Source organism: Hevea brasiliensis, chromosome 4, assembly GCF_030052815.1.
Source record: "Hevea brasiliensis isolate MT/VB/25A 57/8 chromosome 4, ASM3005281v1, whole genome shotgun sequence".
In the NCBI taxonomy this organism is placed as follows: domain Eukaryota; kingdom Viridiplantae; phylum Streptophyta; class Magnoliopsida; order Malpighiales; family Euphorbiaceae; genus Hevea; species Hevea brasiliensis.
Window position 1 is genome coordinate 1,495,159 of NC_079496.1, and position 138,599 is coordinate 1,633,757.

The 138,599-nt window shown below is 35.0% G+C and overlaps 22 protein-coding genes, 1 non-coding gene and 3 pseudogenes across 28 annotated transcripts; 18 read left to right on the forward strand and 8 right to left on the reverse strand.

Annotated features, from left to right (window-relative positions):
- Positions 1-22,690: 22,690 nt before the first annotated feature.
- On the forward strand, positions 22,691-27,228 carry LOC110633016 (putative beta-D-xylosidase). Its single transcript, XM_021781445.2, has 6 exons — positions 22,691-23,152; positions 24,156-24,434; positions 24,542-24,711; positions 24,867-25,315; positions 25,631-26,044; positions 26,310-27,228. The coding sequence occupies exons 1-6, from the start codon at positions 22,736-22,738 to the stop codon at positions 26,906-26,908; spliced, it is 2,328 nt and encodes a 775-aa protein (XP_021637137.2). The 5' UTR covers positions 22,691-22,735; the 3' UTR covers positions 26,909-27,228.
- Positions 27,229-28,067: 839 nt separating this feature from the next.
- LOC110633029 (uncharacterized) lies at positions 28,068-30,728 on the forward strand. Of its 2 annotated transcripts, none has more exons than XM_058146381.1 (7): positions 28,068-28,214; positions 28,421-28,482; positions 29,154-29,216; positions 29,367-29,414; positions 30,272-30,334; positions 30,445-30,501; positions 30,586-30,728. In XM_058146381.1, exons 1-7 carry the CDS (start codon positions 28,082-28,084, stop codon positions 30,592-30,594), a joined length of 435 nt encoding a protein of 144 aa, XP_058002364.1. In that variant the 5' UTR covers positions 28,068-28,081; the 3' UTR covers positions 30,595-30,728. The 2 variants fall into 2 exon arrangements, with proteins under 2 accessions (XP_058002364.1, XP_058002365.1); XM_058146382.1 differs by having other exon boundaries at positions 28,186-28,319.
- Positions 30,729-31,293: 565 nt separating this feature from the next.
- LOC110633083 (putative pentatricopeptide repeat-containing protein At3g16890, mitochondrial) lies at positions 31,294-34,328 on the forward strand. The gene has a single exon (XM_021781551.2). It carries the CDS (start codon positions 31,405-31,407, stop codon positions 33,556-33,558), a length of 2,154 nt encoding a protein of 717 aa, XP_021637243.2. The 5' UTR covers positions 31,294-31,404; the 3' UTR covers positions 33,559-34,328.
- Positions 34,329-35,686: 1,358 nt separating this feature from the next.
- Positions 35,687-37,293, forward strand: LOC110633084 (uncharacterized). The gene is made up of 4 exons (XM_021781552.2): positions 35,687-35,951; positions 36,034-36,236; positions 36,685-36,910; positions 37,068-37,293. The coding sequence occupies exons 1-4, from the start codon at positions 35,867-35,869 to the stop codon at positions 37,190-37,192; spliced, it is 639 nt and encodes a 212-aa protein (XP_021637244.1). The 5' UTR covers positions 35,687-35,866; the 3' UTR covers positions 37,193-37,293.
- A 118-nt stretch (positions 37,294-37,411) lies between these two features.
- Positions 37,412-39,887, forward strand: LOC110633085 (protein trichome birefringence-like 4). The gene is made up of 5 exons (XM_021781553.2): positions 37,412-38,274; positions 38,357-38,549; positions 38,780-38,973; positions 39,083-39,241; positions 39,342-39,887. The coding sequence occupies exons 1-5, from the start codon at positions 37,766-37,768 to the stop codon at positions 39,673-39,675; spliced, it is 1,389 nt and encodes a 462-aa protein (XP_021637245.2). The 5' UTR covers positions 37,412-37,765; the 3' UTR covers positions 39,676-39,887.
- A 1,274-nt stretch (positions 39,888-41,161) lies between these two features.
- Positions 41,162-46,375, forward strand: LOC110633089 (AMSH-like ubiquitin thioesterase 3). The gene is made up of 14 exons (XM_021781558.2): positions 41,162-41,451; positions 41,659-41,723; positions 41,806-41,881; positions 41,969-42,169; positions 42,353-42,453; positions 42,803-42,908; positions 43,048-43,094; positions 43,306-43,633; positions 43,790-43,879; positions 43,981-44,043; positions 44,579-44,653; positions 44,862-44,924; positions 45,435-45,487; positions 45,961-46,375. Exons 1-14 carry the CDS (start codon positions 41,353-41,355, stop codon positions 46,133-46,135), a joined length of 1,542 nt encoding a protein of 513 aa, XP_021637250.2. The 5' UTR covers positions 41,162-41,352; the 3' UTR covers positions 46,136-46,375.
- Positions 46,376-46,484: 109 nt separating this feature from the next.
- On the forward strand, positions 46,485-50,466 carry LOC110666106 (transcription factor MYB111). Its single transcript, XM_021826485.2, has 3 exons — positions 46,485-48,335; positions 48,439-48,568; positions 49,317-50,466. The coding sequence occupies exons 1-3, from the start codon at positions 48,203-48,205 to the stop codon at positions 50,218-50,220; spliced, it is 1,167 nt and encodes a 388-aa protein (XP_021682177.2). The 5' UTR covers positions 46,485-48,202; the 3' UTR covers positions 50,221-50,466.
- Positions 50,467-51,038: 572 nt separating this feature from the next.
- On the reverse strand, positions 51,039-56,635 carry LOC110666105 (uncharacterized). 4 transcript variants are annotated; one of them, XM_021826484.2, is made up of 7 exons: positions 56,370-56,635; positions 54,967-55,114; positions 54,819-54,877; positions 52,871-54,733; positions 52,210-52,363; positions 51,995-52,114; positions 51,039-51,878 (listed from the first exon to the last, which is right to left on the reverse strand). In XM_021826484.2, exons 2-7 carry the CDS (start codon positions 55,085-55,087, stop codon positions 51,853-51,855), a joined length of 2,343 nt encoding a protein of 780 aa, XP_021682176.2. In that variant the 5' UTR covers positions 55,088-55,114; positions 56,370-56,635; the 3' UTR covers positions 51,039-51,852. The 4 variants fall into 4 exon arrangements, with proteins under 4 accessions (XP_021682176.2, XP_021682174.2, XP_021682172.2 ...); XM_021826482.2 differs by having other exon boundaries at positions 51,039-52,114; positions 54,967-55,090; positions 56,370-56,633; XM_021826480.2 differs by having other exon boundaries at positions 51,039-52,114; positions 56,370-56,633.
- Positions 56,636-57,278: 643 nt separating this feature from the next.
- On the reverse strand, positions 57,279-57,653 carry LOC131179092 (uncharacterized). Its single transcript, XM_058144805.1, has one exon. It carries the CDS (start codon positions 57,651-57,653, stop codon positions 57,279-57,281), a length of 375 nt encoding a protein of 124 aa, XP_058000788.1.
- A 2,139-nt stretch (positions 57,654-59,792) lies between these two features.
- Positions 59,793-65,207, forward strand: LOC110633058 (protein FAR1-RELATED SEQUENCE 11). Of its 2 annotated transcripts, none has more exons than XM_021781506.2 (4): positions 59,793-59,988; positions 60,956-61,972; positions 62,375-62,818; positions 62,897-65,207. In XM_021781506.2, exons 2-4 carry the CDS (start codon positions 61,004-61,006, stop codon positions 63,728-63,730), a joined length of 2,247 nt encoding a protein of 748 aa, XP_021637198.2. In that variant the 5' UTR covers positions 59,793-59,988; positions 60,956-61,003; the 3' UTR covers positions 63,731-65,207. The 2 variants fall into 2 exon arrangements, with proteins under 2 accessions (XP_021637198.2, XP_058000915.1); XM_058144932.1 differs by having other exon boundaries at positions 59,796-59,988; positions 61,192-61,972.
- A 1,771-nt stretch (positions 65,208-66,978) lies between these two features.
- LOC110633041 (uncharacterized) lies at positions 66,979-67,759 on the forward strand. The gene is made up of 2 exons (XM_021781487.2): positions 66,979-67,214; positions 67,414-67,759. The coding sequence occupies exons 1-2, from the start codon at positions 66,979-66,981 to the stop codon at positions 67,757-67,759; spliced, it is 582 nt and encodes a 193-aa protein (XP_021637179.2).
- A 763-nt stretch (positions 67,760-68,522) lies between these two features.
- Positions 68,523-72,981, forward strand: LOC110633087 (importin subunit alpha-2). Its single transcript, XM_021781555.2, has 11 exons — positions 68,523-68,887; positions 69,008-69,104; positions 69,180-69,271; positions 69,383-69,514; positions 69,629-69,814; positions 69,907-70,070; positions 70,162-70,240; positions 71,366-71,494; positions 71,707-71,834; positions 71,950-72,324; positions 72,522-72,981. Exons 1-10 carry the CDS (start codon positions 68,678-68,680, stop codon positions 72,320-72,322), a joined length of 1,590 nt encoding a protein of 529 aa, XP_021637247.2. The 5' UTR covers positions 68,523-68,677; the 3' UTR covers positions 72,323-72,324; positions 72,522-72,981.
- Positions 72,982-73,160: 179 nt separating this feature from the next.
- Positions 73,161-74,860, forward strand: LOC110633026 (GATA transcription factor 15). Its single transcript, XM_021781457.2, has 3 exons — positions 73,161-74,069; positions 74,160-74,285; positions 74,369-74,860. Exons 1-3 carry the CDS (start codon positions 74,049-74,051, stop codon positions 74,651-74,653), a joined length of 432 nt encoding a protein of 143 aa, XP_021637149.1. The 5' UTR covers positions 73,161-74,048; the 3' UTR covers positions 74,654-74,860.
- A 1,700-nt stretch (positions 74,861-76,560) lies between these two features.
- Positions 76,561-77,659, reverse strand: LOC110633120 (extensin-like). Its single transcript, XM_021781601.2, has one exon. It carries the CDS (start codon positions 77,441-77,443, stop codon positions 76,883-76,885), a length of 561 nt encoding a protein of 186 aa, XP_021637293.2. The 5' UTR covers positions 77,444-77,659; the 3' UTR covers positions 76,561-76,882.
- A 4,006-nt stretch (positions 77,660-81,665) lies between these two features.
- LOC110633064 (COBRA-like protein 7) lies at positions 81,666-84,894 on the forward strand. Its single transcript, XM_021781515.2, has 2 exons — positions 81,666-82,326; positions 83,153-84,894. The coding sequence occupies exons 1-2, from the start codon at positions 81,801-81,803 to the stop codon at positions 84,565-84,567; spliced, it is 1,941 nt and encodes a 646-aa protein (XP_021637207.2). The 5' UTR covers positions 81,666-81,800; the 3' UTR covers positions 84,568-84,894.
- Positions 84,895-85,555: 661 nt separating this feature from the next.
- On the reverse strand, positions 85,556-89,443 carry LOC110633031 (two-component response regulator ARR2). The gene is made up of 6 exons (XM_058144934.1): positions 89,029-89,443; positions 88,438-88,590; positions 87,949-88,329; positions 87,720-87,796; positions 86,404-87,594; positions 85,556-86,304 (listed from the first exon to the last, which is right to left on the reverse strand). Exons 1-6 carry the CDS (start codon positions 89,201-89,203, stop codon positions 86,227-86,229), a joined length of 2,055 nt encoding a protein of 684 aa, XP_058000917.1. The 5' UTR covers positions 89,204-89,443; the 3' UTR covers positions 85,556-86,226.
- An 11,406-nt stretch (positions 89,444-100,849) lies between these two features.
- Positions 100,850-100,923, reverse strand: TRNAT-AGU (transfer RNA threonine (anticodon AGU)). The gene has a single exon. It is a non-coding gene; the product is annotated as a tRNA-Thr (tRNA).
- Positions 100,924-101,195: 272 nt separating this feature from the next.
- Positions 101,196-103,705, forward strand: LOC110633098 (protein DEHYDRATION-INDUCED 19 homolog 4). The gene is made up of 5 exons (XM_021781572.2): positions 101,196-101,519; positions 101,680-101,813; positions 102,298-102,375; positions 102,789-103,051; positions 103,380-103,705. The coding sequence occupies exons 1-5, from the start codon at positions 101,456-101,458 to the stop codon at positions 103,486-103,488; spliced, it is 648 nt and encodes a 215-aa protein (XP_021637264.2). The 5' UTR covers positions 101,196-101,455; the 3' UTR covers positions 103,489-103,705.
- Positions 103,706-104,756: 1,051 nt separating this feature from the next.
- LOC110633101 (uncharacterized) lies at positions 104,757-108,520 on the reverse strand. The gene is made up of 5 exons (XM_058144936.1): positions 107,889-108,520; positions 107,275-107,486; positions 105,878-106,163; positions 105,611-105,788; positions 104,757-105,499 (listed from the first exon to the last, which is right to left on the reverse strand). Exons 1-5 carry the CDS (start codon positions 108,180-108,182, stop codon positions 105,240-105,242), a joined length of 1,230 nt encoding a protein of 409 aa, XP_058000919.1. The 5' UTR covers positions 108,183-108,520; the 3' UTR covers positions 104,757-105,239.
- A 5,276-nt stretch (positions 108,521-113,796) lies between these two features.
- Positions 113,797-114,451, forward strand: LOC110633118 (major allergen Pru ar 1-like). Its single transcript, XM_021781598.2, has 2 exons — positions 113,797-113,980; positions 114,156-114,451. The coding sequence occupies exons 1-2, from the start codon at positions 113,797-113,799 to the stop codon at positions 114,449-114,451; spliced, it is 480 nt and encodes a 159-aa protein (XP_021637290.2).
- A 1,696-nt stretch (positions 114,452-116,147) lies between these two features.
- Positions 116,148-116,768, forward strand: LOC110633012 (major allergen Pru ar 1-like). Its single transcript, XM_021781440.2, has 2 exons — positions 116,148-116,331; positions 116,469-116,768. Exons 1-2 carry the CDS (start codon positions 116,148-116,150, stop codon positions 116,762-116,764), a joined length of 480 nt encoding a protein of 159 aa, XP_021637132.2. The 3' UTR covers positions 116,765-116,768.
- Positions 116,769-117,755: 987 nt separating this feature from the next.
- On the forward strand, positions 117,756-118,418 carry LOC110633043 (major allergen Pru ar 1-like; annotated as a pseudogene).
- A 358-nt stretch (positions 118,419-118,776) lies between these two features.
- Positions 118,777-119,357, reverse strand: LOC110633020 (major allergen Pru ar 1-like). The gene is made up of 2 exons (XM_021781452.2): positions 119,174-119,357; positions 118,777-119,075 (listed from the first exon to the last, which is right to left on the reverse strand). Exons 1-2 carry the CDS (start codon positions 119,355-119,357, stop codon positions 118,777-118,779), a joined length of 483 nt encoding a protein of 160 aa, XP_021637144.2.
- A 1,627-nt stretch (positions 119,358-120,984) lies between these two features.
- On the reverse strand, positions 120,985-121,731 carry LOC110633044 (major allergen Pru ar 1-like; annotated as a pseudogene).
- A 3,347-nt stretch (positions 121,732-125,078) lies between these two features.
- LOC110633103 (major allergen Pru ar 1) lies at positions 125,079-125,936 on the forward strand. Its single transcript, XM_021781578.2, has 2 exons — positions 125,079-125,386; positions 125,483-125,936. Exons 1-2 carry the CDS (start codon positions 125,203-125,205, stop codon positions 125,779-125,781), a joined length of 483 nt encoding a protein of 160 aa, XP_021637270.2. The 5' UTR covers positions 125,079-125,202; the 3' UTR covers positions 125,782-125,936.
- A 5,698-nt stretch (positions 125,937-131,634) lies between these two features.
- On the forward strand, positions 131,635-132,243 carry LOC110633117 (major allergen Pru ar 1-like; annotated as a pseudogene).
- Positions 132,244-138,599: the final 6,356 nt, after the last annotated feature.

Here is a 138,599-nt window from a genome sequence, read left to right on the forward strand (position 1 = left end):
ATCATCTTCGATTCTGTTTTCAAGGTAAAAATTCTCATTTTTTATTCAATAATTGGTGAATCTAATTTTATTTTCTTTCCTTAATATGTTATAATTACTCTACAAAATTCATTTTTTTTATTATTGGTATTGAATTGGGTTGATCATAATTACTATTGGACGATAATTGATTGTTATTAAAAAATATATATATATATATTAAAGTTATTTTATTTTATCATTATTTGATTTTTTTTTATATAATGTAACACCCCAAAATTTTAAATTTTATGAGCATTTTTTGTATTTTAATTTTATTTAAATTTTAGGAATTTTTTTGAGATTTTTCAGATTTTAAAAATCGGGTTCGATTTTCCGAAAATATAAACTTTAATGATTTTTAAAAATTAATTTAAAGACCACGTGGCAAAACTAAAAATATAGTATCAAAATTATAAAATCTGTTTTTTAAAAATTGTGGAAACCTAATATTTATCTATTTAATTATTTATTTATTTTAATTATCTAACAATAATTTAAAATATTTATCAAAAAAAATAATAATAATAAAATAAAATAAATAATATTTTATTAGATTACCTATTTATTTATTTATATATATATATTATTTTTGAAATTAAATATTCATATGTAGTCTGAACAATCCAAATCAATAATAACTCTTATCTCATTCTACACCTAATAGAACTCTTGAAATATATATACCCTAATCATCTTTTCTGCTAAACTTTGCTCTCAAAACTTGTTCGTCACTTTCTTTTCCTACCAAATACTCTCAATAAGTATTTTCATCATCTTTTATTTATTGTTATATATGTATATATATACACATATATATAAATGTATAAAAATCTACGATTTATAATCTGATGTGTGCAGAGAATTCCTAAAATTTCATTTCTCAATTAATCATCTTCGATTCTGTTTTCAAGGTAAAAATTCTCATTTTTTATTCAATAATTGGTGAATCTAATTTTATTTTCTTTCCTTGATCTGTTACAATTACTCTACAAAATTCATTTTTTTTTTATTATTGATATTGAATTGGGTTGATCATAATTACTATTGGACGATAATTGATTGTTATTAAAATATAAATATAAATATAAATATATATATATATATTAAAATTATTTTATTTTATCATTATTTGATTTTTTTTTTATATAATGTAACACCCCAAAATTTTAAATTTTATGAGCATTTTTGGTATTTTAATTTTATTTAAATTTTAGGAATTTTTTTGAGATTTTTCTGATTTTAAAAATCGGGTTCGATTTTCCGAAAATATAAACTTTAATGATTTTTAAAAATTAATTTAAAGACCACGTGGCAAAACTAAAAATATATTTGGAGTCTATGTATTTTTCTGAGTTTTCTGGAATTTTTTCGGAATTTTTGGACCTCGTTTTCGGTCCCAAGGCAGAGTAAAAATTCAAAATTTTGTATTCTGAATCGAACCGGCCGAATCGAATCGGATCGGATCGGACCGGTCGAATCGGACCGGCATTTTCCTTCTTCTCTTTTTCTTCCCGCCGCTGCTCTCTCCCTTTTCTCTCTTTCTCTCTCCTCCTCCCCACCGGCCACCGCCTCCCTGCCCCTCTCACGGCGCTCCCACCGTCCCAGCCTGGGCCGCGCCGTAACGGCCGAAAACGCTGGCGATCTCTCCTCACGCGCTGGCTTCCCGCCAACCGCCGATCCGGCCACCAATTGGACCGGGTCTTGTGTCTAAAATCATCTACTCGGCGAGAGCTTTCCATAAACACCAAGAACGCCGAAATCCATAGAGCGGTTTGTCCAATTTTTGCTCGGGAAGTTTTTAGCCCATTTCAACTTTTGGGCTAGATTTCTCGAAAACTGTGAGTCCCACGAGAAAACCGAGGCTACCAACACGCTCCACTCGTCGAGAGCTTCGCAACGACATAAATTTCGAATTTTTCCGACACCGTTTTTCGATGGGTCCCACGGAACTTCGCAGTGTTTTTCCGAGTATTAAATGAGCTTAGAAAATTCTGAAAAATTTATGTACTAACCCCCGTGTTATGGGCTTCGTGTAGGTATCCTCGATTCGCGAAAATTCGACAGTTGACCGGATCTGCGAAATTCCGGCCAGACAGACCCGTTACCGGAAAAGTCTCCGAATTGGACCGAGGTTTTGGCTAGCCCCCCATTGTCAGACGTCCCGAGCGCTGCTCAAGTCGGAATCGCAAAGGTAAACCCAACCTTGTTTTTACGTAATTTTCTAGTGCTTAAATAGGATTAAAAATCCGTAAAATATTCGTGGTAGCTTAGAAAATTATGATTCTTTTGCAATAGCTTAGTAATATTGCTAAGGATCATGGGCAAAGTTTTAGAATTTTTCGAGCTGATTTGGGCAGTTTTTGCAAAAATGGTCAATTATAGGGACTAAATTGAAATTTTACATATTGTGATGGATGATTGATTTGATGGGCCCAGGAGGGGCTGTGTGATGTGATTGAGTTGTGGATATATGGATTGTGAGTATAGAAGTGTATTTTAAGCCCTTTTGCAGGTTGGGTAGGTTCTAGGTATAGGGAAACTCACGGATTTTCGGCACGACTTAGGACGTAATTGGTCTTTTTCTTTGTTTATACTGAGTCAAATTTATTAAATGATTGTAATAAAATTGTCAGGTGAGCTGGGACAGCCTTCTTCCTCTGCTCAGCCGCCACAATGATTGTCGTCAAGTCTGTGAGTAAAATATTAATTTTAATTGTAATTTCGATATTATTAGATGTTCAACATGCCCATGCATCACTTATATGCATATATTTATGTAGTTAAACACTAGGCACGATTTATGTTGCATTCATAACTGTTGATGTGCCATGGATGTTGTTGAGGTAATTTGGAGCAAGCAGCGCGTGCTGGCGCATGGTGATGTGGTGTGGACTATGGATAGGACGGTAGTCACGGCTTGAGTAATTCTGGGACTCGATCTTTCGAGGGGTAGTCACGCTTGAGTAATTCACTGGGACCTCGATTTGGTTATTAAGTGGAAGTCCGAGCTTGAGTAATTACCGCACCAGTTGGATTTAAGAGAGTCAGATAGGGGATCAGCTCCCATATGTTATGATTGATACTACAGGGTGTGTGAGTGCTCCAAATTACCTTTTTGATGTTATGATGTGAAAATGTTGTTGATGTTGCATTTCACTCTACAGGGTGCATTAGTTTTAGATAGTTATAGGGATTATGGTTAAAATTGATATTTTACTCTCTGAGTCGAACGCTCACTCCTGTTCAAAAATTTTTACAGGCCACAGGAGGATATTTTTTGAGGTTAACCTGCTTTCTCCCTCGCAGGTCAAATATTACTGTTTGTATAAACTTGTTAAATCTTAGAATTTTCGCATGTGTTAGAAATGTTTATTTGATTTGGGTCTGTAAACTAAATTATTATTTTGGGACCTGTAAACTTAATATGCTATGCATGTTTGATGGATTGGATGAGGGAGCTGAGCTCCCATTTATTATTATGTTGATGAGTATGTGGAGGGTGAGCTGAGCTCCCCAATTGACTATATATTGTGTTTACAGGTCGGGTGAGTCGAAAACTCCCGCTGGTAAGTCCATTTTATGGCCGACTGTCCGTTTGTTTTCTTGAAATTGGGCCCAAATGGGCCTTAGAGTTGGGTTAATGAACAATTAGGCTTACTACGGGCCTCGGGAGCTTTAAGCTGGCCCAGGTCCTAGTGCCGGTCCGGCCCATAGGTTGGGTCGTGACAAATGTGGTATCAGAGCTTAGGCTCCAGATTCTTAGGGAATGTTGTCTAAAGTGTTGGGAAAAGTCTAATAGGAGTCACATGCGGGAAAATAGGGTCCATATTCGTCTTGCATTGTCGTCTTTGCTTCTAGTTTCTGCTTCATATATTGTGTGTAAATATGAGTCTATAGAGTCGCAATGTGCGCTTTGAATTTTGTGGGCTAATGTCGCTGAATTTCGTAAAAATGCGTAGAAGGTGAGAGCCGCCATCGCACTGTAACTGCATGTGCTCGACGAGGTGTCGGACAGATGAGGCGCCGCCCCGAGGAGGCGGGTAGGAGGCCTAGAGCCGCCAAGTAGAAGAGCAACGCCACGCTCAGAATGCGTCTTTCATGGCACAGGGTCCCATGGACCCCATGGCAGCTACTCTAGCTGGTCTGCAGAGAACCATTGATATGATGGCGCAGTATATGGTCCACCCTCCACAGCAGCAGCAGTCCACCGCACCAAGAGGGGAACCTTACAAACAAATCATCAATTTCAAGAAATTGGTGCCTGGTACTTATGATGTATCAGACGATGCATATCGGTTTTTGGATTCCTGCAAATAGGCAGGAACAGAATTACAGTTGACTGATAGGAGACTGATAGAGTGTATGCAGCATGTCATGGGGCCTATGCCTAGACAATGGATGAATGACTACGTGTTACCCCGGATGGAGGGTTTGACATGGGCTCAGTTTGTAGAACTTTTCATCAATCGGTTTGTGCCAAAAAGCTTCAGAGATCAGAAACAGTGGGCCTTTGAGGCCCTAAGACAGAATGGCAGGTCTGTAGATGAATATGCTGCACTTCGAATTGAGCAGATATGCCCCTACAGCAGTAGCTACAGAAACTATGAAGGTGAAGAGGTTCCTAAAGGGGCTTGACAGGAGGTATGCGAACCTGGCCATGATGTTGGATCAGTCTTTTGATGTGGTGGTTGATCGAGCCAGACAGATTGAGATTAGCTATGTTGTGGATGACAGCGGAAGAGCAAAGAAAAACAGAGCAGAGGGTTCTTCAGGTGTTCCCTAAATGGGTACTCCGGATAGTGGTGGCCAGAGTAATTACAGAGGAAAGGGTAGGAGCAAGAGAAGTGGTTTTAGACACGCACCACGAGGATTCGCACTGGTATGGATCCAAAGAAGGGTCACGCTGGGTACAGCAGCCTGGTCCAGTTCAGATCCTCCTTGGCACCTTGTGCAAGTGTGGAAGAGGACATTCAGGACCTTGTTTGATGGGATCAGGAGTATGCTTCAGGTGTGGCCAATCAGGTCACTTTGCTAGGGAATGCCCCATGTTCAGCGAGCCACAGATGGGGTCACAGGGTTCTGTTGCGAATGTTCCTCGACAATTGTATCCGGGTGCTTCCAACATGGCAGTGATCGGCACAATGTGGCCGAGGACAAGGGGGACGTGGATTTGGAGGCAGATCAGAGGTAGAAGTCGATCGTGGTTCCGCCACTCGCAGGTAGGGTCAAGCTCGAGTTTTCACCCCGACCCACCGTGATGCTCAAGCTTCAAATGCGCTTGTGGTGTATTCTTCTGGTCTGTTCTTATGAGGCTCGTGTTTTGATAGATCAGGGTGCTACGCACTCATTTGTCTCCCCTGTGTTTGCCATGAGGTTGGGTAGAAACCCTACAACTTTAGAGTGCCCTTTGTCAGTAGCTACCCCACTTAGTGATAACATAGATGTAGATATGGCTTTTTCGGGTAGCCCAGTGGTAGTGGATGGAAAGATCCTCCCAGCAGACTTGGTTCCTCTACCAGTAATGGACTTTGATGTAATTTTAGGGATGGATTTGTTGGCAACTCACTATGCCACTTTAGACTGCAGGAACAAAAAGATGTATTTCCACATACCTGGTGTGGAAGAGTTTAGCTTTGATGGTGACAGGAGCGTGGCTCCATATAATTTGGTATCAACAATTAGTGCTAGAAAAATGTTGAGGCGTGGATGCCAAGGGTATTTGGCATTGGTGAGAGATACATCTGTAGAAGGTGTCAGCATGGAAAATGTTCCTGTTGTCAGAGAATTTATGGATGTCTTCCCAGAGGAGCTTCCAGGGTTGCCACCAGGAAGGGAAATAGAGTTTTGCATTGATGTTGTGCCGGGTACAAACCCCATATCGATGCCACCTTACAGGATGGCACCAGCAGAATTGAAAGAGCTGAAGGAGCAACTACAGGAGCTTTTGGATAAGGGTTTTATACGTCCGAGCACTTCACCTTGGGGCGCTCCTGTTCTATTTGTGAGAAAGAAGGATGGGTCATTGAGGTTGTGTATCGACTACTGCATACCGAACAAGGTGATCGTGAAGAACAAGTATCCACTTCCTCGGATCGATGATTTGTTTGATCACCCAAGGAGCTAGATTCTTTTCCAAGATAGACTCGCTATCGTGCTACCATCGCTTGAGAATCAAGAATGAGGACGTGTCCAAAACGGCTTTCGTGACAAGATATGGTCATTATGAGTTCTTGGTGATGTCTTTTGGACTCACTAATGCACCAAAGAAACCTTCATGGACTTGATGAACAGGGTGTTCAAGCCATTTTTGGACCGTTTTGTCATCGTATTCATAGATGACATTCTGGTATACTCTCGGACCGAGGAAGAACACGTGTGGCACTTGAGGATGGTGTTGCAGACGTTGAGGGAGCACCAGCTATATGCCAAATTTTCAAAATGTGAATTTTGGCTAGAAAGCATCTCATTCTTGGGACACGTGGTTTCTAGTGACGGCATTCAAGTGGATCCCAAGAAAATTGAAGTCAGAATCGATTGGCTTAGGCCTACAAATACCACCGAGGTGCGAAGTTTTCTGGGTTTAGCTGGCTACTATAGGCGTTTTGTATAAGATTTCTCCAGGATAGCGGCTCCCCTAACTAAGTTGACCAAGAAGAATGCTCCATTCATTTGGACAGATGACTGTGAGGTGAGTTTCCAAAAGCTTAAGGAGTGTCTAACCACTGCCCCTGTGTTGACACTACCTGTGAGTGGTGAAGGATACACCGTGTATTGTGACGCCTCCAGAGTTGGCCTAGGGTGTGTTTTGATGCAAAATGGAAAGGTAGTGGCTTATGCTTCAAGGCAGCTGAAGAGGCATGAGCAGAACTACCCCACCCATGATTTGGAAATGGCAGCTGTAGTCTTTGCACTAAAAATCTGGAGACACTACCTGTATGGTGAAGTGTGCGAGATATACACCGACCATAAGAGTTTGAAGTACATCTTCCAGCAGAGGGATTTAAACTTGAGACAGAGGAGATGGATGGAGCTTCTGAAAGACTATGATTGCACCATCTAGTACCACCCTGGGAAGGCCAATGTCGTAGCAGATGCCTTGAGCAGAAAATCTTCTGGCAGTTTGGCGCACATTTCAGTAGAGAAGAGACCATTGATTCAGGAGGTACATGAGTTGATGGATCAAGATTTAATCCTAGATCTTTCAGATGAGGGGGTATTGTTGGCTCACTTTTCAAAGGAGGCCAGACTTGAGGGACAGAGTTAGAGTTTCCCAGCACAAAGACCAACAATTGATGAAGATTATAGAGAGAGTACAGTAAGGTGAAGGTGGTGAGTTTGGATTTGCCAATGATGGCGCCCTAGTACAAGGTTCTAGGATATGTGTGCCCGATGTAGACAACCTCAGGAATGAAATCATGCGAGAGGCACACTACACCTGCATGTTGTCCACCTGTGTTCCACCAAGATGTACCATGATGTGAAAGATAGCTACTGGTGGAATGGCATGAAGAGAGACATAGTAGACTTTGTGTCCAAGTGCTTGACTTGTCAGAAGGTGAAGTTTGAACACCTGAGACCGTCAGGGAAGCTGCAAGAGCTCCCTATCCTGCAATGGAAGTGGGAAATGATCACTATGGATTTTGTGGATCAAGTTACCTCGCACTCACGTGAGGATATGATTCGATATGGGTAATTATAGACCGCCTAACCAAATCACTCACTTCTTGCCCGTGAAGACTACATATTCTGTGGGCACAAGATGCCCGGCTCTACATTCGAGAAATAGTCGATTGCATGGAGTTCGGTTTCCATAATATCCGATGAGGGCCCCATTCACTTCTCGCTTTGGAGAAAGTTGTAGGAGGCACTTGGCACACAGCTTGAACTTCAAGATGCCTTTCCACCCTCGCATGCACGGACAGTCCGAAAGGACAATCCAAACACTGGAAGACATGCTTCGCATGAGTGTCTTGGATTTTGGAGGTCAATGGGATGAGCAACTAGCTTTGGTGGAGTTTGCCTACAATAACAGTTATCACTCCAGCATAGGGATGGCACCCTATGAGGCATTATATGGGAGAAAGTGTAGGTCTCCTCTGTGTTGGACAGAAATGGGGGAAGCGAAGGTGCATGATGTAGACCTAGTGCAGTACACTTCAGAGGTAGTTCCTTTAATCAGGGAACGATCAAAACAAATTTTTCAAGAGGCGTAAGAGTTATGCACCCTGGACGGAGGGATGTGGAGTTTGCGAGGCGACTATGTATTCTCAAGGTTTCTCCAATGAAGGGAGTCATGAGATTTGGAAAGAAGGGCAAGTTGGCACCTCGGTATATTGGACCTTTGAGGTTACTGATAGAGTTGGAGCAGTTGCTCACGGCTGGAGCTACCACCCAACCTTTCTCACGTTCATCCCGTGTTTCACATCTCCATGCTCAGGAAATACATTCCCGATCCTTCTCATGTACTACAGCCGGATGTGATAGAGCTAAAAGAGAACTTGACATTTGAGGAGCAGCCTGTAGCCATAGTAGACTACCAAGTGAGGCAGCTGAGATCCAAACAGATCCCTATGGTTAAGGTTTTGTGGAGGAGTCAGTCAGTGGAAGAGTGCACCTGGGAGTCAGAACGGGACATGCGTAGCAAGTACCCTTATTTGTTCAGTGTATAATCATGTGTTTTATTCTGCCTTGTGTAAAATTCGAGGACGAATTTTCTGTAAGGGGGGAAGAATGTAACACCCCAAAATTTTAAATTTTATGAGCATTTTTGGTATTTTAATTTTATTTAAATTTTAGGAATTTTTTTGAGATTTTTCAGATTTTAAAAATAGGGGTCGATTTTCCGAAAATATAAACTTTAATGATTTTTAAAAATTAATTTAAAGACCACGTGGCAAAACTAAAAATATATTTGGAGTCTATGTATTTTTCTGAGTTTTCTGGAATTTTTTCGAAATTTTTGGACCTCGTTTTCAATCCCGAGGCAGAGTAAAAATTTAAAATTTTGTATTCTGAATCGAACCGGCCGAATCGAACCGGATCGGATCGGACCGGTCGAATCGGACAGGCCTTTTCCTTCTTCCCTTTTTCTTCCCCGCGCGCGTCGTTTGCTCTCCCTTTTCTCTCTCTTTTCTCTCTCCTCCTCCTCGCCGCCGCCCGCCTCCCTCGTCCCCGCTCGCCTGTCTCTGCCGGCCGCCACGCCTGAACGGAAACGCGCTGGCGTTCGCTTCCCGCCAAATCCGGCCAATCCGGCCACCAATTGGACCGGGTCTTGTGTCTAAAATCATCTACTCGGTGAAAGCTTTCCATAGACACCAAGAACGCCGAAATCCATCGAGCGATTTGTCCAATTTTTGCTCGGGAAGTTTTTAGCCCATTTCGACTTTTGGGCTAGATTTCTCGAAAATCGTGAGTCCCACGAGAAAACCGAGGCTACCAGCACGCTCCACTCGTCGAGAGCTTCGCAACGACATAAATTTCGAATTTTTTCGACACCGTTTTTCGGTGGGTCCCACGGAACTTCGCAGTGTTTTTCCGAGCATTAAATGAGCTTAGAAAATTCTGAAAAATTTATGTACTAACCCCCGTGTTATGGGCTTCGTGTAGGTATCCTCGATTCTCGAAAATTCGACAGTTGACCGGGTCTGCGAAATTCCGGCCAGACATACCCATTACAGGAAAAGTCTCCGAATTGGACCGAGGTTTTGGCTAGCCCCCCATTGTCAGACGTCCCGAGCGCGTTCCCGAAGTCGGAATCGGCAAAGGTAAACCCGAACCTTGTTTTTACGTAATTTTCTAGTGCTTAAATAGGATTAAAAATCCGAAAAATATTCGTGGTAGCTTAGAAAATTATGATTCTTTTTGCAATAGCTTAGTGATATTGCTAAGGACCGCGGGGCAAAGTTTTAGAATTTTTAGAGCTGATTTGGACAGTTTTTGCAAAAATAGTCAATTATAGGGACTAAATTGAAATTTTACATATTGTGATGGATGATTGATTTGATGGGCCTAGGAGGGGCTGTGTGATGTGATTGAGTTGTGGATATATGGATTGTGAGTATAGAAGCGTATTTTGAGCCCTTTTGCAGGTTGGGTAGGTCCTAGGTATAGGGGAGACTCTGCCGAATTTTCGGCACGACTTAGGACGTATTGGTCTTTTTCTTTGCTTGTATTGAGTCAAATTTATTAAATGATTGTAATAAAATTGTCGTGTGAGCGATGCCTTCTTCCTCCGCCCAGCCGCCACAGTGATTGTCGTCAAGTCTGTGAGTAGAATATTAATTTTAATTGTAATTTCGATATTATTATATGTTCAAGCATGCCCATGCATCACTTATATGCATATATTTATGTAGTTAAACTCTAGGCACGATTTATGTTGCAATCATAAGTGTTGATTTGCGATGGATGTTGTTGAGGTAATATGTATCAGGGAGCGTGCGTAGGCGTGCGTGTGATGTCGAGAGGACTATGGATAGGACGGGGTAGACACCGATTGAGTAATTCTGGGACCCGATCCTTCGAGGGATAGTCACGCTTGAGTAATTCTGGGACCCTCGATTTGGTTATTAAGTGGAAGTCCGAGCTTGAGTAATTACGGCACTGTGTTGGATTTAAGAGAGTCAGATAGGGGATCACCCCATATGTTATGATTGATACTACAGGTGTGTGAGTGCTCCAAATTACCTTTTGATGTTATGATGTGAAAATGTTGTTGATGTTGCATTTCAATCTACATGGTGCATTAGTTTTAGTTAGTTATAGTGATTATGGTTAAAATTGATATTTTACTCTCTGAGTCGAACGCTCACTCCAGTTCAAAAATTTTTAAAGGCCACAGGAGGATATTTTTGAGGTTAACTCGCTTTCTCCTCGCAGTCAATTATTACGGCTTGTATAAACTTGTTAAATCTTAGAATTTCCGCATGTGTTAGAAATGTTTATTTGATTTGGGTCTGTAAACTAAATTATTATTTTGGGACCTGTAAACTTAATATGCTATGCATGTTTGATGGATTGGATGAGGGAGCTGAGCTCCCATTTATTATTATGTTCATGAGTATGTGGAGGGTGAGCTGAGCTCCCCAATTGACTATATATTGTGTTTACAGGTCGGGTGAGTCGAAAACTCCCCGTTGGTAAGTCCATTTTATGGCCGGACTCTGTCCGTTTGTTTTCTTGAAATTGGGCCCAAATGGGCCTTAGAGTTGGGTTAATGAACAGTTAGGCTTACTACGGGCCTCGGGGGCTTTAAGCTGGCCCAGGTCCTAGTGCCGGTCCGGCCCATAGGTTGGGTCGTGACATTTTGGATGTGTAGAAGATTCGAATATTCAATCTGTCAGTTGAAATTATCTCTTCCATTGAAAATAACTATTATCTTGGATAAACGTGATGAATGGGACGCAGAGCATGAACAGGATGCAGAGCCAATTCTTTTGTGTGTATATATATATATTAAAGTTATTTTATTTTATTATTATTTGATATTTTTTTATATTTTTGGTATGTAGAAGATTCGAATATTCAATCTGTCAGTTGAAATTATCTCTTCCATTAAAAATAACTATTGTCTTGAAAGTTTTAGGTGAGTGGTAATTATAGTACATTGCACCGTTTTAGTCCTTTTTAAAATTTCTTAGCATTAAATTTATTATTAAATGAAATTTTAAATCAGTATTTTAACAATTATTTTACATATGATTTTCTAGAGTTTTATTTTATTATTTAATTTTATTTTGATTTTGATTAAATAATTTATTTTATCAATTATCTCTGCATTAGAGCCATTAGGATTCTAGGAACAGGCATTTTAATGTCTTTTATATTGATTGATATATAATTGTGAAATTTATAGATGTGTTATGCGGAATTAATTTGAGATTGATTTGATCTTATTGACTCTCTAAAAGTATTGAAATAAACTATGGGAATTACATTGTCAGTTATTATTCATTATCTGAAATCGTTGAGTTGATTTTGAGTGATTTTTGGAAATTGATTTTCTGTTTTGAATTGGTACCTGTACCCAGTATCTGTATCTACTATCTGGTCCTACAGTGTGGACTATCACAGTATTAGGTTGCATTGTTGAGTCATACATCATTGCAATTCATGGTTTGCATTAGTATCATATGCATTGATTTTTGTGAAAGATGAGGAAGGTATCTAATATCTGGTAGCGCGCTTACCATATGATATTTGGTGATGTGGGGTATCATCACCCTGGTGTACTGTACCATAAAATTTTATTGAATGAATTTCTTATATATATATGTTTTATGAAATTAATTTTTGTTAATGATTTGATAGCATGAGCATGATTTTATTGAATAGAAAATTTATTGTGAAATTAATCAAGCGTCTGCCTGTTTCTATTCCGTTGTGTGCTATAATTATCATTCACTGAGCATTAGCTCAAATCACATTTTCTCTGTCTGTTATCTGTTTCAGATCAGTAGAATTCTATAACTGATTCAAATATTTAGTCAATTTTCTGGAGAAGGACAATCTTTGATTTGTTTTCATGGTATGCCCGAATTCATGTTTCCTCGAGCTAATAATTAGTTTAGTTTATTGAACAGTTTAAGTTTTTATTTGAAATCTGTAGAGACTCCGCAGTTTAATTATGGGATATTTATGATGTTTATTCAGTATTTTATTTATTTGGATTTTGTCTATTTTTTAGAATTAGTAAGTGACAATATATTTATTTAAGATACTCTGATAAGACTTGTATAATTTAAGAATACTTAAACTATGCACCGGTTATGGCTCAGAATTTTGGGTCCTGACAAAGTTGGTATCAGAGCCCGGTTGAGGTCTAGTAAACTTGTGGAGCATAGGATCCTTAACGTCTTTTCAGTTTATCATTGCTTTAGATATTTGTGTCCTTCATACTTTTTCACCTGTCTTAATTTGGCTCACATTTTCAGATTTAATACTTATTTATTAAAATGAATAGGTGCCTGAGTTTGTTAAACGTAAGAGGAGAGCTAGGGCCAAGGGTTTTAATGATACAAATCTTGATCCAACAAGGGAGGTACCACCTCAAGCTATTAATCAGACATCTGAACAGACGCCTATGGCTAAGACTGGGGCACAACCATTCCTTTGTTTCTCCATACTTTTTCATCAGTTTAGTACACTACCTACTTTGTTTGAGTATCATTTATCTGTATCAACACCTATGGGTAATGCAATAGACACTGATATGGTGTATAGGGGATGTATAGTTTCCATTGAAGATAGGGAATTGAAGGAGCGAAAGCATAAAAAATATCAGTTTAGATTATTGAATTCAAAATTTTTCTTCTAGGGTCTCATGCATCATGCAAGATTCATTATCTATCTATTTGATTTCAATGTTAAACAACATATTAAAATACTTTTAATATATTTTTGGATCTATATTTACCATTTAAGATTTTAGAATTAACAGATTAATTCATTAAAACTCTATATTAGATCAAGAATAAGTGCACTAACCTTTTGATGCACTGCAGTTGTGTTTGGCACCTTTGGGATGCGCCTAGGACACCAGATGTTGTTCATCTAGCTTGTCCACACCAAGATCACCAATGTTAGCCCCTTGAACAGCTTCTCAAGCCTTTTCAATCAATTAGAAATTCAGGTTTTACCTTTAGAGAGATTACAGATGTATACAGGACACTGTAAATGATTTCTAGCAATTTTAATTCAAGAGAATGTTGGCAATTCTCTTTGAATTGATGAGAGATGAAGAAGAAAATAGGAAGAGCACTCCAAGGGTGGCGGCACCTATGAAGAACAGCAGCTTATTTTTTTACTCTTTCATAACAACACATTATATAGCTAAGTCACCACTTAAAACCCTTGCCACATGTCACCTTCTGATTGGCAAGAATACATAAGAATAATGTGTATCACCACTTATGATATTTTGATTGGCTCTTGTCAGAGAATTCATGGATGTCTTCCCTGAAGAGCTTTCAGGGTTGCCACCTGGAAGGGAAATAGAGTTCTACATTGATATTGTGCCGAGTACAAACCCCATATCAATGCCGCCATACAGGATGGCACCAGTAAAATTGAAAGAGTTAAAAGAGCAACTACAGAAGCTTTTGGAAAAGGGTTTCAGATGTCCGAGCACTTCACCCTGGGGCGCTCCTGTTCTATTTGTGAGAAAGAAATATGGGTCCTTAAGGTTGTGTATTGATTATAGACAGCTGAACAAGGTGACTGTGAAGAATAAGTATCTACTTCCTCGGATCGATGATCTATTTGATCAGCTCCAAGAGGCTAGATTCTTTTCCAAGATAGACCTATGATCAGGCTACCATTAGTTGAGGATCAGAAATGAGGATGTGTCCAATACAGTATTCAGGACAAGATATGGTCATTATGAGTTCTTGGTGATATCTTTTGGACTCACTAATACACCAGCACCTTCACGGACTTGATGAACAGGGTTTTCAGGCCATTTCTGGATCGTTTTGTCATCGTATTCATAGATGACATTTTGGTATACTCTCGGACCGAGGAAGAACACGTGTGGCACTTGAGGATGGTGTTGCAGACTTTGAGGGAGCACCAGCTATATGCCAAATTTTCAAAATGTGAATTTTGGCTAAAAAACATCTCATTTTTGGGACACGTGGTTTCTAGTGAAGGCATTTAAGTGGATCCCAAGAAAATTGAGGCTGTAACTGATTGGCTTAGACCTACAACAGTCACTGAGATGCGAAGTTTTCTGGGCCTAGCTGACTACTATAGGCATTTTGAGCAGGATTTTTCCAGGATAGCAGCTCCCCTAACTAAGTTAACTCGGAAGAATGTTCCATTCATTTGGACAGATGATTGTCAAGAGAGTTTCCAGAAGCTTAAGGAGTGTCTAACTACTGCCCCTGTGTTGACATTATCGATGAGTGGTGAAGGATATACCGTGTACTGTGATGCCTCCAGAGTTGGCGTAGGGTGTGTTTTGATGCAGAATGGAAAAGTAGTGGCTTATGCTTCAAGGCAACTAAAGAGGCAAGAGTAGAGCTACCCCACCAATGATTTGAAAATGGCGGCTGTAGTCTTTGCACTAAAGATTTGGAGACACTACCTGTATGGTGATGTGTACGAGATATACACCAACCATAAGAGTATGAAGTACATCTTCCAACAGAGGGATTTAAATTTGAGACAGAGGAGATGGATGGAGCTTCTAAAGGACTATGATTGTACCATCCAGTACTACCCTGGGAAGGCCAATGTAGTAGCAGATGCTTTGAGCAGAAAATCTTATGGCAGCTTGGCTCACATATCAGCAGAGAAGAGACCGTTGATTTAGGATGTACATGATTTGATAGATCAAGGTCTGATCTTAGATCTTTCAAATGAGGGGGTATTATTGGCCCATTTTTAAGTGAGACCAGACCTACGAGATAGAGTCAGAGTTTCCTAGCATAGAGACTAACAATTGATGAAGATCATAGAAAGAGTACAGCAGGGTGAAGGTGGTGAGTTTGGATTTGCCAATGATGGCACCCTTATGCAAAGTTCCAGGATATGTGTGCTCGACGTGGACAATCTCAAAAATGAAATCATGCGAGAAGCACACTATACACTGTATAATGTCCACTCAGGCTCCACCAAAATGTACCATGATATGAAAGATAGTTACTGGTGGTAGGGGTGTGCAAACGGTCGGTTCGGTTCCGAACCGAACCGAACCGAAAAAACCGAAAACCGAAAATCAAAAATTTTAAAAACCGAACCGAACCGATTGATAAGAGAAAATCGAACCGAATCGAACCGATAAATTTCGGTTCGGTTCGGTTTTAAACCGATCAAACCGAAATTTATAAAATTTCATATTTTTAACATTAAATCTAAATAATAAAAACATAAAAACAAAAAAAATTGGAAATCAAAACTCAAAAATCTTTAGATTCGGTTCGGTTTTCTTTGATTTCGGTTCGGTTCGATTCGGTTCGATTCGATTTTTTTTGATTTCCTATATATTAATAATTTCGGTTCGGTTCGGATTTTTTGATTTTTTTATGAAAATAACCGAACCGAACCGATTAAACCGAAATTATCAAAATTATAAACCGAACCGAACCGATTAAATTTTAAAACCGAACCGATTGAACCGAATTAATCGGTTCGGTTCGGTTTTTCGGTTAAAACCGAAAACTGCACACCCCTAACTGGTGGAATGGCATGAAGAGAGACATAGCAGACTTTGTGTCCCAATGCTTGACTTGTTAGAAGGTGAAGTTTGAACACCAGAGGCCGTCAGGAAAGTTGCAAGAGCTCCTTGTCCCAGAATGGAAGTGGGAAATGATTACTATAGACTTTGTAACTGGGTTGCCTCGTACCACACGGGGATATGATTCGATATGGGTAATTATAGACCGTCTAACTAAATCAGCTCATTTCTTACCTGTGAAGATCACATATTCTGTTGCACAATATGCTCGGCTCTATATTCGAGAAATAGTCAGATTGCATGGAGTTTCTACTTCCATAATATCTGACAGAGGGCCCCAGTTTACTTCTCAGTTTTGGAGGAAGTTGCAGGAGGCACTTGGCATACAGTTGAACTTTAATACTGCTTTCCACCCTCAGACAGACGGGCAATCCGAAAGGACAACCAAACACTGGAAGACATGCTTCGCATATGTGTTTTGGATTTTAGAGGTCAATGGGATGATCAGCTACCCTTAGTAGAGTTTTCCTACAACAACAGTTATCATTTCAGCGTAGAGTTTTAGCCCATTTCTATTTTTGGGCTAGATTTCTCACAAACTGTGAACCTCACGAGAAAACCGACAGTACTAGAGCGCTCCACTCGTCGAGAGCTTTACGGCAATATAAATTTCAAAATTTTTCGACACCGTTTTTCGGTGGGTCCCATGAAACTTCGTAGTATTTTTCCGAGCACAAAATGAGCTTAGAAAATTTCGTAAAAATTATGTACTAAACCCCGCGTTGTGGGCATCGTGTAGGTACCTTCAATTCGCTGAAATTCAACGGTTGCTCGGGTCTGTAAATATCGGGCTAGACAGACAGGCTATCGAAAAAGTCTTAGAATTGGATCGAGATTTTGGCTACCCCACCGTTGTCAAATGTCCCGAGCGTGTTCCCGGGGTCGGAATCGGCATAGGTAAATCCGAACTTTACTTTTTCATAAAAATTCATAAAATATTCGTGGTAGCTTAAAAAATTATAATTCCTTTTGCATTAACTTAGTAATATTGCTAAGGACCAAGGGCAAAGTTTTAGAATTTTTAGAGGTCATTTAGGTAGTTTTTGCAAGGGGTTAATTATAAAGACTAAACTGTAATTTTACATATTATGATTGATGACTGTTTGGATGGGCCTAGGAGGGGCTGTGTGATGTGATTGAGTTGTAGGTGTATGGTTTGTGGATATAGTAATGCATTTTAAGCCATTTTGCAGGTTGGGTAGGTCCTAGGTATAGGGGAGACTCTGTCAGATTTTCGGCACGACTTAGGACATCTTTGGTTTTTTCTTAGTTTGTATTGAGTCAAATATATTAAATAATTATAATAAAACTATCAGGTGAGCCGGGACAGCCTTCCTCCTCCACCCAGCCGCCATAGTGACTTCGGTTAAGTCTGTGAGTAAAATATTAATTTTAATTATAATTTCGATATTATTATATGTTTAAGCATGCCCATGCATCACTTATAAATATATATCTATGTAGTTAAATTCTAGGCATGATTTATATTGCATTTTTAAATTGATGAAGTGTTATGGATGTTGTTTATAGTAATTTAGAGTAGTGTGCATGCGTTGGCGTGCGTATAATATGGTATTGGATATGGACAAGACGGGTAGACACGGCTTGAGGGATACTCACTGGGACCCGGTCTTTCGGGGTAGACACGGCTTGAGAGATTCGCTAGGACCTCGTATTTAGTTTATTAAGCAAAAGTCCGGCTTGAGATCTTCGTTGGCAGAGGTTGGATTAAGAGGGCTGTATAGGGGATCAGCTCCCGTATATGTATTGTTTAACGTTATCGGGCGTGTGAGTGCTCCAAATTGCCTTTTTGCTATTATGATGTGAAAATATTGACGATGTTGCATTTCACTCCACATGGTGCATTAGCTTTAGATAGCTATAGAGATTATGGTTAAAATTGATATTTTACTCTCTGAGTCGAACGCTCACTCCTGTTCACCTTATTTTTCTAGGATACAGGAGATTTCTTGTTGAGTTCTAACCTGCCTCTCTCTCCCTCGCAGGTCATTTATTAATGTTTGTAATGTTTGTATAATTCTGTTAACTCCTAGAATTTCGCATGTGTTAGAAATATTTATTTAATTTGGGTTTGTAATATAATTGCCTTGTCGGACCTGTAAACTTATTAAATGCATGTATGTTGGACTGGATGAGGGAGCCGAGCTCCCATTTATTTTTATGGCATCATGATTATATGGAGGGTGAGCTGAGCTCCCCAGATGATTATATATTGTGTTTACAGGTCGGGTGAGTCAAAAACTCCCCGTTGTATATTTTATGGTTGGACTCTGTCCAGTTGAATTCTTGAAATTGGGCCCAAATGGGCCTTAGAGTTGGGTTGATGAATAGTTAGGCTTACTACGTGCTTCGGGGGCCAGGTCCTAATGCCGGTCCGACCCATAGGTTGGGTCGTGACATGAATAGTTTAAGTTTTCATTTAAAATCTGTAAAGACTCTGCAGTTTACTTATGGGATATTTATGATGCTTAATCAGTATTTTATTTATTTGAATTTTGTCTAGTTTTTGGGATTAGTAAGTGACAATATATTCATTTAATATACTCTGATAAGGCTTGCATGATTTATATATATTTAAATTATGCGCTGGTCACGACTCAGAATTTTGGATCGTGACAAAAATAGTATGAATTTTTAATATTTATTATATTAATAGAATATGATGATATTTTAAAATTTTAATTTTTATGAAATGTATTTATTTTATACTATAAATTTATATAAAATATAACATTTTTTGTTAAATAATTATTTTATAAAATATATATCAGATTGATAAAAAAAGAATTTATGCGTAGATATAGTATTTTTAAAAAATAATACAATAGAATGTTATTTTTAATTAATAATAATATTATATATTTTAATTATTATTAAAATTAAATAATTCAATTCATTATTAGTAATTTAATATTTTATTAATTAATAAAAAAATATTGTATTTATATATTTTTAAAATAATAATATTTTTTCATTAATTTAATATATTTTATATAATTTATAGAAAATAAATATTGATTTACATAAATTATGAGATAAATCATAAAAATTTCATAAAATTTAAATTTTTTTTGAATAAAATATTTTTATTATATTTTAAAAAAAATAATCATGAAAATTATTATTAATATATATATATATATATAAAGAATTAAATAGATATTTTAATTAATTATATCATAAATTAATTAAAATTTTATTATTATAACAAATAAAAATTTATTCAAATTAAATTAAATAAAAAATAAATTTTAATTTAAAATTAATTTAATAATAATAATTCATTATATTTAAAATAAAATTTAAAATTAAATTATAAATTATAAATTATTCCTACATAACATGAACATCATGCTAGTCAACTAATGTATTCACTTGCTCGACTGAATTGTTCCTTAGTAGAATCTCAAATCAAATGCCATCTATGTTACCTCATGAACAGTCCACTTTCAGTGGCCGTGTTAGCACTGACGTTGAAGGATCACAATTAGTTTTTAAAAAACATATAATTTTAAAAGTTGTTGAAAAAAATAGTTAAAAAAAATATTTTATTATTTTAATATTTTTATAATAAATTTATTAAATTAAAATTTTAATTATTTTTTAATATTTTTTTATTAATATATTTAAAAAAATATATTTTTTCTTAATGGCTCTAACGACAATAACAAACAGGCCCTTAAAACCGTAACAGCATTGTTAAGGCATAGACAGGCAGCATTTTGGCTGTTAAGTAAAAAGCAACCTTCAGAAACAACAGGAGCAACATACAACAAGAGCAAGGAAGGTACGGGCAGTTTAAGAGAGAGAGAGAGAGAGAGAGAGAGCATCCAGTTGCTTGGCTGGGAGGGCTATCTCTCTTATCAATATCTGCCCATATCACGCAGCTGTCCTATCAACATGCTGACGTGCATTCCATCACATATAGTTCAGTTCCAACGTTCAGGGCCACGAAAAGAAATTAAAGAAACAGTTATATATATTGGGGTCTCAAAAATATTATATATATATATATATATATATAATAAATCTTGCTAATTTTGTTTAATTTTTTAATATAATTATTTCATAAATTTTTTAATTACAATTTTCATTTTTTATGAAAATTTAAAATATAAAATAATTAATATATAAAATAAATTTAATTTTTTATAAATTGTGCACATATAAATAATTAATTAATAGCTATCTTGTTTTGCAAACCAAATGGAAGCGTATATGTTGAAAATAGATGATGTAGCATGATGAACATTTCTTCCCTAGAAATTAATTTACTGACTAAAAAAAGAACTTCATGCTCGTGCTATACACTATTCTATAATTTATAAATATTTAGTGCATGTTCTTAATTTTAATTTTTTTATAGGAAATTGAGAAAGTAACGACTCAACTCAATTAAGTGAGTAATATGTCTTTAATTATTAAATCAAACTAAGTTAGAAGGTCCGGTATCTTTAATATTTTGCTTTCTATACAACTTGTGCAAAGGATGCTATATATAGGTAGGGGTGTGCAAACGGTCGGTTCGGTTCCGAACCGAACCGAACCGATAAAATCGAAAATCGAAAATTAAAAATTTTAAAAATCGAACCGAACGGATTGATAAGAGAAAACCGAACCGAATCGAAAAATATCGGTTCGGTTCGATTTTAAACCGATCAAATCGAAATTTATAAAATTTCATATTTTTAACATTAAATCTAAATAATAAAAACATAAAAACAAAAAAAAATTAGAAATCAAAACTAAAAAATCTTAAGGTTTGGTTCGGTTTTCTTTGATTTCGGTTCGGTTCGGTTCGATTCAATTTGGTTCGATTTTTTTTATTTCCTATATATATTAATAATTTCGGTTCGGTTCGGTTTTTTTGATTTTTTTATGAAAATAACCGAACCAAACCGATTAATCCGAAATTATCAAAATTATAAACCGAACTAAATCGATTAAATTTTAAAACCGAACCGATTGAACAGAATTAATCGGTTCGGTTCGGTTTTTCGGTTAAAACCGAAAACTGCACACCCCTATATATAGGTTTCATACATACCATGTTCTATGACCACTCCAAATATCCCTACTAAAAAAAATCATTTTATCAAAAGTCATTGGTAGTAATGTTATTTTCACCAAGAACTAGCTTGTTGTGCCCTATGAGGGACAAATTTAAGTCCTAAACTAAAAATTGAACGTAAATAAGAAATGGGATTTATTTTAATTTTAAAATTTTAAAGATAATTTTAATTGATGTTAATGATAAACCTAACTCTAAGTTAATTGCATAACTGACAATAATAGAAGAAAATAATGTGGACATTGGTGGGTGATATTTTGAGTGGAGGAGGCAAGCAATAAATAATTCATGCTGTTATTGTGTAACATCATAAATTGTGGTTGATCAAAAGGGTCATCAAAAGCCAGTGGGACTCATAGTTTTTTATTATTATTACTTCTCTGTTACTTAATTGGTAGGTAAACAATGCTAAATATAAAGTAATAATTAAAAGATAGAACTTCATTTAGTTATATATATATATATAACTTAAATATATATTCGCCATATTTATGGGTACAACTAATCAAATCAATTAGTGATCATATTCCTGTAAAAAAATAAAGTGGGAAAATTTTCCAATTATTGATAGGGCATGTTATCCATATTCATTCAGATGTGTACTAATGGATATAATAACATAATAATAGAATCACAGACTAGCCAAATCCTTTAAGACAAAGCAAACTTTAATTTATTAAAATATAAGTATTTTTTTTAGTCTAAAATAAAAATAATATGGAGTATAAATCATCGAATTGTTACGAGTGATAAAAGATTTTATATCTCTTAAATAAGATAAGATCAAGTATTCGAACTTTATGAATGAAAAAAATTTTTATTGAAATCATTTTACCCCGTAATGGACCTTCCAGCAAGTAGGATTAGGCTTAAAATATTAAAAAAAATATACAATAATTACCACAATTTTTTTTTAAATTATCCTTTTATACATGTAATTTTCTTACTCTATCTGTAAATACTTTCTACCTTTACCTCTTTAGACTTACAAAGCCTTACCATTTTAGTGCAACTAACGTGACATTAGCAAATACAGATAAAGATTAACGAACAAAGGAAAAGATTCGCTGGTCCGTGACCACAACTGCAGCTTAATTAATCTAGTTTTTCAATTTTATTTTTTCTTTGGTCTTGCTATGCTAGGGTATGGCTAATATATTTATTTGTCTATAGTGCCACCAAGTGCCAACTGTGTGCTCTACTCACCAACCCTTCTTTCCCTTTTCATGGCTTCTCTAGTTATAGCTTCATAAGAGGTTATGTATGTTTGATGTCGACATTGAATCGAGAAACCAATTATTTTACTTTCAAACGCAACCTTTTCCTCTATATAAACACCTTATCATTCGCCTAAATAATAACACAACACACTAAATAAGCCCAATATGGCTTACACATACCATACACTGTCATTCTTCGGCTGCTGCTTCTTCTTTTTCTTCATTGTTTGCATACCCTTTTACACTGTGGAATCTCGGGCACCTTTCGCCTGTGACCCCAGTAATGAGCTAACCAGAAGCCTCAAATTCTGTCGGGTTAATGTGCCAATACATGTGAGAGTGAGAGACTTGATAGGGAGACTGACATTGCAGGAGAAGATCAGGTTGCTAGTCAACAATGCAATTGCTATACCTAGGCTTGGCATTCAAGGATATGAATGGTGGTCTGAGGCTCTTCATGGTGTCTCTAATGTGGGCCCAGGTGTCAAGTTTGGTGGGGCCTTCCCTGGGGCCACTAGCTTCCCTCAAGTCATCACCACGGCTGCTTCCTTCAACGAGTCTCTTTGGGAGCAAATCGGACGGGTGAGTTTAATTTTTAGCATGCATCCATCAACTTTTAGGGCATTCAATATAAGTCACTGCAAAATATACTCTTTAATTTCACTGCATGCTAATCCAAGAAATCTCCAAGACAACCACCTAGCTATCTAGCCGCACCTGTTCAACATGATCGTGAAATTTTTTGTCTCAATTAATAGCCATTACTATATGTTGCTAATAACAACTTGATCAGCCACCAAAAATAAATTTTAGCTTTGTACGTTTCTCATCAGAAATTATCAATATGTAATTAATCTCCATTCTCTTATGGTAAGATTTCTTTTCTTACGAGTATATATATGTGTACTCCTTTCACTAATCCTTAACTCAATCATTACAAATCAAAGCATTGATTATAATAAGGTATAATAGTAATATAATTAATTAATTATTAATAGCACCATTCCATTCATCAAGTGGCAACGTACTAACAGAAGGATGGAATGCGATGTTCCCATTGCCAACTTGCAAGGTATTTGCGTGCAAAACTATATTATAGCTATTTTTGGGTGATTGGGTCCCATGCATTTTGAAAGGTGCTTTTTTTTTTTAAATAAAAAATTTATAAGTTTCAATTACTTCTAAATGATGCAAGCCATTGTCTCATAAGATATGGGAAAAATTTTCTTTTTTTTTTTTTCCTTGGAATTTTGTAAATTGATCATTTTCATGGGAAGTGTACATATTTAGAAAAACCCGACTAATAGATTCTTATAGATAAGAATTTGATTCCATTTGAGAGTATTTTCAAATTTTTTATCTTGAATTCACCAAATTAATGTAAAGTTCTCTTAAGAAAAACACACGTTGTAATCTGCCAGTTAGATTTGAAAATAATCCATCATTGTAAAAATAAAAACAAAATAGCAGAACCCATAAACAATTGGCATTGTTGATTTAAGCTTAATTGATTTTTTAAACATTTGAGAAGATTAGTATTGCATTTGGCTTGCACATAATTAACAGGTGAGATTTTGATAAGCAGGTAGTGTCTGATGAAGCAAGGGCAATGTACAATGGAGGACTAGCCGGATTGACATATTGGAGCCCTAATGTGAACATATTCCGGGACCCTCGATGGGGAAGAGGACAGGAAACCGCCGGTGAAGATCCTGTTTTAGCTGGAAAATATGCCGCCAGCTATGTTAGAGGACTTCAGAGCATGACAGGAAACAGGTTAAAGGTTGCTGCATGTTGCAAGCATTATACAGCCTATGATCTTGATAACTGGAATGGCGTGGATCGATACCACTTTAATGCTATGGTAAGAATATATTTATTCAGTTATCAGTAATAAGGCATTTTCTTGGGCAATTAAATTTGTATTAGTATCTGGATACCCATAAAAATTAGTTGAATTTTGTATCTTAGGTAAGCAAGCAGGACTTGGAGGACACATATGACGTGCCATTCAAGGCATGTGTGATGGAAGGAAAAGTTGCTAGTGTGATGTGTTCTTACAATCAAGTAAATGGAAAACCCACTTGCGCAGACCCTATTCTCCTTAAGAACACCATCAGGGGTGAATGGCGACTCAGTGGGTGAGTAATTACTAAGTTCTGTTATACCAGAAAAATTTCTGTTTAGCAGAGGTTTAAGCAAGAAAAATTCATTCCACCAACACCCATGTGGGTCTTTTTGTTTTTAAGACATAAATGAGCCATTGTGATTTGAAACTGTGGATGGGCCCATGTAGGTACATTGTTTCAGACTGTGACTCAGTTGGAGTTTTATACGATAACCAACACTACACTTCAACACCTGAAGAAGCAGCTGCAGCCACCATTAAAGCAGGTCTTGATTTGGATTGTGGCCCATTCTTGGCGATCCATGCGCAGAATGCAATAAACAAAGGGTTGCTAGGCGAGGAAGATGTAAATCTAGCCTTAGCCAACACCATAACCGTGCAGATGAGACTGGGAATGTTCGATGGAGACCCATCGGCTCATCCTTATGATAACTTGGGCCCAAGGGATGTTTGCACTCCAGACCATCAACAATTGGCACTAGAAGCAGCCCGACAAGGCATAGTCCTACTTAAGAATCGTGGGCGGGCCCTCCCTCTGTCCCCAACACGACATCGTTCTGTAGCCGTCATTGGGCCCAATTCTGATGTTACTGTTACCATGATAGGGAATTATGCTGGTATGTATTCAGTAAAATTTTCTTATCTTAAACACTTAAAATACAATCGTACTAAATTCTAATGTAAATTAATTAAATGAGTTTCATCTTACTTTATATATTTTAGATTTATAATAAATTGAGTTTAAATAATTTTTTTTATATGGATGAATTTTTTATTTACATTTTGTTGATCATATTCTTAAAATATTTGAGATATAAATATATAAAATTCACGTATATATGGTTTGGGACAAATGAAAATGTCCTGAAAATTGAAAAAAGCCCATTTTTAAAGAGAAAAATATAAAAATTAGTTTCTAATTTTGGATACAGGTATTGCATGTGGTTACACAACTCCCCTGCAAGGGATCAGTAGATATGCTAAGACCATTCACCAATCTGGGTGTGCGGATGTGGCCTGCATTGGGAACCAACAATTTGGGGCAGCTGAGGCTGCAGCTCGCCAGGCTGATGCTACTGTGCTAGTAATGGGTCTTGACCAATCCATAGAAGCAGAATTCAGGGATAGGGTAGGGCTCCTCTTGCCTGGAAACCAACAAGAACTTGTATCCAGAGTGGCTAGAGCCTCCAGAGGTCCAACTATATTAGTGTTGATGAGTGGTGGTCCTATTGATGTTTCATTTGCCAAGAATGATCCTCGAATTGGTGCTATATTATGGGTTGGATATCCTGGACAAGCCGGAGGAGCTGCCATTGCTGATGTTTTGTTTGGAACAACTAATCCAGGTATCTGTTCGATTTATTACCAAAATGGTGCACATTGATCATTTCTGAACTGCAAAAAGAAAGGGTATTTTAAAAAATTGAAGAATAATTTGCAAACAGAAAATGCTTCAAATGTGCAAACAAGGCAGCCTTATTTACATGTGAAGATAGTACCCTTAACAGTGTTTGGTCTACTTGATTGATTGATTGAACTTGGAATTCTAAATACCGTATGCTAGATAGTACAAAGGCTAATGCTTTTCATTTTTCATGTTTGTTTCTGCAGAAGGGAAGCTGCCAATGACATGGTATCCACAGACATATCTTGACAAGGTGCCAATGACAAATATGGGAATGAGACCAGACCCATCAAGGGGTTATCCTGGAAGAACCTATAGATTCTACAACGGACCTGTTGTTTTCCCCTTTGGCCATGGATTGAGCTACACCTCTTTTTCTCACTCCCTATCCCAAGCTCCAAAACAGCTCTCACTACCGATTACTAGTCTCCAAGCCATAAAAAACACTACCACTTCAAGCAAAGCAATAAGGGTTACACACACCAATTGTGATGCCCTCTCACTAGGACTTCAAATTGATGTGAAGAACACTGGAATTATGGATGGAACTCATACCCTTCTGGTTTTCTCTAGCCCACCTGCAGGAAAATGGTCCTTTAATAAGCAATTAATTGGTTTTGAGAAGATTCATTTAGTAGCTGGTTCTCAGAAAGAAGTTAAGATTAACATTCATGTGTGCAAGCACCTGAGTGTGGTCGACCAATTTGGTATTCGAAGAATTCCCATTGGTGAACATGATCTTCACATTGGAGATCTCAAGCATTCTATTTCTCTCCAAGGAAATTTGGAGGAGATCAAATATTAGTAGATGGTAGGACATGAAATTGCTCAACTGTAAGATAAACATACAAGCAAAAGATCAACTAGTGTTTCAGCATCCTGTGACTCAATAGGTTGTGCTGAGTCCCAGTTGATCCATTTACTGAATGCAAGAAACAGAATCAAGTGAAAGAAATTGGTCAATGTAAGGCAATAAGAACCAGCTCAAGCTTTTGCTGGTTTCTCCATTCTTGTTCCAACTTATGCAACTGTATTTTTATTTGGTGCTCGTAAATTGTTACCTCAAAAATCTGAGGTGCTATTGAGAGGAAATATAGTTTGAATTATTTCTGTTACTATGAATTATATTCCTTGTTCTTATACATGAGATCACTGTGAAACTTCATGTAGTCTTGCATATGATCAGAATCTCCATTGGCTTGGCAAGTTACTTCAGATTCTTTCTCTGTGGAGAGATTCTTGATTTTTTTTTTGTTTTATTTTGTAAAACAAACCAAATTATTTAGATAATTAAATTAAATTAAACTATAAAAATGATTATCAATTTGATTTGGATTGACTTTTAAATCCAATTATCCACACCCTAGTGTAGACTTGCAGAAATTAATAAAAATAATAATTTTTTAGATGAAAATTGTTAAAAATTATAGAGAAATGGTGGAAGAGAAATTGCCACAACAACAATGACTTGCACGTATCACAAGTTAATATAAAACCTAATGTTTCGAAATATTAGTATTTAATAACATTGATTAAATATGTTGACATTTAAGATCCTAAAGTCTATAAGAAAACCTCAATTCCTTAGCTATTGAAATAGAATCATGGATTTCAGCTCAAACCGTGGCCACCTCTAACACACACGTAGGGTAAAAGTGTCGGTACATATATCGATTTTATTATATAATTTTTCTAATAATAAAACCACAGAGAATGAATAACACGTGAGAGAATGAATAGGAATATTAATCCAAACTATAAAATACAAGATATTCTTTTCTTGATACATAATAATAGTTGATCAGAAATTTAACTAATTTTCTTTGATAAAAAAATAAAGCTAAAAATAGAATCACAGTCACAGTAAAATAAATAAATATTATATGATTGGCCCACCAGCATTGTGCCTTATTCTCACCCACCCTTTTTCTCAATATTAGCTAGCTTTTAGTTTCCAAATTGGCTTCTATAATATCCTATGTATAAATATCTCTTTCATATTTATCATATTACCTTACTTTGCATATTCTTATCTCAACTCTTCACTCCAAACCATTCTCTATTCTCTCTTTCTCTTCTCTCTCTGTGTTTCTGCTTTTCTATACTGCAAGGTAATGTAAAGATCCTCTCTTTTCCTTTCTTCATGCGTGTGTATATATATAGAGTTCATCCCATAGCCATTCCATTACTGGGGTTTCTTTGCTAAAAGAGTTTTGGTAGAATTCTTTCTTTCTTTTCCTTTTTTAAGTCAGTGTTTTGTCATTCTGTTAATCATAATCTCCATCATGATTATTAATGATTAGGGGTGATTTAACAGGGGAAGCTGATATGGCAGATTGCAACAGAAACCAAGACTTTTACTCTTCTCAGGAGCTTGAGGTACTATAAACTTAAACCCCACCCCATTGGTTAATAATGCTGCCTAATCTAATGCTGCTGCTTCTTCTTCTTCTTCTTCTTCTTCTTCTTAGTTTAAATGTGTTAGTTGCATAGAGCATCATTAGATACGCTTACAGCCATAGAATTTTGTGGTGATGGCCATATAGGGCCCAGCTAAAACCAATCATTTCAGGCTGTTAAATGCGGGTGCGGGATTTTTAACGGTCATGATCGCAATGAGTGAGCAGGTTTGATATGGGGGATGACATCTGATATTAATTAGATGAATAATGGGCCCCATGGTAACGGTACCTTATCATTTGAAAAAAATGAAGAGAGGAAATTTTATATAATTATTCATGAAGATAAAGGAAATCTTAAAACTATGGGTGATCACAGTGTGATGATCAGATCAATTGTTTTGAGTGGGGTCCCTACATCTAACGGCTAATAACTAAGGAAATAGCTTTTGTTTTGCGTCACAAACTTTTGGTATTAAATGGTGAGATCTGCGGAGAGAGCTTAGATGAAGATGTCGGCAGCGTACAATTCTGTATGCCATACCATACAGTATCACGACATGTTAGGACCCCACCCAAGTACTTGTAGCCTTGTCAAGGGCGAGGAAAAGCAATTCTGAAAATGAAAGATGATTTGAATGTCAATAACAGGGAGCATCAATGGCTAACAAATATGGAGGTCTTGTGCCCAAGAAGAAGCCCTTGATTTCCAAGGTAAGCTTAACAATTCCAATAAGAAATATTTATTTAATCTTTCTTCGTATTTAACTTTAAAATTTTATAATTTTAGAGACAAATCTCATTATTTGCATTAATTTTTTTTTTCCATAAATATGCTGAAGGATGTCTTTATAACTGGTGTAGGACCATGAACGTGCCTTCTTCGATTCCGCAGACTGGGCATTATGTAAGGTAATTATTTATTTATCCCAATAAAAATAAGAGTGAACAGAGGAAAAAAAAAAAAATTTGAGCAACGCCCACTTAAAACTTAACAATCTAAGAAAAATTCTTACTTAGTCCCTGTTTGGCATTAAATTTCAGAGTCTGAAACTGCTTTTCTGAATAAAAGCACCATTTTAGATGCTGTTGATAAATACAATATGGAGAAAGCTATTTTGTTATTTTAGTGTTTTTATAACTAAAACTGATCAAATTTAATTTTTAATTATTTTTTAACACTCCCTGACTAGTATATTTAAAAAAATGATTTTCTCAACAGCAATTTCAACAGCAATGCCAAACAGGCTCTTAGTCATGTTTGATAATAATTTTAAAAGTAACATTTAGTATTTGGCTATTATCAAAATACTATCTCTTTTATTGTTCAGTTGCATAATATTTATACTAAAAGATTTGAGTCAATAAGATGATATCACTATTTTAAAATTAACTTGCTTTAAATCACTATAAACAGCTAACCATTTAGCGCTAATATCTAACAGCTAATAGTCAATAAAATAGCTAATAAATACTACAGCAATTGATAGTTACTACATCCTATAATAACTAATATTGTCAAACAAGACCTTAGATTGAGTTCATTATGGATTCAAGACGTAAATATATGAAATTTATATATTTAATAGATGAGTATTATTATATATCATATATCTTAAATTCTTGATAAACTGAATAGATTTAGACAAGAAAAATTCAATAATCAATACTCAATTAATTCCAACTTGCTGGCTTGTCTATGGCAAATTATAGGGTCATAGACTTATTAAAATTCTGCTTACCCTGTTTTGTATTGAATTATGGAACAGCAAGGAGCAGGAGCGAATCAGAAATCTACTGTGGCAATAGAAACATTGCAACCAAAATTACAGGTAGTAACATTAGTTGATTTTACTTTAAAATTTTACAGTTCTAAAGATGACTCTAGATATTTGAATTTTATGTTGTAAGATCCAATTGACATGATTTTGAGCACTTGCAGAGAACACCTCACCAGCAACTCCCTCCCAGAAGACCAGCTTGTACATCTGGTACTCATGTGAGTAGTCTCACTAGTGAAATTACCAAGTAAATGAACTTCTAATCAATAGTTAACTAATCCCTGTTATTTTCTTGGCTGCAGGAGAGTTAGTTTGCTTGGAGTATCCAAACAAAGAGACTTGGTGGCGTGGATTATGGTTTTTTTTTTTTTTTTAGAAACTGTGCACATTGAAATTGGAACTTTGGATGTTCATACATAAATAAAGGAGCCTTCAGCCTTCATTACTAGAGAGAAGAAGAGTGTGCTTGTGATTAGATATAAATCACAATTGCTTTGTTAAAAATTAGTTTGTTAGTGTATTTATTATTTAAATAATTAAAAAATATTAAATAAAATTTATTTTTTAAAAATTTATAAGCTTAATTTATAAATAAAAAATTATTATAAATAAACATATTAATCTAATTTTAAAATTTATAAGCTGATTTGATTAATTTATAAAATAAGACAAATACACTCTAAATTAGAAATTGAAAACCATAATAACATCCATCATTTCAAAAGAAATTCAATTTAATTCATTATAAGTTTAGAGAATTAAGCAATAAAGTAATTAATAAATATTTATTGTATTATGAAATATAACAATAAAGATATAACTATAAAAAATTATGTATACGTATTATTAAAAATAATATATATTCTTAGCATGTATAAAAAAAACATTAAAAATAATTTTTTTTGGATCTCACGGGCCAGCCCTCATAGGAAGAGAAATTAAAAAAAATTCCCTTCTTTAAGCAATAAATTAACCAAATTGACAATAAAACTCTTTAAACATAGGGTACATTATTTTTAATCTTATAAAACGTCAAAACCTAATGTCGTTTAAGATCCCGCTTCCTGTTTATCAACTAAGCCCGGCGGGCTGTATTGTCGTTACTTCCAGTGCGGAAGGACATGAGAGGCCTTGCTTTGGCTTCCTGTAGGGCGTCATCGTCTTCACTCAACAATCTCTCGCAAGTTCAGGAATCGTTCAATCAGCTTAAATCAAGCGGCGAAAGCGCTTCAAAGCCCAAAGCTGATCGAAATCACGTCAGCAACGTTGAAGCTTCTTTGAGAGGTAATACTCCCTATTCGCTGAACCCTCAGCTTAGAAGGGCGAACTCAGCATCAATCACAAGCGGTCCAATTTCAGCTAATACATGTAGTAAGTCAATTGATCACCGTTACTTTTCTCGAATTCTATCGAGAAATGACTGTTTTTTATTACTGAACCACGACCGTAGTGCAAAGAGGATTATATTGAATCCTCAGTTTGTTATTAGCATCTTGCAAAATCAGGAAAACCCATTGCATTCTTTGAAATTTTATATCTGGGTCTCCAAAATCGACCCGTCATTTGCAAAGAATCAATCCGTTAAGGCTGTTTTAGCTAATTGCCTTTATAGGAAAGGGCCTGTTTTGTTGTCGGTTGAATTGCTTAAAGATATTAGAAACTCGGGTTATCGAGTCAATGAAGATATGCTTTGCGTTTTGATTGGTAGCTGGGGCAGATTGGGATTGGTAAAGTATTGTGATGAAATATTTGGGCAGATATCTTTCCTGGGTATTTGTCCTAGTACTAGGTTATATAATGCGGTTATTGATGCATTGATCAAATCCAATTCTCTTGACTTGGCTTATCTGAAGTTCCAACAGATGTCAGCGGATAATTGCAAACCAGATAGGTTTACTTATAATATACTTATTCATGGAGTCTGTAGGATCGGTGTAATGGATGAAGCACTCAGGTTGGTTAAGCAGATGGAGGGTTTGGGATTTCCACCTAATGTGTTCACGTATACAATCTTAATTGATGGGTTCTTAAATGCAAAGAGAGTTGATGAAGCCTTTAGGGTTTTAGAGACGATGAAGGCTCGAAAGTTGAGTCCCAATGAAGCGACAATTCGAGCATTCATTCATGGGGTGTTCTGTTGTGTGGCCCCAATTAAGGCATTTGAGCTGGCCATCAGATTTATTGAAGGAGAGCGTGTCTTCAGGAGATTGGCTTGTGACACATTACTTTGTTGTTTGTCAAATAATAATATGGCAACAGAGGCAGGTGCATTATTGGGGAAACTTGGCAAGAGAGGCTACTTACCCGACAGTTCAACATTTAACATCACTATGAATTGTTTGATAAAGGGTTTTGATCTCAACGAGACATGCAACATACTGGATAGATTTGTTGAGAAAGGCATCAAGTTGGGTTTTAGCAATTATCTTGTATTAATTGAAGCTTTGTACAAGGCTGGAAGAGTTTCGGAGGGGGACCAGTATTTCAATCAGATGGTGAAGAATGGACTTGTGTCGAATGTCTTTTCATATAACATGGTGATAGATTGCTTCTGCAAAACCAGTATGATGGACAAGGCAGCAAATGCTTTTAAACAGATGCATTATAAAGGTATCACTCCTAATATTGTTACTTTCAATACCCTTATTAGCGGGCATTGCAAGGTTGGAGAGATAAGCAAAGCACGAGAACTGTTGTTGATGCTCTTAGAACATGGATTCAAACCAGATATCTTCACTTTTAATTCAATAATTTATGGCCTTTGTCAATCACAGCAGATTGATGATGCTTTAGGTTGTTTCAATGAAATAGTTGAGTGGGGTGTCTCTCCCAATGCTGTCACATACAATATATTGATCCGTTCATTGTGTGTCATAGGGGATGTTCCTCAATCAATGAAACTCCTAAGAAATATGCAAATGGATGGAATAAACCCAGATGTCTTTTCTTTCAATGCGCTTATTCAAAGTTTTTGTAGGATGGGAAAGGTAGAGAATGCAGAGAAGCTTTTTGTTTCAATGTTGTCAATGGGCTTGATTCCAGACAATTATACTTATGGTGCTTTTATCAAGTTATTTTGTGAATCAGGGAGATCTAGTGAAGCTAAGGAGATACTTCTCTCAATGGAAGCGAATGGTTGTGTGCCTGATTCTTTTACATGCAATATAATTTTGGACACTCTAGTCAAGCAAGGTCAGTTTGAAGAGGCCCAGAAAATTGCAAAAACATGTAGTGAGAGCGGCATTTTGGTAAAATGTGAGCTTCTTGGTTCCTAAATTTGTGCTGCTTTGTTTGGTTTTTCACTTTGAGGCAGACAGAGCCACAAAACATCAGACTGCATTTTGCTAAATCTCATTTGTGGAATCATGTGCATCAGAGAATCATGATAAGAAACTGTCTTGTTCTTATCAATTTGTCTTGTGTTTTTGGGAAGAAGAAGTTGCTTCTGTTCCTGGTGGGGTACACATTCTGAGTTGGTAGACTTGGATCGAAGGAATCAGAAGATAACCTTTGGGCTTGGCACTGCATACTTCTGAATTTGTCAAGTTAGTCTGCTTTGCTACTGTTATAGAAAAGAAAACAGATGTTCACTAAAATTGTGAACAATGACATGCCTCCTTCCCACACAAGTTTTGCCACGTGGGAAGCAAAATGGGGTAGCTGGTTTATGAGGTTTACCCCAGGCAATGGAGATATCTCTTTGCAAGATGAAGTAGAGTTGCATCCAAAGGTGTTTAGACATCCAATGGACTGCACCCTACCTCCATTTTGTTTACCTGGTTTTTGAAAGGAATGAGTTCCTGTTTCTTATGGCATTTGAAATATGTTTGCTCTCCATGATAAATTACTCATCTCTATAATTTAGAAGGAGCATTTTACTTTTTTTACAAGGTTTTTGTGGTGACTGTAGTAATATTACTCGTCAGCTGCTGTCCCATGTAGCCATACGCTTGTATATTTCTGAGGCTGTGATGCCATAGGAGCGATATCAAGTTACTTGTAATATTTGTCTCCTTTATATTGCAGACAAGCATTCTTGACTTCATGCACTTTTATGCTGAATATATATATATATTTTTTTCTTCTTGATATTATCCTTCGTATTATGATCACTTGTTTTGTATTCGGAAAACAAAACCCGCATCTATTGCACTTTTGTAAAGAAAGAGATTATGAGATTATTGAGTTAATTTAAAGGCACATTACCTGCTTTCTAGATTGCTCCAATAGTATGGTAGATGTACTGTGATCGTTTAGCAGGTTTGTTATATAAAAATTCCTGAAGAAAATAGCTTTGCCACTTGCTCTGAACCGCTTCTGTCATATGAAAAATAGCTTTGCCACTTTTTCATGAAATTTGAGTTTACTTTCATGAGCAATTTTCATGAAAAGTGGCAAAGCTCTAAGTTTTGTAGTATTATTCAAAGTGTACTACAACCTCTTCAATTGAGTTTATATTTATAGCCTTTTAACTTTCAGAAGTACTTAAATCGTGACACATTTCTCTGTTCCTAATCCCTCTCTCTTCATGTCTGATCATTCCCTCTCTAAGTCTCTATATCTGCTGACGCCAATGATTCGTGCACCTAAAAATAATTCTGAGTTTTGATTTTATCGTTCCTGTTTTGTAATAGGGGTAGGATATGAGTACATAACCTCAAAATGGAATCAGATTGCTAATGATGGTGACGCATGAATTTACTGTTTGGCAATGTTATAATTACTTGAATTTCAGTGGCAATATTAGCAACTTCAGGTATCTAGCATCTGCGGCTGATTGATTCAGATTCTAATGACATAAATACTCAAGTATGTTAATGGAAAATAATCAGGGGTGAAATAACTAAATGTCAGGAGAAGTTGCATCTCACTGAACATCACGAAGGAAATTGGAGATTCGTAAGGTAGCCAATAAGCAACCGAATTCAATTAGCAGATCATTGTTTTAGCTGAATGCTTAGTGACGTAGCATTACAGATTTTGAGTTGCTTATGCTTGTATGCATGGATAAGTTAGGCAGCCAACTAATTATCAATTTCCTACCTGAGGAAATTGAAAAAGCAACCGAGACTTGTGATGAAGGCATTAAACCAGAGAACATTTATTTTAAGGTTTGATTTGTAATACTCACTGAGAAATCTTTTTTATATGGTAAAAAGTTGGTGACTTGAATTCCAACTGCTCTCTCTTTCTTAGTCCTCTGCATCCTCCAAATCTATGCCTAAGAAATAAGGCAAACTCCTTTGTTGATTTCTTTTTCCCAGGAAATTCACCAACCTTACTTCATTACTTTATTAACATGAAATCTTCCCTTAGAACATTCCATTTGTGGGCCATGTCCAATAATAAATTAAAAAGGTATAGTAGCAATCACAAACTTTAAACTTGTTTAAGTTGTTGATTTGGAATAGTATGGTAATTTCGTCAAGCCAAACTAGGAATTCAATTTTGATAGTGTTAAGCAACTAAACCAAAATATATATTTTCAAGGTTGGTTTACCGTGATCCTGGTTTGGCATATAAAAGTAGCCTCATGCTTTTCCCTTTCTCTTCTATAAGTTGTATTATCTAAAATTTTCAAGAATGGCATTTTCAGTCTCCATTAGATATAGGCAACTGGTTTTAGCAGCAGTTCTTGTCTGTGTCTCTATAATTTGCTGCAACATAGGTATGTGAAAGAGCAACATACATTTTCTTGGAAAATCTATGATCATTTAAGCATTTATAAAATTTGCAATAATCCCTTACAGGGAAGGCATATGATGAGGAAGTGCCTCAGACAGGCACTGGCCTTGCTGGATATGATCCTTTCACAGGTGCAGGTGTTGTAGGAGATGAGCCTCAAACAGGCACAGGTGTTGTAGGAGATGTGCCTGAAACAGGTGCAGGCGTTGTAGAGGATGATCCGGCTGGAATTGTTGCCAAAGCCTTGCTATGTTTTAATGAGAAACATGTAAGTCGAATCTCATTGGGGGTATAAAAGAATCAAGTTACTTCTGAGCTATTCAAACAAGACACGTAAAATATTCAAAATCAAGTCAAGCTAGAGTCAAGGAAAATAACACTCGGTCGAGTTGAGTTGAGTTTTGAGCCTTGAGTTTTTTAGTCGTGTTCGAACCTGACACTATATTGACTCAACTGCGCTCAATTACACTCTTGAATCCTGTTAACATGACCATCATTTATAGAGGAAAGAGGTTCAAAAATTGTCATTTGGTCAGTGTTCGTTTACTCACTAATATTTTATGTGCTTTTTTTTCTGTTAGATAAGCAAGTGCATATCTGCCCAAAGGTTTTAGCTTTTCTCTATAATGATATGCAACCTATTATGTCTAGTCTTAGATTTCTCACATATACTCGTTCCAAATTACTTAATGGATCCACATTTTGCAAATTCTCAGATTTATAGCAGCTGTGAAGAAGCCTATAGATTAACCGAGAATGGATATATCAATGTGCCTCATGAATATGTTGAACAATATTGCCATGGACCATGCCTGTCAGAGACCCATTTGGTGCTCAATTGCATAGAAGAGGTTATGAAACACTTTATATTCTACAATAAGGCCACCATACACGATATTAGAGACACAATCAAGGCAGGATGCAGCTATGGCCCTGAAAGAGGTAAGTTTCTAGTTAGGTACATGTTTTCTTGGTTTGGTTATTACTTGAAAGTGAAATGTCATAATTCAATGTCTTTTTCTTTTTGCTCCGACTCAACTTGAATGCGAGAGTTCTATAGACAAAGCTGATTGGTTAATCCAATGTCTTTGTGACACAGGTGATTTCAATGTGGCTGGGCACATTCAAGCTGAAGAAAACAGAGCAGACAAGACTCAAATCCAGATTCTCTTTGGAGTTGGCTTGGCGATCGTAGGGCATGCATTACTGTTTCATTATTTATGAAAATTTATCAACTATTTGTTTAATGCATGGAAGAATAACATTTTCTTCCGCCTGTTTTATGTAGCTTTAATGGAGGAAAACAATAATGATTACTAAGACTACATATATATTCAAACTGGATTGGTTGGGTTGCTTTTCGTCCCTGTTGTTGGCTAGAGCCAGGTCTCGTTCAAGTAAAACCTATACAATCACCACTCCAAAGTCCAAACCAAATCACCCCACTAAAATGATGTTCAAATCTTTACACAAACTGCAAATCTCTCTCATTTCATCTATAATTGATTCAACCTGTAAGGTAATTGCTTAATTGGTTATAATTAATGAATTAATGATTTAGACATTGAAATATGACAAGGTTGATTTGGTCTGATAAATTAACTCTGCACCAAGGGCAAAGCAATCTGACTTCTTTCATTATAAATTTAATCAAATAACGGGTATGAATCTCATAAGCTCATTATAAAAAATTACTTTCCCTCCAAAAATCCCCTTTTTCCTCCATTGAACTAGAAAGGACATAAAACAGTGCGGTAAACCAGAGACCCCTTTCAATTCGTTTTCTTTAATCTTTTCATGGCACCTTTCAAGAACCTTGTCACTGCTTTCTTGAACATCTCAACAACTCTCCCATGCTCTTTCTCAACACCAAGAACCTATCTTTTAGCCACTTTCTTTTTCCTTCTCTTCCTCTCGACTTCACTTACCAACTACTCTTCCTCCTTCACCGCCTCTGCTCTCGCTTCTCGCTTTCTCTTTGCAGCAATGTACATCTCTCCATTCTCTTCAATCAAATCATCGAACACATGTCTCGTCTCGGACTTGCATGACAACTGCACGCTCTCTTCTGTAACTGCAATGGAAAGAACTCGCAGGAATTCAAGAAAAGAAGAAACTGATGTGATTTCAGGCCTTAGTTCTTGTGATATCTTTAATGGCAAGTGGGTTCCTGATGATTCTGATCCCATCTACCAACCTGGGTCTTGCCCATTTGTCGATGATGCCTTTAACTGCTTCAAGAATGGAAGGCCTGACATGGGTTATCTTGGATACCGATGGAGGCCACATGGGTGCCGAATTCCAAGGTCTAAAATCGATTCCACTTCATTCAATTTTCCTTTCCATTTGATTTTTGGCGTTCTATTATGTGTCGCTTGAATTGTGTAGGTTTGATGGGAGAAAGATGTTGGAGATGTTGAGAGGTAAGAGGTTGGTGTTTGTAGGAGACTCATTGAATAGGAACATGTGGGAATCGTTGGTCTGTGCATTGAGAGAATCATTGAAGAACAAAAGTAGAATCTTTGAAGTTTCTGATAGGCGAGAGTTGAGGACTCAGGGGTTCTACTCTTTCAGATTCATAGTGAGTTCCATAAGTACTTTCAGGCCTTTGATATCTTTGTCCCTGTTACTTGCCTTTACATACCTTGCTACACTGGTTTAAACCTTTAATTGGATAAAAATTCTGCATTTAGCCTCTTGCCAGTTCTGAAGAATGAAGGGACTAGAAATGTTTTTGCAGATGGGATTTTACCATTTCGATAGAAACGATAGAATTTGCCAAAATTTGACCATGTTTTGCAATTGATGTAGGATTATAACTGCTCAATAGATTTTGTTAAATCACCATTCCTCGTTCAAGAATGGAAAGCCTCAGACAAGACTCTAAGCCGAAAAGAAACATTGAGGCTAGACATGATCCAGGGAACTTCCACCAAGTACCATGAAGCTGATATAATTATCTTCAACACAGGTCACTGGTGGACTCACCAAAAGACTTACAGGGGGTAATTCAGCTTTTTTCAAATTATTGCAGAGATAAATAAACAGATTATAAACCCTTTAATCATAGTTACCATAATCAAACCAATTATCCTTTATCATTTTTTATTGCAGGAAAGAGTACTTCCAAGAAGGGAGTCATGTCTATAACAGGCTGCAAGTGACTGAAGCATATACCAAAGCTTTGAGGACTTGGGCACAATGGGTTGATGCTAATATCGACAGTAGTCGTACTAGGGTATTCTTCAGAGGATACTCAGCTTCTCACTTCAGGTGTAAAAAAAAAATCTAATTGCTTCTGTTACCCATTTGGTTATTTCGGATATTCTGTTTCAGGCGTATTGAATCTTTTTTTTTTCTGTGGACATTGCAGGAAAGGGCAATGGAATTCAGGGGGGCACTGCGAAAGCGAAAGGCAGCCAATGACAAATGACACTGAGCTTGCTCCATATCCATGGATGATGAGCATTCTTGAATCTGTTATATCAGAAATGAAGACACCAGTGTTTTATCTCAACATTACCAAAATGACCGACTACAGAAAAGACGGGCATCCTTCCATTTACAGGCAACCTGAGATCAGAAGAACCCATGGGATGATTCAGGACTGCAGCCATTGGTGCCTCCCTGGTGTTCCTGACTTCTGGAATGAGCTTCTTTATGCCACTCTCCTATTATCACACCATGATTTGTCAATTAACCACTAGAGTCTGCAAATGCTTGTATACCAAATTCTTTTTTTCTCCATAGTTCAACCTTGGTTGAAAGTTCATTTTCTACAAATCCCATTTCTTTTAGTCCCACTTAGACAAAATTTTTCTAACACTTAAATAAGGCCAAGTTTGAATTTTATTGTCAATATTTTTGAATATAAGTGTTCTTGTGTGAATAAATACATTAACCATTTTCTTTTTTTTTAGTAGAATTTCTTCTATTTTTTTTTTATAGAAATCTTATTATATTCCTGATCCTGTCCTTTGATATTTTAAGTGTATATAATAAAGTTTTAATTTTATTAATATTTATAGACTTTTTAATTTTTTTAGTCAATATTCTCATATCACTGAGATTAAAGTCATCTTTAATGATTTTAATAGGGTATTTTTCTATATCAACAAAGTATTTTTTTTCCCAAAATTTTAAATAATTTAATAATATTTTTACATAATTTAAAAGTAATTTTCATCTTAATTAATCGAACTGGTCTTATTGATTTAAATTTAATGATTGTCACTCTAATTTAATAATATATATATATATATATATATATATATATATTTTGATAAATGCTAACAAGTTATCAATGCGGCATTCTCTATTATATGTAAGTTATAAATTATTTAATAGTTACACTGTTAATGCTATAATAAATAACTATTATTATAAAATTTATAATATATTAATATATATTATTTATATCTATATTATATATTTTTATTATAAAATTCTTATAAAAAAGTTTAAGAGAAAAAAATAATAAAAATAAATTTTAAAATAATTAATAAAATTATTTAATATGTTATATTCTCTTTTATAACATGATTAATACATAATATTTTTCTTCATAGTATCCCTGTGCAGTATTCTCTATTATACACGAAAGTTATAAATTATTTAATAATTAATCTATCAATATTATTATAAATAGGCAATAGTTAAATTATTATTATTATAATAAGTAGTCATTACTATAAGGTAATTTATAATGTAGTAATATATATTAATTACATATATTTATGTATTATACATATATTTTAATTATTTTTATTATAAAATTTTTATTAAAAAATTTAAAAGATAAAAATAATAAAAATAAATTTTAAAATAATTAATAAAAAATTTAAAATATTATATTATTTTTATATATTAAAATTATTAATAATTACATACGAATAATTTCCTGTGCATTGAATCAACGTAGTTTGTATTGAATTACCAGAGAGTTTATTGAATAAAAACGAATGCAATTAATACATGTTATATTTTAGATGAAAATGAATTTAATAATTTTTTATTAAAATTTAAAATGACTAATTAAAATATATACATAATTAAAATGATAAATAAATAAATGTTTTTGGTAAATGATTTTAAGTCTTATTAAGATTGTGTTATAATAATTATATCCAATAAGGATATGCCACGTCATTCATTGATCGCTAACGTATCGAACTAAAGTTCCCCAAACCCGCAACTATGTCGACATAACAGAGGTTTTCTTTTCTCACTCTTCAAAACGACGGACATTCCTTTCCTTAGATCGCACGTCGAGACATTGGTGCCTCCTTCTTCCTTCTTAGGAGCCTTCGTTCATCGGACACGTGTTAGCTCCGCCGAAACGCATCGGAATCGTGGGAATCGGCTATATATCGCCGGTGAAGAAGATGAAGATCGACGTCAACAAAATCGCTCGGAAAGTCGAGGTCGATGATCGAATTCCTCTCCGGTACTATTTCAGAATCGCCGATAATCTCCTCAGACAGGTTAGCTCTCCTTCTTATTCGCTCCCTAATTGCATTTTGATCTTGTGTTGTTTCTAATATCGTAGTTTTTATGATCGGTTAAGGTCCTTTTTTTTTTCAGTTAGGTAATGGATCCGAATTTGTTGGTAATGGAGGTTGAATTGGGGGTTTTAAATGTTGTGATTTTATGTACTGCACTTGATAATTTTTTTTTTTAATCTTCTACAGGGGAATATACACCGGGAGGAGAAGAACATCGTAGATTTGTATACAATTCTACTTAGATTTTCAAGGTAATTGAAAGATATTTTGTGTCCCAATTATTTCTATGTTGCAAATTTATGTGCAGTTTTCTGACCCTTTTTTTTTCCTCAGTTTGGTGTCTGAAACAATTCCATTTCACCGAGATTATCAGGTTTTGCTTCCAAAGGAAAGAGCAGCTTATAGGAAGGTGAGCTAGTAGCTATTTGAGTTACTGGATGCTTTCATTTGGAAATGTGGTGAAAGGTTTTATTTGTTTCTTACTTTGTTTTTGTAGAGATTGTTTACTGTATTAGATGAGCTTGAAGCTTTGAAGCCAGAATTCCAACGTCAAGTGGACGAGCTGAACAAAGCTTATGCTAGAACTCAACTACTTGAACTTGATGACCCAGAAAGGACTTTATATGGTTCTGAGCCTTCTTCTTCAAAATGGCCCTCTGTTAAGAAAGCTTCTTACTCAAGCATCAACATTAAGCGGGTACTCCCCTTTGATATGAGCATGGCGTCCAATCATCAGCCGTTTTTGTGTTCATATCCTTTTTCTAGTTCATTTTTGTGAAGTTTTATAAATGTTTTTCGATCATGTTTTCTTATTTCTCATATTTATTTATTTATTACTAACTCTTCTTTCTTATTTCAATTTTGTTCTCTTTGGTTTTAGCCCTCTGTTGTGGCACCTCAATCTTCATGGAAGTACGGCAACAATCATACTCAAGCTTCATCTCCAAACTCCGCGCAGATTGACAAGCCTTTGCAGAAACTGTGAGTATGTTATTCCAAGAATAAGTTTGCATTTAGAGATATGAGATTTATAGTTTCTACTAGCAACATCAATTCCTGTCAACTTGTGCCTTCAATTGATTCCTTTTTATGTGAGTTGAAAATTTGCCTTTCGAAAACCTTCCTGCATTGTCAGTCAATTTGATCAGTTCAGGCACTCAATTGCACTAAAAAGAGAAGTGTTCAGACACTCACAATGTTATTATTTCTTTGAAAATTAGGTTAGACACTAAATGATTGACAGGGGCTGTCTATATAACATTCTGCAGTGTATTTGCTTTAGCTGGCTACATTTTGTAAGAATAATACATTAATTTTTTAATATGTGCAGATCTGTTAGTTTACCTCTTCCCAAGCAAGAGACATTGTCTAGACACTCATTCTTAGGGCCTAATGGTCTTAGGGGCCAATGGCGAGGACCTAGTGCAGAGATGAAGGTAAAATTATTCGGTTCTCCCTCCCTCCCTCCCTCCCTCCCTCCCTCCCTCCAACCCCTTTTGTTTTTCCCCATCCTTTCTTCTTGTGCAATAAGACGTTCAAACTGCACTGACTGATCCACCAAATTATTTAATACAGGTTCAGTATCCAAGTTATACCGACTTAGCCTCTTCTGAAAATTCAAGGTGAGTACTTCTATGAAACTTTTCTTTTTGTGCTAATCCTTTAAAATATCCTTCCTTTCCTTTGCCTTTCTTTATGTTTTGCATTATCTTCATTGTGTTATAATGAAATTCCAACCATTGACTGCATTCCTTTATCCTTTCTTAGTTTATTTTTGCTAAATTGTGCTTGCTTGGAATGTTTTTCTATTTCTTGTCATATATGGTATGATAGCCTGGATCAGGCTGGACAATATGGTACTGAGGTGGTAAAAGATAGTGATTCTGAGAGCGTACGCGCTACAATGGAATCAGTGCTCTCTTTAGATGATGGGAGATGGTCATGCACTGTTGAAGAGTCATCCCCTGCATTAATTAATGAAGCAAGGGAAGATCCTTTCCAGTTTGTTGGTATTAGACAACCTTCACCGCCTCCTGTTCTTGCTCAAGTACATGATTTTTCTCCAATTCCTCCATCAAAAGTAGCAGATCCAAGACCTGGACCAGCAAAATCTTCCCAGGATGGGATTCCTAGCTCAAACTCATATCAACATTTACATGTTGTAGGTGTCATATTCTGTTTTCCATGCTTTTCTAAGAATATATATGTATATATTTTGTTTGCTTGGTGGCATGCGTCATCATGACAATTTATATGTGCTCTAAATTCTTGATGACCTGGATGCTAGTTTCTGAGATCATTCTAACAAACATTGCAGCCTGTAAATTTGATGGAAGACTTCTTGAGATTAGCTCGTGAAAATACACAGAAAAATTTAGAAACATGTGGTGTTCTTGCCGGTTATCTGGTAAGTGAAACAAAATTTTCAAAACACGCACATGCTTATTTCGTGAATGAGGATGAGCCATTGCACATGGTTCCTAATACTTGTACCTTCATGTGGTGTAGAAAAACAGGGTTTTCCACCTCACTACGCTTATAATCCCAAAGCAAGAGTCAACTTCAGATTCGGTATGAGAATAACTTTTTCTTAATTAATATATTTTATGTGGTTTCAGTTTTTCTTAATTTTAAGTTCCATGTTGTTTTGATCATACTTTCCATAGGCTTCATGTTCATTACTCTAAACCAATGATTTCAGAGAAAAATTTCAGATTAATTTGATTTTTGAGCCATGAGATGCATTGATGCTAAATAGGATTAAGAGGCATTGGATTTTAGATACTAACCAGAGGTGCTTTTCCATCACCTTTTAGAGAGCACACCTGCATTTTGATGTCTTTTACTTGTGACTCTACATATTTATGCTTGCATGCACTTATTGTCTTCTGGGGCATAGACCCATTGTTCATTATTTTCCATTAGCATCAATTGCCAAAGCAGACAGTACCATAGCTCTACAGAAGCTAAAACATGCAAGCCAAGGATTTTATTAAATCCACTTTAACTCTGAGGCATCATACATTATATGTTGGCATTTTAGTTTGTATTTTTGTTTCTATCTATGTACTGTTAATTGTATCTTGAAACAATTATTAATGACCAGTGTCAGACATTAAATGAAGAAGAAATATTTGAAGTTCAAGACAGACTGGCACTTTTTCCTCTTGGGTGGATTCATGTAAGTGTGTCAATAGCATTGATGGTCCATTATTATGAATTTTCATCTAAATTTGGTTGTATTGCTTGATATATTTTCTATCCTTTTAATAAGCAAATGCATTTCATTGTTCCCTGCACTATGGATATAATGTCTTCTTTTACCAGCACATGCATTTATTTTATGATTATATGTTAACTAATTATTTGTTTCTTGCATTTATTTTCAGACGCATCCATCACAGACATGTTTTATGTCATCTGTTGATCTGCACACTCATTACTCGTATCAGGTAACAGTAACTAGTAGTTATCTATTTTCTTTCTTATTGCATGTAATAAATTGTGCACGTTTTTTGGAGTTCTTAATAATAAATTCCTGGTTCACTTTTGAGAGTGTGCATACATTTACTGTGTTGGCACATGCTTATGTGATCTTGTAATATTTGCAGTCAATCCCATGTAATTAGTGCTTTGAAGGCTTATAGTTCATATTCATTCCTGTCTATGTAATTCGTAACATAGACAGCTACATAATCCTGTCCATTCCTGTCTATCTAATCCTGCTGATTTGAAAATGCCCAGACAGCTGTGCTTTTTTCCTTCCTTTTTTTTCTTTTTCATCAAAGCACTAGTTCTCTAATTGGTTACGAATATGATTGAGTATTGCAAATAGCATCAACTTTGCTATTGTTTCGGGATCTTGTCACTCATTTATTTGTTCTTCTGTTTCCTCTAGTGTCTCATCATATTACTTGCAATATTACATATGGCTGAAAGATCTTTCTCTGTCCTGCTTTCAGATTATGTTACCTGAAGCAATTGCAATTGTAATGGCCCCAACTGACACATCAAGGTAGATTTCTTTTTCATCCAATGGTCATTTCATTTGCTTCAATTAACCAGAAATGATATTGAGGAACAAAGTCAAGCTTATAAAATGCCCCACTATAATATAATGTTCACCTATCCTTAGGGTAAGTGTGGACAATTTTCAAACCCGCTTGAGACACATGGGTGCACCTTGGGAAAATCATCTCCTTTAATTATCTAGCTGGTTATGTCAAAAGATAAGATCTAAGATTATGAATTTAGGGTGGCTGAAGCAATAAATTTAAAAGTCTGATGTCATCAATACTTAGCTAGTTTTTTTTTTTTTCTTATTCATAATTAGCTAGTGATTAAAGAAAACCTCTATGAAAAGTACAGTACTTGCGTTGGGGGAATGTTATTGGCAAAATAATAATTTGCGTTGGCAAGAAAATCATCCTTTAGAAATATGTTCATTATACTTGTTCGCATACTAACATTTGAATTCAATCAATACAGTCCACACGGTATATTTCATTTGTCTGATCCGGGTGGTGTATCTGTGATTCGGAATTGCCAGCAGAGGGGTTTTCATCCCCATGAGGAGCCTGCAGATGGGAGCTCAATTTATGAGCACTGCTCTCACGTCTATATGAATGCTAACTTAAAGTTTGAAGTTGTTGATCTTCGATGAGCTGCAATTCTTTAGCAAGAGCTTTAAAGAAAACAATTTTTATAAAGGAAGTACATATCTCAATATGTTGTACATCCAACTGCTGTTCTGAATAGAAATTTGACAAGAATATAGCATGTTCATTTACTTGTTTTTCTTTTTCTTAGTTGTACTCTTGTGTTAATGACTTATTAACTGTAAAAGGGAATCTGTTCATAATTAAGAGATTATTGTCAATATTACGAACCTGCATTATCCAAATGAGTTTAGTCAGTAGACGAAAGATGATGATAAGACATTTCTAGTAACTGATCAAAGCTGATTTTTCTTCGGGATGCAAGGCATTGATGGTATTACTATTACTGAAGAAGATGGTATTAATATGAACAAGAAAACCGAATCTTTCTACTTGTAGACTCGATTGACGTGTACATTACTATTACTGACACAATATTTCATGATAGTGGTCTGAATTTGAGTGGGTTGGTCCTCTTGTGACGTCAAAGGATGTTTATTACAGACCTATACTACAGGCTATTGCTGTTGCCAATCTGCCAGTTGCTTGCAAATTCTAGAGATAGCCTTAAAAGAGCTGGTAGTGGTGATCTCTCCATCTATCGTTTCATGCCTTCTCATGAAGTAATTTTATTTTTATCCTTTTTTTTTTTTTTTTTTCTTTTGTAACCTTGAAAACCCTTATCTTCCTTGATCTTCCGTATTGTGAAGCGAGCACCCATTTAGGCAAAGACAATCCCCCCCTGTCCCGCCTGCTCGTCTATATTCCTTCAATTAAATATGTATGTGAAACGTAAAATCAGCGTTTCAAATTGACATTTTAGTTAAAAGGGTTCCTTCCTACGTAATCATGCAACAGTAGAGAAAAATTTAATTAGACTTGGACTCTTTTGGACTCAAAATAATATTTGAGTTTCATTTATTTTATATGCCAATTTCATTATACATGTTATGTTTCGAGTCATACATTGTACATGAATTAATTAAGCATTGCTTTTAATTTTGTGCTTCCATGTTTATTGCATGAAAATTAGACAATAAATAGACCCGTAAATGCACAGGTTTCCTCTACTCATGGATCCCTCATATGTGAGTGCGTGAAGGGCAAGGAGTTAGCATTAGAAGGCTTGAGAGATACATAGTTAATAGAGATAAACTCTCCTCTTAAATTAATTAAGAAGTGTTGATATCCTACTGGGGAATTGATATATATAGGCCAACTTCAATTAATTTACTCGGAAAAGGATTTGTCTGTGAGCAACAAGGGACAAAAAGAAGGTAAAGATTTTGCATTTAACATGAGATGAGAGATAGATGGGAGCTCATAGTCATAGACCATGCATGTGAATGTGATGAGCCCTCAACCTCAGATAGTAGTAGTGCATATGTAGTATCCAACTGTTTCATAATTCCCATTAATTTCTCAACAAATTTAACTGCTAAAAGACAACGAACAAGTGGGATATTGCGAAGTTTACCCTTTTCTTTTACTCCTTTATAGAGAGGTGGGTGGCAAGTCTGGTCGGTTATTGAAACTTTGTTTGCATTGTTAAATTAAGCAACCTTGAAAATCAGTATTTAACCAACTAAACCTTAAGGACTGTAACTATATGCATATGTACACATAATAGGAGAATCAGAAAATCCCTCTGATGAATGCCAATGAGATCCCATGGTATGTTAAGAATAATTTATCAAAGAAAAAAATAAAAAAGAAAAGCAGCAGCAGCATTGCCGAAGAAGATGTTGTTTCTTGCAAAAGATGTCCCACTGCTATGAGACCTTAAATGAACAACGTGGCATGTTCTGTCACCGTTCGCAAAGTGTCTAAATCATCACCGTCATTTCTCTCTCCACCAACCTTTTTATAGCCAAAGGTACAGCAGAAACCAAACACAACACCCCAAGTTGCGACTTCCCATAACTTCTCTCCTTTCTGAAAAAAAAAAAAGGAAAAAGAAAAACAACTCCTCTTCCTCCTCTCAATCTCTGTCTCTCAAAAGTCAAAACTAATGTGCTCTTATTAAAGAGTGAGCCGAGCCCTGATACTGTTACAGAAAGCAAATACTAGAAATGGGAAGAGCACCTTGTTGTGAGAAAGTGGGAATAAAGAAAGGGAGATGGACAGCTGAAGAAGATGAAATCTTGACTAAATACATTCTAGCCAATGGAGAAGGGTTATGGAGATCACTACCCAAGAATGCAGGTAAATATAATTATAGTAACACGTTTCAGAATGGGATTTTTATTATATTTTCAATGGTAATAAGTGAGAGTAATAAACGAGAGAATGCTATTTGTTTTTGAAGGATTGCTAAGGTGTGGTAAGAGCTGCAGACTAAGATGGATTAATTACTTAAGAGCTGACTTGAAGAGAGGGAACATCACCAAAGAAGAGAAAGAAACCATTGTCAAGTTGCACTCAGCTTTGGGTAATAGGTACCAAAAAATACCAAAAAATTTTCTATCTTTTTCGATGCTACTTTCTTTTTATACTTTTTTTTTTTTCATATCACCCACTGTTTAATCTTTGTATAAATCACCTAAGTATGTATGCACTTAAATTTATTTATTATTCGGTCATACCAACTAATGCAAATAAAAGCAAACTGGCCCTCATAAATTAATTCACAATTTAGTTAACAATTTCCAAAATAGAAACCAATAGTTACATGTTACATAATTCTTGCCAAATCTTATAATTTTGAAGTCATAGTAATGTATGAAAAATTTTATAATGAGTTCAAAATTATAAAATGATGAAATGAAAAAATATAAGAAATGTAATGTATTGCAAGATTAATTAATTAATTAATTTCATTTTATTTGAGATTTTTTAAAAATATTTAAATTTCAAATTGGGATAAAGAAGAATGAACATTTAATCTTCATTAATTTTTATTAACATCTTATAATAATTCAACATTCTTTTAAATTCTACCATTTAACTCTCTCTAACCAACTCGCACGTGATATGTAAGTCAAAATTTATTAGTTACATAAAAGATATTTTCATACTAAATCTCTGCAAGAACAAGAAACCAACTTCCTTCATCATCCCTGAAATTAAAAGAAAAAAAAAAAATCAGTAGTTTGTGGCTTTGTGCTGGGCATTATTTATGAATCATAAGTAACATCATGCAGATCCATTCAGCAGTGTTTATAATAATGGTTTTGTTTGTTACAGATGGTCTTTGATCGCTGCCCATTTGCCAGGAAGAACTGATAACGAGATAAAGAATTACTGGAACTCTCATTTGAGCAGAAAAATTTACAGCTTCTCCAAGAATGATTATTTATCCACCACTGGCACCAACATCACCTCCCTAAATATTGCCAATACGGCTAGGCCACGCGAATCGAGAGACAGTAGAATGGATCGATCAACCTTTAAAAAACACATGGGAAATACATCAATGTCTGCTGCCAAGCCTAAGAGTGAAACCCTAACTGAAGTAGTAGTGCCTGAAGGTCCTGAACGGTCTCCTAATAATAACTCTACAGGACAATTTGACCAGGGTAACCAATTAATGGGTTTGGTCCCAGAGAGCTCCACAAGCGAACTAGACACTGCTAGAAGAGACGTTGTGGAGGGTTCTTCTTCATGCATAGGTAGCGGTGAAAGATTAAATGCAGCAGGACCAGTATGCCTTAGGAAGGAAGGAGAAACTGAGGGCTGGGGACCATATGAATGGCTAGACAGTGAAATAAATCGCCTTAAATATGTTCTGCAAAGTGAAGCGGTGGATCCAAGTGGGAATAATTGTGATACTATTGATGATACACTTAATAAAGAGATGGAAAACAACAGGGTTCGTGTTGGCATCAGTGAAGGGACAGGAAATGAAGTAATGGGTCCAGACCAAGTGGCTGCTGCAAATGATCAGGAGATTGAAAGCAGCAGTACTACAGCTTGGAGCTCAAATGCAGAAAGTGGGGAATTGCATAATTGTGGATCACCACCCCCATTTGATGAGGACTGGCACAATTTAAGCTTTGACTGGGACAGAACAGGAGCCATAGATGATAGTGCAATAATAAGGGAACTATGGGATGAAGGAGAAAAAATTATGTCATGGTTATGGAGCTAATGACAATGGAGGTTTTTCAATCATCTGCTGCTCTGAAGTGAAGTTATTATCTGAATTTATTATGGACAATTTATTGTATCTGTATCTGCATCTGCATCTGTTTCGCAATTTAATGATTTGGGAATTTTGCATTGATGAAGATTGTTTGGCACCATATGATGGATTTAAAAATTAGACTCGTCATATTTGCTCTACGTCGATTGTTTTAATTTTTATTATGCAGTCTCATGAGCAAGCTTTTATTTTCTTTTCTTCTTTTCTGGTACTTTAGATTGGTTCTGATGGGCCCTTTCAATTCTGACCATTCAATGTTTTTCTCCTGTCTCGTTCTGAGAAAGTGAATTGTCGTTTGTAAATGCAGTCATTTTCCATGGAAAGGGCAAAATTGGGCCGTTGGGTGGTTGTGGCACCTGCAACACCACTGCTTAAAAGCATGGACACAATCTGCAAGCGGCTATAATTTGATTAGTAAATAATTATGCCTTAATTTAGTATAATACACTCAGTGTAGAGTATTTTCCATCAAAATATAAACTTGATGGCTCAATACAATCACAGGCCCATTTTATTACATGCACCTCTTTCAATGTGGAAACTGCAAAGTAGTCTAAGCCCCACTTAAGCAACAGAACAGAAGGCTCTGTCTGGGCAAGAGAAGAAAATATGGGGGAAGGGAAAATGAAACGTGGGATCCATTTTCCTCTCGTTTTCACTTTCTCCTCATTTTCCTCCATCTCCTAGACATAGCCTTAGTCTTGCCTTTGTTTACTTTTTCAGTTTCAGATCAATGTACAATGTGATACTGATACATCCCACGCTATAGAAAGCTGATAGTAACATTATACACCAGCAAAAATTTGCAAAGAAATTTCCTGAGTACAATCATTCGAAACTGGCCTCCCCAGCCTTTCATTATAGTGATTTTGCAGACAAGATTCTATGAACAATTTACTGATTCTCAAGGCAAAAAATGAAGCAATAATTTGAGCAATGAGATGAACAATCTTACAGACACAAGAACCCCCAGTAAATTGATGAGGGACTTAAATATGAACCGGAGTTGGAGAGAAAAAGTCATGTTCGGAATATTAAATTGCAATATATTTGACCCTCGACCTCCAACGTCTCCACCCATTTGAAGTCCAGCCATTTTATCCACCCCGCATCTACAATTTGATCCAACTTCAATCATAAAGCCGCTGTGCATACTTCTTCAGCTGTAGGCATCAAGACCGAAAGAAATCTACAACCACTTCATCAAGCAGACAACTATATATTTGGCCCTCAATGTCCGTTCCAAGTAAAAATGCATCAACTTCAAAGTCCAGCCATCTTCCGTATTGAGTGCTCATGTCCTTGTCCACAAGCTCATCCACCATGCAATCCCCCATGCCTTTCCATGCTGAGATCTCCTTTAGCACTTCTTCAGCTAGCCACTCTTTTCTTCTCACCATTGTCACCCCTTTGGTCCATGTTTTATATCCACCACCAACATACTGCCTACATCTTATGTCCAAACATTCATTCACACAGTCAAATAGTACCTTTCGCTCTAGCCTAGCCTCAACACCACCATTAACCAGTCCACCCTTTTGACTTTCCAGCCGGTTGAAGAGAAGTGGGCTAACGATCTCACGAGCCCAACCCAGTGCAAATTCCTGAAACATAAATTCCAGATTAAAGAGTATCTTCTGCACATATTCTATTTCCCACTTGGCTGAATTCACTAGTTCCGATGCAGGTAATGTATTTGCATGCTTTCCAGCTGCAGTACCAGTAGATTTTGAAGAAGCAGAATCTGATAAATCTTTATCAGCATCAACAGAATGAAACTTCTTTGAAGAACTTAAACCAAGAATTTCCTGAGCTTGAATGGACGAACATTGCTTGCTTCCTGCAAGTACGTTGGAAGCATTTATAAATTCTGGACTTGACAGCATATAATATGTAGAAAAAAATACTTTAAGAATTATTATAGGCAGCTCTCACCTTCAGCACTGCTACAATCCGTGCTGTCTAAAGAGCTGCTACTTTCAGTTGAAAAGGAAGGCTCAAGAACAGAGACTGGACTAGGATGTCTACAATCAAGCAGCTTTCTGGAATCGTTAGATTTGCTGCTGCGCTCTTCCATCTCATCAACACTCTAACATGTTAAAATTACATCAATTGCTTTAAGATGAAAGTATGCAAAAGTTAAATTTGATTACTGCATGAAAAAGGGCTTCAAATGACTTGAAGAACCAGGTAAAATTCAAAAGCAAGAAGCACATATATTATCAAATTAAAGAACCAGGTAAAATTCATTAAATTAAATAGCTTCATTATTCAAAAAATGAAAGAAAGCAAAAGTAAAGAGAGAGGCCAGCTACTGGGACCCAATCACTCAAAACACAAGATCTTGAATAGCTTTGCCTAAATGACTTCTCTCCAAGGAGTTTTCTCAGGTCTAGAATCACAGCATTGACATTCAAAATATGCAAGCACAAAAATATGTCTATGACTTGAAATAAACATAAACAAGTTCAAAAAAAAAAAAAAAAGAAAATAAAAAACTAGAAATACACAAGATCAATGTATCTAGAAGCAAAAGGTCAATAGCGAAACAACATATTTTTTTTTCACTAATAGTTAAAAATTCACAGTTGTGTACCTGAAACCTGTGTTTCAATCTGAGTGCCGTGGGATCAGTTGAGAATACATTAGAGCCACGGCTGCTACCCGATTTACTTCCTAGCAGCATATTTTGATCCTTGTTATCGACTGACCCTGGAGTAGTGTTGCCTGCATTAAGAGTGGGTGCCAGATCTTTCAAAAATGATGGAGAATTCAAAGTGGATCCTATTTTGACAGAATTGTGGTCGGAAGACTCCACGCTGTTAGTTAATTCTCTTAACTTCTCTTCCAAAAGAGTGCTCAAAGCATCTCCTCCTATCACATTATATCCCACTGAAGATAATTTAGTACCATCTGTGTCAAGCAACAACCTCTTGCCCTGATCATCCATGCAAACACTGCCACTTTTCTGTACTTGACCAGATGTTTCATAACCAGGCATATATCTCATCAAAGGAGCTGTAAATGTAAATGAAACAACATCCATTCCTTTCTTCTTGCTTTCTTCTGCCCAATTAAAATGCCTATCAATGGCTCTATTTGATTCAATTTCCTTCTGATTCTTGTCAATTAACATATTATCAACAATGTGATTTTTCTCAAGATGCAAGTTCCCATCAATTGATCGCTTCTTCCTAGGAATATTCTTTGTACTATAATTTGAAAGCCCCTTTTCACTATCTATTACATCTGAGCCCAACTTCCTGGTTCCAGTTTTGGAGCCAACATTTTTAATGGAAGTTTTGTTCCGCAGAGAAGAAGAAGAATTCCCAGTCACAGCCTTTCTTCCCTGCAAGTGAGAACCTGCTGACTTTGAAGGCTTGTCTTTTTCCATATGGCAATTTTGTTTCTGATTGTTCGGCCTGAGCACTCCAGAAGCATTATGCATGTAAGATTTTTTCAGCAAACTCTTCTGCATATTCAGTTGACCTTTGAAGGTCTGGCTAGACATAACCTCACTGTGGTCTTTGTCGCTTACCAAGCCTCGACTGCCACTTGAATTCAAACTTTCTCTTTTCTGAACATTGACCTTTGCTTGGATTGCAAGTGAGATGGACTTTCCCTTATTTTTTAAACCAGAAGAACCTTCTTCTATCTCGGGAAAAGCCCTGAAAGATGTTGTATCCACTGAACCATTCCAGCTTTTGTTCAAAGACTGTCCCTTAAGATACTTGGCAGCATTTGACTCAACTGGTCTTCTAGTAGAAGGTTCAGCAAATCTGGGTGTTTTATTAGGAGCTTCCACTTTTTCTTTTAAATTTCGAGCTTTCAGAGATGCTGCTGAGGGCCCAACCAGTGGCATTTTTTGTGCAACCACCAGTTTTTCTTTAAGATCGCGAACTTTCAAGGGAACTGAAGGAGATCCAACCATAGGAATTTTGGCCTTAGCAGTAGCTTGTGGACAAGGTTCAATAATTCTTCCAGCTGCTTCCATTATGTGAGCAGCAGTTTTACTTGGAATGAAGCCAGGACTCTTAATAGGCGATAAAAGTTTATGATGTGTAATTGGAATTGATTTAGCAGATTTTGGAGGCAAAATTTCAGTTTGAAACTTTTCAATAGGTCTACTTAACACCTTCTGAGGCTTTGAGTTTAGAAGGTTCTGCAGAGGGCCATCCTCCTTATTGAGCAGATTCCTAGAGTACATGATTTGATGGTCATGATAATATTCAAAATGTTTCCTCTGCTGAGAAGCCTCCCTAAGAGATTGAGTATCCAAAAATAGGATAGAGTTTGGCTCAGAAGAACTGGATGTTGGCAGAGAATCCAATCCCATAAGCCTGGCTACTACTCCAGGGGCTCTAGCTCCACATCCATCATCATCTGTTACTGATGAAGCACAACTATAATCACTACTCCCTCTAATACTTGATCCTGCTCCAGTTTCATCCTCATCCATCTGTAAATGTTACAGCAACTTAGATACATCATCTAACAAAATATTCAATAACAAGATAAAAATAAAAGATAACAAAATGTCTGACCAGCTGAAGCCGAGTCATTGGCAAGTTCCCATCACTCCTCTTTCCTTGTTTTGAATGCACTATAAAGAAAGAGAAAACAAACCCATAATCAACCATGAAGAGGCTAACATATCCTTTTTATATTAGAAACACATAACAGTACTTATACCTGGTAAATCTGATTTGCTTGAGAACAACTTCTTCCGAGATTTTGCTGTCCAGTCAAACAGCTGGAAAAAACCACCTACATAACCTCCTCCACTTTTTGAGCCTTCTTTCTCAACCCCCATTTTCTAAAGAAAAAGATAATGCTCGGTCTATGAGCCAAAAAAATGAGACGAATGAGGAACTCTGTCCATCTGCAACTCGATTAACCAAAAAACATGTTCATTTTCCAAATCAATGCATAAAATTGCATTACTTTATGCATTGATTTAGAGACTTCAAATCATTGTACAAACTCATTAATTAGCATTTTTTTTAAGACCATATGTTTGCATTCCTACATTGGCATCATATACTAGGACGACCTTGAACTTTTCATCCCTCATTAGATTTTCTTCAGGGGAAATCATTGATATGGCACTGAATAAGTGGAGTAGTTCTATAAAAGCATGTTTCAAATTTGATTTAAATTAACTCTCCAATTAATTCTTGTGATTGGACTTTTAAAACCCACTCTCCATTAAAATAAAATTCTATTACCTGAGAACACTCCAACAGCCTCTGAAAAACTTCAGAAACTGAACATGGTCAAATCAATCAGGCTATAAATACAAAATTATGACCTATTACATTACACTAAGTTAATGCTATTGTCATCACCACTGCCGTTAGTGATGACCGCATCACCACAGCCACCTCAACCTGCACCAGATCATCACTGCCACTTGTAATCCCTAAACCTCTAACACTGACATAAAGCCAACTACAGCACTGCAATCACCAAGACTTAGCTCTCGATTACCACCATGCTGTGACAACCACTGTGTCCTACCCCATAAGAGTGCTGCCCGCCACTTTTGATGTGATAATCTCCGTTCAACTCATTATTTTTGCAATTTCTCTTTTATCTCAACACCCTAATCTGCCATAAATCTTTGATCTTTGATTTGCCTCATCTTGATTAACCTCATATTTGTTGAATTTTCAACATCATTTGATTAAATTAATTGCATTGCTCCCAATTTACAAAACGAAATAAACAAATTCTAGCCAGAATTTGAGAATAGCCTAAACAGAAAACAAATTGAATAAAATTACTTCTTTCACAGCATCTAACAAAGTTGTTGAAGCAAGTAGCACCAATGCACTAACGTAAGTCTAGTGCAGATTTCAATTTTCTCCATCAGATGCAGCATTTTCTCAACAATCAAACAGGTGCCCCATATAGTAACAGATTAGAATAACCAACCAGAACCCAGAAAAGCATTTAAAGTCAAAAAAACAAAATAAATGACACCCTCATTTCAGCGTTCGTGTTCTACAAAACGAACAGAAATCACGTCCAATCTAATCTTATATCCAAAATAATTAGAAAACCCAAAAATTGAAAGAAAATTCAAAACTTACATGTAAACAATGAGAGGGAAACCAGATAAAGCCTGAGGATCCTCCTGTCCTCCTCTCTTCCCTTCACTGTGCCTCTCCAATAAATGCAACCAATATTTGGGAGTTAGGGTTTACGCTGATAGATAAATAGAGAAAACCCCAATGATCAAAACCAAGTAATTAATAATTTTGCAGAGATTTACGAGAGAAAGTGAAGATTTTTAGGTAAGAGAGATGAAAGAAAGCGAAGAGTGAGTGTATGCAGTTCAAATGCATTAAATAAAACTCTTTTTTTTTTTTTGGTTTATTATTTAAAGTTAAAAGTTATAACGTCTCTTTGGAAGAAAGGAGGGATTTCAAATATCCAAACAAGGAACTTCTCCACTTGGCTGGGTAGTTAGTGATAAAGCTACGATGCGCTGCACACAGCACAGGCGTTAATCAATAGAGACGTGGCAGTGGGGTGAATATTAGCGTCTCAACACAAGACGTGTCAATTGCTGAATTGGGGAGTGTACAATTTATATGCACTTGAAAAATATTTTGAAAATTTCTTAAATAATTTGAATCATATAGATAAATTGTGGAGTGTGCTTATTATTCATTAAAAAAATTTAATTATTTTTTAAATTTAAAAATATAAGACCCATAATTTTGTGTTTATATATATATTATGATTATATAATAATTTATTATTATGTGAAATTAATTTTTTATATTATAAAAATAACTTATTTTTTATAAAAAAAAAATATTATTTTTATGCGCATAAAAAAATATTCTTTATATCTTCTCCCAAAAGACTTTTTGCTTGGATTAGATGATTAACAGTTAAACAATAAAAACCTCAATTTATATTAAATTCTGTCAGAAAGGAAAAGCACATTAATTTGGAAAAAATGAAAATCATATTGTTTCTTTCCAGAATTGCTAGTATCCATGCACAAGAGAACACCACTTGTTCTTGAACCAGCGAAAGCTCTCCCTTAAAGATGCCTTCATTTTGCCTTCAACGGCATAGGACTTGTACTTGGCAACTCGCCGTTGCCTCTTCACTTCAGGGTCGTTAAAACTCCATGACGAGGAATACGTGTTTGCTTTCTTATTCTGATTCCAGGTAGATCCTGTTGATTTTGAATATCTATGGGAGCGACGAGGAGGAGGAGGAGGAGGAGGAGGAAGAGGAGGTTCCACTTTTGTCACCGAGGTTTTAACCTGATCTCCTAGAGAACCGCTGCGGGGTCTGTCTTCAAACTTCTTGTCTTCGTTGTAATGCCTCCAGCGAGCTTCCCTGAACTCTTCCATGTCTTTCAGACTTTTCTGCCAGGTTGATGTTGCCACAAAGAGACAGAGAAAGAGAAAGAATGGGTATACGTTGTGGAGGTTTTTTCAGAGACTCATTTGCCGAAGAGAGACGAAGAAATGATGAAATGGGTGCAAGCTTTTATGGTTATCTTGTCATTTTATTGTTCTTCAGGGTAGTGATACTAATTTGTGAGGGGGAAATTAAAAGGGTATTTTGTGATAATTAATTAAAGAAACAGCGAAATAATGCAGGGTGGAGTTTAGATAATTATGAGATGAGATGTTCTATTTTTGTTCTACAATCTGTTTTTGTTTGATGAGATATATTAATTGTTGCCTATAATTACGTTTAAGCTCTCACTATGCTAACTTAAATTATGAGAGAAAATGGTAGGGAAATTAGCTTTCAAACCCCTTTCGATTCTTGGCATAATTTCGGGCCAATTACTACGATAGATTTTGCTATTCAACAGCTGACGTTTGTCTTATATCTAATATAAGCTCGATATTGTATAAGAATAAAATTAATATTTTTAAAATTAAGAATTTAAGTTGAATATGAAATGTGAATGAATGGGTTATACAAGGGTAAATGTTATGTTAAAATTGTTATAACTTTTTTATTATTAACTCGTGTGTACGTGTATTTTATATATTAAAAAAAATTAAATTGTACATGCACGGATGAAATTTTTTTTTTAAAAGAAATGCTTCATACCTTTAATCATTTTTTAGAATAAATGGTTTTTAAGGAAAATAATTCAATTAAATTTTTACACAATCATACTTAGATCCTTTTTAGTTCAAATTTATCGTAAAATTTATTTTATCTATAAATAAATTCTATGATAAAATTTATTTATAAATAAATTTTTTTATTTGATAAATTTTATATTGAATATTTAATTTATTTTAAATAAAATAAATTTTATGCTTAGAATAAATAAAATAAAATAAAATGATATATAATAAGATGATATTTTTATCGCTTGATTTAAATTTAAAATTTATTCATAAATTTTATTAATTTTGATAAAATTTGATTTAGTTATAATAAATTCAATTGAATTTATTGTTAAGAATACTAAATAAATTTTAATTTAAACTAAATACTAAAATTATAGATTTATAAATAAATTTTATGAAATTTATTTGTACCAAACATAATTTTAAATTTAATTTTTTTAAATTAAAAAAAAAATATTTTTAATTTTAAACATAAAAATTAATAAAAAAATCAATTAAATACATTCTTATAAAATAAGATCTCGAAAAGACAAGCAAGTCAAATCCAATATTATACTTTAGTTGAAACAAAATCAGGCTCATAGTTTAAGCCCATACTAGATAGGCTAAAAAAGCCCTAACAAAGAGAACTAAAGGTCAAAGGCCCAAAACTAGCCAACCCTAATTTATTGGTTGTCTCACACGAGCGTGACCTAAAAGCTATGGCAACACCATCATCGAGCAAGATGGGATCCATGCAAGGCCATTCCGAGGGAGATGAAGACAACACAAAGAAAGTATAGCTACATCTACAGCTATAAACAATAGAGAAATCCAAGATACAAATTGTTAGCTACAACTAGATATATACTTAATTCATATGCTCCCTCATTCATATGAAAAGCGAATTCACTACTCTTTTTATTCTATTTATATGGGAGATCCATTATTATATAAGTAATTGAACACTAAGTTTACATGCTTTACCTTGAGTTGAGGGAGCACACAAATTTAATAATAGGCTCAATTTAAAAAGTGATTAGGCCCAATTTCTCTCCGGTTTCCATTGTATTGTGCAGTCACAGAGAAACAATCAACGTGCGCTACAGGTGCAAATAATAATATTTTTTCTTACCTAAAAATAATATTTTTTCTTACCTAAAAATAATATATTAATTATATTTTTACTATTAAATATATAATATTATTTTTATAAAAATATTATTATTTATATATATATTTTTTTCATAATTATTATATTTTTTCTTAATTTAACATTATTTTATAAAAAATTTTACAAATAAATCAAAACAATCTTATTTTATTTTAAATATAAAATCCACCCCAACTATCGGGCCCACTGAAATTAAAACAGGTCCCACCTTACTGATCCAACGGAGGAGGACCGGAGCACAGTGCGCTCAATAATTTCATGTATCCATGTGGCGCACGATAGCCCTTTATCGCTTGGAACAGTTATCGTTCTCCTTAGGATGCGCGTTGCTCCCCTCTGCACACTCTCTCTCTCTAGCATCCCCGCCAGTTTCATGTGTTCTTCGCCTTTCTTTAAATTGGGGGTTGGTTATTGACCGTTAAACCGGCTTTTCAGGTATGAATTCTTTGCTAGTATGATATGATGTTTATTAGGGATCCTACGCAATTATTGCATACAGATTTGTAGAAAAGTTTGCTTCTTTCTTTTGGTTTTATCTTTTTGGGTTGATTGCGATTTGAGTGTTTTGATGGGATTAGAGAGCTTAATGAGATAAGTGGATTTGAGGATAATTTTTTTGGGTGTCATTTTTAACCTCTTTTGATCCATTTTTGTCCTGACCAAATAGCACCTCTCTTTTTGTTCTATGTGTAATGGGTACTGGAAAAGAACCAGTGATTGATGTGGAAAAGGACAGTGGTTGTCTCTCTTGAGAGAGGAGTGCTCTATTCTATGAAACTTGGATGATGAATGAAATCACCACTTGTTTTAGCTTACGGTTTTACTAAGGAGGTTGTTTCTATGATTTTGCAAGGAGGTAAGGGGATCTCGTTGGCCTAAATTATGCAAAGAAGGGTAACATGTAAGCAAGTGTTTGGACTTTGATAAGGAAGAAGAAGACGACTGTACTAGCTGCATCTAATGCTAATTACACACTCAAGTGAAAACATTATGTTGGAACTAGCAAGAATTTGTGAAAATATGCTATCTAAATCTCTAAAATTGATGACTGACATAACTGAGAATAGAGTAATCACAAATTCTGATAATGTGAATCACAAGTCTGTAATTGATCTTGATCAGCTAATATTAAACAAATGATATGTAAATGATTAATAGAAGTGATGGGTCATGGAAGTCTGATTTGTAGGGTAATAGATGGATCTTTGATAGAACTAAGAATCACAAATTATCATGTGTAGGCAGACTTTCCTGTAGTGACTTTTGCTTAAGATTCACTTGCATACACTCTTATGTTTTAGTTTAATATTTCCTGCATGCTTTAAAGTGTAACTAAAGTTTGAAAAATGCTTCCTTTAAAATTTAAAAATAAAAAATCAATATTATCAACTGTTGTCTGCAGGTCTAATATCTGTATTTTTAAAAAAAAAAAAAAAAAACTGGTGAAAGAATGTCAGACGGAACAAGTATGGTGATGGAGTCTTCTGAAAATGGGACAGATATTTCCCAAGACGATACTGGCAACATGGAAGAAATACCTGAAGATACAATATTGTTGCGACAAACTTCTGTGAACCTTGTTCCATTTATTGGCCAAAGATTTGTATCTCAAGATGCTGCTTATGAATTTTATTGCAGTTTTGCGAAGCAATGTGGCTTTTCAATTAGACGTCATCGTACTCGTGGAAAGGACGGTGTTGGTAGAGGAGTTACAAGAAGAGATTTCACTTGCCATCGTGGTGGTTATCCACAGATGAAACCATCTGAAGATGGTAAGATGCAAAGGAATCGCAAGTCATCGCGTTGTGGCTGTCAGGCATATATGCGCATTGTGAAGCGGGCAGATTTTGATGTCCCTGAATGGCGTGTTACAGGCTTTAGCAACATCCACAACCATGAATTGTTAAAATCAATTGAAGTGCATCTCCTTCCTGCCCATTGCACCATATCTCCAGATGACAAGAGTCGGATTTGCATGTTTGCAAAAGCTGGAATGTCAGTGAGACAGATGTTACGATTGATGGAGCTAGAGAAAGGTGTGAAGCTAGGTTGTTTACCATTTACTGAAATAGATGTGAGAAACTTACTACAATCTATCAGAAATGTCAATCGAGATAATGATGCCATTGATCTTATTGCAATGTGCAAGAAAATGAAGGATGAAGATCATAACTTCAAATATGACTTCAAAATAGATGGCAATAATAGGTTGGAGCATATTTCATGGTCTTATGCTTCATCTGTCCAATTATATGAAGCCTTTGGTGATGCAGTTGTTTTTGACACAACCAACCGTTTGGATGCCTATGATATGATATTAGGCATGTGGCTTGGGGTGGACAATCATGCAATGACTTGCTTCTTCGGTTGTGTACTGCTACGTGATGAAAATATGGAGTCTTTTTCCTGGGCACTGAAGGTAATAATCTTGTGAGAATGTATCTGGCAAGTTGATCCCAAAACACTAGCATGTTTTCTATGAGGTGTGAGTAGTTATGTGATTCGACCCAAAACCTGCTTGGGCTTTCCCTTCCAATGTGGTGGTTAATTTTGAATGGTGTGCACAATAAAGCTTCTGTCATAAGAAAGAATTCATATATGATTGTGTTCTGGACTTTGTAGTCCCACAGTAGTTCTTACTTCTTATGCATGTTGCACTTATCAGATGTTTGATGAAGTCATATATGGTCTAAATTCAATGATAAAAGACTCTGCCATTTATTATTTTTATGAAATTTTAATTGTAATCACCTTTTCTCTGGTCAAGTCTTGGTACTACCCAGTTTTCCAACTCTATCTAATACTTTTTATATTTATGCAGGCATTTGTGGACTTCATGAATGGAAAGGCTCCTCAAACTATTATGACTGATCAAAATATATGGCTGAAGGAGGCTATTGCAATTGAAATGCCAGAAACTAAACAGGCCTTTTGTATTTGGCACATCATTGCTAAATTCTCAGATTGGTTTTCCATGCTGCTTGGGTCATGTTATGATGACTGGAAAGCTGAGTTTGTCCGACTCTATAATCTTGAGTTTGTGGAAGATTTTGAGGAAGGATGGAAAGAAATGGTCATCAAATATGGGCTTCATGCTAATAAGCACATTGCTAGTTTGTATGCACTGCGGACATACTGGGCTTTGTCGTATTTGAGGCATTACTTTTTTGCAGGAATGATGAACACTTGTCAGTCTGAATCTATTAATGCTTTCATTCAACGGTTTTTGAGTGCACAATCACAATTAGATTGTTTTGTTAAGCGAGTGCGTAACCTTCCTTCTATTTCCTTTCATTATTTTATTGATTTTGACAAACTAAAATTGCAATTATCCATTTTGCAGGTGGCTGAAATTATTGATTTAAGTAATTGTACTGGAGTCAGGGCAGAGACTCAACGAAAAACACAAAAAGTTTACCTCAAAACAGGTTCACCGATCGAATCACAAGCAGCCTCTGTTCTTACTCCATATGCCTTTAATAAGCTCCAAGAGGAGCTTGTGCTAGCACCACAGTATGCGTCTTTTCCGATAGATGAATATTGTTACCAAGTCAGACACCATACTCAGGTATCTGGGGGGTGCAAAGTCGTTTGGGATCCTTGTCAAGAGCATATCAGTTGTAGCTGCAATCAGTTTGAATTTCTAGGCATCCTTTGTAGGCATGTTCTCCGTGTCCTATCAACCAATAACTGTTTTCACATTCCAGACCAATTTTTGCCTACCCGATGGTGTGATGTTAGTTTGTCATCCAATACAAGAGTGCATTCTGAAAGGATTCAGTTACTAGAATCCATGGTGTCAACATTTGTGACAGAATCAATTGAAACAGAGGAACGCCTTGATGTTGCATGTGAGCAAATTGCTATGGTATTATCTCATATTAAGGATCTTCCTAGGCAAACACATTGTGAGAATGCCTACAATTGCCCATCTGAGTCATTGATTCTACCAAATGAAGGTGCTGATGGAATAGTTCAGACTGTAGCAATTGGAAATCCTCATGATACTATTAGTCTAGGAAAACTAAAAGAGAGAAGGCCCAGAGATGGAAATGATATATCCAGAAAGCGAAGGCATTATTCTGGTCCTTGCTGTGGGCAGTTTGGACATGATGCATCAGATTGTCCAATTATGGGAAGTGATCATTTGAATGGTGATGAACTAGGATACATATAGACCAGGATAATGATGGTGTAGTTGGTATAAGAAGTGATTGCATTACATTAGATAGTCTTTGTTCATTCCAGTTTTACATTTTTTGTCCTTCCAATTTTCATTATACAAAAATTTAAAGCACTCTTCACTGAGAAAAAACATCTAGATATTTATGGCATGCATTTTTTAATTTTTTTTCAGTTTCTTTTAACATTTGAGACATAGCATGTCCACATGCAAAATTCGTGATTAGTTGACCTTGCAAATGAATCCCCCTTGTCCTCCCCCTTCTAAAAGAAAAAAACGATCATGGCATTGATAGGCAGGTTGAATTTGTGCATACAGTGAACTTATGCAAAAATGGAAAAAGTTAATTGCAGTTAGATTCTCCTTTATCAAGAACTCACCATGTTATATGAGATTCCTTTGTTAGCCTCATCTCTGGCTTTTGTTTTCTAATATTACTCTTGGCTCAGTGGTTTTATTATGCTTTACTAGACCCATAAATCTTGACTTGCTGTGAATTAGGAAATCGTGATGTCTGTGGGTTACTTGATTACAGGTGTGTATTTGCCACCTGGATTATCCTGGAGAATATTTGATGTTTCATGTTTTTTCTGATAGTAAACTCAATGTGGTCTCCCCGCAACTACAATTAGAATCAAAATTCTACTTTTCTAACATGCATCATGTAGTTGCTATTTTAATGCAAATTGCATGTTAAATGGTTTTAGTAATAATACTGCACATGCTATTTACAGATTTGGAATCTTGTTAGATTCTATACTTTCACTTTAACAAATCCAGATTGGATCTTATGTTCTGCATTTCTTTCTGTCAATACAAGCAACAACAGATATTTTTACATGCTAAATAATACAAGACCTATACCTCTGCCTACCTATTCATCAGCCAAAGAAACCTTGCTTAGCCTGCTTGGCGACAATCTTGCACCATTGTTGACAGTTTTTCTGCCCTTCACCCGATGATTGTGTGACCCAAAAAGTGCTCTCTGTGCCAGTGCTTTCTCAAAATTAGAGTTGCCTGCACCTTTCATGTTGGGCTTTTTATCTGCTACAGTAGCTTGTTTGTTGCTGGTGCAAGCATCCAGATCCACAACAATGGCCTTGTCAGAAGCCATATGTTCCAGAATGCGCTGCAATTCAGATTGTGGAATTGATAAGGCTATCAAGATAGGTGAGAATGGTATTGGTAAGTGTTTATGGTTTTATAGAATTATGCTATGAGATTGTTAATTATGCATGAGGCATTGGGAAACTATTAAAGAATATGTAGGAAGAAAGTGGCGGTTATGGGTGAAGACATGTTTGTGGGGTGCAGAGCGAATCGACTTGTAAAATTCTTACTCATGGAATAAGTTTTCTAATCTTCTTGGTTAAGTAAGAAAAGATGCACCATGGCTATTTTCTATCCGTTGTTTGTTGGTTCTAAGTGTTCTTAAGAGAATATTGATATTAATCATGGGATGCCTTTTTTACATGCTTTTGTAGTTAATTGGTAGAAAAGATAATTGTGAGAATATTTATAAAAGGCCATGTTTTACCTTTTGCCGATTGTACAACAAATGAAAAAAAAAAACATAAAGAGAAACATAATGGAGTGCATGAATTGACTAGTTGAATTTTAGGTCAACCCTATGCTCTAGCTCAACTTCGTTCATTTCATGTATGCATACATATACATGAGGAGATTAAACAGAGAAGTTCAGATAGTGTATTGTGCGCATGGAGTTCAATGGATAGCATGTTTCTGGAGGATCTGCAATTGATTTTATATATATATATATATGTATATATAAGGTCATTTAGCTTTGATGGAATTCAAATTTAAGACCTTACAAATCTGGAGCATGGCCTTGCAGATGACTCTAGAGCTTGTTGCTTGAAGGAGTTTCTGGTGAAGTCACCACCGCCAGAGCCTTTCCCATTATACAGGTGTAGGAAATTGACTTATACAGTGCAGGTAGTTTCACAATTTATCAGGGCAGCATACGCATAATGCAAAACGGCATCCAAGATTCTTCATGTGTCAACTTTTCTGTCATTTGTTCTTTTCTAACCCTGGATTTTCCATCATAGCGAAAAGACTCAACTTTGGTGCTATAGCGCCTTTCAATGTCAATTGTTGAGGGATTAATAATATAATGATGGTGTTGCCGACAATAATGCCAACCGTCCATTTCTTTTTTTATTCTCTTTCACTTTTTTTTGTCATTTTAGGCCGGTCCATTCTTAAAATTTCGCAACGTACCCACAAAAATTTGGTCAACCTACTAATTCTTTATTGGACCCAGATGCCATCTTATCTCTCTCTCTCTCTCTCTCTCTCTCTCTCTCTCCCCGCCTGGAATCACACTTTGCCTTTGTTGTGGTTGTACCAAGCTGTGGAGTGTGGATAGTTTTGTTCAAGGATCTATTCCATTTTGCTTCTATGGGGAACTTTAATTGAGAATTAGTTTCGTGTATCAAGCTTCTGATAAATTACCATCGTACGAGCGAATTGCATCTGGTTCTTGATAATATCTCATTTTTTTTTAAGTTGATGAGTTGGATGAGATCAGTCTTATAATGAGATTCAAATTATAGAATTAAAATATAAATTAGTCATTGGATAAGTGTATGCCTTATTCTATCAGGAACTTTTGAGAGCAGATAATTTAACAGAATATTAAAATACACTTTGGGCCCAAGAAGAAGAAAAAATTGATGGAGGAGAGATAGTTCGCGGGTCTGCCATTTGCAATTTCTTGCTTCATTATGCCTACTTTAAAGCGAAATCTCGAGAGCCAGCCAACAGTCCGCGGGAATGCTTGACCCTAAAGTCCAGAGCCTGAGAATCTTTGGCCTTTAAGAAACCTTTGTTCCAAGCAATTCCGCAATTTTACATCCTTCTATCAATGGATTTTAGGCACAAAGCCCCCATGGGTTTCCTCCCTGTTAAACTCTTTCAGGACTTCAGGACTCAACCATGCAACAAAGAAAAGCAATCGCACATGCTGATCTTGCACCAGGTCCTGGATGCACAGATTTGGGTAGCAAAACAGCTGCCTTCCTATTGGTCCTTACCATTCTCTGTGGTCTTTTTTCCTTCATTCTTTGTCTCTTTGCAGAAGCCATGCGTTCCCGGTTAAAAAACACTTTGGATCCCTTTGCAAATTGTGAAGGATTACGCTTGACATATTAACTTGGATACCAATTTAGAACACAAATTCTATTAATTTTCTGGTCAGGTGACATGGATTCCTGGAGATGTTAAAAGGGAATGCCGAGAACTACGAATGTATATACAGTGGCAGTGGCACAACACCATTATTAGGTGATGTTGTTGCATTCGTGGGACTTGCAGTGGCCATGGTAGTGGAACACATGTACGTGTTGATTGCAATAAGTAGAGCACCTCCTTCAGTTTTGGTTACCTGGGACCCCAATTCTGCTCCTGCCAAGTCCATAACTTGGCAAGCAGGTTTTTTCTATGTTGCAAATTGGTATATATATGACGAACCCTTTCTTTAAAAATTTCTTTTTCAGATTTTTAAATTATTATCCATCCTAATTAGAGTGGATACATTCATTTTAATAAATTCACTTACTATGATAAAATTTTATCACAAATTACTAACGTTTAATTACAATTCACTGTTAATCAGGATAAAATACACTTGAAAATAATATGATTTGTTGCAGGCTGCGCTTTGCTGTTGGGGAAATCTTACTGTTAATCGGATTGAGTGTGGAATCAGGGCACCTGAGGAATTGCTCTAGGCCAAGACCGAGTTGCCTCACCATCAAACAAGGCCTGTTCTCTGCCGCTGGAGTCTTTTCATTACTAAAAGTGTTTCTTGCTTCTGGGTTATACTTGACAGCATTGCGTGCACAGAGACTATCCCAAGAGCATGAAAACCTGCAGCGACAAATACCTGAAGCCTCCGCCTTATATGCTTCTCGCCACCTTCTCCTTCGCATCAAATTTCTGCAAGGGAGAATCCTATTGCTAGAGAGAGTCATCAGATTTTACAGACGCCATTCGTAGACCCACCAGCTTTTACCAGGAACGTGAGTTTAGTGTAAAGCAAGGAAATTGAAGACAGGTGCACTTCACTTTCGTTTTTGTTTCCATTGTTACCGTAATCAAACAAATCAGCATATTCTGTTTTCAAGTAGTCGCAAAGGGTTTGGTTTTAGTCTGATTTTTAAGGGTTTGGTTCAAATTTTAAAATTTTTATAATTAAAATTATTCTAATTTTTTTAATATTGAATTAATATATTTAAAATAATTATTTTTGAAACAATGGTTGAAATAATCATATCAAACCTTTGGTTAGTGATATTGCATTGAATCACTAACATCACTAAATTTTATAACAATTGCTGAAGAGAGTCCTAAACTGTTTGGTATTGTTGTCGAAATTCTATTGAGAAAATAATTTTTTAAAATATATTAATTAAAAAATATTAAAAAATAATTTAAAAATTAAATTTAATTAAATTTAATTATAAAAATATTAAAATAATAAAATATTTTTTTTAAATTATTTTTTTTTAATAACGTTTAAAATAATATTTTTATTAAAAAAATTAATTTTAAATTTTGAAATCCAATGTCCAGGAGAATCACAATCTTAATCTTATGCCAATAGACTGCAAATGCAAAATAATACCCTTTAATGAAATTAATTTCATATTTAAATGGGAGCGTTTTTTTTTTCAGAAAAAAAAAAGAAATCTTCAAAATTAAAAAAAAAAAATGGTAGTTAGTGATAAAACAAAGCAAAGTAAACCCAAAACTATTATAAATTTAAATATTTCGAAGCCTCATTTTACACTCTCTGCTCTGTACCCACTGTTTAGCGTTGCCTCCCAATCGAATATCTATCAGTCAATCAGTAGGGTTCGCTTCGCTTTATCTGAAATCAAACGCACAAGCTTCTTGTAAGCTTTCCAATTAATCATGTCGTTGAGACCCAGCGCGAGAACTGAGGTTCGCCGGAACCGCTACAAGTTCGCTGTTGACGCCGATGAAGGTCGGCGGAGGAGAGAGGACAACATGGTGGAGATCCGAAAGAGCAAGCGCGAAGAGAGCTTGCAGAAGAAGCGCCGCGAAGGTCTACAGGCTCAGCAGTTACATCCCACTGTCTTTTCTTCTACTATGGAAAAGAAGGTATCCATGCATCAAATGATACTTACTGTGGATTTTGTGGGTTTTGAAATTCGAAGCCCGGGTTCATGTTTTTTGGATTTCAATTGGTTTTGACGGTAGTCATTTTTCTTTAAATTTCAGTTAGAAAGTTTGCCTTCAATGGTCGCTGGCGTTTGGTCCGATGATGGCAGCTTGCAGCTGGATGCCACCGCACAGTTTCGGAAACTGCTTTCAATTGGTATTTATGCGTATGTATTGTGCTTCTTAATGCCTTGATTTGCTGTGACTAAATTTCTAAAATTACTAATCTCAGAACGAAGTCCTCCAATTGAGGAAGTTATACAATCTGGGGTTGTTCCTCGATTTGTTGAGTTTCTTGTGAGGGAGGATTTTCCTCAACTTCAGGTCCGTATTTGTACTTAAAGGCAATTTCTTCCATTTGTCTCAATAATATGTTTAAACTAGAGTGGATTGCTGATATGGACCTATGTGTGCCAACATGTGGAATTTGTATAGTTTGAGGCTGCTTGGGCCCTCACAAACATTGCCTCTGGGACCTCAGAGAACACTAGGGTGGTAATTGATCATGGTGCAGTTCCAATATTTGTAAAGCTTCTTGCTTCTCCCAGTGATGATGTGCGAGAGCAGGTATGTAATATTTTAGCTGCTCCAGTTATTGCAATTGATGTGTACTGTTGGGTATGATTGGGTCAGGGAAAGCATTTGGGGATTTCTAATATTATCCCCTTAGTGAAACTGTAGGCTGTGTGGGCATTGGGAAATATAGCTGGTGACTCCCCAAAATGTCGCGATCTTGTTCTCAGCCGTGGAGCACTGCTTCCACTGTTGGCTCAGCTGAATGAGCATGCAAAGCTCTCAATGCTGAGGAATGCCACGTGGACACTATCAAACTTCTGCAGGGGCAAGCCACAGCCTCCATTTGAACAGGTTATTGTTGCTGATGTGCATTATTAGGCATGAATTGAAGCTTTCTTATAGCTGTTCTTCAAAGTTCTCAACTCAGGAAATTTGATGGGCAGGTGAGGCCTGCGCTTCCAGCACTTGAACGTCTTGTACATTCAACTGATGAAGAAGTTTTAACTGATGCCTGTTGGGCACTTTCTTATCTTTCTGATGGTACAAATGACAAAATCCAAGCTGTGATTGAGACAGGGGTCTGTCCTCGACTTGTTGAGCTCCTTCTGTGAGTAATATTTTATTGATTGCTTTTTTTAGTCTTTTCCTTTGTTCCTATTGTATAGACTCGATGGTTTAATATATTTGTACTGTTTCAGCCATCCATCTCCTTCAGTTCTTGTTCCTGCCCTTCGCACAGCTGGAAATATTGTGACTGGGGACGACATTCAGACTCAGGTATGATTTTTTTTCAATAGAAAAGCATTTTACAATTGCATTTCTCTATTTTTTTTAGTAAAAAAATGTTAATTATTCTTGAACCAAATATTTATAGGGATTAGGAACTTTGTGGGGCATCATTTAGTTAAAACTTGTGAATCATTAGAAACGGTAGGTCTTTATATGCTACAAGGCTACTATGTTAGAGAGGACTAAGGAATTTGGAAGCGTTTGACTGATGGTTGTAGGATTTTGATGAGGCTCTGGGTTATGGATCGTGTCACGGGTCGGTTGTAGGTGAAAGGGTACTTGGCCTTGTTCTTTGCTCAACCTATGGTGATACTCAATACAAGTTCATAAGGGAGCTCACAACCTGTGTAGAGAATTAGAAATAAAAGAAAAGACTGAAATCTTCCTCCCTGTTTATTCTCATTCCATCCTATGTATAAATACACAAATAGTGGGTTCTTATTTTTAGGAATTACAATTGATTGCTTAATTGGCTCATATAATTCAGAAATTTAAATTTAAAACATAGGAACTATTTACTGCATAATTCCTGCAAAGGACATCCCGAAATAATTGACTGGTCCTCGTTGATTCCTGCTTGTCATGCTTGGAGGATGGGACACCTGCTTCTGGAGTAAGATCAGGTGACCAAATGACATACTACTGACCTTGCAGTTGCTGGCCTTCAACCCGGTTGCCCTGGATGAGTGCTACCCATCCTTCGATTGACCAGTCCTCCCTTTCTACCCTGCCTGCTATATGCTTGACCCCAGCACCTATCTGTTGCTAGGCATGTATTAGATTTCATGGGTATTGCTGATATAGAGTGTTGGAGCTATTATGCAGAGTATTTGCTCCTACTATTGTGCCCTTTGGGTATGGTGTTAAGGGAGTTTATTCAGGATCAATATAATGTTTAAAATTTAAATCAGCTGATATGTATGCTTTTGTTAATATGAGTAGCATAATCAATCTATGTCAAGCTATCCATCTGACCAAATCTACCTCTCTGGACAAATTTTGTTTTAAGATCTCTGTGTGTGTGGGGTTGTGTAGTGATTCCTTTGTAACTCTACTTACATGATTGTTCTTCACATGTTTGATTGCTAACTTTGATGGGTTTCTTGTTCTCAGTGTATAATAAACAATGCTGCACTGCCATGTCTTCTAAGCCTATTGACTCATAATCATAAAAAGAGCATTAAGAAAGAAGCTTGCTGGACCATCTCAAATATTACAGCTGGAAACAGCGAACAAATTCAGGCAAGTCTATACAGCTTAGGAAATTCATGCTTTAAGCTATAATGTGTGACTTCGTTTAAAGTTCTAGCACATCTGCTAATCATAATTTAGAATTTACTGTCTGACTTGTTTATGTGGAGATCTACACAAAACACTTGAGTTCTTCTCTTTTGCTCGTTGAATATGAATTTCACTTGTACATGACCTTAGTCTTGATCTTTTGAATGATGTAGGCTGTAATTGAGGCTGGTTTAATCGGCCCTCTGGTTAATTTGCTTCAAAATGCTGAGTTTGATATAAAGAAAGAAGCTGCATGGGCAATTTCAAATGCTACTTCTGGTGGTACTCATGACCAAATCAAGTATGTGTTGTTTGTTGGATTGTGTTATGCCATTATTGCTTGCTTTCTCAACCTTTTTTGTATTACTTCCCTCATATCCCTCATTAGTCAAACTATTTATTGTTCTGTATAATAGGTACTTGGTGGGTCAAGGGTGCATAAAACCACTGTGTGATCTCCTTGTCTGTCCTGATCCAAGGATTGTCACCGTATGTCTTGAAGGGTTAGAGAACATTCTGAAGGTTGGGGAAGCTGAAAAGAATTTGGGGAGCAGTGGAGATTATAATTTGTATTCCCAGATGATAGATGATGCTGAGGGATTAGAAAAGATTGAAAATCTTCAGAGTCATGACAATAATGAGATTTATGAGAAGGCAGTGAAGGTTCTCGAGACATATTGGTTAGAGGAGGATGATGAGACCTTACCTTCAGGTGATGGTACCCAGCAAGGATTTCAGTTTGGTGGAAATGATCCCTCTGTTCCATCTGGTGGTTTCAACTTTGGCTGAAGGTATATATTACCACTTATAAGCATGAATATTTGCAATAAACTCACGTTAAGGTGATCAATGTAGATGAATTAAATTATTACCTATAAATTATGAAACTCTGCAAACATTTTTTTTCTCATTGGCCTATAACTTGTAATGATGGCGGAAGTAATGTCTGTTGATTAGGTTTTATTCTTTTGGTTTACAAATTTTGCAGGGATCTATAAATTGGCACGGGCAAATCACAGTGTAGGTGGAAAATATGTTGGGTAAAGTTCAGTCTGAGTCTCCATCACAGCACCTTGTATTTGTTTACAGTTTGGTCCTATATTCATTGTCGTTAAAGTGGTGCTAGACAGCTCAATTATACTATGTCCATGGTCTCACACCCTAGACAGAAAATACCATATGATGATGTGCTATGAAAGCTGTTCAGAAAGATCTATTGCTTGCATGAGCATGGCGTCCTCTCATGAGTCACTGAATGGGTGTGCTGCGGTTCTGGTGTAGGTATAGTTGTATGCAGAATTAGTCCTTATTTTCGTATTATTGGTTGTGCTAGTAGTTTATACACTAGCGGTATTCATTTTATCTTTGATTGCGTGAATATATTACTTGTAAACCTCATTTTCTCGATTTATTCAAGTGAAAGAAATTGAATTAATAGTAATTTTTTCGTGTGGGATCATTTTGTCATGATTATTGCTGCTCATATTTCGTACTATCAAGTAGATACGGCCAGTGGCTTTGGCTAATATTGTTGGTTTTGGTTTAATTTAGGTAGATTGAGATTATTTTTTTTAATAATATTAAAAATGTAAAATTTCACATTAATTTAATACATTTATAATTTACAAATAATTATCAATATTTTTTAATGAAATAAAATTTTAAATAATAAAAAGGTCTTATATATAGATTATAGGGTTAAATTTGAATATGTGAATTTGATGGATTGAAGTGAGACAAAGTGTAATGTGATATTGATTGGTCTGGAAAGAAATAGGAAACTAGTTTTGACGGATTCCAAGTTATGATGCACACATGGTTACTGATCAACGGTTCAAATGTGACATTTCTGAATGTAATTAGTAGCACTGGATCATGTCCTCATCATCCTCAGAATCCAAATTGCGAGCCAAAATTCTATTGAATGGCGCCATTTTTTTAATTTTTATAATTTCGTTGAGACAAAATAAATAAATAAAATTGCCAGAAAGTGGCGCCTTTTTGTTCATTTCAGCAAACCTCTTTGGCGGGTGTTTGTCTGTTGGGTCTGAAAATTTCCAAACCAGAGGCATTTTCGTCATTTCATATTCTCAGAGGGTTAGGGTTTCACCTCCCATTTATAAAGTGTTTTTCACATCCACCGGTGGTGCGTGTGGTGTGTGTCTGGGTCGGTTGCATTCCTTATTTGCCTCTGTACACTCCTCTTTCTCTTTTCAGTCTTCTGCTTAGTGCTCACTTCATTTTTGATTCTTCGTCCCCTCTCCCTGAGTCTTTGATCGTTTACTTCTCTGTTTCTTTACTTGATCTCTAGCTTATAGCTGCAAATTTGTTAGATCTCTGTCTGTTTCTAGCTCTTTGTTGCAATCATTTGAACTTTTAGCGTGCACCATTTCAAGTTCAGCTTATTCTTCGTATTAGTATTTCCCAATCACCGTATTTTTTGGTCGCTACCCACTTCAGCTTACCAGCTTTTCTCATCTGGGTTTGTTTTAGATCTCAAGTGTTGTTGCTTGAAATGCTGGATCCAAGCGAAAAAGTAAGCGAATTCGATCTGGTTTCTTGATTTGATCTGTGATCTCATCTAAATATTGGCTAATCCAGCTCCATTTATGTGACCTGTATGCAGGGATCAGAGCCTGAGGATATGAGTAGCAAATCCTCCGAAGGAGGAGAACATCAGCAGAAGAAGACCTGCGCCGATTGCGGAACATCAAAGACTCCACTCTGGAGAGGTGGCCCAGCTGGCCCTAAGGTAGAAATAGCTCGCAGCTCAGCTTCGTTTCCATTGTTTATAGCTTTGATCTGATTTGTGATTTTTAACTGTTTGATTTGCAGTCACTGTGCAACGCATGTGGAATTAGAAGCAGGAAGAAGAAAAGGGACAATTTGGGTTTGAACAGAGCAGCAAATGAGAAGAAAGCAAGGAAAGGGAACAATCATCGTAGTTCAAGCAATAACAGTAATAGATTAGGAGATGGGTTAAAGCAGAGGTTGTTGGCTCTAGGTAGAGAGGTATTGATGCAGAGATCAACTGTGGAGAAGCAGAGAAGGAAGCTAGGAGAAGAAGAACAAGCTGCTGTGCTATTAATGGCTCTATCTTATGGTTCAGTGTATGCTTAGAAGAATTTTAGGGAGGGATAGTAATGGAATCAAGAATTGTTGTATTCGATTAGCTGACCCAATTAAGTTAAAATTGTATGTTGTGATTTTGGGTTTGGGTTTCTTCATTACTTATTATTATTATTAATTTTTTCAAGCTTTTAGGGCTAACTGTATTTGGGATTTTGTAAGGAATTCAAGAAATCCAACAATTGGATATTGTCATTCTATTCTCTTTTTCCAAACATAGCAATTCAATGTGCTGTATTTTGCATTCCTTTGTGCAACCTGACTTGGTTGTAGCTAAAGCTATATATGTAACTCATTTTGACAGTTTCAAATTCGAGGGAAGAATTGAATTTGATTTAAGTTAATTATAATTTTTGGATGTAATTTGATATTTTGGTAGTGAAAAAAATTATAAAAATGGAAGAAGCGGGAATGAAAAGCTTAAATTCAAAGTGTCGTTGGTACGGTTTGTTGAGTCAGCAGAGCGCCATTTTATTTTCTTAGGAGCCAAACAGACCAAATGTAACGAACTTTGAGGGTTTCAAAATGTGACCCTTTTCCTTTTCTTTTTTCCCTATAAAATAAAAGTTCTTGCTTTATTCTCACTTTCCATGTGGCGGGCTCTATTTAATTTTATTTTACACCCAATTGAAATTGTTATTGATAAAAATAAATTTTTAAATATAGTAGATGATATTAAAACTTAATTTAAAGTTAAATTTAATATATATTACAATAAAAAAATGAAAATAATTAGATAATTTTTATAAAAAGATATATATAAAATTTCTTAAATACAAATTTAAAATTTTGAAAAATTTTCAAATTATTTTATAAAACTTCTTCCCAGTAAATGTCATGCTGAGTTCTTATTACTGCTGGTCTGGGCCTACTCAATAGAGATGGAAGACTACAGCTTTCATGGATCAATGGTTAGTCCTTGGGCCAATCACTTTGTTGGCCTAATCCATATACGTCCTCCCCTCTGTTTGCAAGCAATAATACCAATCTGCCACCTCACAGTGAGTCCATAGGATGCCTTTGACCCCACCACCCATCACCATACGTGGCCTCCAGCCAATTGTTCCTTCCTACATGTCGTCTCCTTCATAAACTTGGAGACGACAAAGAGAGTTCTCATCCTCACTCTTCTTTCTTTATGTTATGTTTGGATAAATTATAGGAGGGGAAGGAAAATAGAGGGAGAAATTTTTTTTTTATTTTTTATTTTTTATTTTTTCTTTTTATGTTTGAAAAAGAGAGAAAATAAATTTATTTTTTTTTGTAAAAGAGTAAAAGTAAAATAATTAAAATTATTATTTTATCTTTATCTTATAAATTATTTTTTATGTTTTAATAATTTTACCCTATACTGTTTATTTTCTCTCCGAATTCAAAAAAAAATATTGAATATTTTCCTTTCAATCCTATTTTTTCTCTATTTTTCAAATAAAAAAAATATAACATCATAAATATTTTCTATAATTTATTTTTCTTCCTCCCTCATTTCCTTCAACCCAAACAAGCTCTTAGAAACCTGCCCACAAGTACAAGTGGAGTCAGGCATTTATATATTTTATTATAATGTTAAAATTTTATTTTATTTTTTTTAAATATAAACCAAGTAAAACGTTAAAATTAGTTACTCCCGTGAGCTTCTCAGAGTGAGAAATCCCATCCTGTGTCAGAAAACTCTCCACATCATTCTATTTCTATTCTAGCGCACCCAACGGAGCTGATTTCATCCAACCATATATTACCAAAGCTACTTCAACTATATAGAGGAAACAAAAGGAAAATAAAGAATCCACCTACCTGCAGAATTAATCCTATCATCCATGAACACAACTTAACAGTGAGTTTGGTCTGTTGCTGAGAAATCATTAAGCTGAAGATAAAGCAATTGCTTTAATAATGGGTGACCAAAATGACTAATTACTTTTTTTTTAATTAATGTGAAGGGAAAGAAGATCAAAGATAGTTACAAATTGTTAACAAATTACAGATCGAACTCTACAGCAAGAGAGGGAAAAAGAGAGAATTAGAATTACTACTTCCACATTCTGTAGTGTGCTTCTCTTCCTCAGGATGAGGGCATTTTTAATTTACTCTGTTTCTTCTTCTTCTTCTTCAAAAGATCAAGTTTCAACAAGTATTCTCTCTTTCTCCTTAGCTGCAAATTTCCCAGATCTGCCAATCTGCCACATTATTTCAATTTCTTTACCTTCTCTGCAGTATATATCAAAACAAAGAAAGTAAAGTGATGGCAACAGCAGCAGCAACACTGTAACTAATAGAACCCATCAGCTTCACAGACCCAGACATGGAAGGAGGAGGTGGGCTATAATAGTAGAAAGGAAAGTAAGGCACAATTGGGTTAGGCGGAGGAGGTGCAGGGTAGTTCTTATAGTTTGGCGGAGGATAGTAATAGTAACTGCCGCCGCCTCCGCCGCCACCACCCTGTGGTGGTGGTGGAGAGGAGTAGGTGTAAGTGGAGGGTGGTGGTGGTGGAGAGGAGTAGGTGTAAGTGGAAGGTGGTGGTGGTGGAGAGGAGTAGTACGAGCCAGATGACCTCGGCGGAGAAGGTGGTGGTGGGCAGTTAGAGGTGGATGCTGGCGGTGGTGGAGATAGTGGAGGCGGAGACGAGGGTTTGCAACATGAAGAGCACATTGTGCATGCGATCTCGTACAATGTTCTTGATTGTGGAATGGGCGAGGGATTGGTGGAGGGTAGAATCATGAGAAGCACTGCCAGAAAGAAAATGATCATCTTGATTCTTTCCATTCTGCGCACAATCAACATGAGACTACAGATTTCAAGAAATGCAGTTTAATCAAGAAGAAGAAAAAAAGAAATTTTTGGCGGAATTCTTGAGAGACCTATAAATTAATGAGCAGCTGAGAGAAAGAAGAAGAAGAAGAAGGAGAGAGGGAGAGAGAGAGAGCAAGTGAGCGTTGAGTGGAGGTTGAAGTAAGTGTCTATTATCTTTGAAGCTACACCATTCATCAATCGTCATCATCATCATCATCTTTATGATGCTTTTAAAAATTACTATTAAAAACAAAAAAACGTTAAAAAGGAGCCTAAAGTTCTAAAAGATGACACCGACACGTTTTACTTTAAGAGATAAGGAATAGTGAAACCCTTAAAACGGTGAGGTTTGAATAGTGAGGAGGAGTCGTGAATGATGGGCTTGACCAGTTTGACCATGGTTCAGAAACGTGTTCATGCGTATGGTGGGCGTTCAATTTTGTGATACAGAGCGATTTTCGCAGGCTGGTTCGGTGGCAATTGTCTGCCAAATAACAAAGGCCACAACTTATTTAGGAATTAGGACTGGCCCTTATCTTTCCAACCCAGTATTGCATTTCTTGGAAAGACTAATTGATTATCGATAAACGGTCTAATTTAGTTAAGCAATGCTTTTATAAAGGACTGAAATAAAGAAAATGTAAAAGGTGCAATTTATATCAATAAATAACTTGAAAAGCTGTCTTTGGAAAAATAACTTGGAAAGCTGGCAATTTTGTTTTCATGTGAAGGATCTTGCACTTATATCTTTTGCTTTCTTAATCTTCTTTATTGGAGAGAGCTTTTCCCCTTTATAATATCACCCTTTCTAAGTTTCTCTCTAGTCATGATTGCTTAGCTTGAGAAACTCAAAACGTTATCTAATATGTCATGCTTTTTGCTTGCCTATTGGATAATGTTATCTGTTTTGATTCATTAAATCTTACGATTTTATTTTTTAAATTTCTTTTTTGAGCTTTAAAAGTGCACCATACATGTTATAAGACTTGTCAATTGTATCACTCATCACTTTTTTTTTTTTATGTGAGACTCTGTTCATTCCTATCCCCTCATCAACGAGTCATGTCCTCCTAATGAATTACTCTCAGTCACATATAGGATGTTACATAATCAATCGCTTAAAATTCTCATATTGTTATAAAAATAATAATTATTTTTAAATCTAATTAATTTTATCCGATTATGATATTATGTCATTCTTACATTGTTAAACTTATCTTTATATAATGTCAATTATATTAAATATATAATAAATATTTAAATATAAATATTTAATATTAAAATGATTTTTACATAAAGATGAGTTCGTAGCAATTGCAAACTTATAAATATATTACTACTACACAATACTCGGGAGCCTAATCTATGAATCAAGACAAAGTCAGTTAACAGTCGGCGGCTGCCTTATCCTGGGGGCCCCTGATGATTCAGTGATGGGAATTTCTCAATCCACTTTATTCTCATCCCACATGACCTGTATAGCGACGCAACTCATAATCTCATTTCAAGACAAACAAAATCACAACCCAATAACCAATATTTTTGACATTGTTGGTTTCTCTTGCTTAGAAAATGATTGATTATTGCATATTATGTGGTGGCTCTAATGGGCTTTCTATTAATTATTACTACTCAAAGAAATGAATTGGGGCAAGTAGATTAAATAAGTATATAAAATGATATCGTTTGATTTGTATCATTAAATTAATTATTCGAAAAATAGAGTTTTCTTTTTCACTTATATAAAGAAAATAACTTATTTAGGTTGAACTTGGTATGTTGGACTTTCTTAATTAAATGTAATGATATTTTATATTTCAATTTGTTACTGTTATAACAAGCACGCAAATCTAAGGCATACACATAAATCGCATAATCATACAATATTGAAAAGAAAAGAAGAATAACACAGGATTTGATTTAACGTGGTTCAACTGTAAGGCCTACGTCCACGGACAAAGATAAGAGAAAAAATTTCACTATGATGAAAAAAACAAGATACAATCAATCAGAACTCTCAAACCCTAACCCAGTGTATTTCCCGAATATCTCACAACTCTCTCGCAAAGAGTAGAATATTACAATATTTATAATGGTCCATATCGCGAGGGTGTTGCCTAGTGATGAATTTTGAGTCCGGGCCTATCGACCCATGCCCTCCGCTATCTCACTTTTTATCCCATTCAAATTGCAGCGCGAAACTTTCGAGTCTGATCACAATTTAAACCCATGAAAATATTTTCAAAATTTAAGTCACAAAAAATAACAGTTATACTTAAAATCATTTTAAGAGAATTATTGTTTTTTTATAATTTAAAAACAAAACATTTCTTAGAAAGTTAATTTGGATACTTAAATATATCTTGTATTATACCTTTCATAAAATAGATTTTCTGAAAGTGTATTTTTCAGAAAGTAGAAGTCGACTCCTTTACAAGGCAAATTGGCACCCAACCCATGACCCAACAAAAGAAGTAAATCATTAAACAACAGAGAGTAATCACATTGTAGAAATTTGGATTACTTGGGATAGAGACCAGGTATTGGTAATGATTAGCATCTAAATCCATCTATCCATTATAGTCCAGGAGTTTTCAGCTGCGCAAGAATAGACCCTTTTCTTTTGTGTTGAATATCATTGTCCTTGTCCAAGAGAATGTCTATTTTATATAGTTATTTATTTGCAGCTGCTCACCAACCTGAGTTAGGCCTCGCTTACAGGACACCGTTTGATGTAATTCGTGTGATGTTGAAATTATTTTCTTATTTATAAAAGTATAAAACTATAGTATAAAAGCTCATCCAATTCTGTTAAGTGAAACATAAGCCCACGACTATAAGTAAAATGGGCTGTTCTGATCGGCCAACCAGACGGTAAGGTATTGAAGTTGGTGGGTTGAGAGAACTAGGCCTCATTGAAAGAGCAAAAGAAGGGGGTAAAGTCTCCGGAGCAAATAAGTGCCTTTCGTTTAGCTTCTTTACTCCGTTAGTGAGATCATTTTCATTGCCTTTACGATTCTGCAGAGACAGTTTGACTCCATTCTTCCAAAGACTTAAATGGCTGAAGATTGTGGTGGTGAACTGGTGATGCCGTCTTCACCTACAATTGCTGAACTTTGGTTCAATTTGACCCTGGAATTTTGGACTCTCTTCCATCACCACTTGTTTCAGATCATCACTCTTTCTTGATTTGGGCACGTAGCTTTTAGTCATATATTTACACAAGTTTTCTTATTTACATGTATATATTTATAAAATTTAGATTAAAATTTTTTAACGTTTTACATAAATTACTGTTAGAAATTTATTACAGGTGAAATTATACATGCAATTAAATTAATAATCACTTATATAATTATGTTCTTATTCACAAGAACATAATAAAATTTTTAAGATCGAATAAAAATTAGTTTAATAGAAATCGAATCAAATTAATTTATTTTAAAATTAAAAATTAAATTAAATTAAAAGCCTTTTATTTGAATCGATTATGATTTAATTTTCTATAATTAATGAATTTTGTTTCTGATTAATATGGTTTGATTCAATTCAAAATGGAATCATGGACCTAGCATTATCATGTCCTGCAAGCTTAATCTATCCATCAAAGGATAGTTGTCTCTTAATTTTTCTTTAAAAAAAAGGAAAAATATTTAAAAAAAAAAAAGGGAAATGAAAGAAGCCTTTCTAGAGTAACGGCTAGTTGAAAATTTAAAATGCTTCAAACTTAGTAAGCCCATGGGCCTCGGATTCTACTCGTTATAGTAATTGTTTTAGGATTTTTTTTAAAATTTATTTAAAAGTCTAATTTGTAAGCACGCGTTTTGGGCCCACCGCAGACAAGGACGTGCCCGCAACATTAGCCGGAGTTTCTGCTATGTATCTCAACTACAAGGAAACGTGTTCACATCTGAATTTACCTAAATAGAAACAGGGCCCAATCAAATGTAACCATCCATAAAATCTGCTAACTCATCTCAACCGTTGGTTCATCCTATTATGTGATTACTGTCATCTCCGCCAAATGCAATTATATCCCAAACACAAGCAAACAAGGGATAAGAAAGGGGATTATTAGATGTGCTCGCTGGTCAAAAGGTTGACTATTTTTTATTTAGGTATCGTTGAGACTTGAGAGAGGTAAATTCATTTTACAAAATTAATAAAAATTAAAGTAATTATTCAGCTTCTTAGAATAACGTGACTGCTCGCAGCAAAGACAGCTTAGTGGAAGCTGTACAAGGAATCCCTTACGCGTTTCCCATTTTGTCATCGTTTTTCTCACTTCAAAAGGTGACAAAAACCATTTCAAATCCAGTTCTCTTTAGCAACCTCCACCCCACGAGTCATGGCTTTCAACTTCGATCTGTTCTTTTTGATTCTTGTTACAATACTACCCTTTGCGATCTCCCAGACTAACAACGTTGCACCGGCGCCTGCGGCCAGTGACTGCAATGGGATTTTCTTGTCCTACCAATATGAAGGAGGAACCCAGCTTAAGCCTACCGATCCCGCCCACCAGCCCTACAGATTCGAGTCTACGCTTAGTATACAAAATAGTGGACTTGATGAGCTCAAATCTTGGAAGGTCTTTGTGGGTTTTAAAAATGATGAGTTTTTGGTCTCTGCATCTAATGCTATTCTTGCTGATGGAACTAGCTTGCCTGCAAATGTTGGTAATGGTACTGTTTTTGCTGGGTACCCTATGACTGATCTCAAAACGCCAATTGAGACTGCTGGGGATCCCACTCAGACGTCGGTTCAGGTTAAGCTGCTCGGGACCCAGTTCGGTGTCCCTTTGAAGGATGTGCCCTGGCCTTCTAATGTCACGCTTGCTAATGATGGGTTTGTTTGCCCTAAGACTACCACGGAAGGTGAGTTTTTTTCCCCCTTCTTGTTTTGACTTCTGATTTTGGGGAAGTTTCTTTCTGAGTTTTTGCGATGTGGGCATTTATGTTTTAATTTAGATTGTCATTGTGCTTTTTTTTTTTTTTTTTAAAATTTTGTGGTAAGCCTTGCTTCTATTTTTAGAAAGATGAATGAAAGCTGATACCATTTCTACACGGATATTTGGTTTTCATTCTTGGATTATTTCTTTTGTCGTGCATCTCTTTCACAGGTTTTATGATTTATATATATTTTTAAGGTAAAAGACATGATCTGATTGGACATGGGAGGGGATTATTAGAGTATAAGATTGGATCTCTGTTTGTCAGAGAAAATAGGGATTGATCACAAAAAGTTTTAGATCTTCAGTGTAGTATACCCTGTATGTATGGCTGATATGATTGAGCATATTGTCACCTGTTTGTGTTGTAAGCTGTTACTGTAAGAGTTATCTCACTGTATATCAGTTTGATCTTACGAGGGCTCAGCTCCAGTATATGTAGCTATGTTTGATTATATTTCTCATTAACCTTGTTGCTGTTCTCCAATTCTTGAGGACAATTTCTTGCATCTTGGTCCTGTTAAGTCATAATGTTTGGGGAAAGGAAATTGAGCAACAGAAAAGATTGTTTTGTTCCTTTAGCTTCTTGAAATTATAAATTTGTGTATCAGTTTAGATTTGTCAACTCTCAGAGCATTTTCTTTTTACGACTGCAAAACAGTTACCCTCTCTGCTTGAACCAAATCTCTTCAGTTGTTGAAGTTTTATGTGTTCCTACACGTTTTAATTGGAATTTGTTTTGGTTTTCCTAGGTAGTATGATGTATGTTTGTTGCACCAAAGATCAGAACTTTAAATCAAACATCACTGTGGAGGAGGAGTTCCTGCCTCGCCAGAATGGGGATCTTACCATCATGTATGATGTGATCAGAACGTATGATTCCAATTATTGGGCACAGGTTACCATTGAAAATCACAATCCCCTTGGTCGTCTTGATAACTGGAAATTGAGCTGGGACTGGATGACAGATGAATTTATCTACACCATGAAAGGGGCTTATCCCTATGTTGTTGATTCATCTGACTGCATATTTGGCCCACAAGGTACATTCTATAAGGAACTAGACTTTGCCAATGTATTAAACTGTGAAAGAAGGCCAACAATAATTGACCTGCCTCCGACAAAGTACAACGACACAAACCTTGGGTTGAAACCCTTCTGTTGTCGAAATGGTACAATCTTGCCACCATCCATGGACCCAAGCAAGTCAATTTCAGTTTTCCAGATGCAGGTTTTTAAAATGCCTCCAGTTCTTAATCGGTCTGACCTCACACCACCGCAGAATTGGAAGATCAATGGCACACTTAACCCTGATTATCAATGTGGTCCCCCAGTAAGAGTGAGCCCTAGCCAATTCCCAGACCCTAGTGGCTTACCATCAAATTCAACTGCAGTTGCTAGCTGGCAGGTAGTATGCAATATTACTCATCCCAAGGGAGTAAGCCCCAGATGCTGTGTATCATTTTCTGCTTACTACAATGATTCTGTTGTTCCATGCAATACCTGTGCATGTGGATGCCCTGCTAGCACGGCAAGAACTTGTAATACGACTGCTCCTGCTGTTCTTCTTCCACCAGAGGCACTGCTTATACCTTTTGATAATCGGACTGCAATGGCTAGAGCTTGGGCTGAACTTAAACATAGAACAGTGCCAAACCCAATGCCCTGTGGAGATAACTGTGGGGTCAGCATGAACTGGCATGTTTATACAGATTATACTCGTGGGTGGAGTGCAAGGATCACAATCTTCAATTGGGATGAAATTGCATTTCCTGATTGGTTTGCTGCAGTACAATTGGACAAAGCGGCTACTGGTTTTGAAGCAATGTATTCATTCAATGGAAGCATTGTGAATGGCGTCAACAATACCATAATCATGCAAGGGCTTCCAGGGTTGAACTATCTTGTTGCTGAAACTGATGGAGCTGACCCACAAAAGAATCCTAGGGTACCTGGAAAACAGCAGTCTGTAATCTCATTTACTAAGAAATCTACGCCCGGACTTAATGTGGCTGCTGGAGATGGTTTTCCAACTAAAGTGTTCTTCAATGGGGAGGAATGTTCACTTCCTAAAGTATACCCCACAAGCAACAGCAATAGAAAGGGGCCGGCTGTAAATTTATGGATCCTCCTAGCGACTCTGGTGTTCATGCTGATGCAGCAGTAGCTGTCAGATGAGTAACTGCTTGGTTCTACTGTGGCTTCTAATTCTTTTCATTCTTTCAGGATTTCAATGTACACATGCTTATCCAGGAGGTTTCACATTACAAGAATTTCCAGAAGATACGCACACCGATATTAGTATATATGGAGTTTTGTAAATTTGATTATTGTCAGCAGGTGTGCTGTTGTCTACACATTCTGAATGATATATACAATACTTTAACAGCATTTTTAAAAGCGAATGTACAATTTGACATCCTGTGTAGGAATTATTGAACCGTGTTAGTGATTGGTCAGTTCAGGCCTGTGACCCTGTGTGCTTCATTTTTCACACGTTGTGCGATTGTCTGATGATGGTTTAGATTTTAGTTCATTGTTGAGTAAGCTTGCCTTTTTCGAAAGCAGGTCGATAGCTCTAAATGTGAGCTAATTATTAAATACATCGGGAGCATTAAAAAATAGTGCTCCCTCTCTCACAGAAAAGTGAGTCCTTCCTATAATATAGAGAGTAGGTTCTACATGATTGTGAGAGATGGTATATGTATACTAAGTGCACCTAATAATTTCTCCTAAATGTGATATGATGAGTTTTCCAAACTGTCTTAGTTTCTTTTTTAGAATACACTATCCGTGTTTGAAATTTAGAATTTTACAAGAATTTAATTTAATTGATTTCTTTTTAATCAATTCTTTCTATTAAAAGAATTCAATTCTTTTTAACTTTTAAAAAAATACTTTTTAAAAGAAGTCAAAATCAAAATTGTATAATGATTCAATTATTTTTTTTTTCTACAAATGATTTATTCAAATGAAGCCTATACTTTGTCTATGGCACAGAGTCCACTGCAATCATCAATAATATATGATACTTTTACCATCACAGTTTCTTCAACGCTGGCTTCATTATAACAAACATCACAGTTTCTTCAACGCTGGCTTCATTATAACAAACATCACAGTTTCTTCAACACTGGCTTCATTATAACAAACATAATATAACCTCTTAGAAACATAGCAACTCTATCAAATGATGAAACAGAGGCTTCATTATAAAAATGCATAGAAGGGCAAAAGGAAGAAATTAAGTACGAGAAATCATCCAGAAAAAAAAAGAAAGAAATAAAAATTACTCAAGACTTACATCTAGAGCAATCAAATGGACTATTTACTTCAAGGTGAATTCCTTAAATAAAAAATATAAATTAAAATCAATTAAAAAATAAAAATTTGATCTGTTACTAGAGTTAGCAAGGCTCCTAAAAATTCTGCAGATGTCTAAGAAGTTATCTCCATGACTCTGTACCAATGTTCCACAAGCACTCTAAAATTAGTTGCTTCTCTCTAGATTTTCCAACCCAATTGCAGCCAAAATTTTGCATGTATGCCTTGGCATTTCATGCATCGTATCTCGCAAAATTTGCAAGTACGTTCTGACGAAATATTTCATCTCAACTTCTTCCCATTTGCTGATTTTCTGTCCAAATTAAACCAGCTGAACATCATGACATGCACAAAGGAAATGCAGCTAACTGAAATCAAGCAATCCTGTCTGTCAAGCACAATGCTAATTTGAACTGCTTCCCTCTGGTTGCAGAAGAGATAAATAAATTCATCTGCAAAAGCAGGTACGTACAATAAGAAACCCAAATAGCTAAGAGAACTGCTACACAGGCATGTTATCCAGGGGATACCCGTCAAAGTCAAACTCATTTTCAGCTGATGCTATATGTCCCTGCTGCTGCTGCTGCAAAATTGAAGAAATTTTGACAAAAATGATTCAAAACTTTGGCAAATCAAAAGTATGAAAGCAAATAGAAAATGTTTTGGGGGAAGAACCCACCTGTTTTAGAAGTGTGCTCATGAGATCTTCTTGGCCAAATTGTTCAGGGAAGATGTTAATCTGACAGTTTGCATCAGAAACAATTTCAGACTTAACCCTCACTGAATTATCTGCAAAAAAAGTGTTGAAATGTCCAACATCTTGTGCATTTACACGTTCACTTGCATCCCCAGCTGTAAACATGGGTTTGCCTACAGCAGATATATTACTGTTCTGTCCAGTCCTTCGGCTTGAAGAAAACCCTTGATGAGATAAAACTGATGGCCCAATATCAAGATTGCTTTGCAGAGAGTTGTTTTGCTGGGAGGCATTGAAGGTCATGCCTACATTATGTAATTCCCAATCATGGGATTTGTGCTGATTCAAATCACTAAAAATATCGTAACTTGGCATGAATCCTACAGATCCTTTTATTTCTGAACTAACCTCTTCTTGAGGTACCCCCTTAGATGTGAGACTGGATATCCCCGGAGAAGTTCCCAGAGGAAAACTATTATTTGATAATTCTGCTGCGCTGTTCAAGGGGAAATTCAACATTGAAGATGATTGCGAGACTAGATTATATTCAGTACCTCTACCATTCTCAGTTAAACCATTTCTTGCTAACACTCCACCAACAACTGGATTAGATAGAATTGGCTGTGCCATGGATGATGGGAGGAGAGTAGGAACATGGTTGCCAGTGGCTTCATTTAGTGTCTGCCCCCTGGACTGTGATTGAGAGATCTGCATCAGTGATGAATTATTCTGACCACCCTGACTACCATGGGCATTAACTTGCATATTCATGCTCCCAAGAGATTGTGCTGAATGGTGCAAATTCGCAAGCTGCTTTGGTTCCAAGGTTGTTGGGATTCCATGAAGTAAATTCATAGGCTTGCCAGTGCTTAATTGTTGTTGTTGCCCGTCTCCAATTCTTAATTTTGGAAATTCAAAGCTGAAAAGGTTCCTTTGATCAACTATGGGCATAGGAATTCTGGACTTAACTACTGATCGACCAATCCCAGCTGCTTGGAGCGTGGCAAGGCTCTGTGCTGGAAGCTGACCAGTAGCAGCAAGAGTTTGAAGGTCAAGTCCATTAAGCGAGGACAGTGGACCATAAGTCGCTTCTTGGGGGGTAATAAAACCACTGTTCAAATTGTTCTGGTGCTGTGAAACCCCACTCGATCTTCTGAGATACAAACGATATTTCTGTACCATACAAACAGATGATGAGATTATATCAAATGGTAAGGTTTACTCGCCTAGGAGTTTCAACTAGTATACATATTATTCGAATTCTATATAATTCTTTGTTAAGCATATCTAGTCCATACCTGGAGGTGGCTAGCAACATTTTCTCTAGTGAGCCCAGGAACATTCATCAACTCTAGAATTTTCTTTGGGACAGCCTCTGTATCCACAGATCAATATAAAGAACACAAGAGGGCTATATGAGGAATCGTTTCCTCCAATGACAAAGCATACAAGGCATATCCAAAATAGGCAGCAAATAAGCATCAACAAATTGAAATAAAAAAAAAATGTAATGCTAATTATACATACTGTCAATGCCTAGTTGATTAACAGCTGCAACAAACTGCTGGTGTAGTTCAACTGACCAAACCACTCTTGGCTTCTTCAATGTAGAAGTATCATCCCTTTCCTCTGCATCTTCTTCCTCGTCCTTCCTCTTTTTTGAGTTTCTCCTATTTCCTGCATTGGCTGAAGATGAGTGATCTACATCCTCAGATTGTTTCTGCTGTCTATCTCCTTCTTCTACACTACCTGATTGCTCCAAGTGCTTCCATACATTCCTTTTCTTCCGAACCACATGCTGCCATATGTTCTTCAGTGCCTCCATGCCAACTGGTTTAATCAGGTAATCACAAGCACCACGGATGACCCCCTTCATAACAACATTTTTCTCACCATCAGCGGACATCACTGTCAAGTTCACAAATTATAAACATATATGAGACATCACATCAATCTAAGCTATTGAGCTACATGATGGTTAAATCTATCTACAAGTGATTGCAACCAAATGCTTACTGATAACAGGCACATCCATCTCTAGCCCAATGTGTTCAAGGAGTTCAAATCCATCCATTTCTGGCATATGAACATCACTTATAACAATATCATATCCATTTTTGTTTTCCCGAAGCAAGGACAATGCAGTCTCAGCGCGATTGCATTTTGTAACTGAAAAATTCCCATGAAAATTTTAAATCAATCAATCAATCAATCTAATTACACAAACATGAACCTTCTAATCTCTCATTAACATACATCCAGAGAGGGAAAAAAGGCATCAAATTCAAAATAATCTCAAGTATAAAAGGAGTAGTTTCAATTTGGCAGAAATGAATCATACAAAAACATATCAGGTCTAACAAATTCAAAACGTTAAACACTGCCTTTACTTTGGAGCAGTGCATAATTGCAGCTCAAATTACAACAGATGCGAAACCACACCCAAATCTAAAATATATTGAAATTATTCATTCCTACAAAATGTCTCCCTAAACAAAATCATCAAAGTAACATACCAAATGAAATCAAAATCATTTCTTATAACACAAAAATGACATTGCAGAGAACGAATTCACAGAAACTGTGCTACAAATATCTTGAGAAAACCTTCATAAAGGCAATTCCTGAGCATCTTCTCCAGAACCATGAGCCATGTTGGTTCATCATCAACAACTAAGACCCTTAAACCTGCCGGAAACTGATCGGGAACAACGTCCCCAGCTTTCCAACCTACACTAGAGCTGGCAGTTGACATGGATTTCTTTTCTTTGGTAAGATTCATAGTTGAAAAAACGTTTGATCCGAAAGAAAGAAAATAAAAAGAAACATGCAGAAACTAAAAGAAAACAAGTGAATTTTCACTACCCATTTCAAAACAGAAAGAATCCACTTAGATACCCAAGAATTGATAAAAGAGAAAATGGATAGATTTTGTACTATTAGAATAGAAGATTTATATATTTATGTCTATGTATATATAAATTTTGGGATTGAACGTGGAAGAAGACATAGCTTTGGCTCGCATCAGTTTAAAGCTCAATTTATCTGTTTCTGTTTCTGTTTTTTTCAATTATATTATTCAAAGGTGGGTCAGTCTCCTAGAAGAGTGGATCCAACTCAGTCTCACAGATAAGTTAACAAACTCCACCATATCTGCTCTGCTACAACAGCATCCCAACTTTAAATTTTTTTCTTTCTTTTTTTACTGTTTACTACTATTCTACATTTTTGGGTCTTCGTTTTTTACCACACTCGTTTACTATAATTTGATTGGTTAATTTCCATGGCATGCAACGACACGGTGCTGCAGGACCTCCTTGAAGATTTTAACTTTTAATCTAAATAGGATATGAACATGTATTTAATAACTCTTATATTGAGCTTCAAAAAATTTTAATATTTTTTTATTTAATTAAAAAATAAATAATTTTTATTTTAATAATTTAAAAAATTAATTTTTATTAACTCAATTAAATTAAAAAAAATTAGTGACTATATTCTAAAATATCTTTTTAAATTACATTTGAATTTTAGGATTTAAAATTTAAAATTTAAAATTTTTAATTTAAAATTTAAATTTTAAAATTTAAAATTTTGTTTCAATATGCAATCTCTTAGAATGCCTTTGAGAGGAACTTCCAGTCAGTTGATCGCTCACATTAATCAATTGGTTGGTCAGCTGCAATCAATTTACTTCACTCATATTAAGCGTTCATATACTTTAGCTTCTAAAAGCCATGCATGACTTAAATTTTCTTTATAATCCAATGGCTCAAGTAGATTTTACAATGAATTTTAATTTTAGTATTTATTGGGTTATATTGATATAGTAGCTTACCTTGTAGGTAGCTTTTTTAGTAGAAGAAAAGCTGTGAAATAAGTCAGCAAAAATTTATTTCATTACAAATCTTACAAAATATATTAATATTTATTTGAGTCAAAATTATTGAAGCCCAGCTTAGAAGTAGAAATGTGAACCATTAAATTTTTGCTTTTTGGGTCAATAAAAAATATCAATTAATGACAATTATAATATTTAAATATGTGAAATTAAATGACAAATATAATAATTAGACATAATTATTTTATATATTTCCTTCATAATTTAATTCTTTTCAAATCTTTATATAACTTAAAAGTAATGATAATCAGTTTTTTAATTAAATTGGGCCTATAAATAAAATAAGTTTCAAATTATTGAAATATTATCTCATTAAATTTTTTATTTATTAATAAAAAAATAACTTTTTAAAATTTTATTATAATTTTTTGAGACTAAACATAAGAGATAATTAAAAGTATTTTTATATTTAAAATACTCTAAAATAAAAATTAAAATATTAAAGAGACTATGGCTTTATTTGAATAGTTCGGTGTTAAGTTAAGGAAAAAAGGACTTGTTCACAATGTCGGGGAAAGAAATTTCTCTCTTGATCACTCAACCAATGATGTGTATAGTTAAAGGAGGAAGGTGCTTTAATTTTATTGAGCCCAAATGCCCCATTTTGCATTATAATTCCAATTTTATTTCTTGGCATTCCGCATCATGTTTTATTTTTATATGAATTTTTTTATTTAAATTTAAGTTATTATAAATTTAAAATATAAAAATTATGATGATATTTACCTATAAATTTTATATATTTATATTTTAAATTAGATTTAGATATATAAGTTCAAAGCTTGAATTTCTGCTCCTACAATACTCAATTCTCTTAATGGACTGGACTTGAAAATCAAGAGATCTCACACGCACACGCAGAGTCAGATTCAGGAAATTTTCTTTGGAAGCCAATAATACATTAATAAAATATTCATACATGCACATATATAATAAATAAAAATAATACAAAATATTAAATTATAAATTATTTTTACTAATTAAAAAAAATTAAAGCAAAATCTCTATAATACATGAAAGTATTAAAAAATTATCTTTTTATCATTATATAATTTCATAATATAAATAATATTATTTGAAAAAAATATCGATATTAAAATATTATATCAAATCTTTATATAAGGTTTAAAGTCAAATAAGTAAATGTAAATCTAAATAACTAGATTATATAGCATAATAACATAAAATTAAAAAAAAAATATTAAAACTAGTTTGATATAAAAAAATAAATATTAATAAAATAATAAATTTAATTATAAATAGTGTAAAAAAATATATTAATTTTATTTATATTTAATTTTTAAATAATAAATATCAATAAATTTAATTTATAAATATAAAAATTTAAAATTCTAACGAAGGAACTTGATCTTGAAAAGAAAAAATGACTAGTGATGCATCTCCTTCTATGAGTATATCCTTGCATCCTTTGCTGATGGCCTACAACAAAGCATCCCTGCAAGCTAAAGCGTCCACAACATGAGAGTTTCTCTGCAAGTATAGCGGCCATAGTTAGGCCAATTGGGTGAAATTGCATTCAGCTAATATTATTGGCATGTTTTTAAATCACAGGTAACAAATAAAAATAATCACAACAAATGAGATTTCATTATTTCAACGGATACGAAAATCCTTGTAGCTGCATCATCGCTTTCCTTCATTGTTTCTTATTCTTCTACCAACCTAATCCTTTTCAACTCCTTCTAGTTCCCTGCACTTGAAGAAGACCAGGAATCCGCGGATTCAGTGTTTCGATCCTTCGGTTTCTGAGCAACAAATGCTTCCCATTCAACTTGAAAATCCACTTTCTATAAACTCGTCAAAATTATGACTAATAAAATGATCTGGCACAGGCATTCCTTATAACACAACAACAAATTACCAAGGCATCATCTTTGAGATAATTTGATGTCTCTAATAGATTTCTTCTAAAAAATCGTTTTACATCCAATAGTAGTACCATATATAACTTATTGTGATCGACAACAACAAAAATACTTCAAGAATCACAAATCTCACCTTATATTATTTATAAATTATAATGACATAATTTTATTATTAAATTACTTTTAGTATTATTATAAATTTAAAATTCTTAACCTATTTATATTTAACTTTTACTTGATTTAGAATAAAGTTTTATAAGAAAGAGTTAATTAAAAAAAAATTCATTTTTTAAAATTAATTTTCATGAATTATTAAAAATTATTAATTAAAAAAATAAAATCATAAGTTATATATATATATATATATATATATATATATATATATATATATATATATATATATATATCCAAATTAAATTGAAACTGAAATTGTTACAAAGACTGAATTTTAATTAATTATTAAAATTTATTATTTTATTATAATATATAAATAAATAAATTTTAATTTTAATTTAGAAATTTATTATAAAAAGAATTTCATATGTGTGAGAAATCCTATTAGTATTAGCTGTGGGTGCTTATTCATAAGTCTTAATTATAGTATATTATAATCATTCTACTTAATTTAAAATAAAATTTTATAAAAAATAGTTAATTATATTAAAATAAAAATTCATTTTTTTAAGAAACTTCATATTAAATTTTTTAAACAAAATTATTAATTTTATAAAAATAATTCATTAAGAAATTATAAATTTATTTTTTTTTTAAATTATAACTTTATATTTAAAAAAAATAAATATCCAATTTGAATTGAAACTTATAAAGGCCTTTTAAATTACAAATTTTAATGCACATAGCTAAATATAGCTACGTCATCTATTAGTTAGATAATGTATTTATTCACATTAATATTAAACTTGAAAGAAATTTTATAAATGTTTAATTATATTATTTATAATTATATTTTTTATTATTTAAATTAAATTTATAATTTATATAAATTTAAATTTCTTAATTCTATTTATATTTATCTTTTAAGTTTTTTACAATTCAACTAATAGATACTCTAAAAGTTGTATAATAATTAAAGAAAGTATTTGACAATAATAATTATAAAAGACAAGCTGCAGTGATTATTCATTAAATGCGTTTCGTTATAACTATAAATAATGTGACATGTGTTTTAATTTTAGAGATTTATCTGAAAACTAAATTCTATTCTATTAATAATTTTTATTTGAATTATAAGCGAATTTTCTTAAAATTTAATTTAAGATTAAAAAGTTATAAATTTAATTATGAAATAGTTTAGTTAATGATGAAAAATTATATTTATATAAATAAAATTTTATTTTATATATTAATTTTTTTATTAATTACATCATTATGTTATCATTTAGTTAATTTAAAATTAATTAAATTAAAGTCTTAAAATTTTTTTATAATTTTATACTTAAATAATATATATAATTCAATTTTTTCTTTGATTAGTAAATTCATTTAATTTTTTTATTATTTTTTGTAATTAAATCATATTTGTATGTTTTTAGTTTTATTTTATCTTATTTGTTAATTTTAGATACTTTATATTTGATTTTCGTAATTTTTGTAGTTTTGATAGGATTTTGTGGCAAAATCGAAGATCAATGAGTGCAATAGGAAATAATTTGAAGAGATTTGAAGTTCTTTAAGCATTTAGGAAAGTTGAAGAAATCAAGCATTGAAAGAGCAAATTAGCCGAAATTTGCTTGAGACTTTGCTTAAGGTCATGCTTAAGGAGCAACACAAGTCAAGCATCAGTAGAAGAGTCCATTCTACTCTAAGTCTGCCGAGATTTGCTGAAGGTCTGCTTAACCTTAAGCAGACAGTGCGACCAGAGGTTAAAATTTGCTAAGAAGCTGCTTAGGGTTAAGCTGAACCCTAAGCAGAATGCCCAGAACGTGAATAGTACTGCTGACTTGGATAATTTTACACCTCATTTTCTATCCACTCCTTGTATTTTATTTACTTTTAGGGCAACTTTTAGGGACCATATAAATTCATCATTTCTTTATTTTTGCCAGAAGAGGAAGGGAAGAGAAAAAAAAAAGGAAAGAAAAATAGAATAGAGAAAAGGGAGGAGACGCCATTTTTCTGCTCCTGTTTTGGAGCTCCAGAAACCAGAGACTTTGGTTCTTCCACCTAGGTTTTTCTATTTCAGTCCTCTTATCATGTTTTCCTTTACTTTTCCATCAATATTTCTTGTAAATACCATCATGAGTGAGTAATTTCTTTAGATTTCAGAGTTGGAAAATATGTCTTAGATTAATTTGTGGATTTGGACTGGGTATTTTCTTATTTTATATGAATATGAGTTTTGATTCCTTCATTGTGTGCTTGATTTACTTGCCTAATGTTGGTACCCATTGGGTATTGTGTTAATCTTTGATTGAAGGACCGAAAGGTGAAAGTCATTGATGGGTAATAATGGATTGGAACTTAAAATCACCTAGATTTAGAAATAAACTAGGACTTTAAGAGGAATTAATTATTGATTACAAAACTTAATGTGTTTTAAAGTAATCAAATACATACGAAAGTAGGTTTGGTTATTTTAGAATACACTTTGATTTGCTTGAAAAAGATATCAAAAGGATTTAGAATCAATTTTCTTCAAATTCTATTTTTCCCTAAAAGTTGGAATGCCCAAGACAAATCCCAATTAATTTATGCATAAACCCCCAACTCTGGAATCACTTTTACCATAATTAGACTTTCGTTTAAATTACCCATTGTTAATTTTAGTTTAATTGCGAACTAGAATTAGAATTTATTTATTTGCTCTTTACCCATTTCAATTAGATTAATCAATTTACCTTGCTCATTTACATTTACCATTTATTCATTAATCATTAGCCCAAATAATCGCTTCATTCATAGTTTGGTAATCAAACAGCAAATCCTCGTGGGAACGATACTTGATTCATCACTTTATTACTTGAGACGACCCGTATACTTGCGGATTTTCGTACATCAATGTATAAGAATTTTTATAGTTAATAATATACATTTTTCAAATTTTTCTATAATTTACAAATACATGTAATTTTTTCCATACTAACAAAAAATACACAATAAATTTGGCGTAAAAAATAATATATTTTAGTAATAAGAATTTATAAAATTAAATAAAAAATTAAAAAATATATAATATTATGAACTTAATAGAATTTTTATATATTATTTTATATATAAAAAATTCCTGATAAAAAAACTAATTGTTACAAACATTTTAATTAATTAATTTTTTTATTATATAGTATAGAATTATATAATAATAATAATAATAATAATAATAATAATAATAATAATAAGAGTTATAAAATTCACTCAATTATTAACTAAATTTTATACTTATAATCTTATATTTTTTCTAACAATTAATCAATTAGCACAAAAGTATGAATAAGAGAATTTATGAACTAATGAAATTATTTTTATAATTTTTTTTATTTTTAAATTAATAATAATTAATATATTAAAATCTTAACATTATTCTAAATCTTAGTTTAAAAAATATTCATAGATATTTTAATTTATAAACAATTTTGTTAGTAATAAATAATACTATATAATTTAAAAGCTTAATGTAACACCCCAAAATTTTAAATTTTATGAGCATTTTTGGTATTTTAATTTTATTTAAATTTTAGGAATTTTTTTGAGATTTTTCGGATTTTAAAAATCGGGTTCGATTTTTCGAAAATATAAACTTTGATGATTTTTAAAAATTAATTTAAAGACCACGTGGCAAAACTAAAAATATATTTGGAGTCTACGTATTTTTCTGAGTTTTCTGAAATTTTTTCGAAATTTTTGGACCTCGTTTTCGGTCCCGAGGCAGAGTAAAAAATTTAAAATTTTGTATCTTGAATCGGACCGATCGAATCGAACCGGACCGGATCGGACCGATCGAATCGGACCGGCCTTTTCATTTTTCTTCTTTCCTTCCCCGCGGGCGTCGACCTCTCTTCCTTCTCTCTCTCTTTTCTCTCTCTCGCCTCGCCACTGCCGCCCACCTCCCTGCCACCCCACCGACCGGCCGCCACCACCCACCTCCTCCCACCACCGGCCACGCCCAAACGGCCGCAAAACGCGCGCGAACTCCCTCCCTCGCGCGCGCGGCGTTTCGACTTCTCCGGCCAAATTCCAGCCGATCCGGCCACCAATCGGACCGGTTCTTGTGTCTAAAATCATCTACTCGACGAGAGCTTTCCATAGACACCAAGAACACCGAAATCCATTGAGCGGTTTGTCCGATTTTTGCTCGGGAAGATTTTAGCCCATTTCGACTTTTGGGCTAGATTCTCGAAAACCGTGAATCCCACGAGAAAACCGAGGGTACCAGCACGCTCCACTCGTCGAGAGCTTCGCGGCGACATAAATTTCGAATTTTTCCGACACCGTTTTTCGGTGGTCCCACGGAACTTCGTAGTGTTTTTCCGAGCATTTAATGAGCTTAGAAAATTCTGAAAAATTTATGTACTAACCCCCGTGTTATGAGCTTCGTGTAGGTATCCTGAATTCGCGGAAATTCGGCGATTGACCGTGCGTGAATTTCCGCCGCATGCACTTCGTTCTGGAAAAGTCTCCGAATTGGACCGAGGTTTTGGCTAGCCCCCCATTGTCAGACGTCCCGAGCGCGTCCTCGAAGTCAGAATCGGCAAAGGTAAACCCGAACCTTACTTTTTCCTAATTTTCTAGTGCTTAAATAGGATTAAAAATCCATAAAATATTCGTGGTAGCTTAGAAAATTATGATTCTTTTTGCAATAGCTTAGTAATGTTGCTAAGGACCGCGGGGCAAAGTTTTAGAATTTTTAGAACTTATTTGGGCAGTTTTTGCAAAAATGGTCAATTATAAGGACTAAATTGAAATTTTACATATTGTGATGGATGATTGATTTGATGGGCCCAGGAGGGGCTGTGTGATGTGATTGAGTTGTGGATATATGGATTGTGAGTATAGAAGTGTGTTTTGAGCCCTTTTGCAGGTTGGGTAGGTCCTAGGTATAGGGGAGACTCTGCCGGATTTTCGGCACGACTTAGGACGTATTGGTCTTTTTCTTTGTTTGTATTGAGTCAGATTTATTAAATGATTGTAATAAAATTGTCAGGTGAGCCGGGACAGCCTTCTTCCTCCGCCCAGCCGCCTCAGTGACCACCGTCAAGTCTGTGAGTAAAATATTAATTTTAATTGTAATTTCACTATTATTATATGTTCAAGCATGCCCATGCATCACTTATATGCATATATTTATGTAGTTAAACTCTAGGCACGATTTATGTTGCATTGATAACTGTTAAAGTGCCATGGATGTTGTTGTGGTAATTTGGAGCAGTGTGCGTGCGTTGGTGTGCGTGTGATGTGGTGTGGACTATGGACAGGACGGGTAGTCACGGCTTGAGTTCTTCGATGGGACTCGATCCTTCGGGGGGTAGTCACGGCTTGAGTTCTTCGCTGGGACCCCCGATTTGGTTTATTAAGCGAAAGTCCGGCTTGAGTTCTTCGCTGGCACCAGGTTGGATTTAAGAGAGCTGTATAGGGGATCAGCTCCCATATATTACGATTGATGCTATAGGGTGCGTGAGTGCTCCAAATTACCTTTTTGATGTTATGATATGAAAATGTTGTTGATGTTGCATTTCACTCTACAGGGTGCATTAGTTTTAGATAGTTATAGAGATTATGGTTAAAATTGATATTTTACTCTCTGAGTCGAACGCTCACTCCTGTTCAAAATTTTTCCAGGCCACATGAGGATATTTTTGAGGTTAACCTGCTTTCTCCCTCACAGGTCGATTACTAATGTTTGTATAAACTTGTTAAATCTTAGAATTTCCGCATGTGTTAGAAATGTTTATTTGATTTGGGTCTGTAACCTAAATTATTATTTTGGACCTGTAAACTTAATATTATATGCATGTTTGATGGATTGGATGAGGGAGCTGAGCTCCCATTTATTTTTATGCTGATGAGTATGTGGAGGGTGAGCTGAGCTCCCCAATTGAGTATTTATTGTGTTTACAGGTCGGATGAGTCGAAAACTCCCCGTTGGAAAGTCCATTTTATGGTCGGACTCTATCCGTTTGATTTCTTGAATTTGCGCCCAAATGGGCCTTAGAGTTGGGTTAATGAACAGTTAGGCTTACTACGGGCCTCGGGGGCTTTAGGCTGGCCCAGGTCCTAGTGCCGGTCCGGCCCATAGGTTGGGTCGTGACACTTAATGTTAAAAAAATAGTTTAAAAAATTTTTTACAATTATAATTAATTCTTTTTTATATAAAATTTTAGTTTTATTTTAAAGTATTATTTTAATTAAAATTGATTTAAATAAGATAATATTACATAATTTTAATTGTTAGTCTCTTTTACATTCAAGTAACATATCATAATTTTGATTATCAATTTATTTTAATTTTTATCACTAATAAAAGTGTTTTTTCAAATGTTTATATAATTTGATTTAGATTTTTACTTTAGTTTTCTTAATTTTGATGTATTATTACATTTGTTTTGAAAAAAATTACAATTAATTTTAAGATTTATTAATTAATTGATATGAAATTATTTTAAAATTACATATAAAAAAAATTAAATTATGACTAAGTATAATAAATATAGACAACATACAAAACTACAATGCATGTTAATACTCTCTCTCTCTCTCTCTTTCTCTCTCTCTCTCTCTCTCTCTCTCTCTCTCTCTCTCTATATATATATATATATATATATATATATATATATATATATATATATATATATATACTTAGTTAAAATTTACATAACTTAGTAAAAGGTAATATAATATTTTTATTAAGAAATATATTTTTAATATTAATATTAATATTTTAATGTTAGTATTATTATTAATTAAAATTTAAAATTATATTTTTTATTTTAAAATAAACATAAAAATGTTATAATTTTAAGTGTAAAAATTAAAATTTAAAAGAAAATTAAAATTTAATTTAAAATTAAAATAAAAACCGGAATCTACCGAAAAGGCTTAAAATCATACTGGAGTTGAAACTAAAGTTTAATTCAAAAGGCTGATTCCTAAAACCGAAGATTTGATGATTATTTGCTAAAACCTGTACCAGGACGTCCACCACCCACCGCTAATAACAACATTATAAAAACTATTGGTATCGAGAACAACTAGAATACTTCAAGAATCACAAACCTCACTGCACACTGTCTCGATATTTCAGCCTGCAAGGTCCGCTTTCAAGAGTTCTTCGAAAATGGGCATGAACCTTATGGTGTTCTTTCCCATTCTGATCCATCAGCGATAGCTCAAACAATGTCTTCACGTCGACGCCCTCGCTTTTGCTGATTATGAATAAGGACACATATACCGCATTATCTTCTGCTGTCCGTCCGTCAGGTAGGAGTGGACTGCCCTCTGGTGACCACCAGCGATAAACTTATCTGATGATAAGAACTTCCCGATTTCGAGGCCCATTGCGAGAGAGTAGCCACTGAATTTAACTTCTTGGGATCCATTTATCGTCACGGTGCGGGAGGTTTATGGAAGGGAAATTGAAATAGGAGGAGGAGCTTGATATGAGTTTGGAGATGTATGCGGTGATCATTTCCATCAAATAGAGGGAAATGGGACATTGATAAAATATAGGACTTTTTGATGGCAGAATCAAACTGTTTTTTATTGAATTGTGGAGCTAGGGTGAGATTATTATGTTTATCAGAGAATTAAGAGGTCAGGTGTTGCATTGAGGATTTGGAGGTCAATGAATCGAAATTGGAGAGAAAGTACAAGGGGATAGATCATAGACTGATCCTTACAGAGTAAGACAGTAGGTGCCTGGTCCACAAGGTCGCCGGGGAAAACAAGAGATCGCGCGCGACCCCACCTTTTATACAGCTCTTGCCCTTCTGCCATTTTCATCTTAAAACTGTCAACAGCTAAGTGCCAAGCTTCCTGCTTTGTATCATGCTTTGTATCAAAACATGACTCATATTCTGTGGCAATTGATAGAATAACTGTCGGAATACAATTGATAGCTATTAGCCGATAGTTATTACTGTTAGCTGATAGCCGATAGTAGCTGTTTTGTGTTAAATGTTTAGTAAAAATATATTTAGCTGTTGCTGATAATATGTGAAATGATTAATAAGGGTATATATCATATAATTTATTTAATTTTTAAATAAATATAAAATTAAAATTTATTTTATTATATTAATAAATATATAATTATTAATTTAATATATTATATCATTTATTTTATTATTGAAATAAAAAAATAATTATTTTTTTAAGATAATTAAATAATTTTAAAAATATAGATAAAATAATAAAATAATTATTATTATTAATAAAAAAATTTATAATTAATTTTAAGTTTTTTGATATAAATAAATATTTTATATTTTATGTTATTAATAAAAAATATTTTAACAAAGTTAAAATACGTTAATTAAAATATTAAAATTATAAATAAAAAATAAAAACATTAATAATATTAATTTTTAAATAAAAAACGGCCTGAATCTAGTTTTTGAGTTATCAATTGGCAAGGCCTTCTTAAGCAGAACAGGATAAAGCCACTAAGAAGTTAGCACTACCATTTGTATGCTCTCGTTGAGAGTCGAACTCAAGACCTCCCGCTTACTAAACGGGTGCTCTAACCAACTGAGCTACGAGAGCAGATGCGATCGTTGTTATTTTATCGATTAATCAGGGATTCAATGGCTCGCCGCCCAAGTCAAACGATTGACGCGTTGACGTAAAAATCAAATCGAAAAGGCGCTTTAATGACGTGTTCCAATCATATTCACCGGGTGACGTTGTAAAAATTCTTCACATTGTGACAAAAATTCCTGGAGTAGAAGAGGACGGGTGGCAAGATATTTCTGCAATTTAATAAAAATCTAAACCCATTCTTGCAAATAAAGAAATGAGAGAAAGAGAAAGGGGGGGCTGAACACGTACCACGGGTTTGGTGGAGAAGAGTTTCTCTGCTCTCTCTCTCTCTCTCTCTCTCACACACAATTTCCTCGTCGCTTCCTCGCTCTCATTTCATCTATCTTCCATCTTTCTAGGGTTTTTCACCCCTTCTATTTATCATCTTCAGGCCGGCAAGTTAAATAAAATTACATAATAGCCCCTCTGCACCGTTCTACTTGGTCATCAGTACTGCATAACACATATTGTAAAAAGCTTTTGATCGAAGATTTTAATGGCTTCTGATTCGTGGAGCTCTCGCCTATTGACTTCTTCAAGACGCTACTTTTCTCGATCTGGTTCAGTGTCCTTAACTCCTTTTGATTTCCTATAATGCCCCTGTTTTTTTTTTTTTTTTTTTTTTTTTTTTTTTTTTTTTGTAGAAATGGTTGTCTGTTGAATTTTGAGGTTTTTGATTGTCCTTTTTCGGGAATTTATTTGTTGTTTTGTTGTGTTTAGATCTGTACGAGGAAACTGATGTAGACGAGGATTTGAAAGCTGAGTTTTTGTGTCCATTTTGCGCTGAGGATTTCGACGTTGTGGGACTCTATTGTCACATCGACGAGGAGCATCCTGTTGAAGCCAAGAATGGGGTATTAACTCTCTCTCCTTCATTTTAAGTTGTAAAATCTATTCTGGTATCTGATCTTGGTTTGATTTTGTTTTAATTATAGTTCTATTATCAAGTAATTAGAGAATGATCGTATAGAGTATTTGCTTTTAGTTGGTTTTGGTTCTTATGGGTCTTGGATTGTGATTTTTTCACTCTCACTGTGGTACTACTGGCTTCTTGCCACTGCTAGTTAGCAAGAGAGGATTTCTTTGATCAACAGACAACAGGGTTTCTGCCTAATGGGCATAAAGTGTGTAGCGGGTGAGCCTTAAATTTGTGGCTCTCTCTCTCTTCTGGGGAGTTTAACTGCCTTCTAGAGTACAATGCAGTCATTTTGGTCTTAAACTCTTGTCTGGCCATGCGTTTTCAGTGCTTCTTAAACTTAATCATGGTGGTGTTACTACTGGTGATAATATTTAACAACCACTTTGCTAAGCTGTGCTTGTTCAAATTATTTGTTTCAGGTGTGCCCAGTCTGTGCTAAACGGGTGGGAATGGATATTGTTGGCCACATTACTATGCAACATGGCAACTTCTTTAAGATATCCTTTATATCAATTTGGTTTTATTTTTACTTATGGTTTTCAGTTTTGTTGTTGAGTAAGCTACAGGCATGTGTTTTTGTGTTTCAGCTGTTCATTTATTGAGTGACCAATATCGGTTTTGTGAGCAACCGGAAGCCTTGCTTTCTTAGGATTTTTATAATTTGTAAGGTGGAGAATTTTTCTGCACCCACTTTAATATTAATGCCTTCTCTCCTTTTCGTTTGCTTTCTCAGTTATTGCTTTGATTTACAACTTTATTTTTGAAGCAGCCTTTGTTTAGATTCTTTTATTTTGAATCTGGCATATTGATTTATTCTCTGAAGTTGGACATTCTTAAAGCTTCTGTCTTGTGTTTAACTTACTGTCATTTCATTTAAATTGGAGTCTGGTGTTCCTTGACTGAAGATTACGTGCAGCGGAAAAGGAGATTGCGTAAGGGAGGATCTAACTCTGCTTTTTCACTATTGAGGAAAGAGCTGCGAGAAGGAAGTTTACAATCCCTTCTTGGTGGATCTTCCTGCTATGTTTCTTCCTCCAACACAGAACCAGATCCATTGCTTTCATCATTTATATTTAATGCACCTTCTCTGGATGAACCTCTGAATATACAGCCTCTTTCTTCAGTTGAAGCAGGCTCAGTGAAAGGGAGCACGACTGAGGAGTTTCGGGAAAGGTACACCACTGGTGCAATTTTTAATTTCTCAGTTCGTTATTTAGAAGTGTACTAAAGAGCCTGCAACCTCTGTGAATCAATTAAATAGACTTTGTTTAAAATGATAGAATGATGAGTGAATTGCATTGGTTGTGATTAACTATTCCTTCTTATATATTTTGAGAGTTTTTTTTTTTCAGTATTATAGAGAAAGTGAATTATTAGTTATTTATCGGGTCATATTTAATTATTAGTTATTTATCTGGTCATATTTGTTGATATAGTGATCTTAATGGCATTGCTAGGGGAACAATTTATTTGGTTTCTAACATGAATTTAATACTGACAGAAAAGTCGAACATTCACCGCTGTCAGACAAGGACCAAGAGGAGAAATCTCAGAGGTGCGAGTTTGTGCAGGGTCTGTTGCTGTCTGCCATTCTTGATGATGAGGTATGAGTGTTTTTTTGTTTTGGTGGTGGGGGGTGGGGTGGGGGGGTTATATGTAGTGGGACTTGTTAATATAAATGATAAGGACTGGGAGCATAGTGAAGGGGAAGGATGTAAGATGTTGCATTTATAAAATGATAATTAGCTAGGTCAGATGAACTTTGTATTATCGCTGTATTTAGAGCTTATGCGCATAATGGAAAATATGGAAGAACTTATCTGATCATCTCTACTCTCCTATGCTATATCTGCTCATTTGCACCTTAATTTTTGGAGTAGTTAATGTTTAGATGTCGCGTATCGCTTTTGTTTGTGTCCAAGTGAAGTGAAAATTGTTTGGTCAGAATGAGTGTCCGTTGAAAATCAAATTTTTTGGGTAGAATGAGACAAGAATTTAAACTCAAATTGATCCTAAACAATTCTAGGTCTACCGTCCGATTGAGGAAATGGGATTTGGAATTGAGGAGTGAAGGTTTAAAAAAACATTTTTTGAAAGTTTTATTTAAATATTTTAGAAAATAATTATTTTGAAAATTTAAAGATTAAAAATATTAATTTCAGTTTCGAATTAAATTTTAATATTTTTAATTAATAATAATTTTTAACAGCAATTTCAATTCCAATATAAAATTTTCAAAACTCCGAGTGCTGTTAATAGCTGTTTAAAACCATAATCAAATAATGCTATTTTATGCGGCGAAGTTACGCGAAATATAACATGAAAATAGGTCTTATTATCTGATGACACTCCCTTATCTCATTAATCACTAATCAAGCAGCCTTTAATAAATTACAAAAAGTAATAAATCCTTCGAAATCTTTGAAGTCCATTGTTTGGAGAAAAGCAAAACATGGGTCGTGTTTCAATTGCATGGACATATATGCAAGGTATTTCACGTTGAAAATGAAGGGTTTTTATTTTTTTTTAGCAGAGTTGATTAATGCCCAATCGAAAAATATTTAATTACTTTAAAATTATTATTCAAATATATTAAAAATAATCTTTCAATAATATATTTGAAGTAATATTTTTCATTCCAAAAGCAATGCAAAACATATTTATAAAATGATTGATTTCAATTGATAATAAGATCATTTTTTTTTTTTCAAAAAAAAGGATCAATTATTTCACCCTATAATTCGAAACTCAAGCCATTAGTTTGAGAATGGAATCTCAATCCCTTGCGAAACCTATACTAGAAAGCATTTTCTACATGAAAATTGCAGCAACCCGCGAGATGTGAAAGTATACTCAACAAAAAGATTTTACAAGGGAGTTATAGAAGCACGAGAAGTAAATACCATTTTATTATAAAAATTAGAAACTGTTAGTACAAGTATGCAGCATATGCTACGACAACACATATATTTACAAGAGTCACTAATTTTTTTCATCATCATCTGACAACCTTATTCGAAAGTTGTAGCAACTATAGTTCTTAATCTCAGGCCACTACGTAAAACTGTCCACAAGATCAAAAAACCATAATGATTATCAATCACAAAGCCTTTTCAAATATCTCTGAATATGTAAAGCCTCGCATTAAAGCCAACACTAATTTCATTCCTGGGCTGTTCAGTAAAGGGACAAGGTTTTGTAGCCAACTTTAACTTTAGGCTGGGAATCCTGATCATACACCTCTCCATATAGTTATAAAACATAGGGGAACATTAAGAAATAAGGTTTCTCTTTCAGGATTGAAGGTCCCAATATGCATCCCTTCATTTCAGGTTTATAGCTCACTCATATAACTCCCCAGTCATCTCCAGTTTGAGTTGTGCGAGAAAAAGAACGCAAAATCAGGATGATTTACTTGCTTTTGCTTAAGCCAGTTGTCAGCAGCCCGTAACAGGGAATTGACCTTTTGACATTCATAAGCTCCATTCGGGTTCCAAAAAGAAACTTTAAACTTGTAGGAAGCCAGACCAAATGTATGCAAAGGTAGCTTGAATGACATATCAGCACAGGGAACCCCCCTAACACTAGAACCATGAAGGTGCAACTCATCGGCATTCTGATCTGTACCAAACAAACACATCAAATCCATGAGACTGCAGGCAGAAATAAGCAGTTCACAACCATCACATGCACAGAGAGAGAGAGAAAGAGAGAATGAAGGGAGAGCTGTACTCTGAAAGAGTGTTGATAAAGAATGGAAGGTTAAAAAGCAGGCATCCAGATTCTGTAGCGTAGGACCCATGGGGATCCTATATATGGGATACCAAGCAACAGAAATCCAACTTGAAGGTGACAGATCACAGCTCCTATATGTCTCCAGTTCTGGAAACTGAGATGCGAGAACTGAGATCTGCATGATGAAAAGTTACAAATGTTAGTCATGATGAAGTAGAAACCGTGATAAAAGCATGTTAAATATAACAAAGAGTATGAACTTGCCTTGTCAGCCAATGGTTGACGAGTAAATGGTGAAGCGTGCTCCATGTATTGAAAAACAAGATGACCTGAAGGTTTGGAAATCTCACATTCATCACTTGATGAACCTCTGAAAGGTTTATTTCTCAGTGAGAGTCTATTCAAACTCTTAATATTTGCATCTATCACGTTTTGCTGGGTCCAATTCCACTGAACAGCATTCTTTACTCCTCTATCTGCTCCGTAGTCACTGCTACCCTCACTACTGGTTTCCTTGGATGACTCAGCATCACTATCTTCACCAGGCCTCCTGTCAAAAAGTAGAAGCAATAACAATGCATGCATCAAGCACATTTATAACAATATTATGTTCACAACTGAAGGAATGTTAAACATCAGACTTGCATTTCAAATTATCATTTCTTACAGCAGAAAGGACAAATCAACTATTTGTATTGCATAAACAATGAAATATCTCAAGAAACCTAGGAGGCGATATCAATTTCCAAGAAACGAAAAAAAGCAGAGAAGATGGCAGACATTTTGAAGAAAATTACATAATCCTACTGTTGATTTAGTATATCCACAAGAATGATTCCAATAATTTGGGCTTGATTTAAGTGGAGACACAAAGAAGCGTATAGCTCTGAAATGCACATTGATGAAAGCATCCCATCATGCCATGGTAAGATCCAAAGTAACACAGTTTGCTTCAAGCTTCTATTTGATGGAATGCTTATTTACTTAAATCATTTAACTGTGTAAGATGTCGCCTGTAACTACTGAAAGGCAGGTGAAACAGTTAATCAAAGGCAAAACATCCCTTCATCATCATAGCATTTCAAACTTAAACTCAAGTTTACATATGACTGAGCCAAATTTGTGGTTTTTCAAAAACACTCAAGGAAAAGAAAATATTCAGAGACACTCTAAATTTAAATTAGACATGTAGAAATGTATTATACACACCTTTGACACATCTCGTTAATCAGAATGTTTCCTTAACATTATAGATAAAAGAAGTTGCCACATAATGACATATGCATCTGCATCTGAAGAAGCAACTTTAAGCAACTATAATACAACCGAAACGCAAATACTTGCTACAAGAGTTATTAACTTTTCACTGCTCCATTGCCAAGTCAATTAAGCCCTCAAACCCACCATGTCTCTAGAGCAATAATATCAACCATTCAAACCATATTACAACAGAAAGAACACTGGAATATTAATCAATTATCCAAATGCTTAGAGCAAGCAATTCAGATGCAAGAGTAAGAAAAGGCACAAATACTATAAGTTCGCACGAACACACCGAATTCACATCAATCAATCAACAAACGTTACAAAGGGTCAATAGAAATAGACACACCAACAAACAAGAACGAGATGGAGTAAGAATGAAGACAAGGGTGGCTCACCTTAGCCTTGGAGAGGGTCTTGATGGGTCTATATACAGCTGAATGCCAGACAAGTAGGGAACATAGTACTGCATAACAGTTTCACTTCCATTTAACAGCAAGGGAACACCCGCACCATAGGCACTCCACTCTTTAAAAGATTCCCATAGATCACCCAGTATAAAGTATGGGTGGTACTCTGCTTCACGAGTTCTCCATCCCCGGATGCTTGTCTAAAAGCCACCAAATTAGACTATATAAGCCACATTTATTGTCAAATAAATAACAAACAGAACATTCTGTTCTTTATGAGTGTTAAACAAGAGGTATCCAATCAATGTGCTAGTGACTGCCAAAGGAGCAATTACAGATCAAGCCCTAACTGATGAAACGCAACAAATTGACAAATTTAATATTTCTAATAGGCATTTCTCAAGTCATTCCTGATAGGGCGCAGTAAGAATCAGCAAAGAACCTAATTTCAAACCATAATTTCATAATGCAAGACCATCATAGCACAACTATCCGAGGAGTTCAAAATCAGGTATCAAAATCCAAAACCCACATCAAAATCAGAAATTCATTTCCATATCTTCAAAAAACACATGATACGAAAATTTCTAATTATAGATTACCTTTGGGAAATATTGGGCAGGAACCACAGGAGTAGTGTACTTCAAGAACCGATCTAAATTCGTGGAATTACACTCGCCCTCAACCCGGCCCGAAACCGAACAATAACAATTTGACGTGAACGACGACGAAGACACTGAGCCACATTGATCGGAATCCGTTCTCTTCTCGCTCTCCACCGTACAATTCTTGGAAATCGACGACCCCTGCTGCTGCTGCTTTCGCATAGCCGGAGAAACATAGAATCGGTTCTCACCGCGAGCTCGGGCAATCGAAACCCCACCGGACCCTGACATTGTACGAACCCCACGAAGAATCCAACAAAGGCGATGTCGTTAAGGAAGAAATTGGATGCGATGTTTTCACTTATCAGTTGGTGATGTGTTTAGGAAACAGATGGGTTAGAAATATACAAAATCACTATGTTCTCTCTATGTGGGTATATCTGAATAGGGCAAGAAGAGTGTGCATGTGAAAAAGGGTAAGTGTGACAGGTGTAGTGCTTCCTTCAGCAAGAAGAAGCTGAGATTTTTTTAGCTCGGTGGGTGTCACTGTGAAATTGGGCTAGAAAGGACAGGTGAGGAGAAGAATCCAGAAAGTGTTTTTTTTTTTTTTTTTTTTTTTGAAATATATGGTGGCTGTTGAGAAGAAGTCCATAATTTATATTTTTCATTTTTGTGTGATTTTGGCCTTCTTCAACAACGGCTTTAGTGTTGTTATCATTTATTTTAATAATTATTTATTCTAATAATTATCACTTATTTTAATAATTATTTATTCTAATAATTATTTATTCTAATAATTATTTAAGTATTAATATTGATAGTTAATTGGATAGTTATAATAATTTATTTATTATTATTATTATAATATTTAATAATTAATAATTAACGAACAATTAATTAATATCTTTCAAAATTTTTATTTTATAAATTTTTTTAAATTCTTAATATCGTTCTCTCTCGTAGATTTTACTAGTCCAACCCGATTCTAATATAATTTTGAATTGAAATCACTCTAAAAAATTTAATCAAAATCAATAAATTTAATTTATAATTAAAAATATTTTGATTATAATTAATATAGATTCAATTTAAAGAATTTTTATTTTTATTTTGATTATATTTATTTTAACATATAATTCTAAAAATAAGTAATCTATTTTTAACCTTTAAATTGAATAATTTATGTGCATTAACTTTAAGGAGTGCTTCATATTAGTCTCTTATCTTTAATTTATTATAAAAAAATTCTTAAACTTTAGTCAAAAGTTCCCTTTACTAGCTTTACCTATTGTAATAGGCTTAGAATTTACTAAATTAAAATTAGCTAAATACCCTCCTCTTAATAACCCTTATTTTTTATTTTTTAATTTATATATAATTATTTATTTTTAGAAATATTTTTATTTCATTTACTAATTTGAAAAGTTAATAATAATATTTAAAATTTGAATTTTTTATATAAAATATAAAAATACCATTAGAAATTTAATATATACATAAAATATTGAAAGTTTAATTTTAAAAATTAAAATTTAATTAAATAAATTTATTTGTACTAATAATTATTTAATTAAATTTATATATTTTTTTTTCTGTTTAATGTAAGTGTAATACAATGGAAAAAAACAAAAATCTAGATGGTTGAGTTTACGGTTCATGACTCGACCCACTGGGTTTTCTCTCATTAGAGCTTTTATATTCGTGTTTTCAATGGCTTTAGGTTCATATGGGGACGGGCTAATAGATAAAGGTTGACCCTGACTCAATCATGGTATGTGATGATTAGATAGAGAAGCTTGCAACTTCTCACTTCTCTCTCCTAGGGAAAAAATGGCAGTCTTATTGTTACCTTCTACCGTTGATGAAGTCTTTCAGGTCATTGACGTGAATTGAGATGGACGGGAGGTCATGTTAGAGCTCAACTGGTCGACAATGAGAAGTGATTGGATCAAATTTTTCTCAAAATTTATAATAATAATAATAATAATAATAATAATAATAATAATAATAATAAATAAATGTAAATTAACAAAATTCAAGTTATTATAATTAATTATATACACTAAAAAATAAAGAGAACGAGAGGGATGTTAGGAGGAGAGTGTTTAGGTAGTTTTAACTTTTAGTAAATCATTTATTTGTTATATTAGGTAAAATAGGTAAAAAAAGGACTTTTATGATATTAAAGCTAATAGGTAAAAAAAGATTTTTACAACCACACCAATCAACATAAGCCAAGTATCAGTACCTCCTCCTCAAGCTTCCTTGTCCTCAAGGAAGAAAATTTAAAGCAAGCTCGCCAAGGAATCCCTACTAATTGAACTAGATTCTTACAAGGCACAATTTTACTTCAACTTGCATTTGATCCTACTCAAATACCCAATTGAATCTCCACTGAACGTTGGTTTCATCTTGCACTTAAGCTTCTCATCATTGATCAATTTCTTTCTCCCTTCATCATTTAACACAGAAAATCCAACATTAGTAGTCTTCAACATGGCTCCCTCATCCTTGCCATTGCTTGAGATCATGGTGCATCACATTTGCATTTTTTTGTCAACTTCCTTGCTTGCGAGTTTTTTAAAAACAATTTTATCCAAATTAAATACTTGATTGAAAGAATCCAAGGACACCATCCTCTCACATATATGTTTTACAAACTTAAATGCACTCTTATTTATAATTCCAACAAAAAGATCTTTGTCCATTATCCTATCAAGATCTTTATCATCTTCAGCAATTCCAAGATCAATAACCTTGCATTGTTATTGTATTCTGTCTACATGTAACATAGCACGATTGGATTCCCTAATCTGGCTGCTACTTAGACTAGCAATTATCGGCTTCACAAGTTCAGCTCTAGATTTTAGTACTATGAAATATTTCTCAATGTCACATCCTTGTTTTGATTCAAATGAACCATCTTCAACTATTTCTATATCCTCAACCTGAACAGCCGCATTAGCACCAACATCCATAATTCCTTCCTCATCACTTTCTTTTACATCATCAAGGCTTACTTGAATTTGTTATTTCTCTTCGCAGGGCCATGAGAAATCTTCAATAATATCATCATTCTTCCCACTTTCTTCACTGAATTCAAAATCTTCAGTGACGTCCTCATCTTCAATATCATTTTCAACATCATTTATAATTGTAACTCACATTGGTTCTCTATCACAACTATGATCCACTGTATACCTTTCTTCACACCAAAGACAAAGACCTTGCTCCCTTCTTTTATTTAATTTTGAGAGAGTTTTTGTGATTGAGAGATGAACATTGGTTTTTGATTGCCAAAGATTTGTTTTTCCAGCTTGGCCTTCATCAATCTTTCCTCCTTGAATTGGTAATCCCAATTTACCTCCATTACTCCCATTCTCAGAACCCTGAAATTGTGTTTCTTCTTGAGCCGACTTCTTAGAAATTTCTATTTTTTTTTTCCCATGTTTCTATAATTTCAAGCATACCTTCAATAATCTTTTCTAGTTCCATGGTTTGTTGCTGGTACTTTATGGAAACCAAAGAAATTGAAGAAAGAAAATAGAAAAGAGAAAAAGAAAATATTGAAGAAGGATCAAGAATAGAGAAGAATTTTAAGAAATTGAAACCCTTTCAAAAAGCAAGTTTCTTAAAATACTGGAAAGGAGAAATTAAATAATAGAGTAGAATAAGGAACCAAAAAGCACCGTAAGAAGGAAGAATTTGATTCAAGATCTCAAGAAAGGAAGAAGAATTTGAGAAGAATTAGGGAGAAATTAAGAAGAAATTGAGTAGAATCAGATGAAGAATTTGAGAAGAATTAGGGAGAAATTGAGAAGAAATTGAGTAGAATCAGATGAGAAAGAAATAATAGGGAGAATGAGAATAAAAGACAAAGGAAAAAAAGATGAGAACCTGTAATTCCACCATGGCCAAGAATCAACCAGCTCTGATACCATTGATGCAACTTAAGAAGATTTTAGCAAGACGAAATATAGAAAAAGAGAAGAAGAGAAAGAAGATTAAAGAATCAGAGAGACTTAAGAAAGAGAACAGTTACTGTTCAATCACAACACACATATTACACAAGTTTCAATCTCTTTTATAGAGCCTAAAATCAGCTCTGTGCTCTCCCTAACTATTCAGCAGTTTACAACCTCACCAATCAACATTAGACACGTATCAGAATGTTGAGTCTTTAATTTTACATATGCAGGTAGTGAATTCAAGTATATGAAGCACAAATTGGATGCGATCGATAAAGAGAACTTCACATTCAGCCACACTGTGTTTGATGGCGATATGTTGATGAATGTGATTGAAAAAATCACTTACGATATCAAGTACAAGTAAGCAATCTCCTGGTGGAGGATCGATATGCAAGGAGAGCAGCAACTACTATACCATTGGTGATTATGAGCTTAACATAGAACAACTTAAGGCTGCCAACGAGCAACGCCTGGGATTGTTCAAGGCTTTTGAAGCCTACATCTTGGCAAATCCTGATACGTTCTAAAGGTCCCAACGCATAATCTCTCATGTCTGCCTAAACCGCATTTGGTTTGCTAATAAGAGCTTGCAGTTGTATGTGTCAAGAAAAGTGAAAGTTGTACCCTTTTTATTTCAATAAATGAAAATGAGTAATTGTATTTCCAATAAATTCTAAATGGTATATAATACTCAAAAATTAAATAAACAAATTATTTTTTTTTATAAAAATTGATATTTTAATCTGAAGCAATCTATAATTTATGAATTGATTCGTATTTGATCTAAAATTTTCTTATAATGAATTCGAATAAACCTACAATCCAATTTGAGATAGTCAGCAATCGAATGAAATAATCTGAATCTATCATATTCAATCCATTTGTTACCTCTAGTTTAATGATTTTAACACACGATTAACTTATAGAAAAAAAGTTGGCAGGCTAATCAATAATTCCCAGTGAAATCTCCTAAACCCTTTAAGATACAACTGCTTGGTTTTTTTAACCTATTTGAGACTTAATTTTACATTTTATAATCATTATATAGATCTACTATTAAATTGATTTGAATGAGTGCAGAAAAATGAGTAGATCGAGTTTAAAATCCGTAAAGTGTAAAATGAGTTTACTTGGGTTTGGATCAATCATTGTTAAAAAGTTAGAACTAGCTTTTTACTCTTATAAAGTCCTTTAAATTTTTTATAATCTTGAAATCTAAGTCTCTTGATAAAATCTTTATAATTTGAATATGCTATTTTTTGTTTTCATTAAACATGTGCTAATACAACATAAATATTAATATTATTTGCATTTTTTTCACTCAATTTTAATTATTTCCCTCTATGAAAAATTTTTATCCATAATAAAATGATTAAATGTCATTTTGGTATTATTATAATAGTTTCACTTGTTCTTATCGACGTATATTTACAATATCAATTGACTAGATAAATTTATATTTGTTAGATATAAAAATAGAAGAGGTACTCAATAGGTCAAAACAAAAATTTCCAATGCCATCAGAATTTTCAATGAAAATATAAGGGCAATTTAAGTATTTGGCCAGCTTGATATCATTAGTTTAATTTACATGCTCACTAGAAGTTCTCATCAAGTTTTAATCATGTAAATACTAGTCAATTTTTTATTAATTACTTCCAAACAATAGGTGGCAACCTTGATCCAAAAGTTTGTTTCTTCAGAGCAGAATAGATATGGACGCCATAAAGAATATCTATTGGGTATCATCAGCTGGAAATCCTACCAAAAGAAAAACAAAAATTACTGGAGAGAGAGAAAGAGAGAGAGACAAATGAAAAAGTGTATAAATATCAGCCTTAGTAACCCACATATCTTCATCTCAGGAACAACCACAAATTGCAACCAAATCCTAATCAATTTTCCTTTAATCATTTTCAAACTCCTAAGGTAGCATGGGTGTTGTTTCTTACGAATTGGTTGTCAACTCCCCCATCCCTCCGGCTAAGCTATACAAGGCGTTGGTCCTTGATTCTGACATTCTCCTACCAAAGATTATGCCTCAGGCCATTAAGAGTGTTGAAATCCTTGAAGGAGATGGAGGACCTGGAACCATAAAAAAAGTTACTTTTGGAGAAGGTATGATTGTTGATTTATCCAACTTGCTTTCCTTTTAGCGCCAATTGCCAAATTCCAGTTATATTAATAGTAATCATTCTGAATAACAAGGTATAGTTTAGTGGTATAAGAGCAGTTTTAAGAACTACAAGGTCTCAAATTTAAATTGTAATGAATTTTGAGTCTTTACGTGCAGGTAGCCAATTTAAGTACTCGAAGCATAAGATCGAAGCCATAGACAAAGAGAACTTAAAATTCAGCCATAGCGTGATTGAAGGTGACATGCTGATGAATGTGATTGAAAAAATCACTTACGAGATCAAGTTCGAGCAATCCTCTGATGGAGGATGCATCTGCAAGGAAAGCAGCAGCTACTATACCATTGGTGACTTTGAGCTTAACAAAGACCAACTTAAGGCTGGCAAAGAGAAGGCCTTAGGAATGTTCAAGGCTGTTGAAGCCTACCTTTTGGCTAATCCCGATGCCTATTAAAATTGCCACCATGCACTATGATTATTAGTCTGCTGAAATAATAATCTCTTACATATGCTTGTAAGCAAAAAACTGCATTTGGTTTGCTAATAAAAGTTTGCTGTTTTACTTGTCAAGAGTCAAGAAGTTATTTTCTATATCGCAAAGAAAAATAAATGCTGTACCCTTTTTTCCCTTCAATCAATGATCAAAGATTTTTGTTTCTGAGAATATAAATGAACAAAGATTTATCATATGATGACGTTATATTACTTGCTGTTTTCTTATTTTAATAATTTGATCATTCTTTGTAATGTTGATGAAATTAAGAAATAGGAATAATTTTTTATAGAATTTTTCATAATTTATAAGATTTTACTCCTTTTATAATCCCAGCAATTAATTTCATTTAATGACTTTCATAAATCGTTGGAAATTGATTTTCATAAAGCTCTGGTATTACTTTTCTATAAAAAAATATATGATGTTGCTAAATTTGAACTCGAAATTTCACGGCATTAGAAATAATTCTCGGAGTGAGGCGAGGCTTGGAGGCTTGATACGTCCCTGCTGCATTATCAACAACTAGAAAGAGATTTTCCATGGAATTTGGGGTGGGAATGGGTCCATACGAGGGCGGATTAAATTTTTACTATCTATGGATATTAGAAGGTAAAGAAAAAAAATTAAAATTTATTCCATCTATTTTAAAATAAATTAATTATTTAGCCTTTTTTATTTTGAATGATTTATTATTTGATTTCTATATTTTTGCTTAGTCCACTCTTTTAATTAGTCAATCTGTCTATTTTAAATTTTAACTTTTTGTTATTCATGTATTTAAAAAAGAAAGAAATTATTATTATGGGACTAAATAATTCAATACTTAGAAATTAAAAGGGTTATATAATTATGTTTTTAAAATTATAGAAAAAAATAAAACTCAAATTAACATCTAAAATAATTAAATGGATTAAAAAAGTAAAAGAAACAGAAAAAACATAAGCTGACTAATACATTTTTTGAGTAACGATTTATATTTAACAAAAATTAATACATTTTTTCAAAATAAGATGACCAAGTAGTTAGTTTTATTAAAATGGAATGATTGAATAATAATTTTCTCTAAGATGAATAAATTTCTTTGCTAGTACATAATAAATTCATATATTTTACTTTTTTGACAGGTAAAAAATCAGAAGAAAAATCCTTAAAATAATATGTTAAAGAAAATTTAATTTATTGTTTTAATGAAATTTTTTTATGTTTAATTGTAAATCATTATGAATTTGACATAATTTTAATGATAGCTTTAGCCATAATCAACAAAAGAACTCTATTAATTGAAATGATGCTCTATTACATGCATCCTAACTACAATCTATGAAGTTTCCGTCCAGTTTTATGAAATTTCTCTAATTTAATCAATTAAATACTCCAGTAGAAGTCCTGATTTTTTTAATAACTTTTAAACAATTTTTGGCAATCTTGATCCAAAGGTTTGTTTCTATGCAAAAGATTTGGAATCTACTAGGCTTCAGACTGCAAGAAATCCTACAAAATAAAAAAAGATATATGAATCATAATATTTGGCTCCAACAAGCTTATAAATACCTTCCTTTTGCTACCAACATTTCTTCACCTCAAGAAAAAACCCACAATTATTCAATCAAATCCTAATCCTTCTTCCTTATAAACTCCTAATAAGGTGATTAACATGGGTGTTGTTTCCTATGAAATGTTGGTGAATTCCTCCGTCCCTCCTGCTAAGCTGTACAAGGCCTCTGTCCTTGATGCTGACGTTCTCTTACCAAAGCTTGTGCCACAGGCCATTAAGAGTATTGAAATCCTTGAAGGAGATGGAGCGCCTGGAACCATAACAAAAGTTACTCTTGGGGAAGGTAAGAATACTTTCTCATAACAGTTTGATGCATTTAGGATTTTTAAATAATCATTGAATGGTTAAACTTGGTTTGCTTTAGTAGTGGCATCACATTAATTTGTTGTGAATGTTAAGTCTTCAATTATACATATGCAGGCAGTCAATTCAAGTATATGAAGCACAAAGTTGATGCGATCGACAAAGAGAACTTCACATTCAGCCACACTGTGTTTGAAGGCGATATGTTGATGAACGTGATTGAAAAAATCACTTACGATATCAAGTTCGAGCAATCCCCTGATGGAGGATCCATCTGCAAGGAGGGTTGCAAGTACTATACCATTGGTGATTATGAGCTTAACATAGAACAACTTAAGGCTGCCAAAGAGAGACGCTTGGGATTGTTCAAGGCTATTGAAGCCTACATCTTGGCAAATCCTGACACTTTCTAAAGGTTCCAAGTTCCAACACTGTTCTACTGAATAATTTCTTTGTCCGCCTAGCAAAAACTGCATTTTTTTTTTGCTAATAAGAGCCTGCAGTTGTATGTGTCAAGAAAAGTACGTACCCTTTTTATTTCAATAAATGAAAATAGCAATTGTATTTCCAATAAATTCTAAATGATATATAATACTCAAAAATTAAATAAACAAAATTAATCTTTTTTATAAAAATTAATACTACTGGGGAAAAAGCATTGGAGAAGCTGTTTAAATTGAAGGAAAATAAGAGGCTAAGGAAATCAATGGTATAGGTTTCTAACTGGTTCAAATTAAGACAAAAGAAGAACTAGATGAGTAATTGGCGGTGTGTCTGGTCCATGACTTAATTGGTCATTGAATTGAACAAACTTTAGTCATTGAATTGAGCAAACTCTTTCATTCTTCCCAGTATCCACGTTATGGGATGTAATTAAGATTAAAGGTGGAAATTGTATCCAATTGAATGACAGCTTCAGCCATAATCAACAAAATGAACTTTATTATTAATGAGTTGTAGTTCAATGATACTAGAGTATCTCTATGACTGTAAGGTCTCGAGTTCAAGTCATAATTAAAAAAAATGAACTCTATTAATTGAAATGATGGTCTATTACATGCATACTAACTACAAGCCATGAAGTTCCCGTCCAATTTATGAAAATTCTCAAGTTTTAACCATTTAAATGCTCCAGTTGTCCTTTTGATTTTTTAATTACTTACGTTCCAACAATTTTTGGCAATCTTGATCCAGAAGTTTGTTTCTACTCAAGAGATTTGGACACCAAATAGAATCTATTAGGCATCAGACTGCAAGAAATCCTGAATCATAACCTTTGGCTCCAACAAGCTTATAAATGTCATCCTTTTGCTACCAACATTTCTTCACCTCAAGAACCAACTCACAATTAATCATTCAAATCCGAATCCTTCTTCCCTTTAAACTCCTAATAAGGTAATTAACATGGGAATTGTTTCCAATGAAATGGTGGTTAATTCCTCCATCTCTCCTGCTAAGCTGTACATGGCCTTTGTCCTTGATGCTGGCCTTCTCTTACCAAAGATTGTGCCACAGGCCGTTAAGAGTATTGAAATCCTTGAAGGAGATGGAGGGCCTGGAACCATAAAAAAAGTTACTTTCGGAGAAGGCAAGATCATGGATTTATCAAACTTTTGTTTTTGCTGCCTTACTAGCTCTTTCACATATCGACTTGGCGCATTCAAGATTTTTAAATTATAATGGAGTGATCAAAATTGGCTTCCTTTAGCAGTGGCATTGCAGTTAATTTGTTCTGAATGTTTGAATCTTTAGTTTCCCATATGCAGGTAGCCAATTCAAGTATTTGACGCACAAAGTTGAAGCAATTGACAAAGAAAACTTCACATTTAGCCAGACTGTGAACGAAGGCGATATGTTTGATTAATGTGATTGAAAAAATCACTTTCGAGATTAAGTTCGAGCAATCCCCTGATGGAGGATCCATCTGCAGGAAAGCAGCTATTACTACACCATTGGTGATTATGAGCTTAAGATAGAACAACTTAAGGCTGACAAAGAGAAACGAAACGCTTAGGATTGTTCAAGGCTATTGAAGCCTATATTCTGGCAAATCCTGATATGTTCTAAAGGTTCCAATACTATTCAACCGAATATTCTCTTGTCTGCCTAGCCAAAACTGTATTTGATATGCTAATAAGAGCCTGCAGTTTTATGTGTCAAGAAAAGTGTATGTTGTATCTTTTTATTTCAATAAATTAAAAAAAAAAAAAAAGAGTTGGGATAATCTGCAATCGAAATAATATGAATCTGTCATACTCAATCCATTTCTTACCTTTGATTTCATGATTTTAACACAGGATTAACTTCTAGACGAAAAGTTGGCTAGCTAATCAAACTTTCTTTTAATTAAAAAAAAAAAAAAACTACTTTTTTTACTTCAACAAAATTAATTACAGAGAAAATTAGGGTCGAACACAGATGATTTTCAATTAAAGGCATCAGGATTAGCCAAGAGATAGGCTTCAACGGCCTTAAAAAATTCCAATGCCTTCTGTGCTCCGGCCTTGACTTGGTCTTGAATGATTTCATAATTTTCTTTGGGGTAGTACTTGCTGCTAGTTTTGATAATAGATCCTCCATCAGGAGCAGCCACTACTATGGTCTCATACGAAATTTTCTCAAGCACATCATTCCATTGATCGCCTCCAATTACACTATAGCAATGCGTCAAATTATCTTTGTCCATTACTTCAATTTTGGTCTTAATAAACTTGGATTCGCTACCTGCTTTCATTTATAAGGATAGATATTTCACTACTTAATAATCTGTGCAAGGCATGAATACATTAACCTTAATTAAGGGTGTAAATTTAATTGCTGACCTTCTGCAAAGTTAGTCTTCTTGATCGTTCCAGGCCCTCCATCTCCTTCCAGGATCTCCACACTCTTAACGACCTGAGGCAGAATCTTAGGGATGGCATCGTCAGCTTCCAGGACAAGAACCTTGAAAATCCTGGCTGGGGTGATTGAAGTAGTAATTTTCCTCTCAAAAGTTACAACACCCATAATGGCCTTTTGGAAAATGAAAGAACAAATGAAGGAGAATGACTTAAGGAACAAGATATGTATATAGACATAGAGAATTGCAGGATGTGTGTCTATGGTGGGGCGAAATGCAAGAGCAAAAGGAGGTATTTATAGAATAATCTTTCAAAATTTTCTTATGAGGTTACGAATTAGAATTCTAATTATAGCTAAATATTAGTATGATGTATGGAGATAGTGGAATGTTGTTGGTGAAAATGTTGGAAATGAATAGTTAAAATAAGCAAAGATTGGAGGAAGCAGAATTCACTTCATAAATAAATTTCAATACAATAGCCGGGAAGGCCCCTAAACTCTAGCAGTCCATTCGGAGGGATCAATGTTATTTTTTGATTCGTACGATCTCACAGGTTAGGCACTAACTATGCTTCATTTAGCTGCCTGCTGAATTCCTTTGTCTCCTTTCTCTGTTTCAATTTCCTCTTCCTCCTTTGACTCTCCTCTCGTTTGTCCTGTAAACACAAAATAAGATGCACAATCTACTCAATTCGGAAAACAAGCCTTCTATCGTATTTTTTGAATTTTCTGTTATCATTATGAATTTTGAATTTATGATCTTTAACAAATTTTCGGTTTCAAAAAGAAAACTTTCTTTCTCTGCTTCTATTCCTTTGAAAAACCAACAAATTGGTATTAAAGCCTATTTCTTGAGAGACCTTTGAAACTGAGAGAAATTAAAATGAAAAAAAAGAAAATGAGCACAAGTAAAAGGCAGGATTGAGGCAAGGCAGCCATGGAAAACACTTTTCGTGCAGTCTAATTATGAAGAAAAAGAGTCTTCCATGACTGTCTTGCTTCAATTCTACCTTCTGCTTGTCCTTATTTTGTTTTGCATTTTTTTTTATGCTTCTGCTGATGGAAGAATCACTATTATTATCTTCGCAAAAGAAGGAAAGGATGGCATCTTGCAGGCAATCAAGGCGAACCTCCTTCCTCCAGTGACAGTAAATTTCCAGTACGGTATGACCCAGAAGTTCAGACAGCCTTCTGGAACTGGAATTAACCTCACAATGTTTGAGGAGACAGAGTTGCTCAAAGTGACTAATATCTATGACTACCCTCTAGCAGTGAAGGGAGAGGCATTTCTTAATAACCGAAATATTTCATATGGAAACAAAAAGGCTGGCTGTGCTGATTATTTTGAGTTGTTTAGAGAACTATGAGAAATCAAGCTTAAGAACTAAACTAAATTAATTTTGAAAGAAAAAAAGAGGGAAGATACTGATAAAATTGAGAACGTCTGCATTTCTGATTTAGTCAATTTGGAATCTCGTCCGGCCATGAGACGTGATAGTTTAGTCAACGGCTGATTAATCAAGTGCAATTATTTCCACTTCTTGCATATAGAAAGTGACATTTAGTAGTTATATAAGCCACAACTGCAACAAATAATTTTATGATCCAATGGTACAATACAAGCCATCCATTCAGCACACAACTCCACGTACTTTTATTAACAAGCCAAAAGCAATTTTGGCTCAAAAAAGAAAATTAAAAAAGAAGAAGAAGAAGAAGAAAGCTTTGATGGCCTGTTTTTTAGTTGTCCAAAATCTAGGAAACAAGAAAAACTATCTTAGGACACTGACAATTAATTATAGGCATCAGGATTTGCCAAGACGTGGGCTTCAACAGCCTTGAATATTTCCATGGCTTTCTGCTCTCCCTCTTTGATTTTGTCTATATTGATGTTACTGTCACCCTTTGGGTAGTACTTGGTCGTGCACTTGCTGATGGATCCCCCATCAGGAGAAGGAACAATCTGGGTCTTATAAAAAACTTTCTCCAGTCCTTCGATTCACGGATCATCTTCAAAAGTAGTGTAGTTGTAAATGAAGTTGTCTTTATCTACCATATCAAGCTTGTGCTTTATGTATTTGAATTCGCTTCCTGCATATCGAAAAAACACAAAGATTCATCCAAAATTTCTAGCTTCTGTAATATATATACATATATAACAACAGTGTCCAAACTATATTAGTAGCCAATTTTCTTATCAACTAGGTTCGCCCTTGCTGGGAGTACTCCTTATAATTCTGAATATACTAAGCAGATATAGGGAATTGCAAGCTTATAAAAATACTTAGTTCCAGTGCGCATAACTACACCGAAAACTACTCTTGAATGCAAGTAAAAAATGTGCAAACTATATAAACATATCACCTTCTGCAAAGGTAGTCTTCTTAATGCTTCCAGACCCTCCATCTCCTTCAATAATCTCAATACTCTTAAAGGTCTGAGGCAGAATCGTAGGGATAGTGTTGTGGGCATCAAGGAGAAAGACCTTGAACAACTTGGCTGGGGGGATCGCAGAAGCAATCTCCATCTCTTTAGTCATGTTATTTTTTATGGCTTGAATTTTGAATATGTTTTTCATAGACTCAAATTGTGACTTGAAAGTTTCAAGCAGCAAACTAATTGGGATAAAAAATAAGATTTATGGTGGCGGTGGAGGTTACGGGCTGATATGGACCAGTATAAATATTATAATATTCTACCCTTTACAGTATAATAGTGAAATATTCGGCAAACACACTGAGGTTAGGGTTTGAGAGTTCTAAATGATTATATCTTGCTCTTTTCATCATAGTGGAACTTTTTTCTCTTATCTTGCCTGTGGACGTATAATTTACTGTTGAACCACGTTAAATCCTGTGTTATTATTCTTCTCTTTTCTATACTGTGTGATTGTGCGATTTGTATGTGTGCCTTAGATTTGGGTGCTTATTATAATAAACTGGTATCAGAGCTTTATACACAAAACCTAGGGTTTACAAATGGCGTCATCTTTAAAGAAGTATGAGATGGAAAAGTTTGATGGTGGATCGATTTTCAGTCTATGAAAAATTAAAATCAAATCTTCCTTGATCCTACAAGGTCCATGAAAGGCAATCGAGGGTAACTTTTCAGAAGGTATGAAAGAGGCGGAGAAGGCCGATTTGAAGGAAAGAGTCTTGAGTGCGATTTTCAAGAGAGTAATTGATAATGTCTTACGCGAGATTACTGGTGAAAGCTCAGCGTCTGCGACATGGAAGAAATTAGAGGAGTTGTACTCTGCCAAATCGTTGACCAACCACCTGTATCTAAAGAAAAGGCTTTACCATCTGAGAATGAGTGAAGGTACGCCCATTAAAAAACATATGGATGAATTTAATTCAATCATTATGGACCTGAAGAATACTTATATTGAGATTGATAGTGAGGATCAGGCCCTTGTTATGTTATATTCTTTGCCATCCTCCTATGAGACTTTTGTTGATAATCTGTTGTATGGAAAAGACGGTATTTCACTAGACGATGTTAGTAATTCTCTAAAATCAACGGAGTTAAAAAAGAATTTTTCAGATAATAGAGAAAAATTTGAGAGGGAAGGTTTGGTGAGCAGGAAAAGAACACATGCAAGGGAGGCTTCTTCCAGCAAAAAGAAATCTAAGTCAAGAATTAAAAAGGCTAACTGTTTTGAGTGTGGGGAGCAAGGTCACTACAGGAGAGACTATCCCGAGTTAAAAAATAAAAAGGGAAAGCAACCATAAAGTTCTGCGAATGTGGTTAACAATTTTATTGATTCTGATGATGATGACAGTGCTGGGGAAATTTTATCGGTGAGTTCAGATCATGGACAAAATTTTTGGATTTTTGATACTAGTGCTACTTATAACATATGTCCACATAGAAACTGGTTTGTCACTTATAAACAGATAAGTGGCAAGGTGTTTCTGGGCAATGATCGTACATTATCTGTGGAAGGAATTGGTAACATCAGATTGAGGATGTTTGATGGCATTGTCATATCTATAGAGTGTTGGCATGCTCCAGGACTAAAGAGGAACTTGATTTCTCTTGGGACACTTAACTCTCATAGATTCAGATACCATATAGAGAATAGAGTTTTCAAAGTGTGCAAGGGCTCTATGGTATTCATGAAGAGCAGTTTGGTTTCAGGACTCTATTTTCTTCAGGGTAGTACAGTTGCAGGGGAAGCTGCAGTAGCATCCGGAAGCAATAATCAGAATCAGACTCAACTGTGGCATCTGCGTCTTGGTCATACGAGTGAAAGATGATTGTCTATGTTGAGCAAGCAGCATTTATTGGACGGGCAGAAAATCGAATCTGTGGACTTTTGTGAATACTGTGTGCTTGTCAAACAGACCAGGGTGAAGTTCGATAAAAAGGCAATGCACAAGACCAGAGGAACGGTGGATTATATCCACTCAGATCTATGGGGGTCCTAATAGAATTCCTTTTAAGAGTGGTGCTAGGTACTTTATAACTTTGATTGATGATTACTCTCGGATGGTGTGGGTGTATTTTCTGAAAACAAAAGATAGGGCATTTTCAACCTTTGTAAAGTGGAAGACGATGATTGAGAAACAGACAGAAAAGAAGGTCAAGCGTCTTAGAACTAATAACGGGTTGGAATTTTGCAATTGTGAGTTCAATGCATTCCGCAGCAATGAAGGTATAGTAAGACACCGCACTTGTGCAAGGACACCTCAACAGAATGGTATTGCAGAATGCATGAACAGAACGCTTTGTGACAAAGCACGAAGCATCCTCTCACATTCAGGATTGGGAAAAGATTTCTGGGCTGAAGTAATTAATACAGCCTGTTTCTTGGTTAATAGATCTCCATCTATAGCTATTGAGTGCAAAACTCCAATTGAGATCTGGTCCGGTTCACCTGTTGATTACTCTCAGTTGAGAGTGTTTGGTTGCCCTGCTTATGCTCATGTGAGAGATGGTAAGCTTGAGCTGAGGACAAGAAAATGCATATTTCTATGGTATGCATCTGGAGTGAAATGCTATAGGTTGTGGTGCAATGATCCAAAGTCTCCAAAATTAATTATCAGCAAGGATATGACATTTAACAAGTTTGCTTCATTGGATAATCAAAGGAAGAAGTTAATAGCAGAATCAAAACACAGTGTCAAAGAACAGGTGAAGCTTGATATTGATATTTTAGTAGTTCAGTCCAGTGATTCAGAGGATGAGGTGCAAGATCCTGATCAACAAAATGATGCACCTGAGTAACAATAACAGGGAATTCCAACATCAATAATTACCCATTACAATAAATTGGGCCTACAGTCACACTATTAGTTTCTTTAAATTGGGTGTGCCCACTTTTGGCCCATGATTAGTCATAACATGGACTGTTATAGTATTATTATAACTATCAATCCCATGTATCAAAGAGGTACACTTGATATCAAATTATTTACCCACCCCACACCCACACTTCATAAAAGCATCTTTTAAAAAGTTGGGATATCAACCATGTGATTTAACAAGGAAAATAAATAACATGGGTTGCCATGAAATTAATTAATGAGACCATCTAGAAGATGTACGGTAACTCGAATTCTTTCTTTCATATATATTGTTTCATGATTTTTTTTTATTTAAATTTGATTTAACATAATTAAAATTTATTTATTAAATATATAAATTTTATATATTTATATCTTAAATTTATGATAGAATAAATTTAAATAAAAACTTTTATTATTCCATATCTACAAATGCAATTTATACAGATCTAGGACAATATATATAGTGACAAGGCATCTTTCGTTAAATATTGAAGAAATCTTGAAATTGATGCACCAATTCAATTTAATATGAAGCATTCATTTTTTGACCTCATGTCCAAATGACTCATATCTCTATAACTAGAAGGACAACTCCTCCTATAAATACACCCCTTTAGCTCTCGCATTTCACGGCACCAACATATTCTACTAAAGTATACTCTTGTTGCTTAATTCCTCCTTCACCTTCGTTCGTTTGGTCTTTTTCAAGAGCTATCATGGGTGTTCTGACTTATGAAACGGAGGTTGCTACTGGAATCCCCCCAACCAAGATGTTCAAGGTCTTTGTGCTAGATGCTGACAACATTATCCCTCAGATTCTGCCTCAGGCCATTAAGAGTATAGAGATCCTTGAAGGAAATGGAGGGCCTGGAACTATTAAGAAGACTACCTTTGCAGAAGGTTAATTATAACTTCACAACATTAGCCAATATCAACGATTAATCATTTATTTTTATTAATTAATAATGTTTTTTTCTTTATTGAATATGCATGCAGGTAACGAATTCAAGTATGTGAAGAACAAGATTGAAGCAATAGACAAAGACAATTTCACGTATTCCTACACTTCCATCGAAGGAGAACCATGGATAGACACATTAGAGAAAGTTTATTATGAGGTAAAAATAGTACCATCTGCTGATGGGGGATCCATTTGCAAGACCACAAGCAAGTACTACCCAAAGGGTGATAGTGAGATCAATGAAGCCCTTATCAAGGCTGGTGAAGAAAAAATCATGGGAATGTTCAAGGTTATTGAAGCCTATCTCTCGGCAAATCCTGGTGCCTACAACTAAAAATCCCATTATCATTGTCAGATCATATGTAGCGTCCCCTGTGTTTCGGTGCCGCTGTACTTGAAAGTCATTGATCATTCTCCTCTTTTTTACATCTTTCCCCCCTGGGCAAAACCACTTTTGTCCTGGTAATAAAACTTGAGGGTTCTGTTGAATTGATGGTTTGCACTGTACTTAGTTTAAGTTGTAAATGCCTTGAATTTAAATAACTAATAGATGGGTTATTGATTTCTGTGGATTTCTCAAACTTTGGGAACATTTGCATTTTGTTTCATTATTAAGATTTAAGATGGCAAAGTTACTTATTATGGGTGAACTTAACCTTCAACTAGTTTATATTCATGTCCTTTTTTTTATTAAAAAAAAAAGTCATAAAATGTTTTGAATGAGTTCACACGGGCTGCAATTGCAAAAACTTAAAAGACGAAGCTTTCACACATTCATGCGAGTAATTAAAATAGAGGTGGCAATATATCAAATTCTTGTCTCGTTCTATTATAAATTAAAGATATAAATATATAAAATTTATATATTTAATAAATAAATTTTATTATATATTTAAAATTCACCATAATTAAACATAAAAAAAAATCAGCAGTGATGTGCACTTGAATAGTCTTTTCACTTCTGGAGTGGGAAATGAGAATAGAAAACAGGAATGGGATTGCAGAGTATTATAGGTTAGTTTCTTATTTCTATTAAAATATATTTTCTTCCCAACTAATTTATTTATGCTAGGGGAAAGGAGAAGTAAAAGGGAATAGTTAAAATTATTTTATCTGAAATTAATTAAATATATTTTAAGCAAGTGCATCAAATCAGAGAAAGTGAGCAAAGGATTTGCATATATTAGTCAAAAAAGGCTTGTTCGAGACGCCAATTAAATCCTAGATGTTATATAATAATAATAATAATAATAATGAATCTCCATAACCATTCGTTCCATGAATAATATATTGTAAATCGTGCAAGGATAAAAAAAATTGTTGCACCCTAATTAATATATATATATATCTTCACATGCAGAAATGTATAAAATTAAAATTAATAAAAGTGCACAAAAATCTTTTCCTATAATCTTATATTCTTCGCGATTTGTGTATGCTTTTTTTATATAATTTTATATATTGAAATTAAGGACCTTGCACTGCATTTTATTTTCTATTCTTTGTAATGCCATTAAATTTTATTTATTAAACCCACACTTCATAAAAGCATCTCTTGAAAAGAAAAATAACGTTGGGACATCAACTCATTAACATGTGATATGCAAACCATATCTACAAATGCAAATCACACGAAACAAATCATCTAGAGAGATTATTCAGTGCACATCTGGTGACGAAGCATCTCTAGTTCAGACAAAAAAGGAGACAAATTAAAGCATCTCTAGTTAAATATTGAAGTAATCTTGAAATTGATGCATCAATTCATTTTAATCTGAAGCATTCTTTTTTTGACTCTGACCTCTAGAAGGAAAACTCGTCCTATAAATACATCCCTTTAGCTCTCGTATTTCACTGTACCAGATATATTTTGTAACATTCCTAATTTTTAAATTTATTATTTTGTGAGTAAATATTAATATTTTATTTTATTTAAATTTTAACAAATTATTTAAAATTTTTCAAATTTTAGAAATCGAGTTCGATTTTTCGAAAATATAAAACTTTGATGATTTTTAAAAATTAATTTAAAGACCACGTGATAAAACTAAAAATATATTTGGCTCTACGAATTTTTCTGAGTTTTCTAGAATTTTTTAGGAATTTTTGGACCTCGTTTTTGATCCTATGGCAAAGTAAAAATTTAAAATTTTATATCTTAAATCGGACAGCCGAATCAAATCAGACCGGATCGGACCGATCGAATCGAACCGTCCAGCTCCTTTTCTTCTTCCTCCGCACTCGTCCCTGACCCCTCTTCCTCTCTCTCTCGTTTTCTCTCTCCTCCCTCCTCCCCACGCCGCGCCGCCACCACCCAGCCCTCCCCACCTCGCTGGAGCGCCGCCCTAGCCTTCCCCCACCGTCGACTCGAAAACAACGCGCGAAGAGACGCGACATGCAACGCGCTATTTCGGCTTCCCGGCCAAAATCTAGCCAATCCGGCCACCGATTGGGCCGGGTCTTGTGTCAAACACTATCTACACCTCGAGAGCTTTTCATAGAAACCAAGAACACCAAAATCCATCCAGCGGTTTGCCCAATTTTTGCTCGGGAAGTTTTAGCCCATTTTGACTTTTGGCCTAGATTTCTCGCAAACCGTGAACCCCACGAGAAAACCGAGAGTACCAGAGCTCTCCACTCGTCGAGAGCTTCGCGGCAATATAAATTTCAAAATTTTTCGATACCGTTTTTCGGTGGGTCCCATGAAACTTCGTAGTATTTTTTCGAGCATTAAATGAGCTTAGAAAATTTCGTAAAAATTATATACTAACCCCCGTGTTGTGGGCTTCGTATAGGTACCTTCAATTCGTGGAAATTCGATAGTTGGCTGATGTGTCCCTACCGCAAGTGCACGGGTCGTTCAAGTAGTATAGAAAAAGATATCGTTCCCACGAGGAGTTGTGTTAATGATTGAATTTTTGATGTAAAATAAAATATGTTAAAATTGTATTTTAATCAAATTAATAAAAGAAATTTAGGAAATTGAAGCATAAGGTATGAAAATGCAAAACTAAATTCAAACAATGACTAATTTAATAATTCGCAAAATAAAGAAATTGATAATAATGAAAATTAATAAAATGAGATTAAACTAAACACTCGAAAGTAAAATTCCAACCAATAATTGATGAAAGACGATTCTGGAGTTAAGGGTTCATATTTAAGTCATTTTGGGATTTTTCCTAGCTAGCCCAATCCATGAAATTTATGGGTTTAAAGGAGATTAATTCTAAAATCCTTTGAAAACTCTTTCGAGTGAGACAAAGAGTGCCTTAATTAACTTAATCCTACTTTCGTGGAGTTAAAATTAACCAAGACCCATTAGGTTCTTTAATCAATCTATTAAAACCCTCTTAACCCTTAGTCTATTTCTAGATCTAAGTTAATTAAGTCCAATTTCTTGATTAACTATCACTTGGTTTTCTCCTTTCGGTGCTTCAACCAAGGATTAAGAACATAACTTAATGGGGCCCTTCATTAAGCATGTGAATAAGCACACAAGAAATGGATTAAACCTCATAAATTCATTAAATTGGAACTAACCCAGTTCAAATCCACAAAAATAACTAAAATATTACATCCCTTACTCCAGAATCAAAGTAAAACTACTCACTACCCATAATGTCTACAAGATATTCTGAATTTAAATGGAAATAAAGCTCTAATCTAAGCTAAGAAATAAAAAAACTCAACACTAGAAATGTAGGAAAAGGTAAGAAGAGAAAGAAATCCCAAATCTGGTTGGAAATGGTGTGGAAAACTAAATGTGACTCTTCAGCTGCCCTTGCTCCTGCTCCTTTCCTTCCTTTCTTTCTTCCTCCTCTTTAAAATGGGAAAATGAGACTATTTATAGCATTTTTCTGACATGGAGCCCTAAAATGGTGTGTTCTAGGAGGAATTATCTGAGGGAATCTTCTGCCAGCTCATTAATGAACTCTTTATGGGACTGCATAAGTGGACTGCATAAGTTATGCACGATCCCTTATGCGATTTTAATGATCTCGTTCACTTATGCGAAACTGCATGACTTGGTGCATAGGCTATGCACAATTCCGTGAAGGTGCATAAGGGAGGCGAGAATGTGCATAAGCTATGCAGTCTCCTTATGCACATTTCGGTTGGTTCTGGAACAGTGATTTTTCTCCTTATGCAGATCTGCATAGCTTATGCGGCAAGTTATGCACAATTTGATCAATGCATATTTCAGCTTGAAAACTTGTTTTTGACATCTTTGGCTGTAGAAGTCACTCCTCAATGGCAAAATTTCTCTTCAGTCCTTCAAAAACACCATTTTTCCTACAAAACAAAGTAAAAGATACAAATTAATCCAAAATCGACAATTATGGAAAACTAACTAATTAACTAATGAAATTAGCTAAAAATAACTAATAATAGAATAAAATAGCTATGAAATTAGACCTAAATGACTATGCAAAATGTATGCATCATTGGCCAGGTCTGTAAATTTCTGGCTAGATAGACAGGCTACCGAAAAATTCTTAGAATTAGATCGAGATTTTGGCTACCCCACCATTGTCAGACTTCCTGAGCGCGTCCCCAGAGTCAGAATCGGCATAGGTAAACCCGAACCTTACTTTTTCAAAATTTTCTAGTGCTTGAATGAGATTAAAAATTCATAAAATATTTGTGGTAGCTCAGAAAATTATGATTCCTTTTGCATTAGCTCAGTAATGATGCTAAAGACCGTGGGGCAAAGTTTTAGAATTTTTAGGACTCATTTGGATAGTTTTTGCAAAAGGATTAAATTATGAGGACTAAACTGTCATTTTACATATTGTGATTGATGACTGTTTGGATGGGCCCAGGAGGGGCTGTGTGATATGATTGAGTTGTGGGTGTATAGTTTGTGGATAAAGAAGTGCGTTTTAAGCCCTTTTGCATGTTGAGTAGGTCCTAGGTATAGGGGAGACTCTGCCGGATTTTCGACACGACTTAGGACATCTTTGATTTTTTTCTTAACTTGTATTGAGTCAAATGTACTAAATAATTATAATAAAAATTGTTAGGTGAGTAGGGGCTGCCTTCCTCCTTCGCCCAGCCGCTATAGTAACTTCGGTTGAGTCTGTGAGTAGAATATTAATTTTAATTGTAATTTCGATATTATTATATGTTCAAGCATGACCATGCATCACTTATATGTATGTATCTATGTAGTTAAACACTAAGCACGTTTTACATTGCATTTATAAATGTTGAAGTGCCATGGATGATATTTGTGGTAATTTAGAGCAGTGTGCGTGCGTTGGTGTGCATATGGTGTGGTGTTGGATATGGACAGAACAGGTAGACACGGCTTGAGATCTTCGCTGGGACCCGGTCCTTCGCAGTAGACACGGCTTGAGTTCTTCGCTGGGACCCCGTATTTGGTTTATTAAGCGAAAGTCCGGCTGAGATTTTCGCTGGCAGAGGTTGCATTAAGAGGGTTGTATAGGGGATCAGCTCCCATATATGTATTGTTTGATATTATCGAGTGTGTGAGTGCTCCAAATTGCCTTTTTGATGTGATTTATATGAAAGTTATGATGATGTTACATTTCACTCCACATGGTGCATTAGCTTTAGATAGTTATAGAGATTATGGTTCAAATTGATATTTTACCCTCTGAGTCGAACGCTCACTCCTGTTCATTATTTTTCTAGGCTACAGGAGGATTATTATTGTGGTTAACCTGCTTTTCTTCTTCGCAGGTCTTCTATTAATGTCTGTAATGTTTGTATAATTCTGTTAACTCCTAGAAATTCTGCATGTGTTAGAAATATTTATTTGATTTGGGTCTGTAATATAATTTGCCATGTTGGACTGGATGAGGGAGCTGAGCTCCCATTTGACTTTATGTTATTACGAGTATGTGGAGGGTGAGCTGAGCTCCCCAATTGATTATATATTGTGTTTACAGGTCGGGTGAGTAAAAAATTTCCCGTTAAAAGGTCCATTTTATGACCGGACTTTGTCCGGTTGAATTCTTGAAATTGGGCCTAAATGGGCCTTAGAGTTGGGTTGAGGAATAGTTAGGCTTACTACGGGCCTCGGGGGTTTTAGGCTGGCCCAGGTCCTAGTGCCGGTCCGGTCCATAGGTTGGGTCGTGACATATTATACTAAGATAAACTCTTGTTGCTTAAGTCTTTCTTCACCTTCATTCGTTCGATCTTTTTCAAGAACTATATCATGGGTGTTATGAATTATGAAGCAGAGGTTGCTACTGGAATCCCCCCAGCCAAGATGTTCAAGGTCTTTGTGCTTGATGCTGACGACATTATCCCTCAGATTCTGCCTCAGGTCATTAAGAGTATAGAGATCCTTGAGGGAAATGGAGGGCCTGGAACTATTAAGAAGACTACCTTTGCAGAAGGTTAATTAACTTTACACCATTAGCCACTAATCAATGATTAAGTGATTTATTTTTTATTAATTAATATTTTTTTTTTATTGAACATGCATGCAGGTATCGAATTCAAGTATGTGAAGAACAAGATTGAAGCAATAGACAAAGACTATTTCACGTATTCCTACACTTCCATCGAAGGAGAACCATGGATAGACACATTAGAGAAAATTTATTATGAGGTAAAAATAGTACCATCTGCTGATGGGGGGTCCATTTGCAAGACCACAAGCAAGTACTACCCAAAGGGTGATAGTGAGATCAATGAAGCCGATCAATGAATCCCTTATCAAGGCTGGTGAAGAAAAAATCATGGGAATGTTCAAGGCTATTGAAGCCTATCTCTTGGCAAATCCTGATGCCTACAACTAAAAATCCCATTATCATTGTCAGATCATGAGATATGTAGCATTCGCTGTGTTTCAGTGCTGCTGTACTTGAAAGTCATTGATCATGCTCCTCCCTTTTTCCACTTCTTTTTTTCCTGGCCAAAACTACTCTGGTCCTGGTAATAAAACTTGAAGGTTCTGTTGAATTGATGGCTTGCATTGTACTTGGTTTAATAAGCAAATGTCTTGAATTTAAATAATTAATGGATGTGTCATTGATTTTTTGTGGATTTCTCAAAGTTTAAGAACATGTAGATTTTTAGTGGTATATGCGGTTGTCAATCCTCTTTAAAGCATTGGTATTTTATTATTATTATTATTATTATTATTATTATTATTATTATTATTATTATTATTATTATTATTATTATTATTATTATTTTACATATGAGCTTGTTTGCATTGCATTAATAAAGTATTTTTATAATTTTGTGTGTTAAATTTAATTCCTTACCTTTGTTCAATTAGATATATAAATTAAATCAAATTAATTTCTTTTCATTTTTATAAAATAAGTACAACAATTTGTGTGACACCCCTTACCCGTCTACAATATATCCGAGTAAGCTATGTCACACGGTGTACCGGAACACTCCATTTTATCTTAATTATTTTTATTCTTCCTTAATTAATTTTTAAGATAGTTTTGAATATAACTTGTGAAATATAATTCCTTTAAGTCATTTATTGAAATTATAATTTATTTGAGGTTCCGAAAATTTTATAGAAAATCCGGCAGAGTACCGGCTAAAAATGGAGAAAACAGTTCTTCGGAACCTGTGAAAAACACTTCCAATAATCATATTCAATCATTCTCAAACTCCAATATCAAAATTTCAATATAATTTTTATTGTCAACAACATCTCCATTTCTCAATCATTCCTTTCTCATGGTACTCATATATAAGCAATAAGTAAATACTCAAATTTTCCATTCATAATCACAATTTTTATTATTTACATAAACATCAAAATACATTACATAAGTTTCATTTACACAAAAGAAAATAAAAGTTAGTTACAAAATACCAAAATGAAACTTAGTGTTCTACCAATGTACTGAAAATGGTGAGGTGACACGGACACTATGCAGAGCTGCAGGAGGTCTCACCCAGTATGGGGTCTACCGGGCTCTCAGTCAGGATCTCCAGAACCTACGCGTGGCAAAAGCAACGCGCTAAGCAATAATGCTTAGTGGTGCCAGTAATAAAATAAAAAGAAATAACATAAAATAAATATGCAGTGAATATATTGGTTTATTATTGCAAATAAATTTTCGATGAGTATTTGTAGTCTTACTTATTTTGTACTTGTCATATTCATTATTTCATTAAATTTGTCCACTTTTATTTTTGGTTGCCCAAGTAACCTATACTGGACGATTGGACTGAATAAACGGGTAAACTGGCACTGGGTATCAAGTACCTCGGGCCGTCACACCATCGGTCACATATGTATCTCCCAGGCAAATGTAATGCCTAATAAGCTGTAATAACATCAGGCACTAGGCCAAATTTCAATACAAGGTCAGAATGGCTAAAAGCCATGAAATCACAGAATGGCATAATGCCATGTGCAGTACTGCTAACTGAACCCTATTGGCATGCCAAACTATTCAAACCAATCTTATTAGGTATATTAGGGCATTTGTCACTTTGGAATCTTTCAATTTTTGAATTTCAAGTTTTGGTGTTACTATTCCCTTCATTAGTCAACAAAAATGTTGACTTTTGTATAGAAAATAGGTACATTGATTTTAATACTCCCAACATACCACATTTTGCATTCAAAATTTGTTGGCATTGATTACCAATACCATTTCTAAGCTTCAAATTAATGGAGCAGAATTTTCAGTTTTTATACCCTATCTTTACTGTTCCATTAGTTACTGTTGCAGTGGGAATTTGAGAAAATGATAAACATGAAAGTTGTTCCTTATTTTGTCTAGTTGAATTTATTTTTTTGAATCACTCCATTTGGAGTTTTGTAGCTCAAGTTATGGTCCAAAAACCACAACTGGCCGGATTGAAAAATTTCAGAACTGACCATATCTACAGTGCAGTAAATAGTAACTCCATCTCCCTTGTTGGATAGGTTCTGGTCATAATTTGGGATAGATTCCTTCATGAAAGTTTTGGTCTATATCTCAACTAGTTGCTGGTAAAATTTCAGGTCAATTGGACCATTCTACACTGAGTTATGACCAAATGAACAATCACTGTTCATTTGGTCATTCTGCAGAAACTGGTTGCAGGACACCCGGGTTGAGGCAAGTTTTTGGTCCACTAGGTTTGGTCTTTTGGGCAGGCTTTCTTCACCAAAGTTGTGCCATTATGTGTCTAGTTTCATGTCCAAATGGCCAAACACCAATTGAACTTACACAGCCTAAGTTATGGCTATCCAAACAGGCTGGACTCACAGCCACACCTGCAAGTCACCTAGGGCAGCCACACTAATCCTAATTCCTATCACTAAACACACTTCAATTCTTGTTTACCAATAGCCAAATGGTCAATAATTGACCATTAAAACTTTAGTTTATTTTCATTTTCATCCACCACCAAAATTAAATTTCAAAACCCTAACCCTAATTGACCAAGCCTCCAATTCATGCATCTTACTCCTTATTTGCTATACTAATCATATAATTTATAAGAGGGGCAGTAATATGTCACTTTAAACCAAAGAATTCTCCTAACTCTAACTCATATCAAGGCTGCCAACATTTCATGGAATATAACCATGCTTCATTAATTCAATTTTTGTCAAATTTTCAACTTAACTTAGCTCAAATTCATGATTAGAAAGATGTAAAAGCAAAGAATATGGCACTAACCTTAGTAGGGCAGAATTTTCTCTTATGAATTCTTCATTTTTTTTTTGTTTTCTTGGCTGCCAAACACTCTAGCAAGGTTGGGTGACAAATTTTAGTGAATGACTTTATAGAATTTGGGATGAGAAATCAAAGGATTGAAGGTATGAAAGAACAAGAGTTATGGAGGAAGAGGGAAAGGAATTTCGGCTGGCTGAAGAAGAAGGAAGACACCAGAATTTTTTTGGTCCATTTTGTCTCTTTTAAGTGTTTTAAGAAGGCTTGTTAAATTTTGATTGGTTTGGAGTATGTAAATGACATCATGTGATGTCATTATCCCTAATTTCCTTCATTTTTCTTTTTTTTTTCTTTTCTACCAAATTTCAATTTAATTTTTAGCAATATTTATTCATATTTTATGTTATAATAATTATTTACTTAACTGGACAAGTCGGCCAAAAATTACCTCTGAAGGCGAAATGATCAAAATGCCCTCCGTTTGGCTTAACGGGTCAAAATTGTCTGTACAGATTGAAAAAAAATTTTAAATATTTTCTTGGCATTCTAATGCCATAGGAACCTCAATGACCCTTGTCTGGAGTCCCAAAAATTATTTTATGAATATTTTTTTCCCCGGGTCTAGGGCTCCTAGTTGCGAGAACCGCAACTTCTCACTAGGTTACCCATCGCTAGGGTAACGGCTCATTTAACTTGGTTATATTTTATTTCTAAAATTTTTCCTAAATTTTTCTTATTAATATTTGAGTTAATTATGGTTCCTCACTTTAGTTTAAATATTTTTCCAGACGTTCTAGCTGTCCGGACCGACATAATCGTCAATGACAGTAGAATGTACGAAGTTGCTACAGGGAGGGTGTTACAACTCTTCCCCTCTAATTTAAATTTCGTCCTCGAAATTTACCTGATGCAAACAGTTGAGGGAACTGTTGCCTCATCGTTTCTTCACTTTCCCAAGTTGCCTCCTCGGTGTTGTGGTGCCTCCAAAGCACTTTCACCAGTGGAATCTGCTTATTCCTCAACTCTTTCACTTCCCGAGCCAGGATCCGTATGGGTTCTTCTTCATATGTCAAATCCGGTTGTACTTCAATTTTTTCCATAGAGATGACATGTGAAGGATCTGAGCGGTATCTTCTTATCATAGACACGTGGAACACATTGTGGATCTTGTCCAGCTCTGGTGGTAAAGCTAGCCTATAGGCCACTGGACCCACACGTTCAATGACTTCATATGGGCCAATGAACCTAGGGCTTAACTTACCTTTTCTTCCAAACCTCAATACCTTCTTCCACGGTGACACCTTGAGGAACACTTTGTCGCCAACCGCATATTCTATTTCTTTTCTCTTCAGGTCGGCATAAGATTTACATGCATGCGAGGCAACCTTCAGATTGGCTTTGATTAGTTTTACTTTCTCCTCAGTCTGTTTCACCAGGTCTGGCCCTACCAGTTTGTCTTCGCCCAATTCAGTCCAGCACACTGGAGTTCTACATTTTCTCCCATACAGTGCTTCATACGGGGCCATTTGGATACTAGCTTGGTAGCTATTGTTGTATGCAAATTCTGCCAGTGGGAGGTATCTATCCCAACTTCCCTCAAACTCAATGACACAACCCCTCAGCATATCTTCAAGGACCTGGCATATATTTCATGTTATTATTATCATTTTAATTCAATATTTGTATCAATTCCATTGGTTTCAATTGTTTACCTGGATTACTCTTTTTGATTGCCCATCCGTTTGAGGATGGAAAGCTGTGCTGAAGTGGAGTTGTGTACCCAAGGACTCATGTAACTTTTTCCAAAATCTTGATGTAAACCTTGGGTCTCGATCAGATATGATGGAAAGTGGAATTCCATGCAATCTAACTATCTCAATGATATACAATTCTGCTAATTTCTCTAGTAAGTAGTCAGTCCTAACTGGCAGAAAGTGTGCTGACTTCTTCAATCTATCCACTATCACCCATACTGCATCATGTTTCTTCTGGGTGAGAGGTAGACCACTTACAAAATCCATGGTGACCCGATCCCATTTCCATTCAGGTATGCGTATAGGCTGTAGCAAACCTGATGGAACTTGATGTTCTGCCTTGACTTGCTGACATGTCAAGCATTTAGTTACATAGTCAGCTATGTCCTTCTTCATACTAGGCCACCAATACTGAAGCTTTAGATCATGATACATCTTTGTACTTCCTGGATGCATAGCATAAACACTGGCATGTGCCTCTTTCAGAATACTGGCTTTCAATTCCCCATTATCTGGTACACATACTCTTCCTTTGTAGTAGAGACACCCATCTGCTTTCACCTCATAGTCAGTTACTTTTCCCTCTGAGATTTTGCTCATAATAGCCATTAATTTTTCATCTGCCTTTTGCCCATCTAAAATCTGTTGTAGCAGGTTTGGCCTCACTTGTAACTCAGCCAAAATAGCTCCATCTCGAACCAAAGATAGACGGGCATTCAATGATCTCAAAGCTGTGATGGATTTTCTGCTCAAAGCATCAGCAACTACATTTGCCTTCCCAGGATGGTAGTCAATTACACAATCATAGTCCTTCAGGAACTCAATCCATCGTCTCTGTCTAAGGTTGAGCTCCTTCTGGGTTGGCAAGCATTTCAGGCTTTTGTGGTCCGTGTAAATGTAGCACTTTTCACCATATAAGTAATGCCTCTATATCTTCAGTGCGAAGATAATTATTGCAAGCTCTAGATCATGGGTAGGGTAATTCTGTTCATGTGGCCTTAGCTGTCTGGAAGCATAAGCGACCACCTTTCCCTCTTGCATCAATACACACCCTAACCCATTATGAGAGGCATCACTGTAGACCACAAAGTCCTTTCCCGACACTGGCTGTGTTAATACTGGTGCTTCAGTCAACATAGCCTTCAACTTCTCAAAACTGGTCTGACACTTGTCATTCCAGTTGAATCTGACATTCTTGTGTAACAACTTGGTCATTGGAGCAGCTATTAAGGAAAATCCCTTTACAAATCTTCTGTAATACCCAGCTAGCCCCAAGAAGCTTCTGACCTCAGTTGTATTTCTGGGAGGCTTCCATTCCATCACTGCTTCTATTTTCTTGGGATCCACTCTAATCCCATCCGCTGATACTATGTGTCCAAGGAATGCAATTTCATTTAACTAGAAGTCACACTTGGACAACTTAGCATACAGCTTCTTTTCTCTCAGTGTTTGCAGAACAATTCTCAAATGCTCATCATGCTCTTCACTGGTCTTGGAATACACCAGAATATCATCAATAAAGACCACTACGAACCGATCTAAGTGTGGATGGAAGATACGGTTCATAAGGTCCATGAATGCTGCTGGTGCATTTGTTAGGCCAAAGGGCATCACCAGAAACTCATAATGCCCATACCGGGTCCTGAATGCAGTCTTTGGCACATCTACATCCTTCACCCTCAACTGATGATACCCTGATCTGAGATCAATCTTAGAAAATACTCCAGCTCCCTTCAACTGATCAAACAAATCATCAATTCTAGGCAACAGATATT

Bases quoted from the DNA above. Each gene is read 5' to 3' on its own strand.
- LOC110633083 (XM_021781551.2), top strand. From the start codon at position 31,405: ATGAGAGGCCTTGCTTTGGCTTCCTGTAGGGCGTCATCGTCTTCACTC.
- LOC110633026 (XM_021781457.2), top strand. From the start codon at position 74,049: ATGCTGGATCCAAGCGAAAAA. The intron at 74,070-74,159 runs GTAAGCGAATTC...ACCTGTATGCAG, and splicing joins TGCTGGATCCAAGCGAAAAA to GGATCAGAGCCTGAGGATAT. The intron at 74,286-74,368 runs GTAGAAATAGCT...TTTGATTTGCAG, and splicing joins GTGGCCCAGCTGGCCCTAAG to TCACTGTGCAACGCATGTGG.
- LOC110633041 (XM_021781487.2), top strand. From the start codon at position 66,979: ATGTTAAAAGGGAATGCCGAGAACTACGAATGTATATACAGTGGCAGT. The intron at 67,215-67,413 runs GTATATATATGA...GATTTGTTGCAG, and splicing joins TTTTTCTATGTTGCAAATTG to GCTGCGCTTTGCTGTTGGGG.
- LOC110633031 (XM_058144934.1), bottom strand. From the start codon at position 89,203: ATGAATCTTACCAAAGAAAAGAAATCCATGTCAACTGCCAGCTCTAGT. The intron at 88,591-89,028 runs GTTTTCTCAAGA...GGAATTTTTCAG, and splicing joins CAGGAATTGCCTTTATGAAG to TTACAAAATGCAATCGCGCT. The intron at 88,330-88,437 runs GTAAGCATTTGG...TGAACTTGACAG, and splicing joins GATGGATGTGCCTGTTATCA to TGATGTCCGCTGATGGTGAG.
- LOC110633020 (XM_021781452.2), bottom strand. From the start codon at position 119,357: ATGGGTGTTGTAACTTTTGAGAGGAAAATTACTACTTCAATCACCCCA. The intron at 119,076-119,173 runs GTCAGCAATTAA...AAATGAAAGCAG, and splicing joins GAAGACTAACTTTGCAGAAG to GTAGCGAATCCAAGTTTATT.
- LOC110633118 (XM_021781598.2), top strand. From the start codon at position 113,797: ATGGGTGTTGTTTCTTACGAATTGGTTGTCAACTCCCCCATCCCTCCG. The intron at 113,981-114,155 runs GTATGATTGTTG...CTTTACGTGCAG, and splicing joins AAAAGTTACTTTTGGAGAAG to GTAGCCAATTTAAGTACTCG.
- LOC110633084 (XM_021781552.2), top strand. From the start codon at position 35,867: ATGGCATTTTCAGTCTCCATTAGATATAGGCAACTGGTTTTAGCAGCA. The intron at 36,237-36,684 runs GTAAGTCGAATC...GCAAATTCTCAG, and splicing joins TATGTTTTAATGAGAAACAT to ATTTATAGCAGCTGTGAAGA. The intron at 36,911-37,067 runs GTAAGTTTCTAG...TTTGTGACACAG, and splicing joins CAGCTATGGCCCTGAAAGAG to GTGATTTCAATGTGGCTGGG.
- LOC110633089 (XM_021781558.2), top strand. From the start codon at position 41,353: ATGAAGATCGACGTCAACAAAATCGCTCGGAAAGTCGAGGTCGATGAT. The intron at 43,880-43,980 runs GTAAGTGAAACA...CATGTGGTGTAG, and splicing joins GTGTTCTTGCCGGTTATCTG to AAAAACAGGGTTTTCCACCT. The intron at 44,654-44,861 runs GTAAGTGTGTCA...ATTTATTTTCAG, and splicing joins TTCCTCTTGGGTGGATTCAT to ACGCATCCATCACAGACATG.
- LOC110633120 (XM_021781601.2), bottom strand. From the start codon at position 77,443: ATGTTGATTGTGCGCAGAATGGAAAGAATCAAGATGATCATTTTCTTT.
- LOC110633012 (XM_021781440.2), top strand. From the start codon at position 116,148: ATGGGTGTTGTTTCCTATGAAATGTTGGTGAATTCCTCCGTCCCTCCT. The intron at 116,332-116,468 runs GTAAGAATACTT...ATACATATGCAG, and splicing joins AAAAGTTACTCTTGGGGAAG to GCAGTCAATTCAAGTATATG.
- LOC110633064 (XM_021781515.2), top strand. From the start codon at position 81,801: ATGGCTTTCAACTTCGATCTGTTCTTTTTGATTCTTGTTACAATACTA. The intron at 82,327-83,152 runs GTGAGTTTTTTT...TGGTTTTCCTAG, and splicing joins CCCTAAGACTACCACGGAAG to GTAGTATGATGTATGTTTGT.
- LOC110633098 (XM_021781572.2), top strand. From the start codon at position 101,456: ATGGCTTCTGATTCGTGGAGCTCTCGCCTATTGACTTCTTCAAGACGC. The intron at 101,814-102,297 runs GTATTAACTCTC...TATTTGTTTCAG, and splicing joins CTGTTGAAGCCAAGAATGGG to GTGTGCCCAGTCTGTGCTAA. The intron at 102,376-102,788 runs ATATCCTTTATA...ACTGAAGATTAC, and splicing joins AACATGGCAACTTCTTTAAG to GTGCAGCGGAAAAGGAGATT.
- LOC110633101 (XM_058144936.1), bottom strand. From the start codon at position 108,182: ATGTCAGGGTCCGGTGGGGTTTCGATTGCCCGAGCTCGCGGTGAGAAC. The intron at 106,164-107,274 runs GTGAGCCACCCT...ACTTTTTGACAG, and splicing joins AGACCCTCTCCAAGGCTAAG to GAGGCCTGGTGAAGATAGTG. The intron at 105,789-105,877 runs GCAAGTTCATAC...TTCATCATGCAG, and splicing joins GTCAACCATTGGCTGACAAG to ATCTCAGTTCTCGCATCTCA.
- LOC110633085 (XM_021781553.2), top strand. From the start codon at position 37,766: ATGGCACCTTTCAAGAACCTTGTCACTGCTTTCTTGAACATCTCAACA. The intron at 38,275-38,356 runs GTCTAAAATCGA...TGAATTGTGTAG, and splicing joins CATGGGTGCCGAATTCCAAG to GTTTGATGGGAGAAAGATGT. The intron at 39,242-39,341 runs GTGTAAAAAAAA...TGGACATTGCAG, and splicing joins TACTCAGCTTCTCACTTCAG to GAAAGGGCAATGGAATTCAG.
- LOC110633058 (XM_021781506.2), top strand. From the start codon at position 61,004: ATGTCAGACGGAACAAGTATGGTGATGGAGTCTTCTGAAAATGGGACA. The intron at 61,973-62,374 runs GTAATAATCTTG...ATATTTATGCAG, and splicing joins CTTTTTCCTGGGCACTGAAG to GCATTTGTGGACTTCATGAA. The intron at 62,819-62,896 runs GTGCGTAACCTT...TCCATTTTGCAG, and splicing joins TAGATTGTTTTGTTAAGCGA to GTGGCTGAAATTATTGATTT.
- LOC110633016 (XM_021781445.2), top strand. From the start codon at position 22,736: ATGGCTTACACATACCATACACTGTCATTCTTCGGCTGCTGCTTCTTC. The intron at 24,435-24,541 runs GTAAGAATATAT...TTTGTATCTTAG, and splicing joins GATACCACTTTAATGCTATG to GTAAGCAAGCAGGACTTGGA. The intron at 26,045-26,309 runs GTATCTGTTCGA...TTGTTTCTGCAG, and splicing joins GTTTGGAACAACTAATCCAG to AAGGGAAGCTGCCAATGACA.
- LOC110633087 (XM_021781555.2), top strand. From the start codon at position 68,678: ATGTCGTTGAGACCCAGCGCGAGAACTGAGGTTCGCCGGAACCGCTAC. The intron at 69,105-69,179 runs GTATTTATGCGT...TACTAATCTCAG, and splicing joins TCGGAAACTGCTTTCAATTG to AACGAAGTCCTCCAATTGAG. The intron at 69,272-69,382 runs GTCCGTATTTGT...GAATTTGTATAG, and splicing joins AGGATTTTCCTCAACTTCAG to TTTGAGGCTGCTTGGGCCCT.
- LOC110666106 (XM_021826485.2), top strand. From the start codon at position 48,203: ATGGGAAGAGCACCTTGTTGTGAGAAAGTGGGAATAAAGAAAGGGAGA. The intron at 48,336-48,438 runs GTAAATATAATT...TTGTTTTTGAAG, and splicing joins ATCACTACCCAAGAATGCAG to GATTGCTAAGGTGTGGTAAG. The intron at 48,569-49,316 runs GTACCAAAAAAT...TGTTTGTTACAG, and splicing joins CACTCAGCTTTGGGTAATAG to ATGGTCTTTGATCGCTGCCC.
- LOC110633103 (XM_021781578.2), top strand. From the start codon at position 125,203: ATGGGTGTTCTGACTTATGAAACGGAGGTTGCTACTGGAATCCCCCCA. The intron at 125,387-125,482 runs GTTAATTATAAC...ATATGCATGCAG, and splicing joins GAAGACTACCTTTGCAGAAG to GTAACGAATTCAAGTATGTG.
- LOC110666105 (XM_021826482.2), bottom strand. From the start codon at position 55,087: ATGGGGGTTGAGAAAGAAGGCTCAAAAAGTGGAGGAGGTTATGTAGGT. The intron at 54,734-54,818 runs GTCAGACATTTT...TAACATTTACAG, and splicing joins CAATGACTCGGCTTCAGCTG to ATGGATGAGGATGAAACTGG. The intron at 52,115-52,209 runs GTGAGAGCTGCC...ACGTACTTGCAG, and splicing joins GGATTGTAGCAGTGCTGAAG to GAAGCAAGCAATGTTCGTCC.
- LOC131179092 (XM_058144805.1), bottom strand. From the start codon at position 57,653: ATGGAAGAGTTCAGGGAAGCTCGCTGGAGGCATTACAACGAAGACAAG.
- LOC110633029 (XM_058146381.1), top strand. From the start codon at position 28,082: ATGTATAAATATCTCTTTCATATTTATCATATTACCTTACTTTGCATA. The intron at 28,483-29,153 runs GTACTATAAACT...TGTCAATAACAG, and splicing joins ACTCTTCTCAGGAGCTTGAG to GGAGCATCAATGGCTAACAA. The intron at 30,335-30,444 runs GTAGTAACATTA...GAGCACTTGCAG, and splicing joins CATTGCAACCAAAATTACAG to AGAACACCTCACCAGCAACT.